Raw genomic sequence first — 144179 nt, 5'->3', positions numbered from 1 at the left:
TTCAACCTCATACAAAAAAGACAATTTCTGACAATCCGAGTGAAGGAGAAGAAGGACGAAGAAGAAAAAGGAAAAATTCATCTCTATCATCTATCTCTCTGTCTCTTGAACTCGCATGTGTGAATTTCTGAGCAACTTTTGGGCTGCATCTTCTAGGCAAGTCAAATTTCTAGGCATATTCTAGGAGGCCGAAACTCGGCCTAGGCATATCAAAGAGGGTCAAAAATTGAAGGGCAAAAGTTTGACTTGACTTGACTTGACTAGAGGGATACTTGACAAAGTTTGACCATTATCTTGTTGGTTTGTTTGAACTCATTATTAACTAGCAACATTAGATGTATCTCTTGTTGAACTGAATAATTTCTCTAAGGAAAAGGTTATTGGGATTTTCCCCCTAGTGGGTTTTCCTAGGGTAAATCTTGTATTCTATGTATTGTGATCTCTACTATCCTTATGCTTTATGGTTGAATTTTTGAAGTTTAATTTCTTAATGATAAATTGGAATTACTAAGAGAAGATCTACATTATTAAAAGTAATTATCAATATTTCAAAAATTTGTGCTTGTATCTATTGTACTTGAAAATTAAACATGGTACTAGAGCTTTGGTGACAAAAAAGGATATTAAGATCATTCTTGAAGAAGGTTTGGTAAGATATCACTCTTGAAGAAAACCTATATCTACAATCACACGCTTATCTATGATCATGGGTTCCTCTATGAAGTCTGAGAACAAATTGGAAGAATTACAAATTTCAGGGCTTGGAAGACAATGATTGATCTTATCCTTGCAAAGAATGATCTCTTAGGTATTGTGAAAGGCAAGGTCATTGAACCTTCAGATAATGAAGGAAAAAGGAAATATGACAAGGATGACATCACAACTATAAGAATCATTATAGACTCTATCAAATATCACTTGATTCCTTATGTTTCAAGTCTTTAATCTTCAAAGAAGATGTATAATGCCCTAACTAGATTATACATTATCAACAACATTGGTCATGTAATGAGTTTGAAGAATAAGCTTCGTGATGTTAAGATGACAAGAAATGACACTATAGCCTCATATTTCATGAGGATTTCTCAACTAAGAGGTCAGCTTCAAGAAAATGTTAAAGTCATTACTGAAAAAGAACCAGTGACTACAACACTTAATGGTCTACCAGATTCATGGGACTCATTTGCATCAGGTATATATGCTAGAAAGAAGTCCCAAAGTTTGAATAACTATGGATTGCATGTACTCAAGAAGAATCAAGGCTCATATGAAAAGGAAATATTCAAAGATATGATGAAGGTGACTCTCAAGCTTATGAGGCACGTTTCAAGAAGGATAGAGGAAGAAAGAAGTTTGGGTTCTAAAGAAGAAATGAAGGTAGAATAGTTTCTCCTCAAGGGAATAATAATTTGTCAAAGGTCTAATGCTATCATTGTCACAAATTTGGTCATTATAATTGTCCTAAAAGATCGAATGATAGAAAAATAAAGGGAGACAAACATGCTACCATGACAAACATGGATGAACTTCCAAAGAAACCTAATAATGAAGATCCATTTACCAAAGACATTTTTTATTTTTCTTCTCTTAAAAGTTCTATTGAAGATAGTGATTATTTTTGGCTAGTAGATAGTGGTGCCTCAAGGCACATGACGGGATATTGTGACAACCTCACAAGCCTAATGGAAAGGATTATCTCAAAAGGTAGAACATGGAGACAACAACAATTATGCAGTAAAAGGCATTGGGAAGACTTCTATTGAGATGGAATCAAGTGAAAATCTTCATCTTAGCAACATCCTTATGTACTATGTTTGAAAAATAATTTGGTTTCCATTTCATGTTTGGAAGATAAGGGAGATAGAGTAGCATTTGTTGATGACAAAGTTCTTGTATGACCCAAAGGCTCTAGTACATGTTCCACTAGAGTAACTAGACGTTATGAAGGAAGGTTGTATAGACTTTTGAAAAAAACTTTCTCAAGCATTAATACATAATGACATCAATCCATGTGAACTTTGGCATTAAATATATGCACACCTTCACTATATAGCTTTTCTTACTTTATTAAGATGGTTTTAGGTGTTCCAAATTTGCAAGTAGAACATGAAGAAGTTTGTAAAGGATGTGCACTTGGGAAGAATATCAAGAACCCCTTTCCAAGCAGTGAAAGTAGCTCCAAAGAAATTTTGGATCTAGTTCATTCTAATGTATGTGGTTCGATGTTAGTGATCAGGTAGGTGCTCAAGTTTATGCTCAAAAATAAAAGTTCATAGAATGAAATGGAAACTATATGGTTGGATAGATCTTGGCGATCTGAATCCAATGCAACTTGTTTCATCGAAAATGGAGTTTGAATGCTCCCATAAATGAGTTCTAATCAATTTGCTAAACAGGAAAAATAAGTGCACAATCAGCAAGTTCAAGTCTCTTCAGCCAATCGGAGGCGCCAAGTGTCACTCTATCGCTGGCCTTGCAAATCATCCCATTTCATCGCATTGGCAAAAGTTTTCTATTAAAAATCAGCCCCCGGTCCCGCCGAGATGCGATACGTGATATCGCATGGATCACATCTCAAAATCACATCGCAGCAAGAAGTCTTGTTAAGAATCAACCTGCCTGCGTCGATAGTGAAATGTCGATGGAACCGAATGTGAAAAGAGAATAGGTTGGAATGTATGGAATGTTCGGGTCTAACAATTCATTGCAGTTCGCACTTCGCAGCGGCAAACCACAAGTTGTTAAGGAATTCCCCAGTCCCGTGCCGATTGCGACAAGCTGATATATACCGAACGCAAAATTGTTATGAACCATGGTGGATAAATCCTTAAGTCCGCCATCACAAATCGCTCATCGTAGTTTCAAAAGTGTGGTGTATTATGTGCGCCCACTCTCCGCCGATAGTCGATTGCGATGTGTTCCGCCGTCGATTGGCGATCGCAGTTTTTAAAAGGAGTTGTTTCATTTGTCTCTTCGCCAACGCCAATTGCGATTGTGATTTCCAAACCCATCGGGAAGCATGGCTTGGGTGGCCGAAATGTGGCAAATTTGGTGGATTTCAAGCCGAATTTGATGTTTAGTGGCCGGAAAAGGGGAATTTGTTGAACAAATTGTAGGATAACTGGGAGAGGTCATAACTTCTTCAGTTCTTATCCAAATTAGGTGCAAAAAGAGTCAATTCTAGAATTTTTGGCTATTCTAAACTCATTGAGATAGGTTTCAGAGGCATTTGAGCATTGTAAACACACTTTTGTTGTAATTTTGAGCATAATAGAGAGGCCCAAGCATTGGAAGCTGGACCAAGGAGACGTAGCCCAGGAGGGGTGAACTCCTCATCAAATCTCTATGTTGTGTGTTGTATTTTGATGTTCTTTGTTATTATTTTGTTGTTGTTCAGCATATGTTTTATGTTAAATTGTTTATAACATTTACATAAGAAACTCTCATGGGAATCAGTTAATTAAGCAAAAATGGTGAATCCTTAAGCACTTGATAAGAAAATGATAAGCATCTTGGGTTTTATTCTGAATGGGGAATTAGCACAGCATTACTAATATGCTCCATTTCATATCAAGTTGGTATCAGAGCATTGGTTTTTTATTTACTAGATTTGCTTGTGCAAAGGAGTATTGTTTGCTAGTTTTGTGTCACGCTAACAAGTTTAAAACTCAAAAGAGGTGAAGGAAAGCTGGTTGGAAGCCCTGAAGTTGGGTCAAGGGGAAGAAGAGTAAGGTTTCTGAAATCTCCAACACAATTCAACCTCAAGTTGTAGTTGAGACTCCAGAGATCATGTCTCATGAAGGAGAACCTACAAACATGACAGAAGATAAGAATACCTTCAGAAATGCTTTCTTTGATATGATAGAGATGGTGAAGGTCCTCTATGAAGAGAGGAATAGCAGGTTGCAAGGAGAAAGTTCCAAACCTCCCGAAGGAGAAGGCTCTTCAGGAGGAGGTAATGGGAATGGAGAAAAACCTCCACCTCTCCACCATCTTCTTCATCTTATTCTTCACAAGCATATTCACACTCTTCCACTAATACAACCCTTACTCATACTCATCATCATTCTTCAAAAGGAGCTGGAAAATCACCTCTATTTAAACTAGATGTTAAATTCGAGTTTCCCATGTATAATGGTGAAGTGAATACAGAGAAGCTTGATAATTGGATTCGTCAGTTGGAGGTGTATTGTAGGATTTAGAACCTTCAAGAGGATGATATCAAAATTCAATTGGATTCATTGGGAATGGAGGGTTCAGCACTCATTTGGTGGGAATAAAGGACTCAAGACGAGATCAAAAAACATGGTAAGATCTTTATTACTTGGTCTGATTTCATTACTGCTATAAAAAGAGAACTCTACCCTTTAGCTCTTATGAAAAAAGCTATCACGAATTGGCAAAATTTTAGACAGCTAAAAGGTCAAAATGTGCAAGAGTATACTCAGGAGTTTAGGATAAGAGCTCTTATGTTAGGAGTAGACTTGCAGTCACAAGATACTTTGCTAAAATACATAGGAGGTTTGCATAGCTATCTTCAACACACCATTCTTATGTTTAATCCCACGAATCTTGATGAGGTATGTGTTCAAGCTATACATCTCGAAGCAAGAGGGAAAAATGTACAAGAAGAAGGTAAGAAGAAGCCATTCTAGAGTGGTGAAAAAGGAAAGCAGTCTAAAGGAAAACAGAAGAAAAATGCTTCTGTTAAGAAAGAAGGGGAAAAATTGGTGTGCAAGAATTGTTCCAAAGAGGGCCATGATGAAGAGCATTGTTGGAAGCTTCATCCTAAATTAAGACCGAAGAAATTTAACAATAAAGGGAAACATAAGACAAACTTTGTTGTACAATAAGACTTGGGTTCTGATTCGGGTGAGGAAACGAAGATTTCAGCCACAGTCACTAAAGGAAAATCCGTGTCAAAAACAAGCAAAGATGAAGTCATGGCAAGTACCAGCGCAGAAAATAACTCCAACAATGCTTTAAATGAAGAAAACATAATTGAGTTGTTCCATATCAAAATTTATTTCCAAACACGCCAAGATTAATACGCTATTTGACAGTGGATCCCATGCAAATTTAATTTCTATAGACTTGGTCAAGAAGTTGAATCTGGAAATCATGCCTCATCATAAAATGTATCCATTGGGTTGGATAACCAAGGATGCAAATATTCAGGTCACAAGGAAATGTGTTTTCAGGTTTTCTATTACTGCTAATTTCGTTGATGAAGTCGAATTAGATGTAGTGTCACCGAATATTTCTGGAATTGTGTTGGGAAGCCTGTATCTGTATGGCCAGAAAGTCGTTTTCCATAGATTTGAGAAAAAATATCATTTGTTCAAAGATGGAGTGGAGTATATTTTGAGAACCCATTATAGAAAGCTTAATCTGTCTTTAGCAAGTGGACGGAAAATGAAGCGACTGGTCAATTCTAGAAAGAAACTCGTGTTCCTTACGATCAAGCAGAAGAATGACACGGAGTGTGAATCCTTTGCAGGTTGTGACGTGAAGCTGAAAGTTGAATTGGTTAATGTGGTCAATCAATATGGAGATGTGCTTCAAGAACCAAAGGAATTGGCACCAAAAAGGGGAATTCAACACGAAATTCAGCTATAGCAAGATTGTCCACTCCCAAATATTGGTATGTATCGAATGTCAATTCTGGAAAGTTTAGAAATTAAGAAACAAGTCCATGAATTGTTAGATAAAGGTATAATTCATCCCTCTACTTTGCGATGTGGTTCACCAATTGTTTTGGTACCCAAGAAAGATGGAACCTAGTAAATGTGTGTAGATTATTGAGCTTTGAATAAAATTACCATAAAGAATCAATACCCACTACCCAGAATAGATGATTTGCTAGATCAGTTCAAGAATGAAAAATATTTCACTAAATTAGACTTGAGAAGTGGATATCATCAAGTTAGAAGAGTTGAGGAGGATATTTGGAAGACTGCTTTTGAAACCAAACAGGGATTGTTTGAGTGGCTGGTTTTTCCTTTCGGTCTTTGCAATGCTCCAGCTATATTCATGAGAGTTATGAATGATGTTTTAAGATCCTTTCTTGATGAGTTTGTAATTGTCTATTTAGATGATATTTTTATATTTAGCAAATCACGAGAAGAGCATGGAAAGCATGTGATGAAAGTGTTGGATTTCTTGAAAAAAGAACAGTTATTTCTGAAGATTCTAAATGTGAATTCGAGAAAACTTCCTTAGTGTATTTGGGCCACATAGTTGGAGGAGGTGAGATGAATATTAAACCCTCTAAAGTTTCGATCATTGTGAATTGGCCAACACCCAAATCAGTCACAAAAGTAAGGAGTTTTCTAGGAGCAGTGCAGTATCGGAGGAAGTTCATTACCAATTTCTCTTCCATAGCAGCTCCACTACATGCTTTGACCAACGTGAAGGTTGTCTTCGAGTGGGGATGAAAATAGCAAAAAACATTCAATGATTTAAAACAAAAGATCATTTCAGCCCTAGTTTTAGCATTGTCGGATTTGAAACAACTATTTGAAATACAAACAATGCAAGTGACTATGCCATGGGTGTAGTTCTCTGACAACATGGTAAGCCCATTTCATTTCATTCTGAGATTTTTAATGGTGTTGTTATTAACTATCCTACACATGATAAAGAGCTTTATGCATTGGTGCAAAGTTTGAAGAAATGGAAGCATTACTTAATAGGAAAAGAAACCATTATTCACACCGATCATCAACCTTTGCAATATTTGCAATCTCAAACAACATTGCAGCAATCAAGGCACTTTTGTTGGATGGGAGTATTACAGCAATTCCACTTGGTAATCAGGTACAAGAAAGGTATTTATAACAGAGTTGTTGATATGCTTTCTAGGCTAGTTTTTAATGTAGCTATTTTACTCAAGAATCATTATGATTTTCCTGAAAGTTATGTTGAAAAATACGCAAATGATGCAAAATTTCAAGAGGTATATTCAAAATTGAGTCAGGGCCACCAAGTTGAGGAATTAGACTACCATGTACATGATAATCTTTTGTATCATTTGGGAAAACTTTGTGTTCCACAGGGAGAGAGAGTAAATGTCACAAGGGAAGCACACACTTCTCTTATTGCTGGACATTTCGGTGTAAGTAAAATAGTGGCAAATCTTTAGAGGTATTTTTATTGTCCTCGTATGCTTGAAAGTGTGTCACGTTTTATCAAAGGTTGTTCATTGTGTGCAGTCAGTAAGCCTAATAATAGGAAACTAGGATTGTACACACCACTTCTAGTGCCTTCACGTCCATGGGAGAGTGTTTCTATGGATTTTGTAGGAGATCTTCCTTTATCAAGAAAAGGTCATGATTATTTATACATAGTTGTGGATAAGTTGAGAAATATGTGCATATTATAGCCTTGTAAAAAACAAATTACAGTTGAACAAAAAGCTCAACTTTTCTTTTAAAATGTATGGTTTCATTTTGGATTACCTACTTCTATTGTAAGTGATTGTGATTCCCGATTTGTTAGGAATTTTTGGTCAAATTTATGGAACTTGATGGACACCAAGTTGAAGAAAAGTATAGCCTTCCATCCGCAAACAGATGGTCAAACTGAAGTGGTTAATAGGACAGTTATTCATTTGCTAAGAGGATATTGCAGCAAACATCCTAAGTTGTGGGATGAACAGTTGCATTATATTCAGCATGCTTACAACCGAGCAAAACACTCTTCTACTCTAACTTTGCCTTTTGAGGCATGTCTTGGTTATTTTCCTAAATCGCCTTTGGATTTCATCTTTAAGAAAGATGTAGTTGTAGATGGACATAGCGACATAGATAGAGCAAATAAATTCATTGAGAAAATTCAGTTGATTCACCAAACAGTTCAAGAACAACTAGAAAAGAGTCAAGGCAAGTATAAGGCAAGGCATGATAAGCATCATGTGGATCATCAGTTTCAAGTAGGTGATGACGTTTGGATTTACATTAGCAAGGAAAGGCTTAAACGTGAAGGTAAAAATCTGAAACCAATCTGTTATGGTCCATTTAAAATTCTGAAAAAGATTGGTAATAATGCTTTCAAGCTTGATTTGCCTTCATATATGCAAATTTATTCTGTTGTTAATGTTGAAAATTTGAGATTGTATGAGCCTCCTTTGATTGAAGATCAAGGAGAAAGTGTATAGATTCAATCAATTGAAGATTTTTCTCCAAAATTTCTTGATGAACTTCAGCAAAACACCATACTTGACAGAAGAATGAAGTCATCAAAGAGGGGAAATGTTGATTATCTTTGAGTGGGTCTCAAAGGTACAAATCCATCAAAGGCCAAATGGATTGAAGAGGGGAAGGTGAGGGAACAATACCCTCATCTATTCAATAACTGAATATAATCTTTTGGGGTCCAAAAGCTTCCAGTGGGGAGGAGTGATCAGGTGCTCAAGTTTATGCTCAAAAATAAAAGTTCATATAATGGAATGGAAACTATATGGTTGGATATATCTCGGTGATATGAATCCAACGCAACTTGTTTCATCGAAAACGGAGTTCGGATGCTCCCAGAAATGAGTTCTGATCAGTTTGCTAAACAGGCAAAATAAGTGCATAGTCAGCAAGTTCAAGTCTCTTAAGCCAATCGGGAGGCGCCAAGTGTCACTTTGTCGCTGGTCTCGCAAATCGGCCCATCACATTGGCACAATTTTTCTGTTAAAAATCAGTCCCCAGTCCCGCCGAGATGCGATATGTGATATCGCATGGATTGCATCGCAAAATCACAGCGCAACAAGAAGTCTTGTTAAGAATCACTCTACCCGCGCCGATAGCGAAACGTCGATGGAACTGGATGCAAAAATAGAATAGGTTGTAATGTATGGAATGTTTGGGTCTGAAAATTCATCGCAGTTTTCACTTCGCAACAGCAAACAACAAGTTGTTAAGGAATTCCCCAGTCCCGCGCTGATTACGACAAGCCGATATATACCAGACGCAAAATCGTTATGAACCGTGGTGTCAAGTCCGCCATCGCAAATATCTCATCGCAGTTTCAAAAATGTGGCGTATTATGTGTGCCCATTTCTCTTCCAATAGCCAATTGCGATGTGTTATGCTGCCAATTGGCGATCACAGTTTTTAAAATGAGTTGTTTCATCCGTCTCCCTGCCAACGCCGATTGTGATTGTGATTTCTGAACTTGTTAGAAAGTATGGCTTCAATGGCCGAAATATGGCAAATTTGGCAGATTTCAAGTCGAATTTGATGGCTAGTGGCCAAAAAAGGGGAATTTGTTGAGCAAATTGTGGGAGAACTAGGAGAGGTCATAACTTCTTCAGTTCTTATCCAAATTAGGTGCAAAAAGAGTCAATTCTAGCAGTTTTGGCTATTATGAACTCATTGAGGTAGGTTTCAAAGGCATTTGAGCATTTTAAATACACTTTTGTTGTAATTTTGAGCATAATAGAGAGGCCCAAGCATTGGAAGCTGGACCAAGGAGACGTAGCCCAAGAGGGGTGAACTCCTCATCAAATCTCTGTGTTGTGTGTTGTATTTTGATGTTCTTTACTGTTATTTTGCTATTGTTAAACATATGTTTTATGTTAAATTATTTATAACATTTACATAAGGAAATCTCATGGGAATCAGTGAATTAAGCAAAAATGGTGAATCCTTAAGCACTTGATAAGCAAATGATAAGCATCTTGGGTTTTTATTCTGAATGGGGAATTAGCACAGAATTACTAATCTTCTCCATTTCATATCAATTAGTGAAATATATTACAGATTGTTTGTACTATGTAACCTTTATTGATGATTTCTCTCATAAGATGTGGATTTACTTCATGAAAACAAAGGATAAATTCTTTACAAGTTTCGAGAATTTAAGGTTGAAGTAGAAAACTCAAGATCTTGAAATCCGATAATGGAGGATAATATACCTCCAAGGAGCGGAATGTCTTTTGTAAAGAAGATGGAATTAAGAGAGAGTTGATAGTCCCTTAAAATCCACAATGAAATGGTGTTGTTGAAAGAAAGAACGGAACCATCGAAGAATATATTAAGGCAATGATGAACGATTAAGACTTGTATATGTTTCTATGGAGAGAAGAATCTATGAAAATTGTTTACATTCAAAATAGAAGTCCTCATCAAATTTTGGAACACAAAACTCCTAAAGATGCATTCACCAGACAAAAACCTCAAGAAGGTTATTTGAGAATATTTGGTTTTCCTGTGTATATCTATGTACCTAAAGAAAAGAGAAGGAAGCTAAATCCTTCAAGAAAGAAAGGAATATTTTTTGGATATAGTGAGTCATCAAAGGCCTATAGAATCTATGTTCCAAGGCAAAAACAAGTTGAAGTTAATAAGGATGTGACATTTGATGAGAATGTTTCTTTTTGGAAATATAAAGAAGTTCCCATGGACTCTGATGAGGACAAAGAACATGAATCCCCCAAGGAAGAAAAATCAATTCCTTCGGAACATCCCATAGATCAATAAGAAGAGTTAGAAGGGCCTAGTGATGCAATGGACCCAGTTGTTGTTACTGAAATCAGGGAAATGCCAAGATGGCTTATATCCACTTTACAAGAAGCAAAAGAACATGCATCACCACGTGACACCTTCACGGAAAGCAAGAGACCAAGAGGTATTCTAGTTATGTGGCATTAATGATTAATATTATTGATTCTAAACCTTCCATCTATGACAAAGAAGCTAGCCAGCAATTTTGGAAGGATGAGACGTGGAAGAATACCAATTGATTATGAAGAATGATGTATGGGGGATTGTGTTGAGACCTGAAGGAAAATCAGTGGTAACCTCCAAATGGGTATACAAGATCAAGAATGCAGTGGATGGCAATATTGAAAAATAAAAAGCAAGATTTGTGGCTAGAGGGTTCTCCCAAAAAGAGGGAGAGGACTATGATGATACCTTTGCTTCAGTTTCTAGGTACACTAACATTAGATCTATTATTTATATTACTTCCTCTATGGGTTTGAATTTACATTAGATGGATGTAGAGATTGTTTTTCTTAATGGTGTGATTGAGGAAGAAGTGTACATAGAAAAACCTAAAGGTTTTGAGGTCCATGGAAGAGAATCACACATTTGCAGATTAAAGAAAGCCTTTTATGGACTTAAGCAAGCATCTAGAGCCTGGTATTCTCAAATTGAAAGCTACTTGACAAGACTTGGATGCTCCAAAAGTGATGTTGATCCAAACTTGTATATCAATATCGAGAAGATTGAACTTGTGATTCTATTAATATATGTTGATGCCTTATTTCTAACAGGGGTGGAGCATCTCATTATTCGAGGTAAGAGGGTGTTGGTTTCTTAATTCAATATGAAGGATATTGGTTTGATGCACTACTATTTGGAGCTAGAAGTATGACAGAACCCTGGTGAAATCTTCCTTGGTCAAGGAAAGTTTGTTATCAATATCCTGGAGAAGTTTGGGATGATGGACTGTAAATCGATGGAAAGTCCCATGCTGACGAATCTAAGAAAGATGAGAGACTATAAGTCAGATACTGGTAGATCCTTCCATGTACTGGAAGTTATTGGCTCATTAATGTATTTGGTTAATGTCAAGCCAGACATTTGCTTTGCAGTGAGCATGTTGAGGTAGTTTTAGGTGGAATCAGGACATGATCATTGGACTGCATCAAAGAATATATTGAGATATTTGTGTGGTACGATTGACTATGGTTTGAGATATGTCTCAAACGATGATATATTGTTGCATGGTTATACATGTGCATATTGGGAAAGGAATGTTGAAGACAAAGAGTACATATGGATGTTGCTTCAGTTTGGGCTCCACTATGATTTTGTGGATGAGTGTGAAGCAAACATCTGTTGCACTCAGTATTGTCAAAGCTGAATATATTGTAGCAAGTATGGCAAGTTATGAAGTAGTGTGGCTTTGAAAGTTAATCGCGAGACTATTTTATCATGTGTTAGATCTAGACGTGATAATTTGTGATAATCAAAGTTGTGTGAAGCTGAAAAAAAAAATCTAGTTTTCCATGACAAAGTCAAAGCACATAGAGGTCAAGTACAAATTAATTTGTGACATGGTGCAGAAGGGAGCAATGAAGCTCTAGTATGTCTCCATTGATGAGCATATATTTGTTATTCTTACAAATCCTTTGTCCAAAGTGAAGTTTGCATACTTCAGGGACAAGATTGGACTTGTTGAGAATACCTCTCTCATTGAGAGGGAGTGCTAAAGAGATAACATCATTGAAAGACATTCTCCATGTGTCATATATGGCCAAAATTAGGGAGAAAGGCCCAATAGAGGACATCCATTCTTCTTGTGTCAAGTATATTGACCAGAATTAGGAAGAATAGTCATGGAATCCCATAATTACTCAGATAGAGTGTGGCCTGGAGATTCACCATGTGTCAAATATTGACCAAAATGATGGTGAACCAATACTAGTTTGTATACCATGTGTCAGATAGACTAGAATTATGGTGACTAGTTGATGCCAATGACGTACCATGTGTCAGGAGTATTAACTAGGATTATGGTGAGGAGACATCATAGATCAGAGGTACCGACGAGAATTATGGTAGTCTATTGATGTTGTTGATCTACCATGTTTTAAATTTATTTGGATAGAATTATGGTACTCGAATGATGTTGATACTATTGATGATTTGTTATAACCTTTTCTTAGATAAATTTGTTAACATGAAGAAATTCGGTCTAATCTTTATGAATACCTCCATAGCTAAGAGGGAGTGTTGAATTTTGTAGCTATGGTAGGCCTTAATAATTTATATTTTATACCTTGTAATGTATAATAAATTTGTAAGACATGTTCTTCATGTCATTTTCATTGATTAGCCCTTGAAATAATTATTATAAGACATGTTCTTCATGTCACATTTAAAAGAAAAAAGAATTGAATTTTTAGTTCCAAACTAGTCAAGTTGTCCCTCCCTCAAGTCAATTAGGCCCCAATGAAGAGACACACCCATTTTGGAATGCAAAACATTATATAAATAGCATTCAACCTCCTCCGTAAAGAACTATTTGACCTCACATAAGAAACATTGTTTAATGGCTTCCAAGAGAAGGAGAAGAACGACGAAGAAGAAGAAGGATGAATTCATGTCTAACATTTATCTCTCTCTTTTGAACTTGCACGTATGAATTTCTAGGTAATTTCTAGGAAACATATTTTGGGCAGGTTCAAATTATGGACAGATTGAGTTTCTAGGCATATTTTGGGAGGTCGAAACTTGGATTAGGAAGATTGGTGAGGGACAAATATTGAAGGGAAGAAGTTGACTTGTCTTGAATTGACTAGAGGGTTGATAGAATATGTTTTACCATTATCTTGTGGGTCTATTTGTCCTTATAGTTGACTAGTAGCATTAGATGTATCTCTTGTTGAACTGAAGAATTTCTCTATAGTTGCTAGGTTTTTCACCCAAGTGGTTTCCCCAAGGTAAATCTTATGTTCTCTTTGTGTATTGTGATCTCTATTGTCCTTATGCTTTATGGTTGAAATTTTGAAGTATAATTTCTTAATCATAAATTGGACTTGTTAAGAGAAGTTCTCCATCATTAGAAATAATTATCATTGTTTTGGAAATCTGTGCTTGTATCTATTTCACTTGAAATTTCAACACTTAGTACCTTTCGAATAATTGTTGTATTGTCTATTGGTTCTCCCTATCAAGCAAGTGGCTATAGCCAAGATTTCCACAAACCAAGCCTGTGGCTCTAGAACAAAACTTCCTTTCACACGTGTGAGCTTAGACCCTGCAAATTTGAACATGTACAAACCAACTTCAGACCTATGTGAACCAATCCAAATAAGAGAGAAGAATAAGATGCTTTATGATCATATCCAAATGAGTTTAAATTGACTTGTATTTATATGCTTCCTTGGAGACCCGATTTCTCTTTAAATCTGACCTGAACTTTATGCACATGTGGGTTTTTATATTAAAAATACATTTATACTTAACCAAAATAAATTCTTCCAAGGGCTAGGAGAGTTTTTTCTTGATGAGGAAGGTTTTCCAAAGGATGGAATTTGTCCCTGAGCTATCAAATTAACACTCCCTCTTAGCTAGGGATAAATTACCGACTGCGACATATGTCCCATCTCAAATATCTCATCATCATGAAATCAAATGTCGTCACTGCTCATCTTTGCTCGTCTTTGTTGAACACTCTTGAATCATAAAGAAAGGGAATTTGAAATCATAGGGGAGCTAAAGTTACCACCCTCTATCAACTCATCAAAGGGGAGTTCTAACTCAACCCACATCATAGGGGATCTAGCTCAACCCTCTATCAATAGGCAAGATCGACTTGAGGATCATACTTGGTCCTATTGTCTGTTGATCCTCCATCAAGACTCTTAAGAGTCAAGTGGTAAAACACCTACATCCAAGACTTGAGTGAGATCAACTTACCTCATGGGAAAGTATACACACCCTATTTCAAGTCACCTCAACCCATTGGCCAGATGGGGAGGTCCAATCCCAACAATCCCAGCTTGTGGGTAGGATGCCAACTAGGGTATACTCTATCAAATCGGAAAAGGTGAGATAAACTTACCATATGGGGTAAAGATACACACCCTATCCTATTTTCTAGAGGTCCCTCAACCCCAGGAGCTCTAAAGCTCAATTCCTAACCCCGGGAACTCAAACAAGGGAGAAAATCATAGCTCAGTGTCCTCGATTAGCCGAGACCCTTACCAGGGAGGGTCACATCCATTAGTCCAAGATTCTTTCTAAATACCAAGAACTTCCCTTTTAGTAAAGCCTTGGTGAGTATAACCACTATCTACTCATCATTTGAAATATGATGGAGTCTCACGGTTCCTCTCTGCACCATGTCTCAAATATAGTGATACATGATCTCGATATGCTTGAACTTGCCATGAAATACAAGATTCTCTACCAATTGGATCCCACCCTTGTTGTCATAGTATATAATTTCCATATCTATAACCTACTCAAATAGCTCTCCAAAGAGTTGCCTCAACCAGACAACCTTACAGCTAGTCATGCTAGCAACAATACACCTTGCCTCAGTCGTGCTTAAAGACATGGAATTTTATTTCCTACTAATCTAAGATATCATTGCAGACCCCAAGCTAAAGCATGACCCAGATATGATTTTCCTATCAATAACATTTCTAGCCCAGTCATCATCAGTGTAACCATGAAGTCATACATCTCTGGTAATATATCTCAAACCAAGGTTAATCGTCCCATACAAATATATCATTACGTGTTTGATAGAAACCCAATGTGCATGAAGGGGATCAGTCATGAATTGACTCAAAGTGTTCAATACAAAGCATATGTCTGGACGAGTGTTCACCAGGAACATCAATGCCCCAATCAACTGTCAGTAATCGTAGGGATCTACCAAGTCAGGTCCAGCAGTGTCTCCACATAACTTCTTGGAGTTTATCTCCATCGGGGTGGCCAAGGATTTTCATTTTTCCATTCTGAATCTTTCCAATAGCTTCATGACATATTTTCCTTGAGAAAGGAAAATCTCTCCAAGTCTATGCCAAACCTCTAATCCCAGGAAGTAATGCATCATACCAAGATCCTTCATTTTGAACTCGAAGGCCAACTCCCTCTTACACTCGAGCATTAAGGGCTCACTACATGTTAAGAATAAATCATCAACATATAGAACAAAAATCAAAGGCATACCTTGGACCACTTTGAATTAGAGGTTCAGATCGGCACTCCTTCTCATGAATCCAAGCTTCAATATTTAACTATCAATATGGGCATACTAGGCTCTAGGGGCTTGCCTCAAACCATATAATGCTTTCTTCAACTTGCAAACATGAATATTCTTGTCCTTTAATTAAAATCCTTGAGGCTTCTCAACATATACTTCTTTTTGTAGTATGTCATGAAGAAATGTAATCTTTACATCCATTTGGTGAAGAGTCCATCATTGACTAGTAGCAAGGGCAATAATTGATCTAATAGTAGTGTGGCGGGCAATGAGAACAAATATATAATAGTAGTCTTCTCCCTCTTTCTGGGAGAAAATTCAAGCCACCCTTGCTTTGTACTTCTCAATGCTTCCATCAAATTCATGTTTGATCTTGTATGGCCATTTTGAATTTATGACAAATTTTCCTTTAGGTCTCTGAACAACATCCCATACATCATTCTTCATTATCGATCCATATTCTTCACCCATGGCATCCTTCCAAACTTTTTCTTTCACAACTTCTTCAAAGGAAAAAGGCTTAGCCTGGATCATATTGCTCATAGCTACAACGTACCCCTGATATCAGTATGGCTTCTTACTTTCTCTAAAGGTCCTTTTGGTAGGAACATATCTCTAAGCATCCTGTAAAGTATCACGAATCCATAATGATATCTTCCTAGTAGGGCGATCACTTGGAGGAGGATACAAGGGATCCATAGGCTCAATGGGATCATCAATAATATCCTTTTTCAACTAGGGCATAGAGGGACCTTCTAGTCTTTCATCATCATTCTTCTCAATAGGTGGAGGTGGAGGAAGGTCCCTTGCCTTTCCAAAGGTAGCATCTTCATCGAAATTTAAATCCTTGCTAAACTCAATCCTCCTTTGACTAGATATGTTTATTCTAAATGCTTTAGAATTTTCACAGTAACCAACAAAAGTACCTTTCTTTCTGGTGACTTCTAGCTTGTTCATTTTGTCCTTTGGCACATGGAAATATATGGGGAAACCAAATATCTTGAGATGTCCAACGTCGGGCTTCACACATGTGAATACTTCTTTGGGAGTCTTGTTGTCCAATGTTTGATGAGGAACCCATTTTTGAATATATAATGTTGTATTTGTAGCTTCTCCCTAGAGGAATTTTGGAAACTTTTGATCATGGAAAATTCAATGAACTTATTTGAAATGTATTATAAACCATTGTCAAACCTGAAGATTTTGATTTTCCTTTCTATTTGATTTTCTATCAGTGCCTTGAAGTCTTTGAACATATCAAAAGCCTCATCCTTGTGCATCAAGTAGTATATCCATGTCTTCCTGGAGAATTCATCTACAAAGATTATGTAGTAGATATGCCCACCAATAGAGTGCATAGGCATGGGTCTGCATAGGTCAGAATGAATGAGTTGAAGAATATCATCGGTTTTGTTCCTGTTAGAGGAGGATGGTCCCCTTTTCTTCTTTCCATTGGCACATCCTAGACATATTGCATCATGGTTGGCTTGAACATTAAGCATCCCATAGACTAACTTCTTCAATTTTGGTAGATATTCATAACATAGATGTGCCAACCTTCGGTTCTGTAACACACTTTGACGATTAGTATCATGGAACATTGCTAGTAGATTTCTTCCATCGAATCTATAGAGTCCTTCCACTTTATATCCCAATGTGAATGCATCCCCCATACGAGATTCCATAGGCCATGTGAGGACTTTTACTTTAATGTAAGCTACTCTCATACCCTTGTCCTCCAAGGAAGATATGGATACCAAGTTCTTCTTTAGTCTGGGAACATACATTACTTCATGAAGAAGAATAGGTTCCCCAGAGTCCAAATCAAAATTGACATAACCAAAGCCCTTCACTAGATATGTAGAGTTGTCCCCGAGAATTATCTTCAAACTTGTCTCCCTCTCAACTAGATTTGAGAGGACTTCCTTGTACCGAGAGAAGTGTCTAGAAGCCCCACTATCTACCAACTATCTATCATACAAATTTGAAGGGGAAGAACTAGAAAGAGAATAAATAAAAATATATTCAAATTGAATAGCAGTTGCATTATTTTGATACTTGGAGTTCTTGACCTCTTTTGAGGACGATGTCCTTCCTCGTAGTCATCTGGAGTATCTCTTCTCATTCTATCATCCATTCTTCTTCTATCATCTCCTCTTCTTCGATCATCACCTCTTCTTCTATTGTTAGACATGTTATTGTTGAAGCCATTGTTTTTGCGGTAGTTGGATCTTGAATCATTTCTCTTTTCTGGGAAGTCTCGAGCATAGTAACCATGCTTATTACAGTTAAAGCATTCAATTCTAATTCCTCTTCTCTTGGATTCCTTTGAATAAAGGGGAGGCCTTCCTGAACTAGATGATCTTCCTCTTCCTTTCTTCTTTTTTTCTTGAGCGACAAATGCAAAGGGATCTCCTTCTTTGTGCTTTTTGAATTCTTCCTCCATAAATCATCCTAGCTTCTTCTTGAGTGCATTTACCAATTATCTAATCAATGTTGGAAGAACATTATTGTTTCTTAGAGTAGTAATGAAGGTTTTACAAATAGGAGGAAGACGTTGAAGAGTCAGCACCACCAATGCTTTTTCATATATTTTTTCATTTCCTTGAGTTGATTTTTCAAATATACGATATGATTCAAGTTGTTGACTTCATACATCCCAACCAGATTTTCATAAATATCCTTAGACTTCTTCAATTTACCAACATAAAGCACTAAATGATCTTGCAACCCGTCAATGATAATTTTCTTAGTTTTGAGGTCACCTTTATTGTACCTGGATTTGATAACAGAAGAAGCATTCACTAAAGGCTCAAGTACCTTTCCTTATACATATTCCAAAACATCGTTGTCATCCAATATAACTTCCAACCTAATCTTTCAAGCAGCAAAGTTAGATGAGTCACCTAGCTTCTCATTATCCTTGAAATAAGAGGTAGACATCTTGAACCAATCAAATAAGCTCCTTTAGCTTATTTCAAGAATGATTTATCTTAGCTCTTGTCTCCTTGGGCTTGTCTTCACCTCAGCTTTAATACCATGTTAATTTTTCACTTACAATTACTTTTAGCCCAATTCTTGACTTCAATTAGCAATTGATTCAATCTTCCAATTATCAATAGCAATTGTAGATAGAACAGTAAATGAAATATAAAATAGATGACAATCAAGAACAATAAGAGACGCAACAATTTGGTTAAAGACCATGGAGAAACCCCACAAGGTGGAAAACCCTTTTGAGTTCTTATTCTTATTATATTGTCCTAAAATGTTCAAAGAGAGAGAGAGATAGAGAGAGTACAATTTTCCAATTCACCAATCAATCAAAATCAATCCCAAAACCAACCGAGCAATATCCAAGATATGAGTTTTGTAGACAAATCTGACCAAAGCCAAAATCTCTGAATTCTGCATTCAACGGTCAACAAAATTTAGGTCAAGATCACAGTTCAATGGACCCAGTGTTAATGAGTGCAGTTGAAGCTCTCCAACCACAGGGAATGCCCTATTAATCAATCGGCTACAGGCAATATTTCCACGAACCAAGCCTGTGGCTCTAGAAAAAAAGTTATTTTCGCACGTGTGAGCTCGGACCCTGCAACTTTGAACCTGTACGAACTAATTTCAGACATTTGTGAACCAATCCAAAGAAGAAAGAAAAGAATATGTTGGATGATCATGTCCAAATGAGCCTAACTTGACTTGTATTTATATGCTTCCTTGGAGACCCAATTTATCTTTAAAGTCAAACTTGAACTTTTGTGCACATGTGGGTTTTTCTACTAAAAATATTGTTTTCCTTAAACAAATTAAATTTTTCCAAGGGCTAGGAGGAGTATTTCTTGATGAGGAAGGTTTTTCAAATGATGGAATTTGTCTCTGAGATGCCAAATTAACACAAATCAACAACACATCACATCACAACAACAGTGCACAAGAAATTTTTAGGTGGAAACCCTTCCGGGAGAAAAACCACTAAATGATTTCTAATATAATTGATGAGTACAATAATCTATCAGCTCCAACATCCTAGTACTCTATTAGAAAATCATTCTGATTTATCAAGAAGCTCCAACTCCTGAAAGGATGTTCCAACACACTAGTTTTACCAACTCCAACTGGAAGGATTCTCCAACACCCTAGATTTATTAGCTCCCACTGAAAGGATGCTCCAACACCTTGCAAGATTCAATTTTCCCTATCACCACCCTAACACCCTTAAAATTAAAATATTGAAGAAAAAATGTGGGTTCTCGTATAAGGTACAATGACCTACTTACAATGACATTCAAAAAAATACTTGCTTTTGTCTCTTCTGATATATATATATACCAGACCAAAATAATGTTTTGTCTACTCACAATCTTTGGGATTGTTGATGTAGATCACACTTCTATTTTAAACATACAAATATATGTGTATAGCTCAAGTGATAAATAGACACAAGAGCTTTCCTGTTACTTCAGTTAGTTGAAGATATCATACCACAGAGAAAGATGAACATCAAGTTGTCATTGACATCCCTTCTATTGTTGTTGATTAATTCTAAATTGCCAAGATATCTACCTTTAGATATGCCCCTTATCAGCCCTTCGTCACACTCCTCAAACACCATGGTTTTGTGGTATTACTGCACCCCTTCTCTCTAGAGTAAAATGGTCCTGGAAAAACTTCAAACTTGGTTGCAATATTTTCTCAGATCAAATATTGAACTCGACGTTAGCTTTCCCTTCTTTTGCGGCCTTCACAAGAGTATTATGGCTTAGATTTTTTATCTTGATAGAACCTCCTTACTTTCCAAAATGAGCTTCCTTTGCTTGATCTAGGCATGCCTTGATTTACTAACAAAATAACCCTTGCTTGGGTCACAAAATACATTTTAACGTGCCTAGAAATCACTCTTATACTAAGCTCTTCCCTAGCCACAGTGGGGCCGAGATAGACCTCAAAATACCAAAACATCAATGTGAAATTACCTCAGACAATATTAGAAAACATAACTTAGTTATGCCACAGAGATAGCCCTTAATAAATATGAAAGGATCCTGAAAGAAGAGTAAAGTTCTACCACATAAGAGGGGTCTTGAAATGCATCAAATTTTTGTCTCAAAGGTGTGTTGAATTAGACCTTAAGACAAGGCCAAAACAGACCTCATAGATGGCCCTTAGACCTACCTCAAACAAGTTGAAATGAGCCTCATTGGCAGCCAAAAATGAACCTTAGATAGGTCCGAAGATGCCTCATCAGGGGGCCTTAAATAGTCTGAAAATATGGCCTCGGGAAATTACCAAAATCTATAAACAAAAGTGCCTCAGAACATGGTCTTAGATCAACTCAAATATACCTTGCCTCAAGGGGTTGAATAGCCTCACAGAAGGATTATAGACCAGTGAAGAACCTCCCAAAATGAAACTTTAAGCCCAAAATTCCATTAGAAATCTGGCCTTCCACCTTTTTTTATGTGTGACTACATAGGCCTTACACAAATAAAATAAATTTTCCAAAAGGTGATGCGACAAATTAATGATTTGAAGAGGAACTGGGTGCTCTTATTTATACTAAATGAGGGGTCTTAGAAGAGGGGACAAGTAGACCAACAAGCCATGGAGCCTTATTCAATAATTACAAATTTTAAAAGGATAAATTCAATATTTTAATGAGTAGACTTGATCTCCAAGTTTAGGATTATTTCTACAAATAAAATTACTTTTAAGGGATTGTCTTGATCCTCCTTTAAGAGTTGATTTAGGTTATAAAATTCCTTATTTAATGGGTTAATACAACCCACACAATTTAATCAAAATTTCTTGAATATAAAGCCAATATTTAACCAAACATCAAACTTCCTTTAGCATCTCATTTTGGGTCTCCTTGACCATATAATGGGGTTCCAACTTTGACAAGACATATCTCCTCAACCGTGAGGAGTTATGTGGCATGTCACCTATTGTTGGAATCAACATGATGAGGACAATCACTTGATAACAGCCTTGAGAGAGAAAAAACATTGATCTTCCCAATCATTTTCTTCACCTAATGTGGGGCTTCATCTAGCTACTACTTAAGTTGCTATCAATGACAACCAAATTCCAACACTAATTGTGGTTGTCTGTGTTTTTCCATTATTTGATGTGCATGAATATCTTGAACAATTGTTGTGTAAATATTGTTGAAGGCATGTGGTCAATATTGTGTATAACTTTCTAATAATCCCCAGTAAATTATTATGGTGTGTGTAAATCCCTAAGGTGTATGCTCTAATGGAAAGGTTGTTTTTGTGCCTTAAAACTAATGAGATATGTTGTTTAAGTGCCACATATGGCATATTAAGGGACTATATGAACTTTTGTTGTGTATGATGGGTTGTCGTCTCTCTTTCTAGTTGTTGTCAAATATTAAGGGATATTTCATCCCATGTGTCGAGGATGGCTATGTAGGACCTTGAGCTCCTTGAGACTTCGAGTTTGGGTTCACAAAGAATAGGCCTATATTTGGGCCAAACGAGCCTTGCTAAACTATAAGGAAGAAATGTCAAGCTACGAAGACACAAAGTGAACAGAGTGTTGGATGGGAAAGTTCTTGTTACTTAATGAGGAATTTCACATCGCACCATGCCAGGGATGCCCTAAGGTTCCAATGGATTTTGGCGTGGTTAACAGAAGGTGTGGGATGGGAAAATGTTCATCACTTTCCACTGAATTTTCCATTCCGTTGTGGAGATGTGGCAGTAGGTTCATCCAAGTTAGGCACATCCATGTTGATAGAAGGTGTGACGAAAACCCTCTCCATCCATAAATGGGAAAGCATTGCTTTTCCCTGAGGTTTGGGCCCTGGTGGGACCCTTGACTTAAGTTGAGGTGGTGGATTCCATGTACAACACAAATGACGTAAACTCATGACGTGGCTAAGCTAATAATGTGGCGTGAAACATGCAGATATGGCATTTTGGATGAATAGAGGGGTTGGTTTTGGATGACATGTGTCGCCCTCAGGAAACGCCATGTGGCAAGATGAAATCACCCTGATGTCAACGTGTTGCAGTAGGAGCACGTGATGTAGAGGCTAGACTGATGTGGCACCTAAGTGTCACATGGTAGTGGTTTGTGATGCCACATGGCTTTGGGAGGCCCTATGGTACTAACGTGGTGATAAATGTGGTTGGGGGCCACATCATCGCAAAGCTAGAGACTGCGGAGGAAATCTATGGTGTCATTTCATGGCAAACCACATAGTTAACAAAACACGTGGGTAGAAAAAAGGCACGAGACAGATATTATCTCTGTTACTAAGCAGGAATATTTACGTCGCACGTAGAGATCAAGATGGAGTACATCGAGAGATAGGGGCACTGTCTGACGTGAGCAATAGATGAGGAATATCCCCATTGGTTGACAAGAATAAGTCCATCACGGTTCGGTGCTAGGAATATGGCATTCTTAAAAGGTTGGAGCAGCAGTGTAATGGTACAATTGCATTATGACATGGCAAGCGCCACATTGGACCTCGAGTAAGGTGGTCGTTCCACATGGGCACCATGTGGTTTATCCTTACTAATGTGGCAAGGTTAAAATGCCCAAACTTTATATAGGAATAACCTTGGATTTGAGCACCCAATTGAGGAAAAAATTATATCGTCGAAAAGCTCTCAACGAGTCGAATGCAATGGTACTATCCAAAGTTAATTCCGCTAAATTTGGATAAAGGAAAAAATTTATAACCCCATTTCCATGATGAGACAATGGAGGTTGGGTTAATTAAAATTAACATCTCTCATTCAGACAGGATTAATCCAAGGGAGTGGGAGGGAGCACTACATGAGGAAGTTTCTCTTGTCATAGACCCACTACTACCTGGTACATTAGATGCCAAACTAAACCTAGGTTTGAACAAATTACCAGAAAAAGGGGGAAAGTTCACAACCTTGTATCTTTTCTAAGTCTTAATTCACTTGTTTTAATGCCATATAACAATGGTTGAAGTGATATTTGATTGCTTTTGTGAGAAAATCAATAAAATCGATGTATTACAAAAATAAAAATTGAGCCTTTATTGTTTTAGTGTAAAATCATGGAGGGATAAGGAGGAATGTTAAAGGTATTATTTATTTTTGGTGGAAAATGCGTTATAATAACATACTCATTTACATTATGTTGGATTTGTAAGGGTTGATGTAAATATTGAAATTTTTCTTTGAACATAAATATTCGATATTGTAATTTAGGTATTGAATTATATTGTTCACTTGTAAGAGGGATATAGGTGTTTGTCACAAACAATATACCATGGTCCATGGCATGTATAATATTGAAAAAAAAGTCCTTTAAGTTGAGTCATTGATATTTTCAACAAAAATAATTACAAGAATTTTTGTTAATGGACCTGCATGAAATTGCATAAGGAGGTCAAGAGAGTTGTCAAATTAAATCCTGTAAAAATCAAACTTTAGGGTGCATGATCGGTAGTACCCAACACTCTAATGTGACATAAAGTCAAGTTAGTGAGCTCGAGCATGGCATATAAACATAAAATCAAGTGAGCATGACACATAAGCACAGAATCAAGCTAGTCTAAGATAAAAGAATCAAGTGCAAGTGAGCGTGTCAAGAAAAAAAGGGCAAAGGCAAAAAACGTCTACAAAATTCATCTCAATAAATCAAGGATTTCCCAACATACAAGCATGAATTGCAAGATCAAATTAAAGTACTTGAGTGGAACTTACACAAAAATCATATCATAATTGATCAAATGATTGACACACTACAGGGATGAATAATCTTCAAGGTGATCTAGATATGGACCAATTAATGCACTTTAGATAAATATAAGACCAAATTAGGATCAACTTGGTGATATATTTGATACAAAATCTACAACAAAGACAGAGGCAATTTGTGACACAAAAGATCTCATCCAAACAGTGAACGCAATTTCTAATATAGATGAACTCATCCAGCAGGTTGATGAAAGTTGTGACACAGTGAAGCTACTAGAAAAAATTGATGCAACATGTAACACTGAATACCTTATCCAAAAGTTTGATGCAACATGTGATATAGATGAAATAATGAAAAAAAAAATATGCAACTTGTGATATCCAAGACATAATACAGTTGATTGATGCAAAGTCAATATAGATGACTTGATGGAATCAATGCATGAAGCACTAAATAGTAGCAGCAGTAATAGAAAAAAAAATGAGAAGAGAAAATAACATCAAGAACTTTCCAAGATGGTTGTAAGACCCTAGGAATAAATATAATTCAACAAAAATCGACATAGATTGGGATACAGCCAAGAAAACATCTTTCATCTTCTAGATTACTCCACACCAATTCACTTTGTGAGTGCAAATTTTTTTGAAATTAAAGAGTATTCATAGAAAGTGCCACCATTGTCAAGGAGATGGTCACATGGAGAGTCGATGTTTTGATCTCCATCATTGTCTTCATTTTGGGAAGACAAATCACTTATCAGAAAAATGTTGAAAGAAGAACCAAGCTAAAAAGACAATCAATTATGGATAGATAAACTCTTGGAGATGGAATCTACAAGTGAAACAACTACATTAGTCCTATCGTCTAGTCAAGACAAAGGTACGATATAGATTAAAAAAAGTGGTAATCTCCACACCTAAAGTGGGGAAGCACAATGATACAATAAAATATCCCTTAAAGGGAGGAGTAAATGACGTGAAGATGGTTATTCAAAGTAGATTGGTTTGTGGTCACCCAAAAACTACCACATTACTCAAAGTAGATTGATTCATGGTCATCTAGAAACCACCACATTATTCAAAGCAGACTAGTTAGTGGTAAACCATAGATCAATAGTTTCCATGGAAGAAGGTTAGTGGACAACTAGCAAAACCACCACCTAAAGAATCCAAAGTCATGGCTTGAATCATTTCTAGAATGAACTATTGAAAAGATTCTCATCTTACACCTAACAAGGAGGAAATATCTAATATCAAGATTCGAGTTTCAAACCCTTATCAGTAAAATTTTAATTAATGTTCAATCAACAATTGGGAAATCCAGCATTGCAAATGATCTCCTCAACAAAAAAATCTACAATCATTTCAATTATTCAGCAGAAATGTTCAAACATAGTAGTTGTTCGCTTCCAAATATTTGAATAATGGTGGTTTTCCAAGGAAAACCTTCATCAAATCTTAGTTCGTGTTGAAGATGACAAAATTTATTGCTATATGTGTTGTACAATTATTTAGACTTGTGATTCTGGCGGGGAATGTTACATTGTGAGTCCCTAGACAATCATAAAGTCCAAGAATACATGTCAAGAGTTGTAATTCTTATATTGTTGACGTGTTGTTATCATCCACTAATGAGTTGTCAATGAGATCTAAACTTAAAAGGTCAGATTGATGTATTACAAATTCATAACCTGGAAATACAAAGAAATACCATTACACATTTTTTACCACTTTGCTTGTCTTCTCTCACTCATATTAATTCATAACCAACTAAAACAATATAAAATATTGTTGATTGTGTTGATTATTAATTCATAACTTTATAATATAATAGTAAGAGAACTTAGCTATAATGTCAAATATCCATAAATGAAGACTTACCATCATTCAAGCTCCCCCACCTTACTATGAGCATGGAGTAATGGAAATGATCATTGAGTAGAAAAAGGAGTGGGCATACCCAACTCAATAGAAATACCAATGTACAAATGTAGCCATAAGAATGCAAAGTGGGTTTGTGAGGACCCAACTTAATACAAGCATGGAACAATTTATAAATACTCAACAGCCATCAACATAGAACTACTCAACTCCTAAAGACATGCCACTATTGTGTTGTTCATAGTCTAAGGGTATGTGATCTCGACCTATCCATCTAATAAAGAAGTGTTGTAAAGTGGCATAAATACAAATGAGAGAAGGTATAAGAGTGGGTGGCCATACCCAACTCAATGAATAGCTAATTGTAACTAGAAGGAGGAAGTGGGTTTCTAATGACCCAACTCAATACAAAAATAGACCCAATAATCTATTGGAAGAACAATTCCATCAAACTACTCATCGTCTTGGAGATTATGATATTGAACTATGCAACTAAAATTGAAGTGTTGGAAGAAACATCATGTATAGGAATTAGCTCTGTGTTGCTCATCTTTTAAGGAGAGTATCACTAAACTACTCATTTGCTAAAAGAATGTCACCACTAATATGCTCATCTACTAGAAAACATTGTAACTAACCTAGTCATTGAATAGGGGAGGGTTGGAAGACATATCCCAAACACACTACACATCTACCAAAAGAATAGTGTAAATGCTTTGTCCATTCAAAAGAAGTGTTAGAAGAAACGGCATGTAACATAAAAGAGATGGAAGAATCCAAATTTAATAAGATTAGTAGTAGCTAAAATGATTGTAAAAAAACCCAACTCCATAAATCTAAAAGACCTCAAGGCTAAAAATAACAAGTGAGTGGGTTTGTAAATCTATAATACAAATGCCCTTGAGAGAGCACAATGGAGAAGAAAGCTCAAACATAATCTAATGGTTTGAATGCGATGAAAAAAGCTCAAATGAAAAAAGTGTGTGAATAGCCAAGATAAATGCACCCAAGAGACTATAGCTTAAAAGAAAGCTTAAATACAAGATGGAGGTATAAATATCCAATCCTCATGAGAGTAGTTATGTCTAAAAGAAAAATAATAATAAATAAATATAAATTGTTAAAATACATAAAGAATTGGTGTGTGGATAAACAACTCAAAAACATGGTCCATTGTCATCAAAAAGTGAAAGGATTATAGGATTATCAAATACACATTTTAACATCGGGACATATGCACAACAACCTATCAAAGTTGCATAGTAGGTCAGAAAGAAATATAACATCCAAAAACATTATAGTACCATTACCAACACAATATTGTAACCTAGTAAAGGGAGTTTGGGGTTGAAATATGAAAGAAATAGACATTGGAGTATTTTGGTCAACTGAAGGAGCACCAAGGACCACAATTTATTGATAAGACTAAAACTGCCACCGATAGTACATCCAAGAGAAGTCTAGATAAAAAGGGGGAAAAGACAAGATCAACGTGAAACACCAAATAATCATGCATTTAGTATGCTCAATATGGCCAAATGTCCTGCATGGCATGGAAGACAAAAATCCACACAAAAAATTTGATCCATTGAAAGAAGCTAAGAATGACATTTAGTGAAATCAATAAAATAGAATGCAATAAATTTTATAGGCCTGTGAGTGGAAATGGCATTACAAGAGCCCAGAGGGGTATCCCTTTGCAAACAAGCAGCTATATGCTTATTTGAGTCACAATGAATCGTCATTGAACACTAAATGGGAAGCCTCATATCACTAACCATAATGTCTAATAGAAAGGCACCAACACTTAGAATAACAAGGATGTCTTCAAATAAGGTGGAGTCAATACCAAGGATATCATCTTTCAAATCCAATAGAATTTGATTAGTGAAGTTTAAAACCACGTATGTGTTAAAGACATAGCCCATTTTGTCCAACAAAAGGAAGTCTTCATGAAGATCAGAAAATTACCCACTAAAAGGGCCAAGGCTTTGAAACTCCAAAAACACTAGTTTTGTTGCAATTAGGGAAAATGCCACTATTCAATGGGCTCATGAAATATTTGAATAATTCAAAGAAAATTGCAAAAAATCAATCCTCCAAATCAAATATGAGAAGTTGGTCCCCCCTATAGGCCCTAAAAGAGAAATTATGAACACAATTCCACAATGATAATTTCATTGGAAAAAGGCTCATTAAATACGAAAACCACACTCCACCAACATGTTTCAATAAAAGAACAATAGTGAATTTTATCAAAAAGAAAACAAAAAATTAAGATGTGTTTCCTTGAAAAGTAGCACTCTACAAAAAAAAGGAGTCCCTCCATTTCACTAGGAAAAAACAAAAAGAACAAAAAGTGGAGGAAATAACAATGGAGGGGGGTAAAAAAACCTTTAAAATGTTGCTGTCGTAAAATGGGGTTGAAAAAATCTCAATTGTAAACTTGAAATAAGCTTGAAAAAATGTAATATTTAGAAGAACAAGGGTGAAACGAAGAAGTTGCTTTCCTAAAAAGGGAACAAACTTGGAAAATATCCCTTTAAATCCACTAAAAATGATAAGTTTTTTTAGGGCACTACTAAAGGAGAGAGTAAAACACCTTATAAATATGTTGTCTAGAAAAGAGAGTGGAATACCCTTGACTTAACATAAAACAACATTTAAACAACACTAGATATGGAGGAAAAATCCACATTAGCTCTAATACAATATTGAGACAATAAAGAGATCATAAATCAGCAATGAACACTTTAAGTTAATCTGACATAGCCTTGAACAAAAATATCACATAAAGAAGAGTGACACCATAAGAAAGAGAGCAGAGGATATGGTGCCCTTATAGAGTGCACACTTATACTAAGAACGAGGTGTGAATTGATGTAAGAGAATCAATATAAAATATTTTTTACTTATTTAAGCATTCATGAATCATAAGAAAACAATCACATATGAGATCTATTAGTTGCAGAACATGGAACACAAGATTTACATGAAAACTCCTTCGTGAGTAAACCACAAAATATGATTTTATAATTCTAACTTAGTTACCGACCAAATGAGAAAATGACCTAGTACCCGTTTTTTTGAGGTAGCAAAAAATCACTCGATTTTGAAAAGTGGTGATTCAAAATAAACATTTTTTTTTAACATATTTTTGGAACTTTAAATTTTCTTATGTATCAAGTATGAACATTTTTTTTAAATATTAATGATTTTCATGTTGATTTTGAAAAGTGTTGATGCGGCATCAACACAAATTTTTTTAGAGGACTTATTTTTGACACTTTAATTTTTTTTTATGTATCTAGTATGAACATTTTTTTTTGTTAGTGATTTTCATACTAATTTTGAAAAGTGTTCATGTAGCATCAACACAAATTTTTTTAGAGGGCTTATTTTTGACACTTCAAATTTTTTTATGTCTCTAGTACGAACATTTTTTTTGTTAGTGATTTACATCGTGATTTTGAAAAGTGCTAATGCAATATCAACCATTTTTGTTTAGAGGACTTATCTTTTACACTTTAAATTTTCTAACGTGTTAAGTGTAGATATTTTTTTTAATGTTGGTGATTTTCATATTGATAAAAATAAATAAATAAATAAAAATAAATAAATGACAAAAAAACAAAACAAAATTAACTAGTAAAAAAGAACTAAAAATTAAAATTAAAATTATCAAAAAATTCAAATATTCCAAAAAAATAAAAATAATAAAAAAACATAAAATAATGCAAAAGAAAACAAATATTCAAAAAAAATAAAAACACAAAAAATAATACAAGTAATAAAATATAAAAAACACGACAAAAAAAAAAGACAAAACAAACTATAAAATGTAAAAAAAAAAAAAAATCAAAATTTAGTAGTAAAATTTAAAAATTTTAAAAATAAAACAAACAAAAAAATGGAAAATATTTTTAAAATACAACACAATTTAAGAAAAAAATTAAAAATTAAAAAAAAAAAAACAAATAAAAAACAAAAAATTTTGAAGTTAAAAAAATAAAATAAAAATAATTTTAAAAAATGAAAAAAAAAAAATAATAAAATTAAAATTAAAAAGGAAAAAAATATATATATATTAAAAAAATATTTAAAAAACAAAAATTAAATATTAAACAAAAACATTAGAATACAAATCATTTAAAAAAAAAAAAAAAATTGAACAAAAATAATAGAAAAAAAAGACCCTAGGGTGGCAGGGGGCGATTCCCGGAATCGACCCCTGCCACTTCTGGGCCGGTTGGGCCACGAGGGTGGGCAGGAGGGAGTTACACGCAACTCCTTCTCCGCCCACCCTGCAGCCCAGCCAACCCGGCGGTGGCAGGGGCAACACAGAAGATGTTTATAGGATAACTCTAGATGACTTCAATTGTACCCAAACTCATTGTGTCTGAACATTCAACTGACAAAATTCTTCTCCAATTTTTATTCTAGACATAAATACAATTCAACTCAATAGCTACATGATGGCGTGATTCATTTGACGCAAATACAATTCAACTCATTAGCTACATGATGTGATTCATAGGGTTGTGGTTAAGACACGTCTTTTTTGAAGATCTAATCTCAGTGTATAATCCCGGAAATCATAGAATAATCAACATATTTGTGATTCAGTTCAATGCACAGACTTCCATGGTGCAGAGAAGGGCCAAAACGTCAATCATGCACTCGTCCTGATGATGCTAAACCTCATCCATCAATTTATTTCTTCGTTGAGTTATCCAGGTGACCCAGTGGTTAGTGAAACACTTATTCCAATTGTAGAGTTCGTACATTAAAGGACCACTCACAGAATCAATTTTGTGTTCAATTCCATTCAATCAATATATCAGCGAATTATGCTTACAAGATAAGAGACTTTGGCGCGGGCATCGTGAACGAAGACCCATCAAAATTGTCATTGCATCGAAAAAATGGACGCACTTGAGGGTTGTAAAATTAGATTAAATTATACAAAGATTGGATTTCTTTTCTTTTGTTCAAAGATCTCATTCATTCAAACACAAAATGTGGGTGAACTCAACATCACCTCTTAATTTAACAATTTTCGTGAATAATTATTATCCGTAAAATCTGGTGTTGTATTGTTCTCAAAAGGTGGAAAAACCTATCAAACTCAGTTTGTCAAACCAACAGTGAGGACAGCCATCTCTGGCTGCTATCCGCAAATGTCAGTTGACACATCACTGTTATCAAGGAAAACCACGCCACCTGAAATAACCCGCTGGTGGTCCGTAAGGGAGCAGGCTTTCACTCCTGCCAGATGCCTCTGGGTCTTGGGCCGTTAACCTGTTTCCTTACGTCCGAGGAAGACGAGCTCTTAGCCAAGCAGAAGCAGTTTTAGGGCATACTCCAGGCCCCCTGGTGTTGTATTGTTTTGAGAATTATGTTATTTTTCGATCATAATTCTTAACTATTATATAAATACTAATTTTCATTTATTTTCTACAACAAAAGGAACAAGATTAATTCTTATCTTTGAAATTTTAGTTTAGTAATGACTTTAAAATTTTAATATAATTTTTATTAGCATAGATCTATTTTAAACACTGATTTAACATAAGCTAAGAGGAGAGTATCCAATTTTTTTACGTGCACGTTTTTTTTATGAGAAACTCCCTCCCGCCCCACTTGGGTAGCCTGGGGTGGCAAAGGCCAATTCCCACCACGGCCTTTTTTTTCAAATTTTTTTTTTAATGATTTGTATTATAATATTTTTTTTTTTGTTTCTATTTTATTTTTATTTTTTAACTTTAAAAAAAAAATGTTTTTTTTTATTTTTTTTGTTAATTTTTTTTTCCAATTTTTTTTTACTAGTAAATTTTGATTTTTTTTTACATTGTATAGGTTTGTTTTTCTTTTTTTTTATATATTTTTTATATTTGATATAATTTTGTTATGTTTTTTTATTTTTTATTACTATTATTTTTGTTTTTTATTGTTTTTTTTTGCAATATTTGAAATTTTGTTTTCTTGTATTATTTTTCTTTTTTTTTTAATATTTGAATTATTTGATTTTTTTTTTAGTTTTTATTTTATAAGTTAATTTTTTTTTTCTTTTCTTTTTTAAGGTTTTTTAGTCATATTTTTTTTCCATAATGTCATGTTTGAAATATTTTGAAAACTTAATTTTTTTTATAGTCATAATCTTTGGTTTTAATTCCAAAGACATGAAAGGGGTTTATATTATTCCTTGTTCATGTGGGACCCCCTATATTGGTGAGATTGGTCGCTCCATTAATCAAAGGATTAGTGAGCACGCCGCTGACCTAAAGCATATGAGAACTAAATCTTCCGCGTTAGCAAAACATGTAGAGAAAACCAATCATCATGTCTGCATCGAGGAGGCTAGTGTGATTGCTAGAATGTCTCAATTCCATCACTGGAAATTTAGGGAAGCCCTTGAGATTGAAAAAAGGCCAATCAATCTTAATAGAGAGGATGGCTGGAAGATTAGTAGTTGCTGGGTCCCAGCCCTCTCCCCCTAGTCGTTTTCCGTCTTTCCCTCCCTTAATATTTGTTTTATTAAGTTTGTGATTTTTATTTTATTTTATCAATTAATTTATTTATTTATTATTATTATTATTATTATTTATTATTATTTTTATTTTTATTATTATTATTATTATTATTATTTAACTTTATTATTTATTTATTTAATTTAAAACTTTATCTATTTATTTATTTTATTACTATTATTTATTTTTATTATTTTGTCTATTTATTATTATTATTATTATTTATTTTTAAATTGTGTGTTTTAAATTTGATTTAATTATAATATATTTACTAATATTAATTTTCAAATTAGTTATTTAATTTAAACTATTAATGGTTCTTCATATGGTTAGTTTTATTTGTAATTATGTATTTTATTTATTTTTTGGGTAATCTCTTTGCCTGTTAATTTTATTTTAATTTATAAAAATTAATTTTAAAATTAATCTAATTTTTAAATTTAAAACTAATATACTATTTTTGGTTCCTTAAATTAGTTGTTAATATTGTAATATTTTTCTTTTTCTTTCTTTCTTTCTTTCTTTTTGACGAATATTTATTAAAGTATATATTACTCTATTTTTTACGTTTATAACTAACTATTAATTTTGAAAGTAATTTATTTTATATAATTTTTTAATTTAATTCATTTTAATTTATATTTATCAACATATTTGAAATTATTTATTTTACTTATTATTTATTATTGTCCCCTTTCATTTTAATTTTAAATTAAAAATAATAATAATAATATTTTCCCTTTATCTTGGGCAAACTAGTCGTTATCAAGTCAATTCTAGCTGTTATTTTTTAGCTGTTGAGTAATGGATTCTCTACCCTGTCTATTTAATGTGCTAAATGAGATCTGCTCATTCAACTTGTCCTGACGATGAACCACACTGGATGGTTCGAAACACGTCAACAAATGTTTTTCTATGTGATTTTCGCCGAAAATTCTTCAAAAAATTCCATGGTTGACAAATTGTCAATATTTTAATATTTTTCTAAGTCATGGATATTTTATCTTTAATGCTATGGTTCAAAATAGTTATAAGTATTTTTTCTTAAGTTCATGCTTGAAAATTATTGGAAATTTAAAGATTTTCAGAGTCATGATATTTTATTTTTAACGTTTATTATTAAAAAATGTTGAAGTTTTAACCCTGACAAAAAAAAAAAAACAAAACAAAAAAACAAAAAACCAACAAAAAAAACGTTATTCCAGCGTCAACATTTTTTTCAGAGTGTTTTTTGCACACAAAAATTTGGTTAAAATTTGGTTTTTATTGCCATTTTTAAAAAAAAAAAATATATATATATATATATATATACCAAAAAAATAATATTCCAGCATCAACACTTTTCGTTTTCAGCCTATTTTTTCATGTTTTTTTTTTGGTTTTTGGGTTAGAATACCCGTTTTGAGGTAATAGTTCTCATTTGATTGGTAACTATGTTTTCTTTGTAGGCACCAACCTACTGGAGATACCAATCCTCATCGATAGAAACCCTAGTAGACAACAACTTACATAAATATTTATAAACATCAATCCACTGGAGACACCAATATCCAATTTTGAAAATATATGTAAGCAACAACCTACAAGAGACATGAATCCCCTTGATTAAGCAACAACCCTCAATTACAACTCTTCTTTAGTGCATATAACTTCTTTAAAAAATAGTAACATTCATATTACCCTCACAAAGTTTATTTGTTACTTATGTCTTCACCAACTCTTCCCACTTGTTCTTCATTCACCAGATTTGTTCACTACATATGTCTTCAATAGGTTTGTTCACTACTTTTGTCTTCACCAAGTTTGACCAAAATATGAATCTCCAAACAAAGATTATGGTAACTCTCCCAAAGCTTTTTTTTTTGGCTTTTTTGGCCTCTTCCCAAGAACAAACTTGTACAACATGTCATCTATCCAATTTTGTAAATCTACCTATGAAATTTTAGCTAGAGGAACTTGTTTTGTCTATTTAGGCCTCTGAAAATTTTAGTCTCAAATTCACAAAAAATAAGTTAAAGCAAAAGTTCCAAGCTAACCTCTTTGAAACTAATTTCATGACGATTCAAAAACCCTAACTTCCACAGAGATATCTATGAGAGTATAGCAAACTAAAGTCTGAAATTCTTACCTTTGGTATTGTTGTATGTCTCCTCATATCTTTAAAATTTCACAATCTAAAAGTCTTACAAACAAAGTTATAGCAAAGTTGTCATGCTAACCTAATTGGAAGTGATTTCACGTCCATTCGGAAACCTTAACTTCAATAGAGCACATCTCCAAAAGTATAAAGAAACAATGAAAGTTTACCTGAGGTATTGTTGTATGTCTCCATAGATCTCTAAAAAATTCACAATTTAAAACATCCCATAAAATAAATTATAGTGAAAGTGTCAAATTAACCCATTTGAAATTGATTTCAGGAGCATTCAAGAACCTTAACTTCCAAAGAGCATAACTCAAAAAGTATAACTAATCAATATTTGAAATTTTGACATATAACCAGTGATCTTGCCCTCATCTCCTCAAAATTCCATGATTTGAAATATCCTAGAAAAAAGCTATAGTGAAAATCCTGAGATGGCTCATTTGAAGCAAATTTTAGGACCAAGCACAAACCCTAACTTACACAACATATATCTCCAAAAGTATAGAGAAAAAGATCTGAAATTTTAACTAGATGTTCCATTCAATCTCTCTTCAATATGCTCAAAATTTGGCCATTTAAAGTAGCCTAAGAAAAGTCATGGCGAAAATGTCAAACTGACTTATTTGACAATAATTTTTAGAGGATTCAGGAACCATAACTTCTACACAACATATTTTAGAAAGTATAACGATCCAATGTCTGAAATTTTGACCACATGTACCCATAGAACTCACCTATGCCTCATCTTCACAGTTTGATACATACCAAAAAATAACTTATAGTGAAAATATGGAAATGACTTGTGTGAGGCGGATTTCAAACCCAATAACAAGCCCTAACTTCCACATCTTATATCTCCAAAAGTAAGTGAACCAAGATCTGAAATTTCAATCGCATTTTTCCCTCTATCTCTCCTCAGTATGTTCAAAATTTCACCATTAAAAGCAACCTAGAAAAAGACTATAATGGATGCCAAATTGACCCATTCACTCCATACAATAATAATCCTCGAGGGCATTTGGCCATTACGTCTAAGTAACCACAACTGAAAACTATCATCATTTAAACATTGTTTGGGAACTACATCATTTCAACATGGCATGAGAACTATATCCTAATAAACACTTAATGAAAAGGACATTGCATGGGAACAACTACATCATTTCTGTTGGAAATATGGTAGCATGGTCAGTATTTTCATCATGTGGAAAAATGTAAATTTTGAATTTAAATTTTTTCCTCCAAATAATTCAAGTGGACAACTTGTTATTTTAGGCCGGTTGGGCCCCCAAAAGGCACACATTCGACCCCCTTCAAAGTCTATATTAAGGATACCTCTCCTCATTTTGGTACATCGATTATGTCTTGATTATCTTTGATCCAACGAAGTTGGGAGCAGGAGGGGGCCGAAAATTTGAAGGAGGGCTTGGCACTTCCCTCGTGTTCATGGTTACTGGTTTGACTTGGGATCTCTCGTGTTCTTGGTTACTGGTTTGGCTATTATCTTGATATGGTTATTTCCGTTGTAATGATGAATTGAACTTTCCCACAAGGAAAGACTTTTATTGGTTTTCCCTTGTGGTTTTTCCTTGGCCTCAGGCCTAATTTCTGTCTTTTGTCTCTTCGTTTCATAGTTATTTTCTGCCACTCTTTCATGTTCATGTTTACCGGTTGATATTTTCTTCTGTATAACTGCTTAATGATATTGAATGAAAGTTTTGTGGAATTAATGCAAATTGAATCATTAGTAGTTATCATGCTGAAGAGAATTGTTATAGCTCATGCCCTCGAAAACTCAACAATTTCAACATTGCATGGGAACTATATCCTAGTAAAAACTTAGTAAAAAGGACTTCCGATCTAGTAGCATTTCTTTTCATTCCATAATTTTCCAGGCTCCTGTCTCGTCATATTTACTAACAACTTGCATGATCAAGCCTCGTGATATTTGCTAACAACATGCATGATCCTAGACTTTGTATGTGAGAAAAAAAAAAGGACTTTTGTTATGCAATGACACTTGGCATAAAACCTGAATGGTATTTCTCTTAATTTTCCAAGAAGAGAATCTGGAAATGGAATTTCTACCTTATTTCCATGATCGTAGATTTTGGCTTGTGCATAGGTTCTCTCTATTTCCACTTCCAAATTTAAACTTGAGAAAGGCAATCTAATTTGAAAATTTAAGGGTATAGAGAGAATGCAAGGATCAGAACCACATTTGTGATCAATTTCTTGGTAAATAAGATACTACCAAAACACTTCAGCCTTAAAAATTGCAACGAATCCTCAATACTTAGCTTGCCTCTCCCTCTAGTCAATATTTTTGCTTCCTTGCAAGTAGAGTCAACAAGCAACAAAATGCAAATCGTATACCATAATCACTAGGTCATATTCTTTTCTACCACAGCTAATCTCTTAGCTGAACTTTGTGGAAATATATCTGCCCAAAAGTGATATAACGTAGCAGTTTCTGTAAACAAATGTATCATAAATAAAAATCAAAGCATAATTTTCCCGGAACTGCAACTTTGATCTAGATTCTTCTAAATTGCCAAATTACCAAGGCACAAAACATGAGGGGTGCATGAATGTTTGTATGACCATTGATTGTATCTGGGGTATACAATCCTAACATGTGTTTGCTTGTAAAAGAAAGAAATCCATAGGATACAAACTATAAGCAATATATAGCAGGTAACAGCATTATGGACTAATGGCAAATGCTTGTCCCAGGGTATATTTTGAGAAGCAGGGAATAAATTCTACACTGATCTATCTAGCTGGTTATACAGAACATAAAGAAAAAGATACGTTACATTATAAAATTTGTGAATGAAGCAGATATTTACTCACCATTTTGGAACAGAATTGATCAACAAGAGTGCTCCTCAGAAAATTAGCATTTATTGACAAAAAGTCAGATAGCAGTTGGGCTTGACTTCTATGGTTTCAACTGAATAGCTTCCACCCTCTTCCTTTGTGTAGGCACTAAAAGGAAGAATTTTATTGACAAACAAGACCAAGCATGAAGCCGAAAACCAACACAACTAAATAAATCATCTGTACACTATTCAACATTGACAACACTCCTACTGAAACTTCAGAACACCACATCAAGCTATTCAAAACGTACAATTCCTCCCTTTAAACGTACACAACATAAATTTGAGGTCAAAAACTGAATCCAGGGAGAGTTTCGGGTGCCACCCTCTTTCACCAGATATTCTGATCATCAGAAGAAACGGGATCACCGAGAATTGCTTCAATTGGAGGCTTTGCAGGTTGTTCCCTTCCCAGAGGAAAATTCCAAAACGAATCCGAATGCTCAAAAAATATGTAGAACAAAATGACAGAAATTAAAACCATTGTGAGCAGTAACAGATATATCTCCCAATCTGTCAAAGAGAAACATAAAGTTAAAATGAATGTGCATGAATGATAAATAAGTAGAACCCTAATCAAAAGCTACAAAATAAATAGTCACCTATAAATATTTGAAAATTTCTGAAAAACAGAGGATTAACCAAACAGGACTCTAACAGAAAAGCTAACAAAAGCAACTATGCAAACCTTTCCAATCTCTTTCGCAAGGAATTGGATTAACTCTCGCGGCCCATTCAGGTGATACTGACAGTAAAGCTCTGCAAGATCCAAAAAAGAGAATTCAAGCACATCACAATCTCAACATTCAGAAGCATTAGGAGTGTTATAAATGCTCCAAAAAATCATGTCTTCACTGGAAATTTGACTAGTGATCGGCCAAATACTTGAAGCCCTAGACTCGTCTCATCCTCCCGTTAAAAGTTTCCTATTAAACTTCCTCAAAAACCTCATCATTTCTCAATATTTTCAATTGAAATTTTTACTTCCATCTTTTCTTAAATCAAAAATTTTTGTCATTTCTCATTCTCCCATTATCAAGAAATAAATTTCTACCATTGCAACATAATTGAACATTCCAGTAGCAACTTAGGGAAAACCTATGCATCCACAAGTATTGGACACATGAAAGGGCAAGCAGCAGGAACTGGGTTTCCTGAAACAGGTATGGAACGTATCCAAAAGAACCTGCAACAATGGGTAAATTTCTTACGTAATGGCAAGAACTGGGGAATGGTCAGGATAAAAGATTCCAAAAATGGGAACAAAATTTTCAAGTAAAAATGTCATTCTTATCTACCAAATTCATAACTCTGTTCAGATATAAAACAACAAAATTATAAAACACAATCCATAACTTTCCCAAAGTACACACAGATTTTATGTTGCCATATTAAAATTTGAATACAATATTGATTGTTCAATGTTCCTAATAAATATATTTAAGGATTCAGGAAATAATATCATCAATTTTCAAAACACCTAATGGTAACATCATGGCTCAATCATCAACTGTGTGGCCGCTCTCAAGTTGTGCATTGAGATCTAAATTATCATCATCATCTATTGGCAATGACTCGTGCACTTCATCTTCCATCAGCGAGTGGACAACGTCAGCAATTCATCTTTATTTTGCCCAACCTCATCCTCATCCTCATCCAGCGTTGTGCATCCTCCACATCAAAATCTCAATGAACTGGAAACTAGAACCACACAAATAAGTTGGTTTCATCTGCTCTAGTAGTCATGGGGTTGCCCATGTAAACCAACTTTTATTGCCTCTTTGCAACTAGCCTACTCTTCACTGAGTAAATAAGGAGTGTGTTCCCATTCCTCACAAGCAGAGGTGTTAGTAAATAGGGAAAACAAATATAAGCTAAATGTTGAATCTTTGGAGCTCAATGATAGACCTAGAAAAGATCCCATCATGCATGTTAATTTTAGATAACAATGGTATGTTCTATACTTGCAACAATTACTTGAATGTCCTTTTATCAGCGCAATGACAATTTCCTCTTAATTATTAATAGCAATCACATTAACCATTAATCACATTTACAGTGACTGTAGATAGAACATAAACAATAAATGCAGAAGACAAACCAAGACAATAGAACACCAGTATTTGGCAAATGCCACGGAAAAACCCCAAGATGGGGAAACCCCTTTGATCAATTCTTCTTATTATTATATCAAATGTTCAGCAGAGAGAGTACAATGATACAAAGTCAAAGTCAAAATTGACTTGCCAAATCACTGTCCAAAACAGCCCTGTCAAATCTGCAATTCTGCCATCAGTCAACAGCAGTCAAAGTCTGGTCAAACTTCCTCAAAACAGATCGGTCAAAGGAGGAGGAACTCGGCCTCTCTTGCTGGTCAAAGTCAGTCCAAAACAGTCAACAAATCTGCCGTCAAATTCGGTCAACCTGAACTCAACCCTGCAGTCAAGCAGGCCTGTGATCAACGCAGGTCAAAGTGCCCAGATCACCTCAGTTTTTGTGCCAATAAATGCGGCCTACTGAGACAGATTCTCCCAGAAAATCAAAGTCAAAATCTGCCCAGAAAGTCAAAGTCAACACTGGTCAGGACTCAGACCCTGGTCAAACTACAAAAAAGCTTCAGATTTTCAGCCTTGTAAGTTTTTTCCTCCTTTCTGCCACGTGAGAAAAATCAGCAGACCAATAGTTGTACGAACCAATCAGATGAAGAGAGAGGTGTGAGTTGATGAGGTGCCAAATGAGATTTGAGGTCATCTTTATTTATACAAGTCGTTGAGGGTCAAAAGACATGCCGCTTGGGCTTCATGAGCCTACATGATGATGTGGCCAACCTTGACAATTTACGCGTGTAGGCTTGACCTCAAAAACATATTTTTCCTTGTCCAAAATTAGTGATCTTTAGGTCGATTTTGTTCCTCTCGAAAAGAGGAATTCAATGCAATAATTATCTCCATCAAATGAGCTGTCCAAAGTGGAATTTAGCCCTAGTTTCCAATTTTAACACTCCCTCTTAACTAGGGAGAACTCTGTCTGCCAATATTTGACCATCAATCATCGTGCCATCCTGTCATCATGTACCATCTCTGCATCTCGTCTCAACTCTGTTGAACACTGATATAGATAATGAAGAAGATTCAATCGAGAGTGAGTCACAATACCTTGTCACTCTCCACGGACAAAAGTCAGTCCACATAACCAAGGGTAGAACCCCAATCGGACTTGATCCAAGATCAAGTTGTTGAACACCATGCATCCTAGACATAAGGAATACGGCAGTAACGATGCGTCCATTCGTAGTGTTATGGTCCCTATCCACTTTTCCCAACTCATTGGCCAGATTAGAGGTACTTCCCATGAGCTCGGACTACACGGGTAGAATGTATGTTGGGGCATCCATAGGAGAAGGTGAACCACTCATCCTGCTCATATGCCATTGGAGAAGGTGAACCACTCATCCTATGCATATATCATCAGCTATAAGGGAAGGTGAACCACTCATCCTATGCATATATCATCAGCTATAAGGGAAGGTGAACCACTCACCCTATGCTCTCATATATCATCATGGGGTATCACAGGGGAAGGTGAACCACTCACCCTGTACACAGCGTACCTATAGGGGAAGGTGAACCACTCACCCTATGGTCGCTCATAGCTCCAAGAAGTACCCCAGACCCCCAGGAGCTCCCATAGCTCAATGTCCAACTCAAGCGGGACCCCCATGGGAGGGTCCTTCTGCAATTCCAAGTCTCTCTCGTAAGGCTAAGAATTTGACCTTCCCTAAGGGCTTTGTGAGGATGTCAACAATCTTTTCATTAGTCCTAATGCATTGGAGCCTTTTTGCTCCCCGTTGTAACATATCCCGGATAAAGTAGTACCTGATATCAATATGCTTGGAGTGGTCGTGGAACACGGGATTCTCTGAAAGACGAATCCCACTCTGGTTATCACAATAGATAACAATGGTATCTAGCACGTGCTCAAATAGCTCATTGAAGAGCTTCCTTAACCAAACATCTTTACAACAGGCCATACTAGCTACAAAATATTCAACCTCGGTGATGCTTAGAGAAACTGATTTATGCTTCTTACTCATCTAAGAAATCAAATCAGATCCCAATGAGAAGCAACATCCTAACGTGCTATTTCTATCCACCACACTACTAGCCCAGTTAGCATCAGAATATCCATGTAGCCTCATATTCCCGGCAGTGTATTTTAGCCCATAATTGATTGTGCCACGGAGATATCTTAAGAGATTCTTAGCAGCAATCGAATGTATGTGATGAGTCTCAACCATAAATTGACTCAGTATTTACAGCGAAAAATATGTCTGGATGGGACATATGGGAGTTTACCAAGAACATTAGGGCCCCCACAGGTTATCTATACTCAGAAGGGTTTGCCAATTCGGCCCTAGTAGCACTTCCACATAGCTTCTTGAAGTTGAGTTCCATCGAAATAGACACAGACTTGCATTCCACCATCCTACATCTCTCTAGCAGTTTCACAATGTATTTTCCTTGAGAAAGGAAAATCTTGCCTGGCTTTTGCCAGACCTCCAAGCCTAGGAAGTAATGCATTAGTCCTAGGTCCTTCATCTCGAACTCGGAAATCAACTCCCTCTTGCATTGATAAATGAGAAGGTTTACCCCTATTAGAAATAGATCATCAACATAAAGGACCAAAATAAAAGGCATGTCCTTTTCAACCTTGAAGTATAAGTTTGGATCAGCATAGCTTCTAGTAAACCCCAACTTCATAAGATAACTGTCAATTCTTTTGTACCAAGCCCTAGGGGCTTGCTTCAACCCATAAAGAGCTTTCTTCAGCCAGCATACATGTGTCCTTATATCTTGTACTTCAAACCCCTGAGGTTGTTCCAAGTAGACTTCCTCCTTAAGTGAGCCATGCAAGAACGCATTTTTGACGTCCATTTGATGTAGGCTTCATCCATTATGGAAAGGCGGGCCATTATGAAGTCCACACCTGTGGTCCATGGTTTGCAAGCTCTTTTACTCGATTTCTCTAATGATTGGTAATTTGTTGTACTAGAAGGCTAGGGGACGCATTGGATCTTATGCAAGATTGCAGATGGTCTCCATCTTGGGTTTGGTCTCCCTATACGGGGTCCTAACCCTCCAAAGGGCTACATTGGCACATGTAGGGTATGTGTTGAGAGCCATGGGCCTCCACAGTAGTAGAGAGAACTCCATGGATCCCCAAGGATGTTCAGAGATTGCTCGAGATTCACCTTTTGGATGAGGAAGATGCACCTGGTTCACCTTTGCCCAACCAACCCCACAGATGTACCATGCACTTGATAGATGACCCAGGATTTGTAGGATGATGTGGCATCACCTACACCATCATCGGAGCCCTTACAAATGATCGACAAGCATCTTCGACTCATTTGGAGACCCATGAGGTTATCATGAAACTCTGCAACTACTTAGATGAATAACTGAAATCTAGCTAACTTTCACCAAGATACAAAGTCTCTTAACAACTTATAAGCAGCGGAATATAAACACAGAGATAAAAAAGCATCACACAAATATTGACGCTTTTCTCAAGAAACCCAATAGGGAAACCCACTTGCTTGATGTGGCCATTTTATTGATTGTCTTGGAGCAATTGAATATATTACAAAGCAAACTGTCGCACTTGAGAAAGCATTCCGCTTTACTCACAACCCTCAGCTTATGAAATTGATCTTGGTTGCCTTGATCACTACTTGATCTCAGTTCCTCCATACAATTCTTCCTTTGTTGCCTCCTTGACTTGCTCAGAAAACCCTCCTGAATTGCTTCAGTTTTGCACCTTCTTCCTTGTGCACTTGGCCTCCTTATTCCTTGCGGTAATCTCCTATTTCCTAGTGCATTCCAGGCCCTATTTCTTAGCGCATTTGAGCTCCTAACCACAGCTCCACACAAACTCCGCACAACCAATCCTCCTAAATTCTATCGCACATGCGCTCCTATTCTTTAGGACACAATTCCTGCGCTCCAAAATCAAGGCTCTCTCACACTAACTCGTGAGCTTTGTCTTGTCACAATCCTCTGTGCAGAAAACAATTGTAATTTACTTGTGCCTTTGTCCTCTCTTTTATAGATTCGATCCATGCTAAATTAGGCTAGTTCAAATTTAGAACTCGAGTTGTGATCATGGTTTTAAGAAACGGCCGTTTCGAAACCGAAACGGCCGGGTTGATCCGAGCCGGCACCTCAAACATTGAAACGGCCTTTGGAACAATCCGGTCGGCCGAGTCAGCCATGACTCGGCCGAGTCATTGAATGACTCGGCCGAGTCATTGAATGACTTGGCCGAGTCATGGCTGACTCGGCCAACTCGGCCGTTTCCATACTAACTCGGCCGAGTCACAAATAGTGGCCTGTAACACTAGTAAAACAACAATTTAACAATTTTTTAGTGATTTTTTAAGGTGTTTGCTGATTGGTTTGGACTCCAATGTGTTGTATGAATTAGTTAAATGTTATTTAGGGTCCATTTCCCCCTCCCAAACTTATTTAACACACTGAAATGCTCTGTACTATTGATATGCTATTCAAATTTCATGGTAATGTTAAATTCTTAAAGTAAAAGTGACATTCTCCTTAATCTTCATTTTCATCCTTTTACTTAAATTTTTAACATTACCATGAAATGACTCAGGATGTTTGAGAGTGGTTTCGGCCTCATTGGATTTCATACGGAGAAAGTAGAATTTTAGATTTCATTCAAAATCCAGCAGACTTATCAATTTTTCAGGATTTCAGGATTGAAGGATTGCAATGTTTCCATTGACTTTTGTCATGTATTAGGGTATGGAACGTGTATTTAATCAAGAGCACCAATCCCTCTATGTACTTTGATGTTAGTGACATTGGTTGTCGAACTCCTCTGGGATTCGCTCCCAAACCAGGAGCTTCTTAAAATGTCGCTCCCGCTCCCGTTTTCGCTCTCGCTCCCCACTTTCGCTCCTACTCCCAAGTAATACTGAGCTAGTTGATGTTGGCAACTCTAGCAGTAGCCAATAGTACTGGACACAGACTTTTGTTGTAGAGGCCATTTATAGCCTCCTTGGTTATGTGTTTTTGTTTTGATCTCTATATCATCATCGTGTATGTATTGGACAATGCACTGGGTGCCATTTTGATATAATGGATATATTCATGAGCCTACTTTGATCATATGTTGTCTTCTATCTATATTCTAATGCTGTGTGTTTGGAAACATGAATGAAAATCTTTAAAATTATATGTTTTTATAAAAAATAAATATTTAATGTATTTTTTACAATGACCGAGTCATTGAAATCGAGGCGGCCGAGTCGATACCGAGTCGGAGTCGGAGTCGGAGTCGACCCTCGGCCGAGTCGGAATCGGAGTCGGAGTTTTAAAACATTGGTTGTGATAGCAAGTTAGTTGAGAGTGTTACTCGCTCTCCCTCCAATCATCACTGGAGTTGATAACTCATACACTCTCCAATTGACAATGGAGATCTGACTCACTCTTCCTTCAATCAAGACAAAAGACTAACTCATTCTAACTGCACTGCTCACTGCCTCCTCGTTATGTAGTCAAATTGATGAAAACTTCAACTCTACGCATGCTAACTTGATGATTATTCCAATAAACTGGAAATAACTCATCCTAACTGAAGTCTAACTCGTGAGGACAATTCGAGGTCTTCATGGGCTAAGGCACAAGCTAGAAGACCTTGCTCACTACATTTTCAATAGAAACAAATGACACACCTTGTCAACAATAAGTTTTGAGGACAGCTTTTCTGAAGAGAAAGGCAATGTTATGAATATAATATATAAAAATAATATAAATAACATAAATAATAATGAGCCCCAAGAGTTAGCTCAATCAATCAAGTCGGGGCCTCGTTGTTTGGGAGGTCACCGGGTCAATTCCCGAAAGCTCTTGGGGTCAGGTCTTGTTATAGGCCGAGGGGCGTCAACCCTAGATATTCCCCATGGACATAGCGCCACCCGCTGACCGATGGTGTCTGTGAACCACGCCCAAAAAAAAAAGAATAATGATCACAAAATTTGATTAATTAAATAATGATTAGTATACTAAACAGGCATGTCTGTAAAGACATCACTATTCATGAAGGGGTACCTGCCTAGATATATAAGCGGGCCCTCATTTGTAATCAATATATATCAATATATCTCATATCTTATCTCTTGTACATTCAATATTCTTATATAAATATAGTACTGTCCTCTAATGGATATTCACAAATTTCAGATATTCTAAACATTTCCAGTGTATACAAACCTTTTTCGTTACACACTTTAACAATTGCCAAACTTTTAAATACCATTTACATCAATGTGGCTCCAGAGTTTCATAAAAATAAGGTTATTTCAATACGTTCATAGTTTCTTCTCCAAAATTACCTTCTCCCCTTAACCTTCTAGGTTTCACTTGGCCTATAACAATTGTCGTATACAATATATTAGTATTTCCTAAAAGAAAACTTATCTCAATCTAAATTTCCATTTTTCAGGCTCAACCAACTCATTAGTTCAAAATTCCTATTGATTGATATATTTGTGTCATTTTCTCAGGTTTTAAGATATATTCTGATCAGTTATAGTCTTGTGCAAAATGAGAAGCTAAACACAAAATATGAGCTCATAACTAGCAAGATGGTCTTACTTCTATGTAAACTAAGAGGGAAAGCTTTATATAGAAACTATTGAAATTGACTTTCCAAAAAAACCATATCCTTTTAAAAGTTTGAATTAAAAAGTCTAAAATAACTGCTTTTAGAGTTGTACCTACCTTCCATTGGAGGCAAATTCTATTGATGTGATAACCGCACCAGGGTGAGCTCTTTTAATAGAATGCTGCACTTGCATTTGTCGCACATCAATTATAGAGATATCTCCCTTGGTGCTTCCTCTGTGAATAACACAAGATTTTAAAAGCAAGTCAATAATATAAGTACTTCCATTTACTATTTGCTTCCTCTGTGAATAACACAAGATTTTAAAAGCAAGCCAATAATATAAGTACTTCCATTTACTATTTGCTTCCTCTGTGAATAACACAAGATTTTAAAAGCATGTCAATATAAGTGCTTCCATTTACTATGTACATATAGAACTGCTTTCAAGCACCATGAATAGTTTTCTCATAATAATATCAAAGGAAGCAAACTTTCGAATAAAATTTCACTATAGCACTTCAAATTTTTTCAACATGAAAGTAAAAATGTTTTATTTCATTCCTAGTACATCAAAGCATAAATCAAAGGTAGCATTTAAGTTTGGTGACATTAGAAAAAGAAAAATGCAGAAAATGACAACTATTTTCAGAAAATACAACTATCTCCGTTGGAGTGAAAAAAATAACATTTTTCAAAATGGGATGATAGTACAAGACAGGTATGGTTACCTTCCTCTTATGTTCTCATTCAAAAGATAAGTGTACTTAGTACAATTATATTCTGTTGCACAAGTTTTTGAAATGTAGGTACAGGTATCTGATACAATCAGAAGCTTCACCCAAATTTGCAGGACATGCCAAATTGGGATCACATATATTATAATTAAAAAATAAAAATAAGAAAATAGTCCAAAAAAGTGTCGAAGTGGTGAGAGGAGTGGTTGTGTTCAAAAATTGGAAATTATTCCCAAGGACCAAATAACTAGCTAACATTAGTTCAATGTCAATGTTAATGACAAGACATGTAACCATTAATGTTAGTGCCAGGTGTTCAAAAATTAAAAATTATTCCAAAGGACCAAACTAGCTTAACATTAATTCAATGTCAATGTTAATGACAAGACATGTAACCATTAAGGTTAGTGCCAGGCAGTTAAACCATCGTAACAAAAATGTGCCACATTATACAAATATCATGTGAGTGAGAATGTGTAGCATGCATGTTTCTGTGTGGGCACCCTACCTCAGGCTAGCCCTCTACTGTATTTCTGCAAAAGCATTGATAAAATATTCTCTCTCCTCTCACGTTCATATTTAATGTGCATCACTCTTATAAAACCTATATGGAACCAAAGCAATGTTGCAAAATATTTACAACTACACCCCTGCTCCCAAAGCATGCTTCGAGCAAGAACACCCTAACGCAACTTTGAGAGAGTGCTCTTAGAACGAACTTTCCACGGAATGATTTTTAGAAGCGTGATACGATATGGGATAGAGTGCTCCTGCAATGCCTCCACTATCAAAAAGTGGCTCCACAAGTGCTCCCACAACCAAGAAAATGCTCCCTCTTATTTTCCCTTTTTTTCTTTTTTTGCATGTGGGGCCCAAGGGGAGGATGGCTAGGGTTTATTTGTGGATTTATAACACTATTTTTCACTCCATTTGTGTTAGTCTTTAGGGCAACTCAAAAATTGTTTACAACATGTTTGAGGTGCTTCATGAGCTTTGGGGTACTTAGTGTATGTCTAAGCCCTAGATGGTCTGGGATGAATTAGCACATGGGAGATGGTCCATGATAGATTGGCACAATGGACAGCTTGCTCAATGATTTCATAACCTCAAGTGTTGGTTTGGTATTCTTCCCTTAGACATTGGAGTTCTCTTGACAGATTGGTGCATGCCTTTCATTGTAGCCATATGGAGAGTTTCCTTGTTTAGAGCACACACTACTTGGGAGAAATGTTGTACATCTTGGAGGAGGGCATCAAGCCCTATATAACTTGGGGTTGCTTGGATTCCTATTCAAAGACTTAGAGTTGGCTTGGTGATGCCTAGGCTATGGCATTATTCTTGATGAAGTAACTAACCTAGTGAAGCACATTGCCTAGGAGGATCAATGTAGTCTATGGAGACTTGTGATGGAGAAATGTTGACTTACGTTGTGTAGCTACATCATCTTGAAGCCCTTATTGTGTACAACATCACCTTGGAGCATGACATGTATACTTTTGAGTGAGTGCTTCACTTGTGTTGGCCACAAGAGCTCATTGTAGGTTACTTGTAATGGCTTAGACACACATTGTATTGTTACAATCCCTTACCTTTCATATAAATAGATGAAGTAGAGAGTCCTCGTACTCATCACATCAAATCATTGTTTCTCTTCTAATTGTACTTTGGGGGAAGTCACTAGGGTCAATTTAAGAACCCTAGGTGGAGTTGTGGTGTTGCAACATTTTGTGCTCGAGGGTTTTCTAGACAAGGTTGGAATTTCTGAAAACCCTCACAATCCAATTTCTATTGATTTCCTTGTATTTCCTCTGTGAGATTCAGGGGACAATCCCTGAAGAGATGGTTGTATTCAGGGCACCTGTGGCAATTAAATAGTACATGCAATTTCCAAATTTCATTATCATTATTTTTGCTCACCTATTCTTAGTATTCGGTTGTTTTTATTGTCATTTATTCATTTCCCTAGCCTTCCCACCCACAAATCCAACTTTTCAGTGTGTTTTTGCACTTGTGGGTGGTCCCAAAAGGGGGTTTCACTTGTTTTCTACGTTTTTATGCATTTTTCAAATCTGAAGGTGCAAAACAAGAAGTTACTTCATCATTTATAGTTACCAAGGTCTACAACAAGGTATTCATCTCCCAATTGGTAAGGGATTCTAACACTTGACATTGTACAATTCTAAAAGCTATTTCTTGTATTTTAAGCATTTTTTTTCTTGTTGGTATTCATTTTTCTACAGTCATACATCATTTCCAAATAAGCAATAAACAATAATTAACTCCTATCAACCCCATTTTAAAGCATTGGTCTTTTAATTTCTTTGGTGAACCATCCTTGTAGGGAATACTGCCATATCCTTTCGATAGGAGTTCGGCTTAAAGAGTGAAGGCTCATGCCGAGGTGACAGTGGGCAATAGAAGTTAGGCTTAAAGAGTGAGACCTTGTGCTAAGGTGACAATGCGCACTTGTCTTGACTAGTATCATCTTAACCTCTCACAAAGACCTTGACGAGACCTGCTAATTTGGGCGATAGAAATCCTAATCAGTAAATAGGGATGAGGCTAGGAGAAAACCACACATATCCAGAGGTTCAAAATGGGTATATCACTACATTAGACATGCTAGTTCATGTGATGCCAAGTGTGATCAAGTACAAACTAAATTGAGAATGTACATCAATGGTAAATGAATCTTTTGCAATATGCATGCAACTAAAGATCGACACACAATGAATCCTATAGAATGGTGGAACATTTATAGCGATTCTACTCTCATAGATTGTGAATAGTTCTTCTACAAAGGGTGTCAGAGCACCTATAACTTCATCCACAATGTGAAGAGAAACGCCCTAAATGAAGACCAAGTAGAAATCCTGGTTAATGTGCACTACAACTTGAGGTTATTACCCCATTATTGTAAGGTGGTGTAGTCAAATAAAACAGTTAAGACTTGGGACAACAATCCAAAGGAGAAAAATTAGAGGATGATGACAATTATAAACAAAGTTTCTAATATAAATATTTCATGTTGGAATTGTACAAAATTACGTTATACCCTATGTAATATCCCCAATTTTGTGACCATGGGAATTTTGCCTAATTTTGGTGATATTAAGTAAAGGGGGCAAATATTATTTTGGAGAAAGGTAACAAGTATTATTTTATTGGAGATTGGCGGCAAATTATTATTTTATTAAAATGGAGCAAAAGTCACTTAGTGGAAAATGGCAGCCACCAATAGAATAATAATTAAAAAAGGAGTTTAGAAGCATGGGGAGAAATTATAAAAGGAGGATGGACTCATTTGCTAATCATCTTTTGACTATTACATTTCACCTTTCATCTTCTCTTGGGGTTGTTTAGCACAAGAAGAAAAGTGTTGTTTAGCACCAAGAATTCCAAGCGGAATTCCACCTCTACCTTTGGTGAACCTCGAGTGTCACCCTAGGGGAGTAAGAAGTCCATCTTGGGGCTTCTCTAGGAGCTACATTGCATACTATTTTCCGCTGGAGCATGCTTCTCTTAGGGCGCAAAAGGAAATTCGAAGGGACTGAGAGAAGCTAGCAACCAGTGGAGTTTTGGCCATAGAATTTGCAGAGAATTATCCATAAGGAGGATGAGTTTTTCCTTGGGGATTTGTACGGCCGAGAGTGTTGCATTTTGGAGGACCGAATTTATCTATTCCAGGGCCTGCACGGGGGTTTACTGGCAACACATGTGCACTTGCAGAGATTCAAAATTTGGGGAGCATTCAAGTTGGGATCTGCTTGGTGATTGAGGGGAGAAATTTGCAAGAGTTAGGGAGGATTTCTTGGAGGGAGATTTGGGCCAAATTTAGCAAAATCTAAATTGTAGGGCGTTTGCTAGCCAAATTGAGCAATTTACACTTGTTGGGGGTCACCTGGGGTCGGTGGATTCAGCCCAAACCCATTCTAGGTTTTTGTGTGTTTGGTGAGAGAAAGCTAGGATAAATTATACAGAATTTTCTGAGGGCAGAATTCCTAGTTCCATTCCACAGTTAGCAGCATAAATTGTTGGATGAGGGCGCAATTTACCCTAGGACCATTTCCACCACTTGGATATGTGAGATATTATGGGTTTTGTTGGAGCTAATGTGGAGAGCCTACATTTAATTTTGCAGAATTTTTGGAGTAGATTTGAGGGCCAAAATCTCAGTTTTCCTACAACAGTAGTGGCAATAATTTTCTGGGCTAGCACGGAATCATGGTGGGGAGCTCATTTGACATTTGGGAAGCTTGATCATCGCCTGGGTTTGGATTTGCTTGTTTTAGCAAGCCCAGGTTCCTCTTTCATACTCAATTGTACTGTATTTGCTCGAAAATAAATAAAATACCTCAGAGTTTTGGTGCATTTCCTCTTGTGTTGTGATTTCCTGCGTATGTGTTGAATTTCCTAGTTGTTGTCATAGTGCATATTTCTGTTATTCACTTAATATTTCTGTTAGGAATATTACAGTGGTATCAGAGCCATAATATTGGCTCATCTTGTGGCAAATCCTTCATTCTATGACAAGACCAGAATAAAAAAAAAAAAAAAAACTAAGAAATCATGGGATTCAAAGAAAGGTTAAATCAAACAACATGGTAGTAACCTTGAATGAGGTGAATAGGATGCAACAAATGATGATTGATGTGGAGAAGCAGCTAGTTCATACCACAATTGGGAATCAGGACCATTCTCAATTATACAACAAATCCACTATGCCCAAAATTATGGAGAATGCATCAAGAAGGCAAGACATGATTGCAATTGATGTGGAGTTATTGGCAGCAAATTGGAGGGCATACCAATCATTGGGACATCGCATTCAAACATCCCTCTCTTTTTGGGAGTTCTGTGAACTAAGAGACATGCACAAATCAATGGGAATTCAGTGGAATTATGCAGGGATGATGAGGAGGATTAAGGCAGAAGATGAAGGAGTAGTTGAAGGGGCCATGGTTGGCAAGGAGACAATTGAGCATACACCCATTGATGAGATGCCATCCGTTGTTGAGGTATCCATTGATGAGGTATCCGGGGTTGTGACCGAGTACTCTGGTGATAGCAGTGCACCATAGGTTGATGAGGTGTTGGGAGACATCTCCACTATCGATGAGGAGCCAATAGGTACAGAGGCATCCAGATCTATGCCAGAGTTACCAGACGACAAACACCTACAGATGATTGGCGAGCATGTCTTGCATGTTGGGTTGTCTCTGGAGAAGTAGTTGGAGGTTCATGTTGAGTTCATGGTGGAGGAGGATGTGCAACCACCCTTTGGGCTAGCCATTGATGAGGGGCAACATAGAGACCACATGTTGGGATTTCAGCACAGTTTGTTTCAGAGGCACAGTGACGGGATCTATAGCGTTATTAGCCCACCCTTACACATTGGATTGAGAGAGGCAGAGTTGTCTAGAGATACCCGAGGGGATGGCCAGGTGAGCAAGATTAAGAGACATGAGTAGAGTATGACACTGCATCAGCTTGGAGGGCTTGTTCCTTCCACAAGGGATTGTACATTCTATCCCTCCTTTGGGATTGGATGGCGAAAAGTACTGAGTTGGTACCCGATGGAGCAGGCTAGGCAGTTGGATACATCCATGGCCACATTTCAGCAGAGGCCAAGGATTACTAGAGGAACTCGAGGGCCAAACTGTTGTTGGGATCCAGGTGGGATTTCCCATCACATCATAGCGCCGGTAGGTGATGGTAGTCGTTGCGTGATGGATCCGATGTTTGGGCACACACACATTTTCAAATCTCCATCAGAGCCTCAAGCAGCACTAGTGACGAGATGGTTTTATAGGGGAGCAGACATATTTCATGAGTTGTCTTGGCATATTGACTGTGCGTGGAATTACATGGTGATTAGCCTACTTTGGCAGGTGTTGGTAAGAGGAGGTGGCATCGGCAGGCCACCAGACAGGGCATTATATGGAGACGGTGCTCTCTCATTGGTATATTGGACACTGGAGCTATTGAGGAAAGGCACAGTAATGCCATTCCCATTGGCATGTGAGGAGTCGGGTCGCTCAAGTCTTTCAAGGTAGATGGGGAGATGTAGCCCACATCATGGAGGGCCTACTAGCAGAGTGGTGGATGCGTTGGCGCATGCGGGATGGCATATGATACAGTGTGGTACGACAGTAGGCAATGGTACCTAGGGGTGCACAGAGATATGCTGCAAAATCCAGTGTTATGCAGAGGGATGCGACCTGATTCATACAAACCCAATTTTAGACCCTAGCATCCAGTGTTGTATAAAGGTATGCAGTGAGATGAGTGGTTGTTAGATGTAGCATGTTGGTTTGCATTGAGCGACTCACATCGCATCGAGTACACGTGGGGAGTGCCAGGTACAGTGACACAGGCAGGATACAAGACGATACAAGATGTTACAGCAATAGCATAGGGTATCCAGTGGTGTACAGGGATAGGCTGCAGGGTACAATGCCAAGTCGAGTATAGAGATACTCGGTGGGATGCAGGGGCATCAGCGAAGTCTTGGAAGGTTGCCTCCAAGGAGACTTATGGATAGAGACATCAGGTATTCCTTTGGGTGTAGTTCACCCAAGATCGACGGGGACTCAGATGAGCGATACTCGATGGTATCCATGGGGACTCACACACCTATCCCTCTTATACATCACTTACAGGCACAGAGGATTTGGTTGTTGTTCTTTGACACTGGGCACGAGCAACGGGGTCCAAGGAGCGCACCTGAGATCTTGGGATGACACTGAACACAGTAGGGGAGAGACTTCTCAGTGGTGGCATTGGGTCAGTGCACAAGTTGACAGCCACAGGTTGGGGGATGAGGTGATCATCTGTAGGGATGGCATTTCGTTCATCAGTGAGCCTACATCTAGGGAGCTAGTCACGAGGGAGACATGTGTCAATCTTTCCACAGGGCATGTCAGGACCATGCATGAGCAAAGGATATCATGTACGACTGAGGCAGCTTTCCAGTATGTGTCCGGCCTCCAGACATTGTATTAGCGCATTATCAAGAGGGCAGATGGTAAATCAATGATAATGGTTGGCAGGAGCAGGAACGGTCCACATACACTGAGTCGATTGCGAGTATCAGATACCCATCTATTGGTTGCCTTCAAGGGGTAGTTATTTGGCACATGTGGCTTTCAATAGTCATTGGTACTACGTAGTGGCAGGCACAGGTCAGTTTAGCATGCATCACATTAGTTCATGATATATAGGGCCTATATGTTGGTTGCATGCAGAGACTAGGGACAAGGAACAGACGGATTCCAGCAGTTGTTAGAGCTATGTCGTAGCAGGTCTAGCTAGGGGATCCATGGATTCAGTTGGTTGACAAGCCACTCCATCTCATGAGGAGCAGGACCATAGCAGAGGGTGATCTAGCTCACTTTGGGGTTGACACATGGCGGATCACTAAGGCCTCCATTGTTTGGCGAGGCAGGCATCTTCAGTTGCAGCTTAGGAATGACACTAGGGATGGGTGGGTAGATATTGACATCATAAAGACATCTAGGCAGGATGAGCTTGGCCTTCATCGATATTTCGCCTATAGGTTTCAGGGGAGGAGGTTGCAATGTGCACACGATGGGCAAACTATTCTAGTCAGAGTGGCACAACGACAGCATGGTGGTGCTTTTTTGAGACGAGCATAGGACCTGAGCATCACAGTACTACATATCTCAACGACCTTTAGGGATGAGCTGGCTACTATAGGGGGAGATCAGTCAAATTCTCCATTGGGTTCAATGACTCATTGATGGCGTGGGGGACTACATCAACATGGCAGGTTGGTCAATACTAAATAGGAGGATATCAGGAGGAGCTCATGCGGGAGAGACTTCGTCCCCACAGGGATTGGGCTGTATCTTCAGGGATTTTACTCTTGGTGCGCATGAGGTGGACTACTTGGTAGGGCAGCTTCATGGAGAGTTGGACAAAGTCCTACATTATCATGATGCTCTACTTACAAAGTCCTACATTATCATGATGCTCTACTTATTGATAATATGCAGAGGACTTCTAGAGCTTATACCCAGTTTGATGGTGAGTAGAGCAAGGGGTGCTTCACATTGATCAGGATGCCTTGGGATCCTAGTATTGAGAGATTCATTCGTGATCAAACAGTGCAGAGATCAGGGTTGAATCAGTGGCGCATTTGGGACCCTAGTATTACTAGTGATAATAGTGGTGATTCGCAGGTAGAGGGGGCACTTGTTTCGGCATTACTTGAGGACAAGCAATTTTTGGCGGAGAGAACTATAATATTCCCAATTTTGTGAGCATGGGAATTTTGCCTAATTTGGGTGATATTAAGTAAAGGGGGGAAATATTATTTTGGAGAAAGGTAGAAAGTATTATTTTATTGGAGATTGGTGGCAGATTATTATTTTATTAAAATGGAGGCAAAAGTCACTTAGTGGTAAATGGACCCCACCAATAAAATAATATTTAAAAAAGGAGTCTAGAAGCATGGGGAGAAATTATAAGAGGATGGACTCATTTGCTAATCATCTTTTGACTATTACATTTCACCTTTCATCTTCTCTTGGGGTTGTTTAGCACAAGAAGAAAAGTGTTGTTTAGCACCAGGAATTCCAAGCGGAATTCCGCCTCTACCTTCAGTGAACTTTGAGTGTCACCCTAGGGGAGTAAGAAGAAGTCCATCTCAGGGCTTCTCTAGGAGCTACATTGCATACTATTTCCAGCTAGAGTGTGCTTCTCTTAGGGAGCCGAAGGAAATTCGAAGGGGCTGAGAGAAGCTAGCAGATAGTGGAGTTTTGGCCAGAGAATTTGCAAAGAAGATATTATTAACTCATTAATAAATAATTAATAAATAAATTGAAATAAATATAATTATAACAATTAAAATTAATAATTAATTAAAATAAATATAATTGAAATAATTAAAATAATTAATTAATTAAAATTAAAATAAATAATTAATTAAAATAAATATAATTAGAATAATTATATAATTAATAAATAAATTGAAATAACAATTAAAATAATAATGAATTAAAATAAATATAATCAAAATAATTAAAATTAAAATAATTAATTAAAATAAATATAATTAAAATACGAAATAATTAATACAAATATAATTAATATAACCATAGCCCTAATGAAAAAAAAAAAAATTCTATAATAATTTTAAAATCCCTAAATATCACAAAAATACAATTAAATTTACAAAACATAAAAGAATAATTAAATTAATTCTATCACAATTTTAAAACAAATAGAACAATTTAAAAATAATTTAATAAATCCTAATGTATGTCGGCTAAGCATCTCATACATCTTTATATATATTTGGAAAAATAAGGCCAGTCTTTCAATAACCTTTCACATCCTGAAGATGAACCATTGTTGTTGGTTCGAAATGTCGATAAAAAAGAAACCTAATGCAATGTATTCGGAAGATCATCTAAATAATTTGCAAAGAATTATCCACAGGGAGGACGAGTTTTTCCTTGGGGATTTGCAGAGGCGAGTGTGCTGCATTTTGGAGGACCGAATTTATCTATTCCAGGGCCTGCGCAGGGGTTTGCTGGCAGCTTCTGTTCACTTGCAGAGATTCAGAATTTGGGGAGCATTCGAGTTAGGGTATACTTGGTGATTGACTGGAGAAATTTGCAAGAGTTAGGGAGGATTTCTTGGAGGGAGATTTGGGCCAAATTCAGCAATATCTAAACTGTAGGGTGTTTGCTGGCCAAATTGAGCAATTTACACTCGTCGGGGGTCACCAGAGGTCAGTGGATTCAGCGCAAACCTTTTTGGGTTTTTGTGGGTTTGGTGAGAGGAGGCTAGGATTAATTTTACAGAATTTTCTAAGCAATTCCAAGGGCAGAATTCCTATTTCCATTCAGCAGTTAGTAGCATAAATTGTTGAAGGAGGGCGCAATTTACCCCAGGACCATTTCCACCACTTGGGTCTGTGAGATATTTTTGGGTTTTGTTGGAACTAGTGTGGAGAGCTCACATTTAATTTTGTAGAATTTTTGGAGTAGAATTGAGGGCCAAAATCTCAGTTCGCCTACAGTAGCAGTGGCAATTAATTTTTGGGCTAGCGCCAAATCATGGTGGGGAGCTCATCTGACATTTGGGCAGCTTGATCATCGCCTGGGTTTGGATTTTCTTGTTGTAGCAAGCCCAAGTTCCTCTTTCATACTCATTTGTACTCTATTTTCCCGGAAATAAATAAAATGGCTCAGAGTTTTGGTGCATTTCCTCTTGTGTTGCGATTTCTTATGTATGTGTTGAATTTCCTAGTTGTTGTCATAGTGCATGTTTCTGTTATTCACTTAATATTTCCGTTAGGAATATTACACCCTATGTCTATCTATATTAATATATGTACATAACATTTCCTCTTGCTTCAAGATGGCTTTTCCTCAAAGAAAGGGTAACGAAGGGTGTTGTAGGCACAAAGTTCCTATCTCCCACGGGGCATCCTCCTTAATAAGGTTATTCCATTTGATGTTGATTTTGTAGCCTCAGAAGGTCTTCTACATTGGCATGGTGTCTTAAACATGTAGAAGATATTTGGTTACCTCTTTAGGTGCTTGCTTGGTGCAGTAAGTGATTTTATATTTTCTTTCCTAAGGTTAGCTTAGAAAGAGTACAATAATTAATCTAATTGATTATTGTGGAGTCTGGACTATAAGGCCAAAGTTCTGAGGAAAAATAATAAAATTATTTAATTGACTTAAATATAATCTCACTTGTTGATCTCAAGTGATGCTTGGGATTTAATCATAGCCATTGATCACTTAGGAGATTAGCGTTAGGGATTTTGGCTTAATGAAATTATAAAATAAACCTAAGGGAGAGGTGAAGACACAATTGTGTAGGAAGTGATTTTATCTAGAGCGACTAGACAAAAGAGAAGTGGGCAGAAGTACAGTAGGGAATTTTGAGGGAAATTCATGGAGGTCGAGTTCAGGAAAGAGGAAGGTGTTAAATCTCCTATTACCAGTCCAGGTTTATTTTCTTGAAACAATTATTTATTCCTGGAAATTTATTTTATCATCCAAATAAATTCTGAATTGTTGAAAAATAAAATCACTAGTATTTTAACTTCTAGAAATTTATATATGCAACAGAAATAAAATCAGAGAGAGATCAATCACACATTACAATAGATAAACACCCACAACAATTCTCCTTCATTAATTAATCTCAGGAAAATCAAGATTTTGACTCAAAGAAATTACAAGGAAATATGTATTGATTGGAACATGTAACTCGATTCCACTGGAAGAATTTGGCCCTAGGAATTTCGGTCCACTGGAAATAAGCCTCTGAAGAAATTTTACCTAGAGATTTTCATCCCACCGCTCACCAGCAACTCAGCCCTGCATCTTCCCTTCAAACAACCTCGCTCCTTAGAAAATTTGTCCCTAGCAAATCAGCCTCTCCAGCAATTCAACCTCCTTCTCGCTTCAACAATTTGGCCCTACAATCTCCAACAATTTGGCCTCCTGAAAATGCTCTCGAATCCACCTGCACTCTTCCTCCTCTGTGTTATAGTATATCTGAGCCTCTTGCTCTAAAGAAAATCACTTTCTCCACTTGTGTGTCTTCACCTCTCCCTTGGGCTTATTTTATAATCTTCATCAAACCAAAATCCCTTGTTGAAAATGATAGCAAGAACCTTGATTTGTGCTTTAATCAAATGGACCTCAACGAGTTCTTCCTTAGCATGCTCGAGTTCCTATAAGTTAGGAATCAATTCCTATAAGTTATGACGATTCCTATGATTTAGGATGAGTCCCTACAAATTAGGATGAGTTATGAAACAGTTAACTAATGTGCAAAAGTGGAAGGCAGAGTTCATTTGTCTTCTAGTGCGAGTTAACTTAGAAAACAATGAGTGACAAGTCTCTAATTCTAGATCGAGACTTAGGACGAGTTGCATGAGCCACTTCAACTTAGTTAACAACTCAATCACCAGTTCGATTCCTCAAATATTGACTTGCCAGATTTAGCCATTCGAATTGCTTATAAGGAGGACCAAGACATGGAATTATTCATTGTTTTGTGAGCACGAGTTGGTGAGACAAAGCAATAGAGAGCACAAGTTTGTGTGTGTGAGCTTGTGAGAGAGAGATAAGCCAAGGCAATAGAGAGCACAGGTTTGTGTGTGTGAGCTTGTGAGAGAGAGATAAGCCAAGGAGAGGCTTGTGCGAGCTTGATAGAAGGATACTTTTCCTTGTGGAATGTGGTAGAATTTAGGAGCTAATTCTTAAGAAATAGGAGCAGCTCATGCGCTAGGAAATAGGGGCTTATTTCCTGGGTTTACGCAAAGAATTCGGAGCAGAGGAAAGGCAAGGAACGAAAGCAACAAAAATCAGCGGTCTTGCAAGGGTTTCAAGCTTAGAACAAGCCAGGAAGACAAGTGTGTTTTCTGATTGAATCAATTGTGTTGTACGAGATCTATTGCTCAATTTCTAATCAATAAAATTCTCAAGCAAGCAGAAGGTTTTCCCAATTGGGTTCCCTAGAAATTTTGTCTTGGGTTACAAGTTAGGTTTAGATTTGTTCATTCAAGCATAACAGAATTTTCAAGGAATTGTACATGGTATCAGAGCAGGGAACAGAATAAAGACCAGCATGAATTGATCCACATATCACAAGAAACAACGCAATCACAGGAGAAGAAATTTTGAAGCATTCGTAGCCTCTAGGAGCCTTATTAAAGGGAGAAGGAGTCCAGTAAGGATCATGTAGCTACATCAATGGAGGTAGATGCATTTTCTGCCAAGTTCGAGAAAGATTTCTAATTAATTGCTTGAATGGAAAGCTCACCAGATAGCAATATATTGTATATTGATTTAGGAGCATCCTTCCACATGACTGGTGTTGTCGCCCAAATTATACAGGTGAATGCGACAACGACTCAAGGCAGGCGTTGTCACTTTTATCCCCACCCTCTTCATTCTAGCTGTCTCCCTAAGGCGGGCTATGGGGGGTTGTCCCTATGAAACGTGAGGATGAAAAACCTGTCGGGAACCGACAAGTTTGGGAGACACAACTGAATAGCCTAGCAACTTGGTTAATGATGATTGGCAAGTTTAATTATTAGTATGATTTAATTAGATTATTGAGAGACCGGTGCCTTATGGAGTCAATTTACTTGCACAATATAGATTAATTTCCAAGTTACCAGATGAACAGTTGTTGCTAGGATGAAAACTATCCTATATGAGATGCAACACCTAGGACTAAGTGAAATGCAAATTCTTGGTAAATTTTAAATTAAATGCTTATTTGAGTGAGTCCTCTCTCTCAATTGTTTTGAAATTAGCCTGAAGTGTAGGTTGTGGAGAGAAATCAAGGGGAAGAAAGCTATGGATTTATTAACGATACCTCCCCTGAGATTCTAACCACTCAAATGCCTCCAACGTTGCAGGGACTGTGGCCCTGACGACTGCATGGTCACTGTGTAAACCACAAGTGAGGGTCTGAACTTCGCAAATTGGGTGAGAAAGGTGGTCCTATCTTCTTTCAACCAAGCTTATGGTTGGAAGTAAATTAATTAATGCACTACTAGCCCTAGAATGATATGCAAGATTATGAGAGATAACTTTAAGTGAGATTACTAATGACCCCTTAAGTACTTTGAGTTAAATTACTTGAAGTTAGATATTCAATACAAGGGCATGAATCAAGTACTTAAAATGAAATTATAAGAGCGAATCTCATTAAAGCAATAGTGCCAATGAAACAAGATTTGCTAATTAAAGTGCTTCAAAACCAATGAAACAATGTAACAATGAGACAAGCAACCTCCAATTGATTATTTAATCACAATGACTTAATAATACAAGTATTTTTAAAATAATGACAATGAAGAACAAGAAGCACCAATTCAATTAGAAACCAAGTAAGATAGCGAGGAATGTAACGGGACTTTATCAATTAGCAATCTTTATGTTGATGACAAGGAACAAGAACAATGTTATATCACTTTAGCAATTAGACACAATTTTCCTTAATAAACAAGAGCATTAACCATTATTCAAGCTCCTCAACAAGATATGCAACTAGATTCTCTCCACAATAAGGTTGATTTTTTTAGATCACACTTATATGCAAATCTTGAAATGCACAATTATGCCAGTGACGCAAACTGCAAAGGGTGGCCAACAAGACAATAATGATAGTTAGAGCAAAACTACTTATGTTACTTTGCCAAACCAAACTTATTATGACTTCTCGAGTGTATTAGTACTGTTTAGACTTTAGAGTCAAACTTTAGAGCCAAAACTCCTAAATTCCACTGCTGCAACATTTATATCAGACTCAGAAATACTTATATCAGCTACCCAAGATTAGCTAGAAAACCATAGAAATCATGAAATAAGCCCTTCTTATCAATTGAGATTAATTGTGAAGTGAATGTAGACTTATGTCAATGATTTTTAGGGCTTATTTAGGGTGTGTATTCAGAATTTTTACTGTTGTTATTAGGAAATATCAGATCTGATCATTAAACAGAAATGAGAAAATTGGGGCTAGAAAGCAAACCCCTGGCCCTAAGGCCTTGCTAGTTGGCTAGTCGCCTTCCAAAGTGCACTAGAGCTCTTCCAAATGCCTGCAACACAAATATCAGCCTTGAATCAAACGGATCAGCCCTCTTGTGACTCAAACTAGGGCTTCTAGGGCTAGTTGATGTCTTGTTTGGCAACTTTGGCCATTGAAACCCTTGCCCAAGAGGCTAGTAAATCTGTGAGAAAGATCACCTTGTTAAACCTACCGGAGGAACTCTATCCTGCAGTCTCCTGGCCATGGAATAGCACATATGCATTTTGAATTTGAAGCTGCTCTTTTATTGAAATCTAGTGTACCACAGTCTATTTACAGCTACCTAGTTTTTTATCTTATATATCTAAATTGAAATCTGGACCATATTTCAAAGTGTACAGTAATCTGACAAAGATTCCTGATTTATGAGCATCAACTTACCTAAAGCTCTATACCACACTAACATGTCCCAGTGATCTTCTCAGTAAGATATTCTCAGCCCAAATTAATCTCTCTTATAACAAAGCTCCGTTGTAAAGAAGATTATATCCTGGTAACATTGAACTTTATGTCTCCATCAGGGCATCACAAGTTTGATGCCCACCATCAAAGAGCAGCACTTAAACCCATGCAAATTCATGTTGATAAAATGTATTGTTTATGTTCATTGAAACACTGGTGGCTTTTTTCCTGCTTTGACTCTTTACAAAACAATAAAGCTTAGAGTTAGCATCTTACATAGAAAGGAATTTTCCATTCCGACTGATGCCAAATGCAGAGATCGGATTGTCCAGAAACTTCTTCCCTCCTAACTTTCTCCATGTAGTAATGTCCCAGACTGCAATTCTTGATTTCCCACCTGAATTGGACTGTAGTTAATTGGCTGTAAATAAATAGGAATTATGGAAATTCAGAATTTGGAATAGTAATCAGCCCATCATAAACCTGAGACAGAAATATTTACCTTTTGTTACAGTGCAGAAAAGGAATGGCTTGGTTCCATCTCGAGAAAATCTACAAAAGTCAATGCTCTCACCCTGTGAAGATTCAGCCACTCAAAAAATCAATAGTAGAATTAATACAAGTTACGGTCTTGATCCTATACATTGGAACTATTCTCAAAAAGGCCAACTCTGAATGACTGGAAACATTCAAGCCCTACCTGATCACGTGTTAAAGTAGCTAATGGTGCAGCCTTTATGATGTCCCATACTCTTGCAGGGCCATCATTTGATGTTGAGGCAAGAAAAGCCGAATCCAGGCTGAAATGGACTCAGTTCTAGTTATCCAATGACAAATCATAAAACATAGGAACATAGAGAGAATAAACACCTAAAGTTTAAAAGATCACCTGAAATCTAAGTCTTTAAATGAACTGTGGGCTTTTGGTTGATCCAGTAAAACTTGCAAGCTTGGCCATTCAAAGATGCGAAGGTGTCCATCCTACACACAGACATATGTTTCCTTGTAAAAAGGATCAAAACAAAATTTTATTTAATATGACAACAGATAATACAGAATTAGCTGCTGAATCACTGAGATTTTACCATGCCAATTACCAATATTTCATTACCTCTCCTCCAGTAGCAAGCTTAGATCCATCAGCACTAAATGCAAGGCACTTTTGAGGTCCTATGTCTTGCATAGCAGACAAAACTATATCCGATACCTTCAGTTTTGAATTTCCATCCAATTCGAAAAACCTGCATGTTCACACCAATATTTTTGGTTTACCTTCCCCAACAACACCTGTCAAGCTCATTGTACTAACCAAATCATAATACATAAATGAATCCCCATTCCAGTATTCCAGTATTCATTTGCTGATGCAAAAGACATAACTTCAAACAAGTTATCATTGGTCAATAAAATATAGGCAATCCTGAAACACAAGACATGTCTTGTACAGTGAAATGAAAATTTAATCAGTTTAATGCTTCTCTAAACTATCTGAGTAGCAGTCAGAATTGAAGCAGATGCTTAGTAAAATGTACAAGTAATCTCATCAAAAGTTGTAACAGCCTTAGTGAACTACATTCATTTTATTGAAACTTCATTGAGGAAGTTATCATCGAAACACAATTGTTTGGTTGGGACATGAGGCTTTGGAATCATTATTTCCATGATGAATATTGATGAGTATTTCATCGACAATTATGGGTGATCCCTCTCTCTCACACGCACACATATATATGATGATTCATTATGACACATGCTTTCATATACCCTATATGTCATTGAAGAAGCTAACTTTTCTGTGGGTTATGACATTAATTAAGCAACAAGAATTGTACCAAGGGATGGGGCTCTTGCTCAATGAGGGTGGCCAAATTAGTTCTAGTGCCTAACAAGGCAAGGAAGGCGTAAATTGAGTTGAAATTACTTCCTAAATTGATCTAGGATAAAAAGCCTAGGAGCATTGAGTCGTATTTCAATTTTTACCCATTTTGTGACACTTGTATTTCTGCTCCTAAGCCTAAATTCACCCTGTTATCTCACAAACCCTCATTGCTTGAGATAAAGTCCTAAAGCTCGAGGACTTTGGTGTAACTAAGAGAGAGGTCATTGTCACCTGACCAACCCTCTTCTGCTCTTTAGGACAGCTCTCCTCCAGCTCTAGGGAAGCTTCCCTAGGATAGGACTACTAGAACTTGTGCAATAAGGTTCAAGGTGAAATGAAAAGATGGTTCTAAAAAAACATTTTTTATGAATTAAGTCAATAGAGTGGAAGGAAGAACCAGAGGCTAGTGATTTTCCATTGGGCAATAGAGTCAAGTCGATGTTCAATGGAAGGTTGTCCTATCGAGAAAAGAAGGAATAATGTGGCTACAAAACTACAGATTTCCACAAGGACGTGTCCCACAAGGTGGGGGGCACAACCCCACATTTCCAACGCTCCAAGGACAAGGGGATGCAGAGTGAAATGTTTCCACATATTTCCCTTCCAGGGAAACTCAGGGGAACACATGGGAAAACATTTCCCTAGTGTGGAGGACGTGTTTCCGTAAAAGGGTAACACCAAGGTGCTCCCCCCCCTGATTTTTTTGTCTACTACAACCCATGAAGATAGAAAAAAAGTAAGGGATAGAGCTTTGGAGCTGAACTTTTGAACAGCTTGTGCCATGTGGTAGTGTGAAATTTTTAAAGTTGTTGCAGTTAACTGGTTATTAGTTATTATTCTCCTATCAATTGATTATTTTTCTTTTGCAGTTTATTTGTGGCAAATACCGAATAAAACACTACTGCAACTTCATAATAAATAAATAAACCGCAAGAACTGAGAAAATTAGTGCACACACACAAAATAATGGGCACCAATATTTTTGGATAAATGTCCCTGGAAAAAACCCGTGTGGGGAAAACCAATTCTGCAAACGAGTAATTTTATTAATTCTTCAGCAAAATCTGTGATGGAGAAATTACAATCGTTTGTCGTAAATAAGCAAACCTTCGGAAAATTAACCCTGACATTTCTACAAGTCGATCTAGCCTCCTAGAAGCAATTCAGCCCCCTCTGATCAATTTGGCCTCCCTCTGGCTCACTGAACTAGTCACACATGCAGCCCTAGCACTCAGCCCTGTTACCGCTCAATCTAGCAGGGGTCCTAAGAGGGGTTCCAAAGGGGAAACTACTAGATCAAGTGGCAAAAATGAGACAAAGACCCACTGTCACCTTAGTGAATATCCCCTGCTCTTTACAGACTTTCACAGATGGGAGGAGTCCCGGTATAAGGGAAATCACTATGAATGATATATCAATTATGGATAAAGAGTGATTTCAATAGCCATTTTATAGGGGAGACTTGGATGATAAGACTTACTTTCTCAAGAACCAAGGTGTAAGGCTCTCCAAGAAAGGGTTTAAAGGAAGCCTAGACCTAGGGATGAGGGATATTCCTTGATAAGGGATGCCCTAGACCTAAGATCCTCAAGGAAAAAGCATTTCAAAAGTGGTCTTGTGAAATACAAATGATGAAGGTGTGGGGCCACAAAGAAGCCCAAGTGGACCCAAGCAAGGCCTAGGGTTTCGGGTGAAACTTCAAACAAAAGATCTAGACCAAGCAAGGGAGGAGAAAAGGATCAATGAAATTGGATTTTGCTTGATTTGTGATGCAATGACCCTTGATGAAGCCACTAACCAAGGAAACCAAGGGATAAGAACAAAATTGGAGCTAGGGCTTGAGATATTTCAAAATCTAGCCACGGAAAATTCTTCAAAATTTGTGAGGGCCTAGAGAAAACCCCAACACAATTGTAGCCCAACTTGCTCTTGAAATGGATGGCTCTATGAGATTTCGCTTGATGCCCTAAGAGACCTCTAGGGTTAGGGCTTAGGAAAGGAGAAAAAGAGGTGAAGAAGATATTCTTTAAGGTGATCACCAAGGATAGGATCAATGCCTAGCCTATTGGGAGAATGGAGCCAATGTACTTTCAAGTTTTGGAGTGTTTTTACCCAGTCAAGGAGTCTTATGGCAACTTCGCATAGCCCAAGAAGCACCTACTAGGTTACCAAGGAATTTATACTTCTTATTGCAGCAATTTGATGACTTTTCAAAGGCAATTATGGATATAATTACGCCTAGGAACATTCATTCACTATACCCAAACATGTAACATATGTGATATCCTCACAAGATCAAAATTTGACAAATTCACATTAAATTAGGGAAGAATTTCAGATTTCATGAGCGAAAATTCCATACATTATACATGTGCACAAGAGAAAGAAAGATAGACCATGAAATAGCACTTACATGTATAGCAAGTATATCCAATCATCAAAAAGAGACAAAATCGAAGCTCCAAGACCAAGAAAGAGATCCAAACATCGAAATGCATCAATAATCATCCAATTTGTCCATCAATAGCTATAGCGAAATTCTCAAGAAGAGAGAGATACAAATCCAAGTGATGATGAGGAATAGAATGATCCTCTCATCAATATATATGATCCTCTAAGGGTTTTATTTGCCTAATTAGGCCTAATGATGCTCCTAATAATAAAATAATGTACAAATAACATTCCTTGGTGACAAGGCCACCAAGATAGCTCCATAACATGAAAAATAAGCCTCCCAAGAGGGCCAAAATGATAGATAAGTAGTTAGGAGGGCCATTGAAAGGCCAAGTGGAATAAAATGTGTCAAACATGAGTGGAGGCGTTCAAATATAGTGATAAAGGGTGTGGCCCCTTGATCTCCAAGCAAATGACCTGTGGTGCTCCCAAGTGGCTATGGGGGCACAAAAACATCCTCATAAGTATCCAAATGGATCGAACAAGCATGTATCCCATTTGTAAGGGTTGGAACAATGATGCAAGCCCTCCCTTTGTCTCCCTTGATGAGACACAACCCCATCTGGGCCCTGGATCAACTGCCAAGTTTGTGCTGCAAGTGTGTAGCCAGCTCGGCAACGTGGTCCATGTGCATCATCATCATCAAATAGCTGAAACACGCGAGCAATGGATAGTACTAAAGGATCCCATGGCATGGCTAACTGCTCTCTACTATAGTGGAGGCCCATGGCTCTCAACGCACACCCTACAAATGCCAATATGACCCTCTAGAGGGCTTGGACCCCATACACGGAGATCAAACCCCAAGATGAAGACCCACCTACAATCTTGTATAGGATCCAATGTGTCTCCTCACCTTCAAGTACAACAAATCATGAGTGTAATTGAGTAAATAAGCTTACAAACCATGGAACCAAGTGGACACTTCATAGTAGCATGCCCTTCCATAATGGGCTTTCGAGTGTACAAGTGTCTCCATGTTCAAGAAGGAGGTTATTCAAGGACCCTATTAGGTGGTCTCAACCTCAAAGGGAGTGACAAGTCCATGGTACATCCCTCAAGTGGCAAGTGTCATGTGATATAATGGCATAACAGAGTGGGGCATCAGGTGAAGGCTCCAAGCCACATGCCACAATACAAGGGTAGCTATGATAAGGGAAGCCCACAATTGGGTGTATAGATGTAGGAGGGAGCAATCGCAGTACATGAGTTACCTCTGCCTTTGTTTTTCCACTCTTCTTCATATGCATTTTGCCTTTTATTGATTTTTCTTTTTGTTACTGCTTGGGGCTCAAGGGGATGAGAGCATGATGTGAATGATATGGCAGTGTATACCCCCTTAAGGTTAGGCAGTTCATCACCCACCAGGGGTTGGTGCAATCATGGGTTCCTTAATGATGCAGGGGCCAATATAAGAGGCATTAGGAACCAAGGTGATGGCCATAATGATAGGGGTAAAGCTCATGTTTTGGCTTTTGCGCACATGCTAAATTTGTAGGTCCCGGCCATCTTTTGCATTTTATGGTACATTTCGTGTTGAGAGTGGCCAAATTATGCTTTTTACTTTATTTTTATCTACATCAACCTCTGGGGCATTGTTTCAGGCCCAACCCAAAGTGTGGACAAGAGGGGGGAAGCTAACTCCTTCTGGACCCAATGGAAAAATGTTGACCCGGATGGGAAATATATGAAAGGGGTTATAATGAGCAGAGGGGAGTGATGTATGTGGTGTCGGGAAGTGGGACCACGCAACTAAAATCGGGATTTCCCATGTAGTGGCACTCTTGAAGCTAGTAGCCAATAAAGGAGATCCCGCTGGACTAGGATACAAGGTTAACCACCAAGTTGGACAGAGGGGACAAAAGTACAAACCAAGCCCATTCTTTCCGCCGAATCCCCCCACTAATCTATGCCCAAAAGTGTCCATGATAAGTAAACAAAAGTACCCAACTACATAATGAAAGTCATACCTTCGGTCTTGGAAGGCCCACCTTCAAACATATGATAATGACAAATGGGCGAGGGTGCATAATGGTTGGCTCATAATGGTGACGGAGATGATGGCACATCAAACTATCTGGTGGCTGCAAGGGGTTGTTGGCTGCCAGTTGAGGACCATCTAGGAGAAAAATTTCTCTTGTGGATATCACCCATAAGTGGTGGGTAATAAGCCCCTCTCTAGCAAACTCATACTACTAGGAAAATTAACTCGGCCTCTCTAGAACTCAACTCCAACTGGCAGACTTGACTCCCTATGAAAATCGATCTCTTTGAGAAATTATCTCCTTGCTCTAGCAATTCGACCTTCGATATCCAATAATCTTTGCAAATCACAGTGATAAATCTCCTCTGACAATCATGTCTCCAAACACTACTAGTCTCAATCTACTAATGCCCCTGCACTACCTCTACACCCTTGCTATCACCGCAAATTTGTGTATTGATGTGTTCTCCAAATGCCCATCGATTTCCTCTTATAATCTATCGTTGACAAATCAACAGCCATGATCTAATTTCAATCAATGGATAAAATCATCTTAACCCCTTTTTATGACTTTTCTAGAAGTCACTAGAGGAAAATTAATCAAGCCATTTCCCCAAGTTAGGCCTCAGAAAATTAATAAATTGGTTAATTAATTCTAATTAAGGTACTTTTTCTTAGAAACTTTTTTTGGGTATTCAAGAAAAGATGTTCCTTAGCCTCACACACACCATCTGAGACTAGAACACATGTCCGAGCTACATAAACTAACAAGTAGCACTGTATCTTTTCTTGTCTTTTAGGATAATGGCTACCCATCTTCACTATGGATCCTAGATTTTGTGGTATAGTTAATTTGGTATATTATAATATTAAATATAATTGTATTCAATATTAATTGACATTATTAGAATACTACGATCATGACTCTTCATCGTAACTACTCCTCTTTATGGCCTATATAAGCCAAGCCATTCATTCATTGTAATCATCAATCTATCAATCATATTATAATTATTATTATTATTATTACATTTGTATATAATCTTGTGCTCTTTGTATACCATGAAACTTTGCGTTGTATGTGAATAGAGTTTTGAACCCTTTGGGCCCATAACAAGTTCATAGAGAGATTTATACATTCATTGGATAAAATAATATGAAAAACTAGAGAAGATAATAAGACAAGAGATTAAGAAAGATGGAACTTGAAAATATTTCTAGAAAGAAATACAAATTGTTGGGATGCAATCTTTACTTGGTCAAATGCATGAATGTTCCACCTTCACTTTCTTTGTCCCCAATTCAAGCTTAAGGGCAATGTTGGTATTATGGTGGTTAAGTTCAACTTTGTGGTCCCTTGGTGATCATTAATGTCATTTACTATACACCGGTAGTGGGTCATTAATTAGCACATAATAATTATTAGGGTTGGGATTAGGTAATGTATCCCTAGCACCTAAAAAATGATGTTTTCACCTCAATCGTAAATCACTCGAGTGTAAATAAGCTTAATTGTTATTTGGGTAACAGAGGTTAACCACCAAGCTCCTGAGTCAACCTTACGTCTTGCTGCGATGTTGTTATCATACCTATGTTTTGATGTTGGTCTTATGGGTAATGAGAGAAAAGATGAAGAGAGGTGGAATTTGTAAATCTAGATGGAAATAAATACAAACAAGGTATAAAAAAGGCATGAATACATCATAGAGTTAAAAGAGTAATAATTGCTCAATATGAAGTGAATGTCAAAATCACTGAGAACAAACATGGCAAAGAGGAAAAGTGTTTCACCCATTTTCACCTCAAGTATCTTGGCACAAACGTATTGGTGAAATGTTTTAGACAGAATGTCTAAGCAATATTTAAATCATTAAGAATGTCTGACAAAATATTGGATCATTATGAATCCCTAGAGCACCTCACTTAAAGGACTGCTTATGATTCATCTTCCCTAACCAATAAGCAGTCCCAAATTGTCAAGGCCTTTATGAGAGAAAGCGGACATGACATGTATTGCATATGCATGGAAGATTAGTGTTAAATCAACAGGGCCAAATGCAAATGTCTTTTAGAGCTAAGCATAACACAAGATCATAATGAAATTCCCAAGAGAATTATATATGAACGCATGTACAAGGGAACCAAAATAAATGATTTATAAATATGCCTGGTTTCCCTTCCCTAGTCAACTTCACCGTATTAGTGTGTACAATAACATGACAAGGCTTGAGACAAGTATATAATAATATTTGTCAATATGCTAAGCCCTGACCAAACTGACCAACAACCTATTCATCCTGAATTGACTTTAGCAACCATAAACACAATTAACTATAATCCTATACATGCAAAAACTGTGGTTGATTCCCTAAATAGGTGTCATGTCCCCTTCCATGGATTTTAGCCATAGAATGAGAACCCACTTCACTTTTGGGCCAGTAACAGCCCAGAAAAATTCTATTGAATATATGAGCGCAACTAATAAAATGCATCACAATTCAACAAGAAAGAATTAAGAGATTTCATGGAAATCAAATGCCTCTATTCAGAACAAAGCAAATTCACACAAAAAGCATGCAAAATACACATATTTTCATAAGAGAACTGCAATTCAATTATAAATATACATACAAAGATTGAACACTTATCTTTTAATAAAAGAGTCCAAGAAACTGACTGTGTATGAGCAATTTTCCACCCAACCATAGGCATCTAGTGCAGATGGTTCAATAATTCCTAAGGATATTATTCCCTTCCAATGCTCTTTGAGTCAGCATAAAGAGTCTAATCTAATGAATGCTTTTTAAGATAAATGTGGAAGAATAAAACTTGGCTTTCAAGAACCCAATGAGTGGCAAATACATAGTGGGTGAAGGCTTCCTAACTTGCTCAAACTTTATGCTGACCTACAGCAATCAAACTTTTCCCCGAGGTCTACAAATTTGTATTTCACAGTGTTGATTTGGTCAATATCCAAGTTTCGTTAATGAGTAGCAATGGAGAATGCAACATGAGGAGTAAAAGGGCATGAACATGAGAAATGATGACAAGCCAATCAAAAAAATTGCTCCCATGAGAAAAGACGAGAAAATCAAATTCTCATCAGGAAGGATGACTCACACATTTTCTCATGCAGATTTACCCAGCCCCACGCCTCCCTAAATATGTGAGGTACACTTTCCTTACCAACCACAACATGCATTCAGTGATTGGCTTATAAATCAAAGGTGGTGGATGAACTTTAATTGAGGTGCATGAAAAGAGATGAGTTCATAGGCTAACACTTAGAAATAGAGGATGACTCTCCCATAGGCCCACTTTTCCTCTTCCCCTTTAGTGGAATCATAGCCCCTATCATGCTCTTCCCAGCCATTTTGGACCATTACTTATTATATTATAATATTAATATTTACATTAATATTTACACAACTTTGAGTTCACTATAGCAAGCTTACCACACAGTCTATAGAAGTATATTTACAATGCCTATATGCCTGGCCAGCCATTCACTAGTTGGACCTTGGCCTTAAGCTCAAGCTCTATGTTAGTTTTTGGTAGCATTGGAAGTACTCTAACATTGAAAATTGGTGGAGAGGCTAAGGCACATGAGTTCTAAAGAACTCAGAAACCGTTTGGTGAAATTCCACTTGGATTGTATTTTATTAAAATAATTAATATTTTTAATGGAGTTCCTAAGTCTAAACTTAGGGAAATTAAAATATTAAAGGGTATTAATCAAAATATGGGTGAGAATGATCTACAAGGCAGATCAAGTCATGTTTAAATATTAGTCGTCGATTAGAGACTTAATCTCGGTCGTTGAAGACTCAACAGGAAAAGTATAAGATGGAGGCTTGGGGTTCACTTGGAGAGACACAGAGAATTGATTAGTTAGTTCGATTTTCCTAGGGCAGGGTTTGCTAAGAAATTCGAACCAGTGATCAAGTAGAGAGGATTAGAGGCAGCACTGGAAGGAAGTGATTTCTAGTTACAGTGAATACACAGACAAGGATAACAGAGCCAGCGCTGGTCCAAGAAGGGATAGTGCAGCAACTAAAGGAGATTGACGCAGAGGGTCAGCGCAAAATCTAGAGGAGGTTGACGCAAAAGTGTTGGGGATGAGCAGAGTTCAGTGCCAGGAATCATAGTAGTTGATTGGCAAGAGAAATATCTATTTCTCAGCAGCAGAAGCAACGACAGTCCAGGTTGACGCAGTCAGAGGGAGCCTCCACACAGAAATCACAGAGCCTGCGTAGGCTCACGCGGACTATGCAGTGGGTTGGGGACAGAGCAAAATCTCCAAAATCAATGTGAGAGAATTATCAGTTATCTTCTCTGAGTGCATTGTCGTTTTTCCCTAGGGCATGCAAATTGTATTTAGATATTGACTGCCAATAATAAGAATCCTCAGTTCTGCTGCACCTTTTTCCCACATTGGGTTTTTCCAGGGACAATTGTCCAAAAACAAGTGTGTCAATGTGATTGTTCATAAGCTGATGTTGCTCTTGCCTTCTAATTTTCAGTTCCTAATTTGTGAAGTCTACAACTGAATTTATTTTGGTATTTACTGAAGTATTGGTGAATAATTTATTATAAATAAGTAGGAGAAATAAATCAATTATTGCAACAAATTTTCATATGGTATCATAGCAAGGTCCAGGCAAGATGGAAGCAAAGAAAAAGGGCATGGAGATGTCATGTCCCTTCTCAAATACATTTGTAATAGGGTGTTGCTACACAATTTTGCACAACTTTGGCAAAGGAAGAGAACCCAGAATTTTCGACTTAGGGACTTGGGAGGAAATTCGACTTTATTTGGCTACTAGTGGAATGTGGGGGCCACCCACATGTGAATCCGGACTGGGCCATTCGAATGGCTTGGAGGGAAGTCGAATAGCTGGATGGAGGGGCCAAATGGGGCAAGTAAGGCCCAAGGAGTTAAAAGGAGGAAGAAACTCTCATTTGGGATTCATTCTTACACCTTGCAATCAAAATTACTCGATTGTTCGCTCTGTTGTTTAGCTGAGTCAACCGGTTGTTTAGCCACGAATCTCTCAAGCGGGAGATTCAACCTTTCCTTCGGGGGACCTTCCGTGCCCGCCCTAGGGAGGTAGTTCCATAATCATTTCAGGAGATCCGGGAGTGTGTTATAGCACTTCCATTCAGCCATAAACAGGGAGTGTGTATTTCTAGTTAGCTGGAGAATACGCAAGAGGAATTAGAGCTATCATTGATCAGCCATTTGCCGGGAGAGTTAAAGGATTGGGAGAGCAGCAGTAGGCCAACATTTCTTGTGATTTTTGGAGCCAACAGAGCCAACGTCCCAGCAATTTGAATTACTAGGCTTGGGGGCAACGCAGAGGGCCAGCCCAGCATTTTCGTGGAGCTTAGGAGCAAGTGCCATAGGTCGGAAGCCCATCTGGGAAGTCAGGGAATTGATAGTAGGGGTCAGCCCAACACTTTGGGACCATTTCCGGGAGGACTTATAGGCAGATTCCAGTAGACCGGGTTTTGCAGTTGCAGTTGAAGTTGAGCTCCAAGGGGGTCGAATTTCAGAAGTCTAAACCAGCCAAATTCCTTCGTGGGTTTTTCTGGGTTTAGGCCAAGGAGTCCGGGGTTAAAAGCTTATAATTTTCTGAGCACACGAAGTGGACTTTTCAACCATTCAAACCTAGCAGAAAGGCATTTTTCTAGGCCGCTCAATGCAAATTGGTGCAGCAGTTGGAGCAGTCATCGGATCAGCCATTTTCTCACCTGGGTTTGGTCATGCTTGTCCATTGAGACAAGCCCAGGTGCACCATTCTATTATCCATTGTATTTTGCCCTCAAAGAAGTAATAAAATGGCTCAGTAGTTCCATATTTGTAGCATTTCCATGGGTGTTTAATGTGTATTTCGTTTTTATATTTTGCTGCACAGATTATTTGCTTTATATCACTTGTATTCCTATTTAGGAACATTACAGTGGTATCAAAGCCTAGTTCTTGGCTCAGCTGTGGGGATTGTCTCCTATGAGAGAAGGGGACCAGCAGAACATCACATACCGAAGGCAGAGGTACCGGAGCAAAGAAAGAGAGCTGGAGATTACTCCAGACACGGAGGACAGAGGGAAAGCCATGGTAGAAGAGGAGGACATGGTGGAACCCAAGAGCATTGAAGAGGTGGCTTTCGACAGCCTTCTGACAGCCCTGAATGACTTAGCCAAGGGTCAGAAAGATATGCTGGAAGAGATAAAGTTGCAGAACAGAGAGAGGACCACTCCTAGAGGGTTTCTGTTTGGGGAAATTTCTAGAGCCTCTCAGCCATTCAATCATCCCTCACCAACAGTGCAGGACCCATCAGCTAGTGGGCCAACTCATGCCACACTGCCTTCTTTGTACCAGTGGCACAAATCGAACCTGCAAGGGGTGAAGACCCCATTCAGATGGGAGACTATTTCAAAGAGTGGCAGTCTATGGATGCAATCTTTAGGGAAGCACTCTCTTTCAAAGATTTCTGCAAGCTCAAGCAGAGTGAGAAGAACAAGGGTTATGGAGGACAGGGAACCCAGAACTATGAGCTGCAGAGGACCATAGGGAGGATGTACTTCCCTACTTTCAATGGCACTGCCAAGTGCGCGGCTAGGGCTTGGGTTGAGAAGATGGACACCTACTTCCAACTCAACCAGATGACAGAACAAGAAGCCATCAAGATGGCCATGCTACACATGGAGGGGGAAGCCCATGACTGGTGGTTTCATGGCTTGGCCACCCTAGGGCATGCCAATGTGGCTTCTTATGAGGACCTCACTAGGAGGGTTGTGGAGCGTTTTGACCAGAGAGATCCAGAGGCCCATTTCAGAGAGTTGGCCCAACTGCGCCAAATAGGTAACCCGGAGCAATACATCTCAGAGTTTCTGTGAATATCAATGATGGTCCGGATCTATCAGAGGCTAGGAGGGTGTACACCTTCATTGAGGGCTTACTTGAGCCCCTGCGTGGACTGGTGAAGTCACGCAAACTCTCCACGTTGCAAGAGGCAGTTTTGTGCACCAAAGATCTACAAGAGGCCATCCCCAAGACTAGAACGCCTTTTCCTGCACGGACCCCTTTTCCACAAAAGGGGCATGAGACTAGACATCCACCTCAGAGGACCACATAAGGGTGTTGGCAGCTAGATGATGAGAAACAAAAGGACCTCAAGAGGAAGAAGTTGTGCTTCACATGCAGGGAGCCCTGGGCACCAAGCCATCGGTGCACTGTCGGTGGAGCACACCATATTGAGGTTTTTTCTGACAGTGACCAGCAGGACGAGGTGGAGCAGGAGTGTGGTGTGGGAGATGGTGAGAGTCCGACAAATAGAGGGCCACCACCACCACCTCCACAGGGAGGGGCATCCCTTGCCCCATTTGGGGGAGTCCTTGCTTCCTTATGCAGGATTCCCAAATTTTTGACATTGAGGATCAAAGGCACCGTACAGGGGCAGAGGGTGTCAGTCCTAGTTGACAGTGGGGCTACCCACAATTTCATAGATGCCCAGTTGGTTCAGAGGAGGGGCCTCACCACGGTTGAGTTCGAGGGCTTTTTAGTCCTAGTACCAAGTGATTGTACCATACAATGCACTTGATATGTGCTTGCCTTGACAATAGTTATGGGGAACTACTCGATGACGGACCATTTCTTTGTGGTCGATGTGCCAAACACCAACGTGGTGATGGGTGTCCAGTGGTTGTACTCCCTTGAGTGAGTCACGACATATTGGAGGAAGCCAAAGATGGAGTTCATTGGGCCGAATGCCAAATTGGTAGTTCTAAGAGGCATGCAGTCTTATCCACCTCAAACAGTCTCGGCCGATAGGATGGAGGCAGATCTGCGACATGGGGACATTGCATGGGCAGAAGAGCTGATGATTTCAGAGGTTGGGGGACAAGCCCAGCCACCACCACCAGACATACAAGCTTTGATGGAGAGATACGCAGTTGTGTTTGGGGACATTCCACCAGGGCAGCCACCAAACAAGGGATTTGAGTACACTATTGAGTTGGAGACGGGTGTGCAGGCAATGATCACCACCCCTTATAGGCATCCCAAGGCCTATAAGGATGAGATAAAGAAGGCCATTCAAGAGTTTTTAGCATTGGGCCATATCAGGCCAAGTTCCAATCTCTTCGCTTCTTCAGTAGTACTGGTGAAGAAGAAGGATGGAACCCTTCGTATGTGCATTGACTACCAAGCCCTCAACTGGAAGACACTGAAGAACCACTATCCCATTCCCCTCATAAATGAGCTAATGGATGAGCTTAGAGGAGCCAAGTACTTCTCTAAGATCGATTTGCGTTCAAGGTACCACCAGATCAGGGTGAGGGATCAGGATATCCCTAAGACAGCTTTCCGGTGCCACTATGGGCACTTCGAGTTCCTAGTCATGCCATTTGGGTTGACCAATGCTCCGACCACTTTCCAGTCATGCATGAACCATGTCTTCTGGGGACAGTTGAGGAGGTTCATGTTGGTTTTCTTCGATGAAATTGTGATTTACAGCCAAACATGGGAGGAGCATCTCCAGCACTTGGAGGAGGCACAACACATCCTGGAGGAGCAGCAGTTTTATGCCAAGTTATCCAAATGTGAGTTTGGCTTGACAGAGATGCTCTACCTAGGGCATATCATCGGTGCTGATGGGGTGAAGGTCCATGAGGAGAAGATACGAGCCATCCGGGATTAGCCGATACCACGAGATGTGACTGCACTGAGGGGTTTCTTGGTCATTTGCACCTACTACAGGAATTTTGTCAAGGGGTTCTCATAGCTGACAACACCCTTGACCGATTTGACCAATAGAGAGGATTTTGCATGGACTGATGGAGCGCAAGTTGCCTTCGATAACCTCAAGGAGGTGATGAGCAGTTGCCCGGTCTTGGCACTTCCAAATTTTACCCAGCCCTTCACCATGGAGTTTGATGCATCCAGAGTGGGAGTTGGAGCAATTTTGTCACAGGATGGACATCTCATTGCTTTCGAGAGTCGGAAGCTCCTACCACATGAGCTGTCATATTCCATATATGAAAAAGAGATGTTGACCATCATGCATGCATTGGCCAAATTTCAACAGTACTCGGAGACCAGCTGGTTTATCCCTCATGAGCATTTGCCATGATTGGAAGGCTCAGTTATTGGTGGAGTACTCCAAGGACAGAAGGGCATGCGAGGTCTTGGAGGGTACCCATGTAGATGAGCGTTACCGAGTGATGGATGAGATCATCTATTACAAGGGGTGCATTTTCCTAGTACCCAACTCACAGTTGAGAGAGAGGGTGCTCCAGGAAGCACATGACTCACCATTATCCAGGCACCAGGGGTTCCGGAAAACATATATGGCAGTCATGGAGAGATTCACGTGAAAGGGCCTCAAGGGAGACGTGTTGAAGCACGTACTGGAGTGTGAGGCATGTCAGAGGAACAAGGGGGAGCTGATCCACCCTGCAGGATTGCTACAGCCACTTCTCATCCCCGAGGAGAAATGGGAAAGTATCTCTATGGATTTCATCACAGGGCTCCCCACAGTCCAGGGGAAGGACTGCATCTACGTAGTGGCCGACAGGTTGAGCAAATATGCCCACTTTTTCACCATCCCCACCAGATACACAGCTGCACAGGTTGCAGAATTGTTCTTTCGGGAGATTTTCAGGTTGCACGAGCTCCCCAAGAACATTGTGAGTGACAGGAACAGCAGGTTCATGGGAGGCTTTTGGCAGGAACTTTTCAAATTGGTCAGGACCGAGCTCACTCCTAGCACCAACTACCACCCTCAGACAAATGGCCGGGCCGAGAGGGTTAATCAGTGGCTAGAAGGGTCCCTGAGGAACTGCATGACCAGTCAGCAGAGGGCGTGGATTCGGTGGTTGCATCTAGGCGAGTACTGCTACAACACCACCCACCACATGTCCATTAGTATGACTCCTTTCGTGCTTTATATGGATATGATGCATTATCTTTTGCTGACATTGTTTTTGGAGGCAATGGGGGTCCCAAAGGCCAAATATTGGGTCCAAGAGAGCCAAGACATCCTCAAGGCTCTCAAGGATAATTTGGTGACAACCCAAAATCAGCGGAAGGTGTATGCAAATCGGCACAGGACAGAGAGGCATTTCGAGGAGGGGGACTTGGTGTACCTCCGGCTACAACCTTACAGGCAGTCCACGTTGAAGCATAAGGGGGCCGAGAAGCTACAACCACGCTTCTATGGGCCCTACTGGGTGATTAGACAAGTTGGAGAGGTGGCCTATGAGCTAGAGCTGCCTCCAGGGAGCAAGATCCACAATGTATTTCATTTCTCATGCCTTAAAAAGGTGTTAGGACAGCAGGTGACGGCAGCAGCAGATTTACCCCCACTGGATGATGAGGGCCACTTGGTTTTGGAACCTGAGGCCATCTTGGAGAGCAGGGAAAGGAAACTAAGGAGCAGGACCATCAGGGAGTTCTTGGTGCGTTGGAAGAACTTGCCAGATGAGGATGCCACCTAGGAGGGTGAGCATATTTTGGAGCACCCAACTTTGAGGTTGCTTGAGGGTAAGCAACATTTGGGAGGGGAAGACTATCATGTCCCTTCTCAAATACATTTGTAAGAGGGTGTTGCTACACAATTTTGCACAATTTTATCTAAGGAAGAGAACCCAGCATTTTCGACTTAGGGACTTAGGAGGGAATTCGACTTTATTTGGTTGCTAGTGGAATGTGGGGGGCACCCACATGTGAATTCAAACTGGGCCATTCGAATGGCTTGGAGGGAGGTCGAATAGCTGGATGGAAGGGTCCACATGGGGCAAGGAAGGCCCGAGGAGTTAAAGGAGGAAGAAGCTCTCATTTGGGATTCATTCTTCCAACTTGCAATCAAAATTACTTGACTGTTTGCTCTGCTATTTAGCTGAGTCAACTGGTTGTTTAGCCACAAATCTCTCAAGCAGGAGATTCAACCTTTCCTTCGGGGGACCTTTCGTGCCCACCCTAGGGAGGCAGTTGCATAATCATTTCAGGAGATTCGGGAATGTGTTACAGCACTTCCATTCAGCCACAAATAGGGAGTGCGTATTTCTGGTTAGTTGGAGAATACGCAGGAGGAGTTGGAGCTATCATTGATCAGCCATTTGTTGGGAGAGTTAAAGGATTGGGAGAGCGACAATAGGCCAGTGTTTCTTCTGAGTTTTGGAGCCAGCATCCCAGCAGTTCGAATTACTAGGCTTGGGGGCAGCACAGAGGGCCAGTCCAACATTTTCGTGGAGCTTAGGAGCAGGTGCCATAGGCCAAAAGCCCATTCGAGAAGTCAGGGGATTGATAGTAGGGGTCAACCCAGCACTTTGGGACCATTTCCGAGAGGATTTACAGGCAGATTCCAGCAGGCCGAGTTTTGTAGTTGCAGCTGAAGTTGGGCTCCAAGGGGGTCGAATTTCAGAAGTCTAAACTAGCCAAATTCCTTCGTGGGTTTTTCTGGGTTTAGGCCAAGGAGTCCGGGGTTAAAAGCTTATAATTTTCTGGGCATAGGAAGTGGACTTTTCAGCCATTCGAACCTAGCAGAAAGGCAGTTTTCTGGGCAGCACAGTGCAGATTGGTGCAGCAGTTGGAGCAGTCATCAGATCAGCCATTTTCTCACCTGGGTTTGGTCATGCTTGTCCATTGAGACAAGCCCAAGTGCACCATTCTATTATCCATTGTATTTTTCCCTCAAAGAAGTAATAAAATGGCTCAGCAGTTCCATATTTGCAGCATTTCCATGGGTGTTTAATGTGTATTTCGTTTTTATATTTTGCTGCACAGATTATTTGATTTATATCACTTGTATTCCTATTTAGGAACATTACAGGAGAACAGTAGGGATCAGAAAATTGTTGAATCAGCTTCCAGGCTGGAAGAGGAGTTTGCTTGCTTATCAAGTTTTGCATCAGCCGAGGATTGGTATATTGATAGCGAGGCTTCAGTTCATATGACTGGAGAACGAGAATATTTCTCGAGCTATCAGGAGAAACAGATGAACTTCCAAATCACAATGGGTAACAGGACGAAATGCACCCTAGTAGGAAAAGGAATCATTATATTCCAGACAACAGCAAGAGATAGTCTTCAGGCCACGAATGTAATGCATGTGCCAGGTATGGGAATGAATTTGATTTTTGTCTCTCAATTACAAGATAAGGGATATGATGTATACTTCATTGGTAATAGAGTATATGTCAAGCATCCAAAGTGGAAAAAGAGGGCCCAGATTGGAACTCGAAGCAACAGATTATACAAGTTGCAACTCGAGTCTCCTATGGCACTGATAAGCAGTAATGTCGATGGAGAAAAAGAATTAAATGAGTTGTGGCATAGGAGGATGGGACACTTACATCATGGGGTGTTACGGATGCTCAAGGAAACTGTTACGGGGGTTCCAGTGCTTACTACCAAGCATGATGATACATGCAGAGGCTGCGTGCTAGGCAAGTACGCCAAAGCAGCATATTCCAGAAGCAACAATAGAGCTAAGAGTGTATTGGGGTTAATACACTCAGACATTTGCGATCTGATGTCTACAAGGGCCATCAGTGGTGCTGAGTATTTTGTTACCTTCATAGATGACCATTCCAGGAAAACTTGGATCTATTTTTTGAGAACCAAGGATGAGGTCTTTGATTGGATTAAAGAGTTTAAGGCTCTAGTAGAAAACCTAACAGGAAGGAAGATCAAGGTATTGCGCTCAGACAATGACGGAGGATACATGGATAAGAACTTCACTGATTTCTATGCAAGAGAAGGGATCCAAAGAGAATGGACAGTACTCTATAATCCATAACAGAATGGAGTCGCAGAAATGAAGAACATAACTATTGTTGGAGCAGCAAAGGCGATGTTATATGATCAAAATCTACCCAAGTTTTTATGGGCAAAAGCATGTAGCACGGCTATACACATTTAGAACGGGACTCCTCACAGGGCTTTAGGAAAGAAGACACCAGAGGGAGTTTTCACGAGAAAAAAACCAGATGTAAGTCACCTCGGGATATTCAGAAGTGTAGCTTATTGCCATATTCCAGAAGAGAAGCGAAGCAAGTTAGAGCAGACTGTCGACGTTGGGTATCTAGTAGGTTACAGCGAGACTTCAAAGGCGTATCGGATCTACATTCCGAGCAGTAAGAAGATTGTAGTAAAGTGGGATGCAAAGTTCATGGAAGATAGAGCCTTCAGCAAATCTCGTGAAATGTCGTTTGAAAAACAGGATGAGGATGTTGCTCTAGTCCAGCAACAGGGATCAGATCTAGCAGGAAGACAAGTGTCTGGTTCAAGCACGATAACCAGTACGGGCATCTTCTCAAGAGAAGAGGAGCCAGGAGTGTCACAGCAGGGACAACAACACGAAGAGGAACAGATGGAACCTCCCACCACCAATGGAAGAACTAGGCGAGAAGTACGACAGACTGACGCAAAGGAATTCGTTGGAGCTCCTAGAGATAAGAAAAGGCAGCGTAGACAACCTGACAAGTACGAAGCATTGGTAACTCAGGTCGAAGAACCCTCTAGTTTTCAAGAAACCGTACAACACTAGGTATGGGTGGATGCCATGGGAGAAGAGTACAGTTCTATCATGACAAATGATGTCTGGGAAATTGTACCAAGACCAGAGAACGGATCAATTGTAGGTTCAAGATGGATCTACAAGATCAAGTGTGCTACAGATGGCAGTGTAGACAAGTACAACGCTAGGTTTGTCGCAAAAGGATATGCACAAAAGGAAGGAATAGACTATGAGGAAACCTTTGCCCCAGTAGCTCGGTATACCTCTATCAAATCCATTATATCCCTTGCAGCACAGATGGGATGGGAGATTCACCAAATGGATGTCAAGATAGCATTCTTGAATGGGGTGATAGAAGAAGAGGTATATATCGAACAGCCAAAAGGTTTCGAAACACATGAAAAGAGAACTCATGTGTGCAGGTTGAAGAAAGCCTTGTATGGGCTAAAACAAGCACCCAGAGCTTGGTATTCATCAAGAGCGATTCGATCCCAAAATTTATTATCTGCTGGTAGAAGATGAGACATTAATTCTGGTATAGTATGTGGATGATCTATTTTTGACAAGACATATAGGATTGTAAGAAGAACCTGGAAATTGAGTTTGATATCAAGGATTTGGGGCTAATCCACTATTTTCAGGGATTGGAAGTATGGCAGCAAGATGGTGAGATCTTCCTTGGCCAAGGAAGATATGCATCAGAAATTCTGAAAAGATTCAGAATGCAAGATTGTCGACCTATGGCTACGCCTATGATTACCAATTGGAAGAAAATAGATGCTTCGGGAGACAAGGAAGTGGACCCCACCTTATACAGACAACTCATTGGGTCACTTATGTATCTGGTCAACACCAAGCCAAACTTGTGTTATGCTGTCAACACCCTTAGTCAATTCATGGTGGAACCAAAAAGGGCGCACTGGGCAGCAGCAAAGCACATTCTCAGGTATGTGCGGGGAACAGTCAATTTTGGATTAAGGTACACCAAGGGCAATGATATTGAATTGAGTGGATTCACTGATGCAGATTGGGCAGGAAGTTCAGTAGACAAGAAAAGTACCACTGGGTATTGCTTCGGTATTGGATCTGGGATGACCTCCTGGTGCAGTAAGAAGCAGAAGTTTGTAGCTCTGAGCTCTGCTGAAGCTGAGTACATGGCAGCTAGCAAAGCAACATGTGAAGCTATATGGCTCAGGAAACTGCTTGTAAATCTATTCAAGAGAAGGATGGAAGCGACAAGGATCTTCTGTGATAATCAGAGTTGTATCAAGCTCTCTAAAAATCCAGTATTTCATGATCGCTCCAAACACATCGATATTCGGTGTCACTTTATCAGAGACTATGTTCAGCGTGGAGCAGTACAGTTGGAGTACACTCCCACAGGAAATCAGGTGGCAGACATACTCACCAAGGCTCTAGGAAGAGCAAAGTTTGTTCAATTTCGAGAACAAATGGGCATGTTGGAAAATCCCTTTCAATAGAATGATGCAGCATTTGAGAGGGAGTTGTAGTACAGATGCAGCAATGGCAATGGCAATGGCAGTGTCATGGGCAGCAGTACAGTAGCAGCAGCAACACAGTGTTGGTGGCAGCGACAATGCAAAAAGAAGGTGCTTCAGAAACAGAACAGCATGTAGGTGGACATTGTTGTTAAGAGCACTTTGGTTGCTAAGAGGGAGTGTTAGTTTTTGGTAGCATCGGAAGTCCTCTAGCCTTGAAAATTGGTGGAGAGGCTAAGGCACATGAGTTCTAAAGAACCCAGAAACCGTTTGGTGAAATTCCACCCAGATTGTATTTTATTAAAATAATTAATATTTTTAATGGAGCTCCTAAGTCTAAACTTAGGGAAATTAAGATATTAATGGGTATTAATCAAAATATGAGTGAAAATGATCTAGAAAGCGGATCAAGTCATGTTTTAATATTAGTCGTCGATTAGAGACTTAATCTCGGTCGTTGAAGACTCAACAGGAAAAGTATATGATGGAGGCTTGGGGTTCACTTGGAGAGACACAGAGAGTTGATCAATCAGTTCGATTTTCCTAGGGCAGGGTTTGCTAAGGAATTCGAACCAGTGATCAAGTAGAGAGGATCAGAGGCAGCACTGGAAGGAAGTGATTTCCAGTTCCAGTGAATACACAGAGAAGGATAACAGAGCCAGCATTGGTCCAAGAAGGGACAGCGCAGCAGCTGAAGGAGATTGACGCAAAGGGTCAGTGCAAAATCTAGAGGAGGTTGACGCAGAAGTGTTGGGGATGAGCAGAGTTCAGTGCCGAGAATCACAGTAGTTGATTGGCAGGAGAAATCTCGATTTCTCAGCAGCAGAAGCAGCAGCAGTCCAGGTTGATGCAGTCAGAGGGAGCCTCCACGCAGAAATCACGCAAAGCCTGCGTAGGCTCACGCAGGGACTGCGCAGTGAGCTGGGGACAAAGCAAAATCTCCAAAATCAGTGTGAGAGAATTCTCAATTATCTTCTCTGAGTGGATTGTCGTTTTTCTCTAAGGCATCCAAATTGTATTCAGATATTTACTGCGAATAATAAGAATCCTCAAATCTGTTGCACCGGTTTTCCCACATTGGGTTTTTCCGGGGACAATTGTCCAAAAACAAGTGTGTCAATGTGATTGTTCATATGCTGATGTTTCTCTTGCCTTTTAATTTTCAGTTCCTAATTTGTGAAGTCTGCAACTGAATTTATTTTGGTATTTACTGAAGTATTGGTGAATAACTTATTATAAATAAGTAGGAGAAATAAATCAATTATTGCAACGAATTTTCACACTCTACACTAGGAATCTTTACAAGCATATTTACAACCCTTGCTCATAGGGTCAGTTATTTAAGCTTGTGTGGCTCACTCTTATCATTATAACCATGCATTTACAATTTACACGTAATTTGATCCAATACATTGTAGGGGTCAAAACCAAGGCATGACATTGGGATTTAGTAATTACGAACTTCTCGACTCCTAATGTGCAATAATAGAGACTCATCCTCTATTTGGCTATCTAGGGTTTCGATTCATTTTCATGTCCACCACATGAAGGGGACTCTAGCTCCCCCTCCCATGTCCATGTTGAAGTTTCTAAGTCTAATAGTTAGAAACCATCCATGTACTTTTTGATTTATTCCTTCCTGCTTGTTCTGATTAATTAACAAGTTATTTACCATGTAAATACTGAAAATAAACACAAGTACATGCTCAACACATTATAGATCATCAACTGAAGGAAACAGAAACAAGCACACAAATGACACCGTTATTTTTGGACTAATGTCCGCGAAAAAACCCAATGCGGGAAAACCGGTGCAGCTATCTAAGGGTTTGATTTATTAAGCAGTTTCAGAATACAATCTGGGTGCCAAATTTGGCTCACCCAACAGAGAAAAATGTCGGCAATAGTACCTCTCCTTCAGAGACAGATGCTTCGGCTGAAGCCCCGGATAAACACTCTGGCAGCTCCTCAACTCCAATCTGCCTCACGAAAAACCCCAGCGTCAGCCTCTAGGGACTGTGTCAACCTCTTTTGCCCTTTGCATCAGCTTTCCCGATAGTTCCGATAGTTCTTGAGAGTTCCGGTTGTTCCCGGCAATTCTAGCTCCTGCCCTCTACGTCAGCTTTCTCGACAGTTCCGACTATTCCTGGCAATTCTGGCTTCTACCCTCTACGTCAGCTTTCCCGACAGTTCTCGGCAATTCCCACTGTTCCCAACAATTCCGCCAGTTCCAGCTTCTGCCCTCTACGTCAACTTTCCCGGCAGTTCCGGCTATTCCCAACAGTTCCAGCTTCTGCCCTCTGCGTCAGCTTTCCCAGCTGCAGCGCTGATCCTCCCGGCACTATCTCTGCCTCTCTGCTTCTGTATTCACTACCCCTCAACTGCAACTCCAAATCACTCTCTCAACTTTCTCCGCAAACCTAGCCCCAGAAAGTCGAAATCTTTATCTCTTGGTGTGTTCTCCAAGTGACCCTCAAGCATCCTCTTATACTTTTCTCGTTGACAGATCAACGGTCGAGATTAAGTCCCTAATCAACGACTAAGATTAGATCTGGCTTGATCCATGACTTTTGGACCATTCTAACACAGTTTTATATTAATTCACATTAATATTTTAATTTCCCTAAGTTTAAACTTAAGGACTCCATTAAAAATATTAATTATTTTAATATCTCCCAAACTGTTTAGAATCTGCCCAAACCCTTTTTGGGTATTGGAGATCTCATGTGCCTTAGCCTCTCCACCAAATTTCGTGGCTAGAGCACATCCGATGCTACCCCAAATCAACACTCCCTCTTAGCGAGGACTGTGCTCTAGCAATACTCCTCAATGAGTATTACTCTGATCAGCCAACATCGGTCCCTGATGTTAGGCCTGCTACCCATCATCTATATTGCTACACCCCGTACTGCCACCCATGGCTCTGCCACTGCCACTGCTGTGTCTGCACTGCATCCCCTCTCATCATGCAGCATCGTTCTACCCATATCATTGCCACTGCTAACTGTTGCACTGCAACTCAGTTACTAAGTAAGTAACTGATCTCCCAACTCTAACATCTCTGTCAGGCTAGAGACACTCTCGATGCTGAAGCTCCCTCTGTCGCTGACATGTGCTCCCTCTTTGACCTTTGCGTTGCTGCAACAACTCCCTACATCTCGCACCATTGCACACCTCTTTGTGCCATCTTGCACTAGTGCAACACTCTCGTGCCTCTCGCACTGTTGCAGCCTGCTAGCCTCGCGCTGCTTTGGAAATCCTGCATTGGAGCTCTCTCTGTCGCTCAATCCTCATTCATCTCTACCGAAATTCGCCAGTCTTGCTACTCCTCTTCGGGTCTCCCGTAGCCAGGTATAATCCAAGAGGTTGGGTACCTCGAGGATCCTGCCCCTCATCTTCTGTAGTCCTCCTGACTATAGCTCGATGTCTCCCCACTTTCGCTCAAGTGGTGTGTGCACTCATGGCACAGACATCGTCTGTCTCCACTTCTTTTCTCTGCCCTTGCTGGTGCTGCCTTGGTCTCGGAAGCCTCTCCCTTGCTCTTTTTCCTCAGACACTGGGTCGCATAATGACCCAACTCCCCACAGTGAAAGCATTTGACCTTGGAGAGGTCCTTCTTCTTCCGCCTTTCTTGTTTACCCTCCGATGTTAGGGCAGCATCCACCTCCTCCTCCTTCTTGATTATGATCCCCTTGTTGCTGCTTCCCGTCTTGGTCACCCTCCTGATCTCTTCTTGGTGAAGAGCCGCCCACATTTCCTCCCAATCTGGAAGGGTCGCCCTGCCCAGAATGCTCTAGACAAATACCTCCCAGTCTTCTGAGACTGCATTCAGGGCTGTTCTCACCATAAACTCTGGATCTGGTGTGGCCCCTATGGAAGTCAACTGATCTCGGATCTCCTTCAATCGACCTAGGAAGGTGTCGATCTGTTCTCCCTTCTGCATCTAGTATGACCGCAGCTGATTTTTTAGGAGCATCTTCCTCTGCACGGAAGTATGTTGATACAACTTGGTCAGGGCCTCCCACATCTCCCATGCCATATTCTTCTTGGCAATATGTGGTATTATATGATCCTTGACCCTGTCAAGAATGATACTCTTGGCCCTCGCCATTGCTTCCTCGTACCTGTCATTGTCAGTTGGGTCAATTGGGACCATTATCGTCTTCAAGGCGAAGTGCTTGACACGATTTCTGTCAAGTACGGATAAGATTCTGGCCTTCTAGACTACGAAGTTTGAGGCTCCGTACAGTCTGTCATGGTCTCTTACTCCGTGTAGTGCCATTCCACTGCTCTTTTACTTCCCTCCTGAATGTTCTCATTGTGACTCCCTCTGAGCCTCGATTTCCCTCCTGGAAATCCTTCTGCCGATGTCGAGATGCCCCCTACTCTGATCATTTGTGCAACCGCACCACTGATCCAAATTTCTCGGCTAGAAACCCTTAGTAGCAACTCCCTCCTCCTTGGCCTTGCCCTGTTAGGTACTATTCTGACAACAGTACCCCACAAGCTCCACTCTGCAACTTATTCACAGCCTCCTAAACCCCAACAACCTGAAGGTGAGAGCTCCTAGGCTCTTCGCAGTCCCAGCACCTACAAACTAGTTCCCTAAGCCAACTGCATCAACCCTCCTGGCCTCTGCGTGGCTCTGTGTGAGGCTGTGAGCCTGTTTTTGCCTCCCTCAGCCTTTGCGCAGCCTCTTCTTGGCCAGAACTTGATGACGTAGGCACTGCATCACCCCTTCCTTGCTGTTTTGCTGCTAGGAACAGCTTCTATCACTCGGGACAGCGGTTTTCTGATGTTGTTGCTCTGCTGTGCTGATGTCCTCAGTTCTCCTGTGATCTGCAACCACACTCTGATACCATGTTGAAGTTTCTAAGTCTAACAGTTAGAAACCCTCCATGTACTTTCTGATTTATTCCTTCCTACTTGTTATGATTAATTAACAAGTTATTTACCATGTAAATACTGAAAATAAATACAAGTACATGCTCAACACATTACAGATCATCAACTAAAGGAAACAGAAATAAGCACACAAATGACACCATTATTTTTGGACTAATGTCCCCGGAAAAACCCAATGCGGGAAAACTGGTGCAGCTATCTGAGGGTTTGATTTATTAAGCAGTTTCAGAATACAATCTAGGTGCCAAATCCAGCTCACCCAATAGAGAAAAATCTCGGCAGTAGTACCTCTCCTTCGGAGACAGATGCTCCAGCTGAAACCCCGGATAAACACTCCGACAGCTCCTCAGCTCCAATCTGCCCCACGAAAAACCCCAGCGTCAACCTCTAGGGACTGTGTCAACCTCTTCTGCCCTCTGCATCAGCTTTCCCGATAGTTCCAGCAGTTCCCGGCAGTTCCGACTGTTCCCAGCAATTCCGGTTGTTCCCGGCAGTTCCGGCTTCTGCTCTCTGCGTCAGCTTTCCTGACTGCTGCATTGATCCTCCCGGCACTATCTCTGCCTCTCCGCTTCTGTATTCGTTGCCCCTCAACTGCAACTCCAGATCACTCTCTCAACTTTCTAAGCAAACCCAGCCCCAGAAAGTCGAAATCTTGATCTCTTGGTGTGTTCTCAAGTGACCCTCAAGCCTCCTCTTATACTTTTCTCGTTGACAGATCAACGGTCGAGATTAAGTCCCTAATCAACGGCTAAAATTAGATCTGGCTTGATCCATGACTTTTGGACCATTCTAACACAGTTTTATATTAATTCACATTAATATTTTAATTTCCCTAAGTTTAGACTTAGGGACTCCATTAAAAATATTAATTATTTTAATATCTCCCAAACTGTTTAGAATCTGCCCAAACCCTTTCTGGGTATTGGAGATCTCATGTGCCTTAGCCTCTCCACCAAATTTCGTGGCTAGAGCACATCCGATGCTACCCCAAATCAACAGTCCACGCCCCTTTGCTTACACTAGTGAAGCCTCCAAAACCATTGCAGGTTTAAAAAAGAAGAAAGTAAAGCAAAACAGAAATGGATCTTCCTCTCGATTCACCAAGCGAATGGAGAGAGCCCCATCGTCAAGTAAAATCAAGAAAATGAATGCAAAGCTCTCTTGTTTGTGGATCAAACTCTAACCAGCGAATTCAATGGGACTTGGCCAACCGCCAAAATACTTAGAAGAAGATTGGGTGGAGAAACTGGACCCCTCAAATCCAAGGAACCGTGAGCCAGCATTACTGCAGTTAGGACTCGGACCAAAAAAAAGTGCAATAACAATGACAAATTTCTAGTCGATAATACAAAATAAAGCTACATATCAGTGCTCAACAGTAAATAACACTGCTAGAGTCTTTGCTTGCAAAATGCTGCATTTTATATTTTTGGAGTGTACTGTTTAATATTTACCATTCACTCCCTCCTCCTCTCTTTTGAGCAACTACCATGAAATCCCCATCCACCCCCAGACTCTGTGTTTCAACTGTCTTGAATGGATCCTTTTTAAGGAGGGTGATTCGGAGAGTATCCTAAATCATTATAACATCTATAAGCGAAACTGTAAACAAATAGAAGTGGCTGGATAGCCCAAGGGGTCAAGGTCAGCTCAACCGGTTATCGTCAATATTGCTGCACATTTGGCTGATTGCATGCCAGCAGGTGCTCAGTTCAAATCCACTGGATGAGTGGCACAAGTCTACACCAACACGTTTGCTAGGGATGCCATCCTTCCATGAATGTGGGGAAGCATCCCTTCCGGTTCCTGCAAGATTTGAAATAAAAAAGAAACATATGGATGGTATCATGGCTGCCTAATATGCATGAAGTTACGTTTGAGTTCTGAGTTTCAACAGCTTAAAATAAAAAACGAAAAAAGTTCCATGCAGCTTTTCTGAAACAATGGTGCAGAATTTGACTTCCATTTAAGCATCTTCTAGTCCACTAATTTGAGAAAGCTAAGAGATTGCATTCACTGGGACCTGGGACCTTGTTTTTTTTATCGTACCCCTGTTAAGATGAACAACAAACGACTACGCGCACTGTAAACCCAACACCGAGAATTCATATGATCTGATAAAAATCATCACATGCACATGTTTGGAATTTTCGGGTTGTCTACTAGTATAGGCCTTTGGCCTATTTTTTTCTGTAACCCTAAATTTCCCTGACTGCAGGGAAATTTGTTTTTCGAAAGCCAGTGTCATCCATGTTTACCATGATATAGCGCTTTTGCAACTCAGACACCAATATCTCAATAATCATCATGCGGAAAAATAAAACAAGAGTGATAGCATAGTGAGGGATGCTTACTTGCAGCCCTTGGAGAAAGATAATATGACCCCATCGACCCCTGGATGCACAACCATACTGACAGGAACATCTTCTTCCGGCAACACATTCAGCTGTGCAAAAGAAAGAGAAGAAAAGCAGGGCCAATAAAATTAATCAATTATAATCTCAGAGGCCATATATTAAGTATTCCACGTGAAAACTACAGAAATACCTCACGCAATCACCTTAGAGGAAATTTTAGCAATTTAAAAAATATATATATACGGATAAATTCTGTCGATGTGGACTTCCAGTCACTAGAACAAAAATTGCAAATTTGATTGAATTCCAAAATAACAAACGGTGAGAAATGGGCACAGAAAAAATTAACAGAACTTTGGACAAATTGAACCTCTGAGAGAGAATCTGGCTTGAAATTATAACAAAGAAGTTGGAGGATTGCCGTTCTCCTGCCGTCCTCTCCCTGGTCACTTGCCTTTCCCAAGAGAACATGAGCAACATCATCACTATCGTTACCATGGTTGGGCTTCGATCCTGCAATCCACGAAGCAAATGTCCCGGAAAATTCGTTGTGATCTGTGGAAGATGTATTCTGGTTCTTGTTCTGGTACCTTGCCCTGCGTGCCATCGCTAACACGTCTGAACCGCAGCCTGGACTGTCGTGGGCATAAAGACCTTCTCAATTCCGGCGCGTGTATCATATAATGCTGAAGAATCTGGGTGGCATATTCTTTGCCTTATAACATGGCGACTGGATTTAAAAGGTGTGCTTCTCCCATCTATGCATTCATTTACAGTGGATATTTGGCTTGTCCAGATATGAGAAAGTTCATTATTAAAAGAGTATTTTTTAAAAGTCAACTATATCGAGGATTTAAATTTGAATTATTCAAATATAATAAATTTTTATTATTAAAAACTAATTTTATTTTCTTTGACACGATGTTTCGTCCGAGAGAATCCAAATATAGTGATTATTGATTATCATTAAAAAAGAAAAATAATAGGAAAATAATTAAGCTATATAAAATAAATTTCCCTGAAATTTTTGCGAATTTTATTAATTTTTAATATGTAAATCGTAAAAATTTTGGTGATAGAAATTTTTAGATTTCCAATGATTTTATATTAGTTGATCTAATATTTTGGCGATTTTTTAAGTAAAATAATGATTTATTATAAAATTTGGGTGAACCATTTTAGAAAAAAATGGAAATTTGTGAATCTTTTTTTTGGAAAAAGCATGGAAAAATAGCCCACTTCCGAATATTAGCCCCTAAAATTTTCCCTAAATGCCTTTTGAAATAGAGATCCACTTAGTTGTGTTTAGAAATTCTTGGTCCAAGTTATAGGTTATTGGTATCTTTTACTTGTTTGTTGTGGATATACTATTGGGTTGTAGTGGCATTAAGTTGGTTTGATCTCGAACTTAGCTTAAGTCATTCCAACTAATTATTGATTTTTATGGCTAAAAAAAATCCAATGGTATAAGAGGTTAGAGTATCATGTAATGTTTGAGAATATGGGTGACATATCCATATGGCAACTAATATTATTTTAAAAGATTAAACATTGTATTTCACACAGAGTGTTTGAGAATATAATGAACTCCCCCTTCTTGTTAGAATCCATCAAACACTGTCTTTCACACGGAGTGTTTAAGAATATAATGAACTCCTCCTTCTTGTTAGAATCCATCAAACATTGTCTTTCACACGGAGTGTTTAAGAATATAATGAATTCCCCCTTGTTGTTAGAATCCAACTATACAAGAGGTCAAATTATAGCGTAACACTCATGAGTATGGGTGGCATATCCATGTGGTAAAGGATATCCTTTCAAAAGCTCAAACACTCTCTTTCACATGGAGTGTTTAATAATGTAGCAAACTTCCTCCTTGTTTTTAGAATCCAACTCTACAAGAGATCAAAGTATCATGTAATGTTAAGAATATGGGCGGCATGTATATGAAAAATGATATCCTTTCAAAAGATCAAACACTCCCTTCACATGAAGCATTTAACCATATAGCAAACTGCCCCCTTCTTACTATAATCTAACTATAGGTGAAGAATATGTGGCATAACTATATGGCAAAGGACATCCTTTCAAAAGGTCAAACATTCTCTCTCCTAGAGAGTGTTTAATCATATAGCAAACTTCCCTCGTAATTGTTAGAATCCAAATATACAAGAAGAAAGAGTATCATGTAATGTTAAATAATGTGGGTGGCACATCCATATGGTAAAGTGTATACTTAACCTTATAACATGGCCATGGTGTTTAAACAGTATTCCCCTCAAATATATGCATTAATTAAGAGGATAAGTTTGGCTTGTTGAAATATGTTAGTGTATTTTTAATAGTGGAGTAAGAATTGGGGGAAACGGGGGAGCGCAACTAACCCTAGTTGCTCTGCCCCTCTTTTGCCCCTCTCTCCTTCACCACCTCTTATTCCTCCTTTTGTAGGTATGTGTGTTGGATATGTTGTTGTTGCAGTGTCTTCAAGCTCGGTTTGGTGGAGTTTAAGAGGGGGTGGAGCTTCTCTGGATCTATTTCATGCCTTTAACTCCTTGCTTGGTTGCCTACACATGGAATGGGCTTCTTGTGGTGGATTTGTCTATTTCACAGCTTCTCCCACCACCATTCATCTGCTATGGGTGCCTTCTTTGCTTCTGCAAGGTTTTTGAGGATTTTTGTTGGCCTTTGCGACCCTTCCATGTTGATGCAAGGGTTCTTTGTTGGGCTCTCTAATTCGTGGGTCACGCATGTTGTCGTTGGGGTCATGTCTCGCTGGTTTGTTGTGTCGCCCTCCTGGGATGAGTTTGAGGGGATAGGGTTTTCAACCTCATTTTGTGCCTTATCTCAAGAGTTTCCTGCATTGCTTTTGCTTTAGCTTCACTTGGGTTCGTGACTTACTGCTTGAGGTTATCATGGCCTCTTAAATGTGGGTTTCAACCCTTCATTTTTGTTACTTTTGCAATCACGTTGCATTTTGAGCTAACTACATTTTTCTTTTCATTTCGTCACTTCTGTGACTTAGAAGGATTGCGTGCTTCTTCTTTTTTTTCGGAAAATTATGGCCTATGTGCCAGTTTTTTAGCGAGACAGGCATGTGTGCCTCAATTATTATATACTGGCAAGAGATGAAGATATGTATTAGATAAAGAGCAGACAATATGCATGCACACTATTTGTGTGTTAGTAGATGATATGCATACACACTTTCTGTTGTGTTTACAAAATGTAATTTTTGTTATTATTAATAAAAATTATGGGTTTTTTCTATGGGAAAAAAAGTTGTGGAGTAAGAATCAATTGTTGAAAGGTCAAACACTCTCATTCACATAGAGTGATTAGTTATATAGCAACCTTCCCTTATGGTGTTACAATCCAACTATACAAGACATCAGAGTTATTATCGATTCAAATTTGGGTCAATTTGAATTGGGCAAAACCTTTGGGGTATTGTTCCATCATGTATGAAACTTGGACCATAATGGAACTCTAATCATGCATAATATTTATGATGAATTTATGTTAAATTATCATTAGATAGAGGGTTCTTTGGGTACAAGATTAGCTTATTATCCTCCCTCTCCCCAACACCCCTACCCACCCCACCCAAATTCACACACACGCGTGTGTGTGCGTGCGCGCGCATGTTGATATATGTGTATATATGCATGTGCCTATGTGTGTGGTGGGGTTGGCATATGATGAGGAGAAACAAATAAGAGTTGTTTATGAGGTTAATTGGGCCAATGGAGTTGTAACACATCAACCTCCCAGGTCACTTTAAGGAGATGGGGTTATAAAATTATCTCCCTCTCACTTCACTCAAAACCAAGTTCTAAGATTAGCATATCCTTATGCTTGTAAAGAGCTTTCCATCAATATAAATTCCATTAAGATATGAGTTCAAGGCACAAAAATATGGCCTCCTCAAGGTTTTCTCTTTTTTAACAATGTGACCCTCCATACTAGGTCCACATGGCAAGTGACGTAGCATCTAGAATCCAAATAACACCTTAAGGTAATTGCCTAGTCAATGTCAGCCCCCCTAGACCATGCATGTTATCCACTAACTTCTATTAAATTTCTTACAATTAATTGCATTGAGAGGTACTTTACAACACAGTATGAGGAAGATGTTATAGTGAAGTGTTAGATCAAAATATACTAACAACAAAAACAAAATGTCAACTCATTTAAAAAAGTAATAAGAAATAAAAGTAAGGGGGAGATGATACATTAAAAAATAATGAAAATAAGAAAAAAATCAATGTCATCCACAAATAAAATACTTAAATTGCCACATAGATAAATAAAGTAATTGAAAGTAAAAAATTTGTAATTTTGTATGGAGTTGACACATGGCATATAAAAATAATATTGATATTATAGTCTAGTATGAAGGAAATGTGTAATTCATTATAAATTTAGTTGACATGTGGTATTTTAAAAAAATATGTATTAATTGTTGAAGAATGTGGCTATGATTAGTCTTCATAATCCTTGATGTATTTATAATACTATGTAAAAACACTAAAGAAAATTAAATTTTAAATTAGAAGAAAATTAAAAGAAAAGAAATCAACAAAACCACCTAAAATTAAGATCCTTGAAAATAGCTCCTACTAGTGTAAAAGATTACTACATAAGTTACTACATAAGATTATTTACCATAAGTTACTACCCACCATAATTTAAGCAAATATTTGCATAAAAGATGGGATAAGGAACAAGATGTAAATAAATATACTTACTAGGAGTTATTGTCCACCATTATTTATGTGTTCTTCAACACTTTAACAAATATGAGTAAAAATGTAAATGTGCAGACTTACTAGAATTTAATTTACAAAGAGACGTGATCTAATTTACAAAGAGACATGTCTCTTGGGTATCTTGAGTATAAAATACACTTGAAACTTTTCATTTTATACATTCACTTATCACTCATATATCTCTCTCTCTTACACACGTGATCTCACATATCCTAAGTTTTCAACATTGAGATCTTTACTTTTGTTTCATGGTTATTGCAGTTTGAACTTCTAAAGTGTGATTGCTTGATGAAGATAAAAGAACTATAATATATATTCACAAGTAATTACCATAGTTCAAAAATAGTGTTTGTATTCATTGCACTCTATTTTTCAACATGGTATCAAAGCTTTGGTGAAGCAAGGAAGTTGAAGATCACATCTAAGCCTATGCAAGGACAAGATTTGATCTTTGTTTGCCAGTAAAGCTAAAGATTGAGGTAACTTAGTTTAGGGCTCAGATACAACATAAACAAGTTATTTTTATTCCAAAAGTTATGGCCTCAAAATATATAATGGTGATAATAAGGGGCCAACTTATAATTACTTATGGTATGTGATATGTCAAGGGTACAATTTCACAAAAATGTTATTACAAGCAAGACATGCTAGGATTCGTTGATGTCATGTGATTTGTCTCTAATGAAAATTGAAGGACTTGTGTAGAGGGAGCAGTTGTGGCAAAAAGAATTCCCTCTAGGAGAAGTGAGAGAACCTCGTATTAACTTCAGAGAGAGTAGATCTTTGACATTGAAATTATGGATTATCCTTGACATTTTCAGGCTAGATAGCTAATATGTTGAAAGGTTGCAATGGCAGAGGGATCAACCAGAATTACCACAATAGGATATGTCTTAGTGCGAGAGGGAGCACCTAGTCAGGATGACAAGGAAGCAATTGTGGTGATAGACCCAATAAAAGGGTTGGTGTACCAACATGGTACAGTTGGTCATGGAAAAGTCAGTTATGTTTTGATATTTGTCTCAAATAGTGAAGTACAATTGCATATTCAAATTGGGAAGAGAGTATTGAAGGCAAAAATACTTCTTCGGGATATTGTTTCAATCTAGGCTCAGTTATGACTATGAACATGAAGTAAACACCTATCGCACTTTGTGTTGTAGTGGATGAGTATATTGAAGTTGGATTGGAAAGTTGAGAAGTAGTATAGATTCAAAAGCTACTTGCAAGAATGTCTTGATCAGGGGCAGGTGACGACCATGATGACAGATCAAAGCACCATGAGATTTAGTACCAAGATATGGTACAAGTAGAAGCATAGTGGCTTCAGTATTACTCTACAATGTAGCATATTGTTGACAAAGCCTCTATCCCTTATATCTATATATATATATATATATATATATATATATATATATCGAGAGAGAGACACACACACACTTCAGGGACAAGTTTGGACTTGTTAAGAATGCCCCTTTCATTGAGAAGGAGCATTGATGAGATAACATCGTGGATAGATAAGCTTGTGACAAAAGGATATGTCCCAGAATCGAGATTTGAAGGTATGAGCTTCAGAGGGAGCAAGCATATAAGCAAATTTGAAATATCTTTGTTTATGACTAGAGATGAGATAATAGAATATTCTGCGAGTAAGAAGGAGATCATAGTTTTTCTCCATTTGTCAGGACTTTGAAGAAGTCTCATAATTTAAGAAGGCCCTTAAGGACTCATGTGGAGCAACTATGATATGTTGTACCAACGAAGGGGCAGTTATAAAAACTATGTTAGCTTCTGAGGGAGATAGAAATGGTCAGAATAGAATATGTCTCAGATTAAAAGGGAGATGGTCGTTGAATGTGATCTTGAATTGATGAAACCTGGTGAAATCTTTTTTGCAAAATTTTGATGATGATAAGCAGTTTATTGGTTATTTAATGAACTTGGTATGAATATTTGCTTTGTAGTGAATACATTAAATCAGATGAAGCCAAAATATGATCAATGGATACTCTTGTGGTACTATTAATTATTGTTTGAAGTATATGGAAAATAATGAGCTTAGGTTGTTGGGATAATTTGACTCTAATTGGGCTAAAAGAGTAAATATGGTGGATGTTTTTATTTGGATCAACAATGGTTTCTTGGATGAGCAAGAAACATTTTTTTGTGGCAATTAGTATTGTTGAAGCTAAATATATGACAGGTTGTGCAGTTTGTGGTGAAGCAGTTTGGCTTAAGAAATTACTTGTCAGAATGTTTGAGCAGGTTTTGGAAGCGACCAAGATATTTTGTGACAGTCAAAGTTGCATCGTAGGTCGAAGAAAATTAGTATAAAGTACCACTACGTTTGTGATATGGTACAGAAGGGAGTGGTGAGGCTCTAGTATATCTCCACTAATGAGTAAATGACTGACATTCTCACAAATCTTTTTTCTCAGATGAAGTTTGTACACTTCAGAGACAAGATTGGACTAGTGGAGAACTCCTATATCAATGAGAGGGAGCATTGATGTGACATCAACAAGGGCATGGCTTAGACTGTTGGTAAGAATAAGAGCTTGGACCAGACTGTTGATGGGTGGACAATTGGAGTATGGCTCAGGTTGTTGGTGATAACAGGAGTATGACCCAAACTATTGGAGAACTCCTCTATTAGTGAGAGGGAGCATTGATGTGACATCAACAAGGGAGTGGCTTGGACTATTGGTAACAACATGAGCTTGGCCTGAACTGTTGACAGGTGGACAATAGGGGCATGGTTGGAACATCTAGTGACAATAGGAGCATGACTCGAACTGTGGGAGAACTCCTCAATTAATGAGAGGGAGCATTGACATGACATCAACAGGGGCATGTTTAGAATTTTTTGTAACAACAGTTGCTTGGCCCAGACTGTTGATGGGTGGAAAACAGAGGTATGGCTCGGACTATTGGTGACAATAAGAGCATGACCCAAACTATTGGTGAGATAGCATGAGGGACAAACATTCTTGAAAGGAATTATCTCTGAGGCTCGGACACTCATGGAGTGGGTGCCTCTTCAACATCATGGCCTAGAGAGAGGCCTTTGGATTTGGGACATGGGTTTCCCTAGGGTTTGACCATGGTGGATAGAAACCCTGAACTAGTTAGAGTACGATGAGGTGAGGTGCCCACCGGATCATGGTGACAAGTTGAGTAAGTACCATTATGTTGTAGTGGCTACAACCACCCTCTAAAATTTTTCCTTAGCCTCGTTTTGGAGCCTCCCTTCCAACCTTCGCAGCAACTTGCCTTGCTTCGTCAAGTTCACAATCTCTAGTGCCTTTCTTGCACAAAGGTAGTTTGTCAGTCACAATTGATCCATTCCCCTCATAGGCTGCTCACCCGGACTTGGTCCAACTGCAGGCTGATCAGCTTCCCCTTGAAAATTGTACATTTCTGGAGGGCAACTAGCCTTCCCTCCAGAAATTGTGTAATCCTCTCTGACAGCCTGCTGGGCTCTAGGATTGCGCAATCCTGCCAACCAACCCTCCCAACATAATTTGCGCAAATTTTCCCAACAACAGGTTGTTCAGCCCAGGATTTGCACAAATCTGGGCAGCAGTCAGCTGCTCTACTTGGAAATTGCGAAAATCTCCTGGGCAGCCAGCCCAGCTCCCAGCAAGAAATGCGCACTTTTCTCCAGCAGTCAAGTAGCCTCTTGCATGTGCAGCTAAGTTGATCGGCTCGCTCTGGGACTGAGTAAAATAGACTTGCATGCATGGGTTGTTTCTCCCAAGGCAGCATGCAAATGCATCCCTTGTTTCAGGGATCTATGTTTAATAGTTGGAGGTTACATGCAAGTAGTCATTCTAAAGCCTTCCACCAAGTGTCACTTCCCCTAGATTCGTGGCATGCGCGTCACAACCTCAATGTTATCAAAACTCATCAACCAGATGCTACAGAGCTCATTCCTCACATCAACCTTGTAGCTCTGACATCCCACATCACATCTAGGAGCAGTTGGCACACTCAACTCAATTATTTTGGGGTAAGCTCGCTTCCCATGCCTTATGTTGCATTTCTGTCACTTTTGTGTTTTTGCTTGTGGGAGTACAGTTTTCTTGATTTCTTTGAACGCTTGCTGTCATTTACATGTATACTAGCTTGTCCTAGCTCTGTTTTAGTTTTTGTTTCTATCTCACTACTGTCACATGCATGAAACTATTTTGCATGGACGTTCGCCCAACCGGCGAACCGCCTCATCCACATGCATGTTGATCTGTTTGTTGAATCTTTCGTTCATGTTTCACATGCACTGTCGATCACTTCTGCTATCACTTAGTTTCGCCACGCATTCACTGACTTACTTGCTTTCAGTTACCCGTCGGCGAGTCAGGTCAACCTTTGGCCCGAGCTCTACGTTCACCAAGGTTGCATTGTGCAATATGGGAAAGGAAGGCTCACCTTCCTCTCCAGATTTGTGCATTCCTGCCCAGCACTGGGCTCCAAGACTGTTTTGCGCATTTTTGGAGGACAGTGACTGCTTGGCCCAAGAAATCACACAAATTTGTCCCTGGGCCAGCAGTCAGCAGCCATGCTGGACTGTGCATTGTGCAGTTCCAGCAGTCAGTCAGTCTCCCACCAGCCCAGACTATGCCTTATGTAGTCTTGGCAGTTGGTCTCCCGACCTCCTGGCCGAAATTGAGCACCCTTCATGATCATTCACCCAGGTATGATACAAGTCAGTTCTCATGTTCATTTTAGTTTTCAACTGACAGATTGCTTTCCATGAGTGTTGCCATGTCTCCAGGTATCGCAGGTGTTCATCTGCCTCTAAGCAGTATAGGTACAATGGTTTCCAAGAGAGCAGAGATGAAGACACCGTTCAAAGCACACTCGGGGATGTAGTCGATCAAGTGTCCACGAACTTGCCTACCCACAAAGACATAAAGTTGTTCGTAGACAAGGACGTCAAGCAACAGCATCATAACGAGCAGCATTATGAACAACAGATGAAGGCAGTATACCAAATGCAGTGAACGCAGTGAATACAGCGAATGCAAGAGGAAGGTTGTTGACAACACAGAGATGGAACAAAGTTGCAAGATCAAGCAGATCCACTGATAATGAAAGAAACTTTGGAGACTCAAGATATGAAGTGACGATGCGACATGAAGATCGCGCGAAGGTAGAAGATGGAACAAAGAAGGAGTTGCATGTGCTGAAGCAACAACTCAGGAAGAACATGAAGTTGCACAGACAGATGAATGATTTGCAACAGGAATAGGAACATCAGTGGGCGCAACATGCACTCATGGAGGAAACTGCGCCCGTACAAGTTAAGGATCCATCCCAGTAGTTGACACGGAGCAGACATGGTGAGCAGTGTTGTTGATCGCATGCAAGGGATTCAACAACATGCATATCGTTAAGCGCACGCATGTAATCCAACCCATTGAACACACTCACCAAGGCAAAAACAAGAAGCAAGTCCAACTGGGGCTGAACATGCACTTCGGCAAGTTGACGCGCATGACCACCAACACACACTTGAAGATCAGCACGGATACTATGCATCAGTGTGTTGCCGATTCAAACACACCCAAGAAGACCATGCGCATGTTAGAAGACGAGTTGGATGAAGGGGTCGAACCAATGCACCAGTTGCAATGGAGGCAAGAGTTTGCTTTAGCAAGATGTCACCATAAGGTACCTGCACACCATAACGGATGACCAAGCTTGGCATCAGCTCACCAGCTTCACTATCACAAGCATGTCAAAGAGTTGGTCTCACCACAGCAGACCAAGTGTCAGTGATCTCTTGCAAGGCTTGCTCAAGCCATGTTCTCTCACATGAGTACATGTGCATTGTAATGTTGAGTCATGTCAAGTGTAAGTCGAGTGTCAACAATTGGATGTAACAGTCGCAGAGTATGTGAAGAGTCATGAGGGTAGTTGAACTGTCACAAAGGGGAATGGCAAGGGTCACCCCACCCTTTGCTATAAATATTCCCTCATAACTCATTGTATAGGCTTTTAGTCGGCCAAGCTTCTACTAAGACTATCTTGAAGAAGGCTTGGACAATATTGTAACACGCCTTGGCTTCTCCACTACACGGAGCTAGTACATCTCTTTGGAGGAGCAGGCGGATGTGGTTGTAACGTTCCACTGTTGGGGCTAGCAGGTTTACATGGATGCATTGTATGATTGTAACTTACACTTCTTTATCATGCATATGTTGTTATTGTAGTTAGACTGCTTCGGTTGCTTTAATGATATGTGTTGTTTAACTTACGTACTTGTGTATGAACTGATTCACATGAAATTATATGAATCTTGTTGTTAATGTGTTGCATATGTTGTTAATGTTGTCACCGTACATGTTGACTGCTCTGTTGGATATTAGATCGACCTTTCACTTGAACCTTGCTATAACAACCGTCACACTCATCTCGGACTGATCCGTGAGTGTTGTATGTGTTATCTTACCTTGTATGATGTGATTGTCGCATCCGAGTGGACTACTTCATCGGAAGCTGTGCATGTACTTTGTGTTGTGTGTTCCTAGCCGAGTTGGGACTGATCCCTTTCAACTTGGAACTCACCTTCACCTCCTTCCCCCTTCGAAGTGTTGGAACCTCTCATACACCTTCCTTGACTCACTGCATCAGTCACACCCTTGCTACTGACAGAGTTATTCTACTTGCCTCTGCGCAACACTGTGGTCAAGGCATTACCTTACGACCCACTAATGGGACTCCTACATCAAACGGTCTGAGGTCTAATTGGGACTTCTTACCAGGGAGATCCCCTTGACATGTTGGCGGGTCCAACACCGTCAACATTTCTAGCGCTAGAAGGAGGGCCTGATGACAAGTTGTGTCCTCTCATCCAGTTTTGAACCTTTGCATATCTTTCATGGAGTCTTGCACTCTTCTTCCCCCGAGGTGTTTTTTGAATCGTGAAGATGTCTCCATCTCGGGGAAGCTTTTCAATCTCTTGTCCACTCACACGTATGATGGTGAAGGCGAAGTGGCCTAGCCTGAACACTTACATAACTTTCTTTCCATGATTTATGAGGAAGATGAGTTTACTAACAAACAGGCCGGTTTGCTGCTTGCATACACACTTCGTGAATCTCCATTTCGTTGGGTGCTCAACCTACCGGTTGACACCGTGCACTCATGTGAGCACTTCTGTGATATTATTGAAGACATGTTCTATCATTTTGATCCAGACCATCTTGACCGGAAACTATTACAACAACGGAGGGCTCCACATGAATCCGTAATTGATTTTTGGCAGCTTTTGTGACTTGTAGTTTCAAGCTCTAAGGAGCCAAATGAAATTTGCTTATATTTGGGACCAGTTCGAGTATTATCTTAAGAAATATGCCCTTCCCAAGAGAAAGTTTGAGATCAATCCTCGCTCAACCTTCTTCATTGATGGAGCTGTGCAATCTCATGTGGGAGTGGAAACTGTCTCAACTGATTGTCCACCTCCCTCTCATTCAATAGCTCCACCATTTCCCAGTGATGTTGAGGATCATGTTTGTACACCAATTCAACCTTCACACTCTCCCAACATCACTCCACTCAATTTTCGTGCAGATTTGGTTGTGAGTCCTTCAAGTTCTCATAGGATTTATTTTCTACATCCTCCGTTTTCGCACCTGGGTGTTCCTCCAGATGATATTGTCTTGTGTTCGTCCATTCCAGACTCTTCACTTGTTGTGAATGAGGAACAACCCACTGAATAGTTGGTGTTGCACAACCAACATGGGATGTCATTCATGAAGAGTATGAGTGGGAGCTTGAGCATCAACACTCGGCGAAGGATGACTCCTTTCCATTCGAGCCCCCTCCGTTCTTTCCTAACATCGTTGGTGAACCTACCATCCATGATTTTGCATGTGTGTCTTCATCTACAGATGCACCCATTGTTGATCTTTCGTAGGACACACCGTATGTTATCCCATCATCCAACAACAGAGAGGACCAATCATTCATTGAAAATCCACTTGATCTTTCATCTTCTTTTTCTGGAAACGCAGAGGGTGAACATCCTTCCTCCCCATCTACCCCTCTATGTGATTCATCAAAACATGAGGATGCCGACCAACATCTTGAATTTTCTATCTCGATTGCCGTGATCTCTTCAACTCATCATTTGATCACGATGTTGATTCACTCGTTGTTAATCCGTCTAAGCCACTGGTCCACGAAGATCCATCTGTCAACAAAGTCGAAACCCCACAAACTATCGAGGCACTTCAGCCCGAGCTGATGGTTATGTCAAGCCCTCGCTGTCCTGAGGTTGGTTTCGCTTCCGATCAGGAAATTGTTCAAACACTCAAGGCTCCTCATTACTCATATGTATGCACTCAAGATCAATCTAACACTCAGATTTTACTTCTTCCACTCGAACTACACGATCCCATTGCTCATGAATTAGAGGAGTCTTACATTGCAAGCACTGGTGCACGACGCAAGTTATCTTTGTTTCTTTCGTTTGCTTGCATGTCACAGTCAAGAGTGTGCTTATGCTTCAAATTTGCACGTAGTGTCACACAACACCATAATAAGTCCGCAGACTGCCCGTCATGCACATGCACTCACTTATGTCTCGTGGACACTTTGAAACATGAAGTGTGGTTGTCTTCATTGTTATATCTTTCTTGGTTGCTAGTCCGCACAACTGGGTTGCTCGCGAACCAAGCCTTCACCAACATGGGTCTACCAATGCATCGGTGGCTGCATTGGAAGTATCACTTCACGTGATCAGGCCCATGCACCGTTAATGTAGGAGTAGGAGTAGTGTTTGCTTTTAGTAGTTTGCTTGCATGTTTGTTTGCTTACATGCTTTGTTTGTTTGTTTGCTTGTTTTCTTGTTTGTTTACTTGCTTCGCTTTCATTTTTGCTTCTACCCTTGCTTTACTTTGTTGATTGTTAGTTTGTTCGCTTGTTTCGTTCGTAGGTTAGTATGCATGAAACCATGTGTGACTCATGAAACAAGCTGGGTAAAGTGCAAGAGGGCTTGTACAACTATCACTACTTGGTTATCTGTTACCTTGCCTCTGTATGATGAGCTTGTTACTTTTGTTCCATGATACGTCGAAGGAAAATACACATTGTTCGAAGTGAACCTTGGTGAAAACACAACTCTTGTGCGCTAACTAGTTTCACCTTCTCTAGTAGATTTTTTTCTGGGTTAACCCTCGTCAGCTCAGTCAAGTAGAGTAAGGTGAGGGGGAAAACCTTAACGGGCACGTCAAAGATACAATAAACTACTTCTCTGTTGGAACAACCTCTTCTGCTCTCAATAAATCGAGATCCCTCTTCGCCTCTGAAATGAATAAGTCATATGCACAGTGGAAAATGAAAAAAAATAATGAAAAGTCAAAAAATTCAAAATGAAAAATGAATAAGGCAAAAGAAGAGAAAGGCTTCCTGCACAGGGAGGTGATGCAAGTAACTCCGTCAGGGTACTGACCAGGCTCATTGGTAGCGGAGCCATGCTTGTGTTCCTATATGACTCCACCTGGGTACTGTCTAGGACTGCTGGCAATGGAGCAACACCAGATATGAAACTAAGACTCTGACAACCATACTGCTTGTGAACTTATGTACCCCTCGACCCCAATTGAAGCAACTGTGTTGCCTTGGCTTGGAATGTGTGTCAATCAACCAAGGGTTTGGCAGATGCTACATCTGACAATCAAGTTAGTGTGAAACCAAGATGAGCTGAAAACTAAACAATACTTCCGAAAGTGTTAGACTTGCTCTTCACGAACAAGGTCCATTCAGAGAGTTGGAGTTCTAACATTGTGTTGCCAAGTGTTGTAGCGGATACAACCACCCTCCAAAATTTTGCCTTAGCCTTGTTTTGGAGCCTCCCTTCCAACCTTCATAGCAGCTTGCCTTGCTTCGTCAAGTTCACAAGCTTCAGTGCCTTTCTTGCACAAAGGCAACTTGTCGGTCACAGTTGATCCATTCCCCTCATAGGCTGCTCACCCAGACTTGGTCCAGCTACAGGCTGAGCAACTTCCCCTTGAAAATTGTGCATTTCTGGAGGGCAACCAACCTTCCCTCCAGGAATTGCATAATCCTCTCTAACAGCCTGTTGGGCTCCAGGATTGTGCAATCTTGCCAGCCAACCCTCCCAGCAGAATTTGAGCAAATTTTCCCAGCAGCAGGTTGTTCAGCCCAAGATTTGCGCAAATTTGGGCAGTAGTCAGTTGCTTTTCCCATAAATTATGCAAATCTCCTAGGCATCCAGCCCGACTCCTAGCAAAAAATGCACTTTTTTTCCAGTAGTCAAGTAGTCTCTTGCATGTGCAGCTGAGTTGACCGGCTCCCTCCGAGACTGAGCAAAATAGACTTGCATGCATGGGTTGTTTCTCCCAAGGTAGCATGCAAAGGCATCCCTTATTTCAAGGATCTATGTTTAGCAGTTGGGGGTTACATGCAAGGACCCATTCCAAAACCTTCCACCAAGTATCGCTTCCCCTAGATTCGTGGCATGTGCATCACAACCTCGGTGTTATCAAAATTGATCAACTAGATGCTAAAAAGCTCATTCCTCACATCAAACTTGTAGCTTTGACATCCCAAATCACATCTAGGAGAAATCGGCACACTCAGCTCAACTGTTTTGGGGTAAGCTCGCTTCCCATGCCTTATGCTGCATTTTTGTCACTTTTTGTGTTTTTGCTTGTGGGAGTATTGTTTTCTTGATTTCTTTGAACGCTTTTTGTCATTTACATGTATACTAGCTTGTCCTAGCTCTGTTTTAGTTTTCATTGCTATCTCACTGCTGTCACATCCATGAAACTGTTTTGCATGGACATTCGCCCAACCGACGAAATGCCTCACCCACATGCATGTTGATCTATTTGTTGAATCTTTCATTCATGTTTCACATGCATTGTCGATCACTTCTACTATCACTTAGTGTCACCATGCATTCACTGACTTACTTGCTTTCAGTTGCCCATTGGCGAATCGGGCTAACCTTGGCTCGGGCTCTGCCTTCACCAAGGCTGCATTGCGCAATCTGGGAAAGGAAGGCTCACCTTCCTCTCCAAATTTGCGCATTCCCACCCAACACTTGCCTCCAGGACTGTTTTGCGTGTTTCTGGAGGACAGTTGCTGCTTGGCCCAAGAATTGCGCAAATCTATCCCTAGGCCAACAATCCTTCCCAACAGTCAGCAGCCAAACTGGATTGTGCATTGCGCAATTCCAACAGTCAGTCAGTCTCCCAGCAGCCCGGACTGTGCCTTATGCAGTCTTGGCAGTCGGTCTCCTGACCTCCCGATCGAAATTGCGCAACCTTCATGATCATTCACCCAGGTATGATACAATTTAGTTTTCATGTTCATTTTGGTTTTCAACTGACAGATTGCTTTCTATCAGTGTTTCCATGTCTCCAAGTATCGTAGGTTTTCATCTCCCTCTAAGCAGTCCAGGTACAATGGTTTCGAGGAGAGCAAAGACGAAGACACTGTTCAAAGCACACTTGGGGATGCAGTCGAGCAAGTGTCCATCGACTTTCCTACCCATGAAGGCATCAAGTTGTTCGTAGACAAGGACATCAAGTAACAACATCATAGCAAGCAACATCATGAACGACAACTGAAGGAAGCATACCGAATGCAGCAAATGCAAGAGGAAGGTTGTTGACAACACAGAGGCGGAACAAAGTTGCAAGATCAAGCGAATCCACTGATAATGAAAGCAACTTTTGAGACTTAGGCTATGAAGGGACGACGCGACATGAAGATCATGCAAAGGCAGAAGATGGAACAAAGAAGGATTTGCATGTGCTCAAGCAACAAATCAGGAAGAACATGAAGCTGCACAAACAGATGAATGAGTTGCAACAGGAACAAGAACATCACTGGGCGCAACATGCACTCATACAAGTTAAGGATCCATCCCAGCAGCTGACACAGAGCAGACATGGTGATCAGTGTTGTTGATCGCATGCAAGGGATTCAACAACATGCATATTGTTGAGCGCATGAATGCAATCCAACCCATTCCACACACTCACCAAGGCGAAGACAAGAAGCAAGTCCAACTAGGGCTGAACATGCACTTCGGCAAGTTGACACGCATGATCACCAACACACACTTGAAGATCAACACAGACACTATGCATTAGTGTGTTTCTGGTTCAACCATACCAAAGAAGACCATGCACATGTTAGCAGATGAGTCGGATAAAGGGGCTGAGCCAATACACCGGTTGCAACAGAGGCAAGAATTCGCTTCATCAAGATGTCACCATGAGGTACTTGCACACCATCACGGACGACCAATATTGTTATTAGCTCACCAACTTCACCATCATAAGCATGTCAAAGAGTTGGTCTCACCACAACAGACCGAGTGTCAGTGATGTCTTGCAAGGCTTGCTTAAGCCATGTTGTCTCACATGAGTATATGTGCATTGTAATGTTGAGTCATGTCAAGTGTAAGTCGAGTGTGAACAGTTGGATGTAACAATCATAGATTAGGTGAAGAGTCACGAGGGTAGTTGAACTATCACAAAGGGGAATGCTAAGGGTCACCCCACCCTTTGCTATAAATAGTCCCTCATAACTCATTGTATAGGATTTTGGTCAGCCAAGCTTCTACTAAGACTATCTTGAAGAAGGCTTGGACAGTATTGTAACATGCCTTAGCTTCTCCACTGCACGGAGCTAGTACATCTCTTTGGAGGAGCAGGCAGATGTGGCTGTAACGTTCCACTATTGGGGCTAGCAGGTTTACATGGATGTATTGTATGATTGCGACTTACACTTCTTTATGTAATAAGAGCCAACACATTTTCATGCATATGTTGTTATTGTAGTTGGACTAATCCGGTTGCTTTAATGATATGTGTTGTTTAACTTACGTACTTGTGTATGAACTGATTCACATGAAATTATATGAATCGTGTTGTTAATGTGTTGCATATGTTGTTGATGCTATCACCATCCATGTCGACTACTTTGCGGACACCAGACATATCTTTCACTTGAACCTTGCCACAACAACCATCACACTTGTCTCGGACTGATCCATGAGTGTTGTACGTGTTATCATACCTTGTATGATGTGACTGCCACATTCGAGTGGTCTGCTCCGCGGAAGCTGTGCATGTCCTTTGTGTTGTGTGTTCCTAGCTGAGTTGGGTCTAATCCCTTTCAACCTGGAACTCACCTTCACCTCCTTCCACCTTCAAAGTATTGGAACCTCTCATACACCTTCCTTGACTCACTGCATCAGTGACACCCTTGATGCTAACGGAGTTATATTTGCCTCTGTGCGACACCGCGGTCAAGGCATTACCTTACAACCCACTGCTAGGACTCCTACACCAAACGGTGTGAGGTCTAATTGGGACTTCTTACCGGGGAGATCCCCTTGACATGTTGGCGGGTCCAGCACCGTCAACACATTGGTTAGGAGAACTAACCCGGTTTGTGGTACATATTGATGATGATGTTGATGTAGGTCAAGGGTATTAACCTAGATAAAGATACTATAAATGTGATTTACCTTTTTTTGAAAGATCATGTATACGTAAAACATATGGATAGTGATTGTGAATACCCCCCTAGCTAAGAGGGAGTGTTGAAGAATGTAGCTATGGTTGGCCTTCATAATCCTTGACGTATTTATAATACTTTGTAAAAACATAAAATAAAATAAAATTTTAAATTAGAAGAAAGGAAATCAACAAAACCACCTAAAATTAAGATCCTTGAAAATAGCTCACACTCACGTAGATAACATGTTTACCACGTAGATAACATGTTTACCATAAGTTACTACCCACCATAATTTAAGCAAGTACTTGCGTAAAAGATGGGATAAGGAAAAATATATAAATAAATATAGTTACCGGGAGTTACTGTCCAACATTATTTACTTGTTCCTCAACACTTTCACAAATATGAGTAAAAATGTAAATGTGCAGACAAAATAGCATCTAATTTACAAAAAAATGTGATCTAATTTACAAAGAGACATGTCTCTTGGGTATCTTGAGTATAAAATACACTTGAACTTTTCATTTTATACATTCACTTATCACTCACATATGTCTCTCTCTTACGCACGTGATCTCACATATCCTAAGTTTTCAACATTGTGATCTCTACTTTCGTTTCATAGTTATTGGTTGAATTTTTAAGTGTGAATGATTGGTGAAGATAAAATAACTATAATATATATTCACAAGTAATTACCATAGTTTAGAAATAGTGCTTGTATCCATTGCACTCTATTTTTTCAACAATAATAACAAAAAATTAGCATCAACGATAAATAAAATATTTCAATGTCCACATTAAGTAACATAATTTTATAACAACTTAAGGTATAATTAAAGGTTCTCACCTGCATAATAATATAACAATAGAAATGTAATAACTCAACATCTAGGGCTCTAAGGTTCTCCTTGCAATGTAGGGTTTTTAGTGCAATCAAAGCATGGCAGGCACCATAGAAGGGAGTGATACTCCCTCTTGTTGTAACATTGGCTTCACCTCCCCTCACTCTCAACATATAAATTACAAATTGAATACAAACACATCTCGACAATCGCATCAATCAGACAAAGCAAAGACAACAAGTAGGGATCAATCCCATGACAGGATCCAAGGATCAGATACTTGCTCTCAATGCAAAAACCCTAGGTATTGTTTTCTAAAAGAAACTATGAATCCCAAGTATGAATTCAAGTCCAGATGAATTGAGGAAAGACAAGATCCTGCCCTAGTTGAAAATTTCATGGGGATTTGGCCTATTAATATAACCCTTATATGGTGGATCTAGGAAAAATGGAAACGAAAGGGGAACACAAACCTACGATTTGGGGGAAATGGGTTATTCATAATCATATTTGTGGAAGATAGAACCAAGGTATTTGAAAATGGGCCATATTTCTTCAATTCAACGAACCTCTATTTGCACTGTTGGACCGAGAGATTTAGCTCGGAAAGATAAGATTTTGCAGTAGCTCTAGTTTGGATCATTCTCTTCTCTCTTCCAGAAGAATTTTGGGAGGAAGAAAGCATAGAAGGAATAGGTAATGCCCTATGCCACATTTTCAAAGTCTTAGAAGCCACTAAATAGGTTATATTCACCTCCTATGTGAGAACTTATGTGTATATGAACATTTCCAAACCTCTTCTAGCTTCCATTGATATTTCCCACCATGATAAAATTTGGAAGTAGCCTTGGGACTATGAACACATTTATTTTTGTTATAGAAAATGTCATGAATACAAACATATTTTCAGAGACTACTCCGTAAATGTCATGGTCCAAATTGCAACTTTCCAACAAGCCAAAGATCTAGAGGGCTTTGAGAAACCTCCCACACGCCACCATAACCAATGCTCTCATCGCCTCTAACTTCCAATAAGGGTTTCAAAAATCACAACAGCTAAACCCTAACCTCACTAGAATATCAAAATCTATCTAATAATTCATAGCACGTGAATGCTTCACACTTGACCAATCACAAGCCTATAATAACCCCAAGTCAAACCCCCAACCAAACCCCAACTTAGAAGCATATATGCTCCAAAAAGGGAAATCAATTGATCCCATAATCATAGAGGTAGACTTGGAAGAATAAATAGTCAACCTGAAATAGGAAGTTACGGAAGACATGGAAATCGATGCTTTGGACCTCCTAATAATGGCGATGGCTTGGACAAGAAAGGATTCTCACTCGATCCCAGAGCACCAAGTTCCAATATTGCAAAAATTCCTCCTCAAATCTAAATCTTAGCCACAAGTAGAACCATCAATTATAAACTCTATTAACCCTAATTTAGGTGTTCATATTCTTCCTTTCAATGATGCCCCAAAAACTCAAAAAGAAGATGAAAAGAGAGGTATAAGAAGCAATAAATAAATCCAAGAATCAAGGGAAATCCTAGTGAATTCTGGAATATTGCAGTCATAACAGAGACACTCTCCTCCAACCCATCAAAACCCCAATGAAGGTCATATTGTTGAACATAAGAGGCCTCAATTACAAGGTAAATCAAATTCCTCTTAAGAACATATGTAACAAATAATAATAGGTGACCATGATGATTTAGGAAACCAAGTGCTCTCGCAATAAAATCACCTCAATATCCTTTAAATGCTAGGCAAGTTGTCAATCAATAGTAATAGATGCAAGTATTCATGCAAGAGGACTATCTATATTCTAGAACCCCTGAGAGGTGGTCATTTTGGACATATTAGCCACCCATAGAAATCTAACAGTAAAATTCAAACCCATAGGCTCATCAAAAGTTATATTTTTATCCAATGTCTATGTCCCCTCAACTCCAAGACATAAACTATAGTTTCTCAAATCCCTCTACAATCTTAAGCCCTCCATTCAACACTTTCCTTATCATTAGAGGGGCTTTCAATATTATCAAGTCTTTATAGGAAAAAAAGGAAGGGTTCAAACACCTAGATTCAAATGCAAATCATTGCCTTAACATGATGAGACAACTAAATATTGTGTATCTATAGAGAATTAATGGAATTCTTACACGGAACAACATAGGGGAGGGGATCAACAAATCAAATCCTATTTGGATCATTTCCTAGTCTCAAAAAAATTGATGGAGAACATTTTTTATTATGAGTTTCATGGATAGTTTTCCGCAATATCCATGTTCCTCAAAGGTTGATGTTTTGAATCCTCAACTAGATTCATCTTCAAGACCAATTGCAAAGAAATACCATTCAGTCCCATAAGAATCTTAAATATATTAATAATTTCTTTTATTCGAGAAGATGAATCCAATTGAAGATTCAAAACATTGACCTTTGAGGAACATAGATACTATGGAAAATTCTTCGAGAAAACTATAATGAAACATACCATCCCACAAGAATCTTAAATATGTTAATAAGATTTTCATAGAAGCCTCCATTCTTCCTTGCAATGGCTCAAATCATTGGGCTATTTGCCTAGATCTAGATATCAAGACCAACACCTGAAATAAGCCATTTCATTTTGATTTTTTTTGGATTTCACATCTAGAATTCATGGACTCCATTCAAACTTGGTGGAAAAAGGCCAACCAAATTCAAAATCCATGTAATACATCGCCTCCAACAAAAAATGAAATATGTGAAAGCCAAAGTGAAACATTGGAACAGAGAGGATTTTGGTAACATCTTTCAAGCCAAACAAGAGCTAGAAAACAAAATGAGTCAAGTGCAACAAGCTATAATTATAGAGGGGATATTAGACAAGCCTGTAGTATAAGAGGTCCCTGCCCTTTCCCAACTAGAAGAAATAAGACAACAAGAAGAAATCCTCTAGAGACAATAATCTAGAGTTAGTTGACTTCAAAAGGGGGAAAATAACACCATTTTTTTCACGAATCTATGCTAGAAGAGAAAAAGCTAACGATGGCAGTAAGATGTTTTACCACTAAGATATTGATAAGTAGCTTATTCTCTTCTACAAAGACCTACATTCATATCTCAACCCTAGTATATAATTTGCCATCAAGAAAAAAACAACACACGTTCCCTTATTAGTATATTTGGAGTAGAATGAGGCCTTAATGCGGGAGATCAGCCTGGATGAGGTGGAGGTTGCAATCATGAACATTCCTAGAAGTAAGGTACCTAGACCTGCCGACATGAAAACAAATTTCATGCAAACTTGTTGTCTAATTATTGGAGACAAAATCCTTGAAGTAGTTAAGGAATCCAAAAAAAATACTTCGGTTCTTCACACTTTCAATGCTACTTTTCTCACATTCACACCCAAGCAAGCTAAGGCATAAGACATGAGTTGATTTATGCCTATTGAGCTATGTAATTTGACCTATAAACTAATTACCATGGTCATAACCAATTGCCTTATGCCAATCCTTCCTCACCTCATCTCTTTTGAGCAAATTGGTATGTGGAGGGAAGCCATATCCTAGATGGAATCCTAATCACCCATGAGATCATCCACTCCTTAAAGCAAACCAGAAAGTTGTATATACTTATTAAACTTGATTTTTTCCAAAAAAATTGATAGGCGTACTTGGTCCTTTTGTTGGATAGTATTGTCATGATGTCGAAGTAATTGTCAAGCATGGGACAAGCATGGTTGTTCAAGGAGTGATTATGTTGACCATACTCCAGTAATTGTGAAAAGGTTGGAATTCCAAGAATATCAGACATCTAGGGAATGAATAAGACGAGCTTAAGGCCCATAGTTTTCTATCCAAGGATGTTGTTGATTTGCAGGCCAGAGGTAGCCTAAGATCAGGAGATAAAGACATGGTTGGTAGGGTAGAAAGTGCATATCGAAGAGGAAGAAACCCTAAGATTCATAGCTCATGTCACGTAGTTTAAATATTTTTGTATGTAGAAATATAGTTTTTCGAGTGGTAATTTCGTTCACCATTTCTTACTTGGTTATTGGTGGTGCCTTGGTTATGCTCATGAGAGACATAATTCATCCCACATTGATGTCGACTATTTAGGGTTGTAACTACCAACTAGCACAACCATGAAGAACATGTTTGGTGTTTTTGTGGGTCTCTCTAGCACTAAAAACATTCCTATGGAAAATCATAGTATATTTTGTTAACAACTTCCCATGTTCACAAAGTTAAGCTAAGCCCACAGTGATGAGCATGAAACTGCGACAAGTGGTTCATAACTTCTATCACAATCATGTATGTACTTTTGATAAATGTCATTGGAAGTGTCACCATTCTGAAGTCCCTTCTGGTTCTATGTTCACACAAGGCATTGATTCACTTTAGTTTTATTATCATCAAATATATATAGAAGTGCCCCTAATGCAGAGCAATGATGGTTTCTTTTGTGTGCTAAGTGAGATATTCATCATACAATAATCTTCTTTTAGGCAAAACAACTCATAATCCAATGATGACAAATTGTGTACTCATAACATTGTATTATACGTCGACTTCAACATAAAAATATGAACCATGGGTCGGCTCCTAAAAAGGACATGTTTTTTCAAAAGTCAATCATGTTTGGGGCATCATGGCATATATAAATTAGAGGTCATTTGACCTGATTTTGCACTGGAGCTTGTGGAAGAAAAGAAATAAAAGTTTGGATCAATGAAAAGAGATATGAAGTAAGAAAAAGTAATTTGGATATGTGGTGAAGAAGGATAAGGGTTCTTTTGACGGTGCTGGACCCTCCAACATGTCAGGGGATCTCCTCGGTAAGAAGTCCCAACTAGACCTCAGACTGTTTGGTGTAGGAGTCCCAACAGTGGGTAGTACGGTATCGCCTTGACTGCAATTGAGCGCAAAGGTAAGTAAGATGTCCTTGTTGGTAGCAAGGGTGTGACCTTGCAACAAGTTAAGGAAGGTGCATGAAAGGCTCTAACACACGAAAGGGGAAGTGAGTGCACCCCTTAGAAACCTGTGATAGCACGCAACTTAAAAGGGAACACACGAGCAGTAAGACATCACGAGATGGAAAGCAAGATAGTTGACAATCCAAAGTGATGGATTATACCAACAACACACTTCAATAAGATTCATACAAACACATATGGAATAGTCCATACATACATGCATAAATAACAACTACATACATCATTAAAGTAACTAGGATAGCCAAACTACAATAACAACATATGCATGAAACGTGTTGGCTTTGTTATATTAAGAAAGTGAAATATCCAATCATACATACAACCAAGACTTCCACTAGCCCTGATAGCAAAACATTACAGTCATTATCGCCTTCTCCTCCAAAGAGATGTACTAGCTCTGCACTGTGGAGAAGCCAAGGCTCGTTACAATACACTCCAAGCTTTCTCTAAGTTACACCTATAGGAATCTTGGCTCCCAAAATCCTGTACAATGAGTTATGAGGTTCTATAAATAGCAAAGGGTGGGGTGACCCTTGACATTCCCCTTTGTGAATCTTCACCTACCCTTGTGACTCTTCAACTACTACATGACTGTTACATTCTACTACTGACACTTGGTCTTTCACTTTTACAACATGTTTATATTACAATCTACACATGTGCCCATGTGAGACAAAATAGGCTTGAGTAAGCCATGCAAGACATCACTAAGACTTAGACAACTGTGGGAAGACTAACTCTTCGACATCCTCACGATGATCGACGGTGGCAAACTAATGCCAAGCTTGGTAGTCTGTTATGGTGTACGCATGCTCTATGGTGACATCCTTCTGAAAGCAAACTCTTGCCTCTGTTGCATCTGGGTACACTGATTTGGCACCTCTATCCAATTCGTCTGATAACATGTACATCATAGTCTTGAGTGCAGTCGGACCAACAACATACTGATGCATAGTGTCTGCGCTAATCTCCAAGTCTGTGATGGTAGATACGCACATCAAGTGATCAAAGTACATGTCCATCTCTAGTTAGACTTGGTTCTTTAACTCTTCCTCGGTGAGTGTGCCAATGGATGGGATCACATGCGTGTGCACAATGACATCCATGCTCCTGAACACCCGTGCATGTGAAGCCTGCAAATTGGTGATGAGCTGCGGGAGTTCCTCATAGTTCCGGATCTGACTCTAGATGCGTGCCTTCAACTCTACCACCTTTGGCTTCATCATCTTTGGCAAGTGCAATGGGGCTCCTTTGTACCTCATTGTCCATGTTTGCATGTGATCGATAGCAGTGTGCAGATCTGACAAAATGCGTGCTCTCCTAGCACAACATTGTTGCCAACCGTTGAGATGGAAAATTGACTTATGCACGGTGATGAATCTGGAATACAACGTCCGCATGACTGTCTCGAGAGACGATACTTCATCTAGTATAGCTCTCCTTAACTTTTCTCTGGCGGATGCTGTAACTTTTTCTCCTCCCTTCTTGGCTGCTTGTAACTCCTTAGTCATGCACTTATTCTCAGCTATCAAGAATCTAACACTCGATCTAGTGGCTTTGGCATATGCTTTGGTAGCATCGGCCAATGCAATTGGATGCTTGCGCACATCATACACGATCACTCGTTCTTCAAACTACGCAGGAGATACATGGACATCCGGAGTAGGCACTCTGCGCGACTGCACAACTCTGTGTTGTGACTCATTGAAAGATATGTTGTGCATCTTTGCTTCCATATTATCTTCAAGTATTTATGTGTCTCCTTGATCACTTGGGACTTGTTCTGCTTCCAGATCTGGTGAAGCCGGTGGGGTGACCTCTTGGTTCTGAGGCATGAGGTCAATATCCTGATTTGACTCTAGCTGAACCATATCTGTGTCCATCTGCTCTAGCATCTATTCAATCTCTTGATCCAAGTCTTGCTCCTGCGACTGCTCACCCTGTCTACTTTGTGCCAGCTACTCGGATGAGTCTATAACCTGTATGGGCATAGTTTCATCAATCTATGCATGTTGTGCCTCCTGTTGTTCCTGTTACTGTCCCTGTTGTGCTTCCTTCTCTCTTCTGCGCAACTGATCCAGGTGGATGTTGGTGGCCACCCACCAACCCATTTGGACCCCCACAACTGTCTCTTTCAGTCTTTTCAGTTTCCTAAATTACACCACAGTTTACTATTTTTAGCAGTTTTTCCGGGTCCCGAACTTCCGGAGCCGTTTTGAGGCCCTAAACGACGTTTTTTTTGGGATTCTGGGGCAACATGGGTCGTAGACCCATGTTGCCTCCCAAAGTGGTAGTACTCGGATAGATCTTTCTAACGAGCTATCGTGCGCGTCAAACGGAGATCGTATGCCAAAGTTACGACCCCGGGAAATTGATGTACCAATTTACCCAAACGGGGCCCACAATTTGGCGTTTCATCTTCTAGGGTTAGGTTTCGGGATGTGAAGGGTTTTCCATTGTTTCTCAACAATAAATAGGCCTTCGAGCCTCATTGTAATACAGTTCGGAACAGTTCAGAGGCATGTAGCCGCACATCTCTTCTCAGAGATAGCTACCATCGCCCTAGCTGGTTTATTTCCATTTCTGGTTGTAAGCATATTTCAGTATTTTACAGTAATGAAATGAAGTATTATTTCCGCTGCATCTCTGTTTTTATGGTTATCGCATCTCTGTATTCATGGTTATCTCTGTAATCTATTGCGTTCCTGTCTAAATCCGGATCAGTGGTATCAGAGCGGTCTGCTTTTTCTCTGTTTTTCTTTGCATGTCCCCAACGAGGTCGGGATATAAGGAGTTAGGGCTTGAACTGGTCGAACCTTTGCAAGACCGGCCTCGCAAATCCCGACGGCCTCCCATGGCGGATGAGAAGAAAGACGAGGAGGCAGGAGATCCTATCAAAATCTTGCTCGAAGAAGCGCTCGAGCGGCAAAGGAACGCGATGATGGATAGCTTTGCGCAGATCCTTCAGCGGCTACCCAGAAGTGACGCATCGGCTTCCAGCAGCAACTCTGGAAACGCCACACCGTTCAAGGTACAAGTTAATTTTGAAATCCCCATCTTCGATGGTCAAATAGACGCAGATGCCGTAGATAAATGGTTAAATCTGCTAGATGGGTATTTTTCTGTTCATGAATTTTCAAGTCGGGAAAAGATTGTTTTCGCCCTTCTCAAAGCAGCCCCCCACGTCAAGGACTGGTGGGAAACCTACTGCGAGCAAAAGGATGAAAGCACAGGTTCACTATTTTCAGCCGCACCCACTTGGAATGACTTTCGGGATGCCATCAAGGAACAATACTACCCTGTCGGAAGCTATGAGGACAAATACATCAAATGGACCACACTGCGGCAGGGACGAGACCAAGATGTGCCGGAGTTCACAAATATTTTTCATACCCTTCGCACACAGTTGGGTATCAAAGATTCTGAGCTGCATCTGGTACTCAAATACCGTGGCTGCCTGCACAAGTACATCCAGGAAGAGATGGTGTTCTTGAACATCTCCTCACTTGGCACAGCATACCGATACGCTGTCAAAATCGAGCAAAAGTTCAAACAGAAGAAGCGAGACTTTGGATCTGCAAATCCGAAGCCCAAAGGACAAAGCCAAGGCGGGGTGACCCAAGACAACCCGTCAAGGCCGCAAGAAAAGAACAACACCACGAAGCCGAGGAAGGACACAGGAAAGTGGTGTGAGTTCCACAAGAGTCCCACTCATAACACAAGTGAGTGTCGGACCAAGCAGTCGCTGGTGGCCGAGTTGAAGGCTTCCGAATTAGATGCATGTTCCGACCCTGAGCCAGAACCTGACAAGGGGAATGGAAAAGGGAAGCAGATCATTGATGCAGATCCCAGTGCCACTGTTGCCACCGCCAAGATCAAGAAAAATGAGCCCGAAGATCCAGAGGAGGGGGAGCGCCTTTTCCACTCACAGATGTGGGTGAAGGGTTCACCGTTGCGATTCATTGTCGACAGTGGTAGCCAAAAGAACCGGGTTTCAGCAGAGGTCGTGAAGCGGTTGGGCCTACCGACTACACCACACCCACAGCCGTACAGTATCGGGTGGCTTCACGAAGGACGAGATCTGAAAGTTCGCCAGCAGTGCCGCCTTCCATACAGCATCAAACCCTTCACAGACGAGGTACTGTGTGATGTTACACCTCTGGATGTTTGTGATGTATTATTAGGCCAGCCATACTTGTGGAGGCGACATGCTGTGTATGAGTCAAGGCCTCGTGCTGTCATTATTTCTTTGAATAATTCATTATACAGGATACCAGAGGTAGCCCCACCTACTGCCACATCCTTGATCACTACCAAGAAAGGCAACAAGCTCATATCACAGACCAGGAAATTCATCTGTCTGGTTCACTCCCAAAGTAAGGGGAAGATCGTTGCTACATCCATGACCCCTGCAAAGGGTTCCTCCACGCAGCAGCAGCAGCAAAGGGATACGGTCATGACAGAACACATGAACAACTTCTCCTCATCCACAGGGGTACCACACAAGTTTCAGGTGGGCGACAAAGTTTGGTTACATCTGCAGAGAGAACGCCTTACCAGAACCCATCAGAAACGCAGGCAACTCCGACATGGTCCGTACACCAATACCAAGGCTACGGGCAACAATGCTTCGAAGCACAACATTCCTCCATTCCTTGGCTTGCACCGAGTGTTCAATGTGGACCATCGTCGACCATGCTTCCCACCATCACAGGACACATCAGAGATTGCAGGACAAGTTCAGCAGATGGAGGAACTCAACGCAATGGGGACCATTGCTTCCTAAGGGGGGAGGAATGATCCAGGTGGATGTTGGTGGCCACCCACCAACCCATTTGGACCCCCACAACTGTCTCTTTCAGTCTTTTCAGTTTCCTAAATTACACCACAGTTTACTATTTTTAGCAGTTTTTCCGGGTCCCGAACTTCCGGAGCCGTTTTGAGGCCCTAAACGACGTTTTTTTGGGATTCTGGGGCAACATCGGTCGTAGACCGATGTTGCCTCCCAAAGTGGTAGTACTCGGATAGATCTTTCTAACGAGCTATCGTGCGCGTCAAACGGAGATCGTATGCCAAAGTTACGACCCCGGGAAATTGATGTACCAATTTACCCAAACGGGGCCCACAATTTGGCGTTTCATCTTCTAGGGTTAGGTTTCGGGATGTGAAGGGTTTTCCATTGTTTCTCAACAATAAATAGGCCTTCGAGCCTCATTGTAATACAGTTCGGAACAGTTCAGAGGCATGTAGCCGCACATCTCTTCTCAGAGATAGCTACCATCGCCCTAGCTGGTTTATTTCCATTTCTGGTTGTAAGCATATTTCAGTATTTTACAGTAATGAAATGAAGTATTATTTCCGCTGCATCTCTGTTTTTATGGTTATCGCATCTCTGTATTCATGGTTATCTCTGTAATCTATTGCGTTCCTGTCTAAATCCGGATCAGCAACTCCTGTTCTTCCCTTATTTGCCGCTTCAACTCCTGCAACTCTTTTTTTGTTTCCTCCATCTTCTATTTCTCTCTTTGCCTTTGTGTGATCCTCCTATCGTGCTATCACCTCTTAGCCTCAATCTCCAAAGCTGCTTTCAACACAAGTGGCTCTGCTTTGAACTTGTAGCTTTGCTCTGCCTCTACGTTGTCAACAACCTTTCTCTTTCCTTTGTCGCGTGCGGATTTTCCACCCTCTGCTATTGCTGATGATGTCACTCTTTGATACATTGCTTCCTTCTACTTTGCTAACCACTCTACAACTATGCTGACCGGTTCATTGAGCCTTGAGAAGTGATAACAATATCTCCATGGGTCTTCCTCAGGCAAATGACACGCCCCATGGATCCAAGGATGTTGCACCCTCGCACAGTGGTCCTTCATTAAGAAATGCGAGTCATATGGATTGAAACTTCTGGTGCCTAAGGTGAATCTTTTGAATTCCTCTGTCTCAGCCTCAAAATGGTTGAGATTCCAGATCTCATACAACCCAATCTGCAAAGGAAGAGCAGGCCAAGGTGCCTTCTTCTTCCTGTGCAGTCTAGCTGAGAACCCTGTCGAGATGTGATATGAAACTTCTTGCATGACAAGCTTGTCCATGGAAAACTTCGGTAGACACATGCAGAGCCAAGGGGTAAGGCATACCAATATTCTATGTTGATCAATGCCTCCATCACTTCCTGCGACATGCAAGGTGGATCCTACTCAAATATCATCATGTACACCAGGGTAACGAAGTGGTCTGATAAATTTATGATAACTCCACGGAATATGAATTTGGAGAACAACTTGTAATAAGTGTGCACAGAGGTTTTTGAAGATGTCCATGCCCAACCCAAGCCTGGGAACTGTTGACGGGCACAAACTGCATCCAATTTGTAAGCGGACATGTATATCTTCGCTTGCTGACCCTCTGGTGGATGTCGGGCTTTTGTTACCTGTTCCTTCAACCTAAGAGCCAACATGTCAGATGGTTGCAAGGTCTTCCTTCACTCACCAGTTTATCCAACACAATCACCCAACTCTATGGGAAGGTCTCCGTGCTCTCTTGGCCGTATAAGAAACATGCAAAGATGACCAAGAGCTGATATGCCTTCTGTAGTATCTTCGTCTTGTAAACTTGGCTAGGTGTTGTCCTAAACTTGGATGGCTCTTTCACCCAGCTCTTCAAGATATCTCTTGAGTTTTCACTACTGTTGGGTCTGGTGAAGGGTGTATCCATCGTGATCACCGGTTATGGCAAGTGATACATCTCCTAAAAATCCTTTTCCTTGAAGGTAGAAAGTTTTGTTCCACTGATACTTCTCAACACCATTGTCTCTGGATCAGTATGCAAGACAATTAAGTGGATCAGGTCTGCGTATGGAAACACAAGATACCTGCATGCAATCTGGTACAAGCCAGACTTGTGAATGTTGACATAGATCCTGTGGTCTTCTAGATTTTCCTCAAATGTGCCTAAAAAGGTGTTGTTGATGTCCTGCCATTTCATCTTGATATCCTTATATATGAATAACTTAGTGTCTTCATAGATATGCAAGATCATAGACACTTGCTTAACTGCATCTCCAGTTGCACTCTCGACAGTGTCCTTTGATCTTGCTCTCTTGGAGGCCATTGTACCTGTACTATTGAGAGATGGACAAACACCCGTGATACTTGGAGACAAAGAAACACTCATGGAAAGCAATATTTCAGTTGAAAACTAAAATAAACTTGAGGACTGACATGCAACACACTTGGGTGACTGATTGGGAAGATTGCGCAATTTTCACTGGGAGGCTGGGAGACTGACTGCCAAAACTGTGCAAAGCACAGTCCAGAATATTAGCGGGATGACTGACTATTGAAACTGTGCAAAGCACAGTCCAGACTATTAGCGGGATGACTGACTGTTGAAACTCCACAATGCACAGTCCATCTTGGCCTGCTAAGGACTGAAACCACTGCAACCAACAAATTGCATTTACGCAATTTCTAGGGCCAGCAAGGCACTACCTCTTAGAATTGCACAGAGAAAGCCTGGAAGCCAACATTGTGTCAGCTTTGCGCAATTTCTGGGACCAACAAGGCACTACCTCTCAGAATTGTGTAGAGTAAGCCTGGAGGCCAGCATTGTGCCAGCTTTGCACAATTTATGGGAGGAAGGCATAGCCTTCACTCTCAGAAATGCGCATTTCTAGCTAGGCAAGGCAAGGTCCGGGCCAAGGCAGCCCAAACTCGCTGACGGGTAACTGAAAACATGAAAAGTATGAATGCATGGCGAAGCTGAGTGCAAACAAGAGTGAATGATCATGCATGCAAACATTGAGTGCAAGATTTAGAAAACAAAAAAACAAGCACATGTGTGAAGCGAGCCACTGCAACAACGACCGTTATGGTAGAAACAATGTCAAGCATGCGACAACAGTGAGATGCAATGAAAAAATTGAAACAATGCTTCTACAAGCTAACATGCATTAAAACGACAACAAGCATTCAAAAAAACCAAGCAAACATCACTCGCACAAATTGAAATACAAAAAGCGACAGAAAATCAACAAAAGACATGAAAAGTAGAATTACCTGTAAAAAGCTAAGTTGAGTGTGCCAAATGCTCCTAATGCGATATGGGATGTTAGAGCTCCAAGATCGATGTGAGGAATGAACTCTGAAGCGTTAAATACATAAGTTTGATAAGGTCGAGGCTTATGATGCGCATGCCACAAATCTAGGAAAAAGCAACACTTGGCGAGAGGTTTCTAAAATGACTTTTGCATGTAACCTCTAGCTGCTAAAAGTGGATCCCTAAAATCAAGGGATGTTTTTTTTTTTTGTTTTGTTTTTCGTTTTTGTTTTTGTTTTTTTTTTTTGTTCTTTTGTTTTTGTTTTTGTTTTTTGTTTTTTGTTTTTGTTTTTGTTTTTTGTTTTTGTTTTTGTTTTTGTTTTTGTTTTTTTGTTTTTTTTGTTTTTTTTTTTGTTTTTTTTTTGTTTGTTTTTGTTTGTTTTTGTTTGTTTTTGTTTTTTTCTTTTTTGTTTTTCTTTTTGTTTTTTTTTTTGTTTTTTTGTTTTTGTTTTTGTTTTTGTTTTTTGTTTTTTTTGTTTTTTGTTTTTTTTTTGTTTTTGTTTTTTTTGTTTTTTGTTTTTTGTTTTTTGTTTTTGTTTTTTGTTTTTGTTTTTGTTTTTTTGTTTTTTCAGGAAAAGGCAGCCCATGCATGCAAATCAAGATTGCTCAGTCCTGGAGGGAACTAGTCAACCTGGGAGCACATGCAACAGTCTGCAAGCCTGGAAATGACTTTTATGTAGTTTTTGGGTGGAGCAAGTCTGGCTGTCCCTCAGGCATTGTGCAATTTTTGGACTAAAGCCCTGGCTTTCAGTCAGAATTGCGCAATTTTTGAGAGGAAGCCCAGTCTTGGGTTGCATTGTGCAGTTTCTAGAGGGAAGGTTGTTTGGTTGTTCTGCATTTCTGGAGAGCAATAGGCAACCGAAATGGATTGTGCAATTTCCAGAGGGAAGGATGGTTCCCCTCCAAAATTACACAATTTTCCAAGTGAACATCACAACTAGAAACTTACCAAATTCCGGAATGTCAGCATGTGGGAGAGAGGCAAACAAGTTGACAAGCACAAGCTAGTAAGCTATTGAAACTCATATGAAGCAATTGTACTTGGAAAGTGAAAGACATGCTGCTAATGATGGTTGGTAGGGAGGCTCCAAAACGAAGCTAAGGCAAAATTTTGGAGGGTGGTTGTAGCCACTACAACAAGTTCATATCACATGAACCTGAGAGTTGATTGTAGGAACAAAAACATTGATTCTATCTCTCGTTTTGATCAAGGGTTCGTGGGATTCTTTTGTTGAAATTCATTCTCCTTGTGGCATATTCTGGGCAGAATAGGTATTATTTTAGAATATTACTTCGACCTTATTTTCTATCCTATCATAACCCATATCTCTACCACTTTAGCATAAGACTTAAGCTATTAGAGACCTAAATTTGGACTGTGGCTGACTTAGAATAGGGTCTTGTGGGACCCTGAGTTCGAATTGTGGCCTACTTAGAATACAAATTGTGGAGACCTGAATTCAAACTAAGGAAAAACTCAGATCGCATATCTCAAATTCGAACTTGTGAAGAATGTTGGGCTTGTGACATAATTATAGCAAACTAGAACATTTGAAGAATTGCAACCTTATAGAGTGCAAACATGTCTTATGTCTTGGAGTAGCATATTTTGTAGCAAATTTGAAACTATCCTATTCAGACTTAGGGAGTTATTGAAGCAAATGTTTTGGAGAAAATTGAATATCCTTTTGAGCAGTCTTGTAGTCACCCTTTGGAGTAGACTTAGACGTGGTTTGGAAAAATAATTTGGGCAATCTTTTGGAGGAATCCTAAATTTTTCTTAGGATCGGTTTATGAAGTGATTATAAAAAACTTGAACACACCTGTCAAGGTAGACTTGGAGCATCATTTGAGTAGACCTTAGAGAGGATTCTTTGAAGACTTCTTGGAGCATCATATGAATCATCTTTGGAGCATCTTGTGGAGACATTTGTTGTAGAAGTGTTGCAGTCAATTAGATGATGTTTTCAAGCAAGATTTTAAGTCTTTAAAGTAATTGAAGAATCGAGTCTTGTTGAAGTTTAAGGTTAGAGCCTTGATAGAGACCAGGTTGGAACCTAGATTTATAATTGTGGATTGGAGTCCTCATACAAGGTTGGAGCCTTCTGAGAGACCGAGTTGGATACTAGATTGAGATTTGAGGATTAGAGTCCTCGTTCAAGTTTGAATCCTTGAAGAAGTTCGAGATTTTGTTGTAGAAGTTGAAGTGGATTGGAGTCGTCACTTTATTTATTAATAAAATTATTTTTATTTCTATGTTATGCTATATTATGTTTCTAATCAAATAAAAATATTAACTAGCTAATTAACAATTGAAAGAAATATCAATTCACCCTTCCCCTTCTCAATATTTCCAATAATTGGTTTCAGATATAGCTCCTTCAAGCATAGCCTAACAATTGGAAGGTAGATCCTAGAAACACAAATGGAAAAGACAAGAAGGAAAGGATCCAAACCTTATGAAGATATCTCCTCCTCAGTAATGAAATCAGAAACAAACCAACTTGGTAAAGCTCTAATGTTCAATGGAATAAATTATGTGTCATGGAGAAACATAATGGGGTACTATTTGATGACTCTAGGATATGAGATATGGGAATCAATTATTATTGGAAACACAACTACAGAAGAGTCAGAAGAATACAATACAAAATCAATGGAAGCAATATTGAGTAGTTTATGAGATTCTGTAAAAAGCAAGGTGGGTCAATGTTCTTCAACTAAAAGACTTTGGGAAAAACTACAAAAACTTTATGGAGAACCTAGCTTTGTGATATTTGAACTAGAACTAGAATCTGTGAAACAAGAGCACAAGGATGATCATGAATGAAAGGAAATAGATGAAGGAGCCAAAAACATGAAAGAAAATCAAGATGAAAAAGACATTGAAGTAAAGGTTGAAGTAAACCTTGAAGCAAAACTAATGGTTTCTCTAAAAGAAATAAGTAGATTAACAAAAGAAAATAAAGAGCTTGAAGAGAAGAATCAAGACCTTGACTGTACAAAAGAAGAAGTTGTTCTCCTATGGATCCAAGTAGAAGAAAGACCTAAGGACATTAGCAAGCTTGAAGCAAAATTGCATCAACAAGAAAGGAGACATGAAGAAGAAGTCATCTCCATAAAAGTTCAGCTAGAAGAAGCAAAGAGAGCAGAAGAAGTAATGAAGATCCAAATGATGAACGAAAAGGAAGAGTGTCAGAAAATTGAAGAAGATAATATCTATTTGAGAAATGAAGTTGACAAGCTATACAAAAATTTGAAAAGCGCACAAGTATTAGATAACATCCTTAGTTTCCAAAGATCACCATTTGACAAATTAGGTCTTGGCTATACAGGCGAGAATTCATGCGAAGATGATGAGATCCCTAAGTCACTTAAAAGCGAAATCAAGGTAAAACCTAAAATTTATATCCTTTACAACTCCATTCCTAGTGAAATCAAGAAAAGAAGTCAAAATTAACTTGAAAGAACTACTTCATCAAAAAGCTATGCAAATGCTCTCAAGGCAAGCAACAGTAAGAATCAACAAAAGTCTAAGCCTCCTCCAAGGCATAACAACTTCAAGAGATCACAAAGAGAATGCTACTCATCCAGATATATAAGAATATTTTATGGCTATTGTTATTCATGCACTAATTTCAGTCACAAAGCTAGAGATTATAGAGCATACTTAAAGAATGATTATAAAAATTATCATCAAAACCCTAGAAGTAAGCTTGCAGGAAAACACAACAGAATCAATAATGCCCATGGCAATTAAAATTATAGTTCAATTGCTTCATTATTCAAGTTCAATATAGAATGCTATTAATGTCACAACTTTGGACATATAGCACGAGACTATAGAAGTAGAATGAAGTGGGCTCCTAAGCAAATCCAAGAACAAGAGCTATCTAAAAATACCATCAAAGTTTGGAGATGAAAACAAGAAGAAACAAAGGCAGAAGAGCATGATTTGGTCTTGTATGATCAATGCACAAAATTTTAAATCATATTCAAGGTTGAATGTTCCATGGATAACTATGGAATTAGAAATTCAGGGATCCATATTCAGGTCAAAATATTGAAAGGAAGTACACGTTGCTTAATCTATTGGAATTCAACAACACATCAAACATGTATGTCATTATGAAGGATGAGGATGGGCATATATTTCTACTATGTAAAGGTGCATATAGTGTTGGGCTTTGATAAACTTAGGACGAATGTATAGATTATGAAGAGTCGACACATATACTTCTGGAAAAATATGGAGATGCAAGATTGCACACACGAGCATTTTCCTATAGGACCATCACAGAAACAAAATATTCAAAATGGAATGCAACATTTTTAAAGACCAAGACTATTGTTGGGGCAGACAAAGAAACCTTGCTGGAAATTGTGTCTGATTTGATTAAAAAGGATGCGATTCTTGTGGATGCTACAACTATAGAATACAAACTTCAGAAAGGGGTTCCCAGGTGTATAGACAAACTTGCAGAAGCAAGTATAAAGATTTGGGTGTTGACTTGTGATAAGATAGAGAATACAATCAATATAGGATTTTCATGCAACCTTCTTTGGAAAGGCATGAAACAAATGTGTCCAACTCTAAAAGGCATTGAATTTAGTAACCAAGATACCTCCACCAAGGATGCAAAAGAAAGCATTTTATTACAAATTACGAACACTTACCAGACAATAGGTCTAGAGATGAATCCTAATGTTGCTTTTCCTTTGATCATTAAGGGAAAATATTTGGGAGATGCCCTAGATGTTGACCTAAAAGATCAGTTTTTGCAACTGATAATAATCTATTATGGAAATTATGGACAATCCTCTCCCTTAAATAAAGACCATGCCATCTGAGTAATCTTAACTAAAGATGAATATTGAAAAGGCCTGAAGGATACAAAGTTGAATGAAGTGATGAGATTTTCAGTTTTGATTATGGTTGACAACAATAAGGTTCTAACACTTGTTTTCCTATTGGCACATTAGCCAATCTTAACTTGAGTTACCTTGATCACATGAATGAGGTTATGAAGTTGTATTATTTTCTTAGTGGCATAAAAGACAGAGGGAGTATATGACAGGGGGAGCACTTGTAAATATGCAGTTAATGAGAAAGATATTATTAGGTGAAGCACTCCATTTTCCATTGATGTCGAAGGGGGAAAGGAATAGAAGAAACATGAAGATAGGGGGAGTTATGATAAGGGTATTGCCATCAATGACAAAGGGGGAGATTTTTGGACAATATTGTCATTGACACTAAAGTAATTGTCAATCACGGGACAAACATGGTTGACCAAAGAGTAATTGTGTTAACCATCCTTCAGTAACTGTGAAAATTTTGGAATTCTAATAATATCATACATCTAAGGAATAAAGAGTATGAGATTTTGGCCCATAGTTCTCAATCTAAGGATGCTACTGATTTGCAAGCCAGAGGTAGCCAAAGAGCAGGTGATAAAGACATGGTTAGCAGGGAAAGAAGTGCATCTCGAAGAGAAAGAAGCCCTAAGATTCATAGCTCACATCATGCAATTTAATTATTGTTGTATGGACAAATATAATTTTTGGAGTTTGAATTCCATTCATTGTTTCTTACTTTGTTGTTGGTGGTGCCTTGATTATACTCATGAGAAACACAATGCATCCCACATTGATGAAAATTCTTTAGGGTTGTAACTACCAGCTAGCACAACCACAAAGAACGTATTTGGTGTTCTTGTAGGTTTCTCTAGCACTAAAACATTCCTATGGAAAATCACACTATATTTGCTAACGACTTCCCATGTTCACAAGTTAAGCTAAGCCCACAATTATGAGCATGAAACTGCGATAAGTGATTCATAACTTTTGTCATAGTCCTATATGTACTTTTCATAGATGTCATTGGAAGTGTCACCATTTTGAAGTCACTTCTGGTTCTATGTTCACACAACACATTGATTCACTTTGCACTGTTATTATCATCAAATGTATATAGAAGTGCCCCTAGCGCAGAGCAATGATGGTTTCTTTGGTGTGTTGAGCGAGATATTCATACAATAATTTACGCTTGGGAAAACAACTCATAATTCAACGATGAAAAACTGTGTACTCATAACATTGTATTACAAGTCGGCTTCAACATATATGAACCATAGGTTGGCTCCTAAAAAGGACATGTTGGTTCAAAAGTTGGCCCTATTTCAGGGATCTTGACATATATAAATAAGAGGTCATTCAACCTCATTTTGGTTGGCTCCTAAAAGGGAAATGTTGGTTCAAAAGTTGGCCCTATTTCAGGGATCATGACATATATAAATAAGAGGTCATTCAACCTCATTTTGCATTGGAGCTCATGGAAGAAAAGAAACAAAAGTTCGGATTCGTGAAAAGATATATGAAGTAAGAAGAAGTAATTTGGATTTGTGGTGAAGAAGGATATAGGTTCATATCTCATGAACCTAAGAGTTCATTGCATGAACAAAAACATGAATTCTATCTCTAGTTTTGATCAAGGATTCGTGGGATTCTTTTTTTGAAAGTCGTTCTCCTTGTGGCATCTTTTGGGAAGGATATGTACTATTTTAGAATATTACTTTGGCCTTCTTTTCTATCCTATCATAACTTAGATCTTTGCCACTTTAGCGCAAGACTTAAGTTATTGGAGACTTGAATTTGGGCTGTGACTAAATTAGAATAGGGACTGCGAAAATTTGAATTCAGACAATGGTAGTCTTAACATACGAATTGTGGAGAATTGAATTCGAACTGCGGCAAAACTCAGATACCAGATCTTAGATTCGAACTTGTGAGGAATCTTAGGCTTGTGATATAATTATAGCATACTTGGACCTCTAAAGAATTGCAACCTTGCAGAGTGTCGACATGTCCTCAGTCTTGGAGTAACATCTTTATAGCAGATTTGAAATTATCCTGTGCAGACTTGGAGAGTTCTTGAAGTAGATGTTTTGGATCAACTTGAAGATCCTTTTGAGCAGTCTTGTAGTCACTCTTTGGAGTGGACTTTGAGTTGGTATGGAAGCAATTTTTGGGGAATTTTTTGGAGGAATTCTAAAGTTTTCATAGGATCATTTTATGAAGTGATTACAGTAGACTTGAAGACACTTATCAAGGCAAACTTAGAGCATCATTTGGTTAGATCTTAGAGAGGCTTCTTTGAATACTTCTTAGAGTATCATGTGAAGCATACTTGGAGAACTTTGTGGAGACATGTCTTCTAATAGTGTTGTAGTCATTTATATGATGTTTTGAAGTAGTGTTTGAAGTATTTGAAGCAGTTGAATAATGAAGTCTTATTGAAGTTTAAGGTTGGATCCTGGATTATAATTGAGGATTGGAGTCCCCATACAAGGTTGAAGCATTATGAGACACCAGGTTGGAGTCTGTATTTGGATTTGAGGATTGGAGTCCTCATTCAAGGTTGGAGCCTTGAAGAAGTTGGAGATTTTGTTGTATAGGTTGAAGAGGATTGGAGTCCTCACTTTCTTTATTAATAAAATTATTTTTTATTTATGTGTTCTGGTATATTGTGTTTCTAATTAAATAAAAATCTTAACTGGCTAATTAACAATTGAAATAAATATTGATTCACCCCTCCTCTAAGTATTTCCAATGGCTTCATTAATCAAATCATAAATCTTTTATTTTTCCAATTCATGGGTTAATTAGATCAAAGAACTAATATCTAAAATATTTTTCTTTATCCTTCTCAATGGTTCTCCCATAGCCACATTCTCTCCATCATCTGGAATAAGATAAGGGGATCCCCTTTCCTCCTTTTTCTTTATTCTGGTAGCAAAAGGTTTGGGCCAAGATCTCAAAGTATCTATCTTAGCAAGAAAAATAAAACTCATCAGGATCTTTAGGGAAGGTCTCCCTATTTCCTACCAGTAATTTTTGGATGACACCATGTTTATGCGAACACCTACAATAAAAAAAAGAAATAGCCTTCAACAAATCGCTAGATGAATTCATCAAAGCATTGGGAACTGATATTAATCAATTTAAATCTCAATTGTTCTTCTTCAACACCTCCACTGCAGTCAAAGCCACATTACTCGTCTTCTAGGTTATAGACATAGTTTGTTATGCTCGAAATGCTTGGGAGCTCCTCTGGTGACTAACTCTATTAGATTTATCCCCTAGTTTGATTTGCTAGTTATATGTTATGTTCTCTTAACATCACATGTTGTGTATTTAGCTAGTTAGTGTCAAATTTTCTGCAATAATGCATAGCAGAAACTCATCTTTTGATTTGATAATTACTTTCCAATGATCTCCAATCAAGTTATCTTTATTTCACATATATCATTAAGCAATTGTACACAGAAAATCTCAATAGTAATGCAATGAAAACACCATGAGCATAAAGAGACAACCATCCACAATAGAGACAACAAAATTACCTTGGGAAAACCCAAGCTTGGAAAAATCCAACAACTTTTTTTCTAAGGAAAAATTGTTCTTCAACAATATTTATAATTCCAAGATAATTCTAGAAATATGTGCCACAAATCCAAGTCCAAGATACCAGTCAAACTTGGTTAAATACTAATTAGTCAATGTTGGTCAAACCACCAAAATTTAGATAAACTAATGTTCGTCAATGTTCTTTAACAGTCTAAAATTTCGGCCCGAGGTTAGGTTCGGTCTTGCTATCAAAGGGGTCTGTGGTCAACTATGGTCAATTATGGTTGACTGCGGTCAAAATATGTGGTTAAAGCCTTCCTCTTATGTGGTCAAACTTGCTCCTTTCTTTGTAGTCAAATTCAATCAAAATCGCTTTAAAACAAAGCAAATTCTCAGTGAAATAGAGCAGGTCAAACTTGATCAAATGATAGCTTCTTTATCTCAGCCAAAATTCAAATCTCCTCCTCTTGACTTTGCACGTGTGGATTAGAAAATGGGTCAAATGAGGAAGTCAACTTATGTACTTATATTTTTCAAATGGGTGCCCTTTTGACCAAGGGTCACAACATTTCATGGTGTGACTGACTTGATAGTTTGGGGCCTCTATGAAGCCCAAAAAATACAAATTTTAACTTTTCATTTCCATAAATTTCTTTGGCTGACTTGGGAGGACTTTTGGCATGTGGGAATACCTCTTGATGCTACACAAAATTCAATAGTTAGACCTACACTTCTCTTAACATCATAGGTTGTTTACTTCTTCTCAAATTTATCATCCCTACTTATCTCTTTTTTGCCTTGAAAGCCCCTGAAATCATCTTCTACTCAATCCGTAGCCTCCAGAGAGCCTTTCTTTGGGGAGGATCAACAAAAGAAAATAAATAGTCACTTGTGAGCTGGGATAAAAATTGCCTCCCTAAGCTCAATTACATTCTCGGTCTAAGAGATCCAAAGACAATAAGAACTGTTCTTAGAGAGAAAACTTGGTGGCATTGGATTGAAGGTGGTTAGGATTTATGGTGAAAAATTTGGAACGTAAAATATGGAAATAGGACACCCTGCAATAGCTTATTAGAATGCAATCCATGCAACTGAGATCCTTAATTTTGAACCTTGTAAAAAAGGGTGTGAGTCTTATACAACAACATTGCTTTTGTGAAGTAGGGGATGGAAGAGAGGCTCTCTTGTGGGATGATTCAAGGCATTAGCTTCTGCAGTTCAACATTGAGCCAACATTCTAGGAACCAAAATTTTGTATGCTATCCAATAATAGGAACAAATTACTATACAACTGGTAAATAGATCACCTAAATAACCATGTATGGAGTTGGTTATCGGAAGAAGAATGACATCCATTGGTGATCATTAAGGATTGGAAATACTTCTAGAAAGCTCTTCAATAATATCACATTTAGCTCTCTACTGATTTGGATATACTAATATGGGGTTATCGATCCAAGGGCATGTTTGTGATAAAATAATCTTATTATTTGGTAGTTGGGCATGCTAACAATCCAAAGGAGGAAATAAGGTGTACTATTTGGAAGTGAAACCTTTAGCCTAAAGTCTCCAACTTCCTTTAGCTCCTAGCGAGGAGTATGACCTTAACTTGGGACAAGCTTCTCAAAAGAGGATTTCAAGGGCCTTCTTTTTCCATTTGTTCCAATCATATATGGGGATGTGGAACACCTTTGCAATGTTTGTCCCTTTTGCGAACAACCTCTAGTCTTAATCTACCTTAACCATGCACTAGATAGATAGGAATAAGAATAATGTTTTATTTAATTTGAAAAACTGGAGAATTATGGCTTTCATCAATTCCATACTCAACATAATATGGAGCCTCCTCATGGGATTCATACTCTGGAATTTATGGAAAGAGTAAAATCATTGAATCTTCCACAATTATAGTCAACTTGTTGTAATGTTTTGGGAGAAATTTCAGCAAGACATTAGGGAAATTATTCCCATTCATCCTTGGTTAGACCAAGACTAGAAACCAAATGATGGTAAATCTGGCATACTTAAGCTACGAGCCATCAAACTTAGCTAATACCCCCTCCCTAAGCCATATCCCCAACCCTCCCTTAGAATTCTCAATGGTTATTCCCCTCTTTCCCATGGATTCATTAAGCTCAACTTCGACTAAGCCTCTAAATGCAACCTTGATGCAACTAACTATTGAGGAGTCTTCAAAGATCATTTAGGAGTCATCACTCATCTCTTTATAGGATCTATGGGATACAATACTAACAATGCAACCAAACTATTTTCTATTGAATTCAGACTACAATCGGCTTCATCACATGGATTTTCAAAACTAATAGTTGCAGGAGACTCTTATATAGTCATCTCAATGCTAAAGAAACTCCTACATGGTTTAGCTCCAAGCAAAGTCTCTTCTAGCTAGCATTTGGAAGTTAGTCTAGTTTGGATCATGACCATACTCCCTAGAATCCTAGTGGTCATCACATCCCATGCTAAGAAAATTAAGAACAAGGTTATAGATATATTAGAAAATAAAGGCTACTCTCACTCTTCAACACCTCTCAATGACACAAGGGAAGATATCCTTGCACCAGCTCTAAAGGAAGGTTGTGCCATGCTAATTCAAATGGACAAGAATTCATTGTAGGGAATAGTTTGGGACAAGACATATGGGGGAGGGGATGGCAACCATCCCACCTAAAAATAATAGGAAGGGACATTCTAAGTTACCACTCTCACAAATAACAAATGCTAAAATCCACTCGACAACCACCTACACATATACTGATAATTATGTCGAGGCACCTTTGTATTTCCACTATCATCATTTTGCGATGGAGGATAATGAGAGTCTATTCCTACATTGTGAAATGATGTTACAAAATTTATTTTGCATAATAGTCTTAATGGAGATTAGTCTATGATCCTAGAATTTGTTAGATTAGAAGGAATCCTCCACACACCCTCCTGAGAATTGCCATTGTTTCACTATTGGTTGGTGTTATTTCTTCCCCTGCTTCTTGTTAGTTTGACATGCTAGCTCTAAGTTGCCATGTTTAGTGCCCATCCTATGGAAAGGAAGGTAATTGCACTGGTGATAACTATGTTCTTCTTATTGGATATCTCAAGCTTCTCATTAGATAGTCTATTGGGTTTTCAATATTTTCCCTACCCAAAAAATTCTAGTAGGACGATTTTTCAGAGGGGAGATAATAGGGGGATTATACTTTTGTCTCAGTTGCTTCGTCTTCTTTGGCTGCTACATGTCCCACTAGTTAGTTGGATTGGTTTTAAGTCCTTACGTTAGTCATTGCACATAACCATGTCATGTAAATGAGCTCAATGTTGTAGAGGAGACTCTTATTATGAGGCTAGGGGAGGAGCTCGAGATCATATTAGTGTTAATAGAGAGGGTGTATCTTAGACACTAACATAGTTTCCATGGTGAGTGTGTGGATCTTGAACATGGGTATCACTCATGGGAGGAAAAGCCAATAATTTCACACCATTGAGTTGTATTGTAAAATGAATTCTTTATTAGGGAAGATGTTATTGGTGTAGAAATTTCCCACTATAGATCAACAAATTATGCAATATACTAAAGCCAAATACAAGATCTACTTCTACAACAAACTTGCGAAAGATTAATCGAATTTGAGTAAGATCAAATTGAACACATATAACTGAGAATGAGATATCAATCACACATGAACACAGAAGAATACTCTGGGGAAAGCCTCAGTTAAAAACCCCGATCTCTGTATTATCATACAAGTGGAAATATGTTTAGATTACACAAAGAATCAACTCACAAGCTATCCTGCTCTCTGGACAATCGAACAATACAACTCACAGACTGAATAGACACAAGATATGCCTTCCCTCAGCCCTCCAATCCTCCTATTTCCTTGCGCAGTTTTCCTTGGGGTCCAATGCTGCCACCTGTGTGAATTGGCCTCATCACACACTCACCAAACCCAAAAGTAACTGCGCAATCTCCAAGGAATAAATTCCTTTTGCATGCAAGAGATATCCTCCAAGGAATATTCCTGCAACTAATAGTACACTGTCCCATCATCTGATCTCAACTGGGTCTCTACCTGAACCGACACACATGAGTTATTTATGAGAGAATATTCAGTTATCTGAAGTGCAACAGTTACATGCATGCATGTATTAACTAACCGAACTTACAATTAGTTCAACAAACTATTCGAACTAATCTAACTAGACTTAACTCAGTTAACTGAGCTAACTAATTACAACTCAAATTACAACTCATCCTGATGTATTTAACTAAGGGATAAATTCCTCAATCAATGGGATAACTATTGCATGTCCTCACATAGACTTCATGTTTGATTTTCTCCAACCAATTAACTCAAGATGAATTAATTAATTATTAATCAAACAACTGCTAAGAACAAATTTGAATTTTACTTCTCTATTTTAGTTTAGGGACTAACTAAAATAGGAAGGTATCCCGAAATGCTATTTATAGTAGTGCTATTTTTAGCACTTCCATATTTAGAATTTCTTGTTGATATTTTCAACACTCCCTCTCAACAAGAAAGGGATTATCAGTAACCCCAACCTTGTCTCTTTGGAACTCGAACTTGCAATTTGGAAATGCCTTAGTAAAAATATCTGCATCTTGTTCCTCGGTCGAAACATACAACAACAACATGATCCTCTTGACCACACAGTCTCAAAGATGGTGATACCAGATATCAATGTGCTTTGACCTGTCAAGAAAAATTGGATTCTTAGAGAGTTTGATACAACTCTGATTATCGCAGTAGATCATAGTTAGATCCATCCTCTGACCAAACAATACCACTAGAATATTCCGCATCCAAATGGCCTCACATGCAGCCTGACTAGCAGCAATGTATTCAGCCTCTGCTGAGCTAAGTGCAACTGATCTCTATTTCTTGCTGTACCAGGAAACTGCAGCTGAACCAAGGTTGAAGATTCCTCCAAAAGTGCTCTTCTGGTTTGATGGACTCCCTGTCTAATCTGCATCTGTGAAGCTCTGAAGCTTCACTCCCTCTGTCCGTCTGTACCACAATCCATACTGAGATGTGCCTCTGAGGTATCTCAGCACATGCTTCGTTGCCTTCCAAAACAGCTTGGTAGGTTGAACCATAGCTTGACTCAGTTGGTTCACCGCAAATCATATGTCTGGTCGTGTGTTCAACAGATACATAAGTGAACCCGCAAGCTGCCGATAAATAGTAGCAGCTACTACCTCACCTGAAGTAGCATCCTCTTTCCTCTAGTTCCCTGCTAGAGGAGTCTACATGGGCTTGCACTTCTCCATGTGGAACTGCTTGAGTATCTCATTGGCATACTTGCCTTGAGACACAAAAACTTCCCCATCTTTCTTCCACACCTCCATGCCTAGAAAGTAGTGCATAATACCCATGTCTTTCATTTCGAACTCTCTTGCAAGGTCCTCCTTGCAAGACTAGATCAACTGATCATCCCCTGTCAAAATCGGATCATCAACATAAAGAACAACGATCATTGGCTTACCTTCTACCATGATGTGGTAAAGGTTCACATCTGCTTCACTCTTGGTGAAGCCCAACCTGGTGAAATAACTGTCGATCCTGGTGTACCAAGCACGGGGTGCTTGCTTCAGCCCATACAAAGCCCTCTTGAGTCGGCACACATGCGAATCACGATCGAAGATCTCGAAACCTTCTGGCTGCTCAATGTACACCTCCTTCTCAATCTTCCCATTGAGGAATGTTGTCTTCACGTCCATCTGATGGATCTTCCAACCCATCTGAGCTGATAGTGCCAACATCGATCTGATAGATGAGTACCTTGCCACAGGAGAAAAGGTCTCATCGTAGTCGATCCCCTTGACCTATGAGAAACCACGGGCAACAAACATTGCCTTATGTTTCTCAACACTGCCATTAGCTGCCGGCTTTACCTTGTAAAGCCATCTGGAACTCACCACTGACTTGTCTTGAGGTCTTGGGACAACATCCCAAACATAGTTCTGAATGATGGAATTGTACTCCTCCACCATTGCATCAACCCAGACTGGTTGCTGCATTTCCTCCTTGAATGAAGAAGGCTCGGAATCTACACACTCCCCAACCAGGGCCATGTAACCAGTGTACCACTTGGGCGACCTCCTCTGTCTGCACTGAGAAGATGGTTGTCCCACATTCTCTCATGCATCCAGCATCAACCTGTTAGCTTCCCTTGAGCATTTTCGCCATCTCTGGAAGCTCAGCATGAGTGGATGTGTCCACTCTCGGATCCTCTGCATGCAGTTGCTCCGCATCAATTTGAGGCTCCTCCTCCTTAGGAACTGAAAGTTCCTCCTCTGCATGCAACTTGAGCTCCCTCTCAAGTAATACTCACATGGCTTTTTGCTCATCGAATTTTAGATCTTTGCATATCACTGTCCTCTGACTGGTAGGTAGGAACACCCAATAGTTGTGGGGTGTATTCGTGTACCCCACAAGTATTCCCAACTCAGCTGTTTAATCTAGCTTCTTCCGGGCATCTTTGGTCACATGGAAATAAACCGATGATCCAAAGATTCAGAAGTGACTCACATCTGGTCGCTTCCTAGATAAGGCCTCCATAGGTGTCTTCATTCCCAGTATACGGTGCGGGCTTCTGTTTTGCAAGTATATTGTTGTATTGCATGCCTAATCCCACAAATGCAGTGGTAGGCTTTGGTCATGCAACATCGCTCGAGCTGCTCCCACAATCGATCTGTTCTTCCTTTCAGCCACCCCATTCTGCTGTGGGTTATGGGGTGCCGTCAACTCCCATTTAATTCCTTCTGCAGCGCAAAAGTCCTTAAACTGTTGGGAGACATACTCTCCACCATTTTTGCTACACAAGGCTTTTATTTTCTTTCTAGATTCTTTCTTTGCTAAGGCTTTAAACTCCAAAAACCTTAAGAAGGTCTGATACTTCTTTTGCATAAAGTAGATCCAACATCTACGAGAAAAATCATCAATAAAAATAACATAGTACCTTTGTTTAACGGTCGAGGTTGTAGAGAATGGTCCACAAACATCTGTGTGAACTCGCTCCAGGATTGCTCCAGCTCTACTATTTTGATCCGGAAAGGAAGATTTCACATACTTACACATGGTACAGCCTTTGCATGTATTCATCTACTCCAGTTTTCCCTTAGGAAGTTCGGTAGAAATCTGCTGCATGATCTTCAGGGCTCCATGGTGCAAGTGGCCCAATATTCTATGCCATAGCTTGCCAACATCTTGGCTCTGCACCATCTCAGCTTTGGAACTCAATGCAGCACAGTCATCTACCTCCAACTTGTAGAGATTCTTTACTCGAATCCTGATTCACTTGGTCTGTCCAGTGCCGATATGCCTCAGGAATACCTTTCCTTTACTAAATACTACATCATAACCTTTATCTTCTAGCATAGCAATGGACACAAGATTCTTCTTCAGACCTGGTACATACTTTACATCAGTTAGGGTGAGAGGAGCTCCATGCTCCCTCTGAAACACAACCGTACCTTCACCTGAAACACGATACTTTCCATCATCGCCCATCTCGATCCGCATTTGGAGTTCCTTCTCCTCCAGGGTACTGAAAAGATTCTTGTTGTCGGACATGTGTAAAGAGGCTCCACTGTCCAGGTACCAAACACATCCCACCATGGATGAAACCATGCATGCGATAAGAGAGAAATCCAATGCAAACTGTGAGGCCAGTGCCTCACCATCAGATCCCTTTGAGAATCCCTTCTTGGGTTTCTTCTGTGGACAATTCGTAGCATAATAGCCCACTTCATGACAATGAATGCATCACACTTTCGATTTGTCAAACTTCTTCCCACCATGGGAAGAACTGGATTTGGAATGGGACGCCTTCCCTTTCCCTTTCCTTGCCTTACTTGCTAAGGCTAGATTTTCCTCATCATCTTGCTTTGATGAGGATCCATCTCTGGTGCTTCTTCTTATCTCCTCTTGCATTAGATCCGACCAAAGTCATTCCCAATCTGGTAGTTTTTGTCTTCCATTTACTGAGTCTTGGTAGCTATGCCAGCTCTTAGGAAGACCGAGGAGTGCAAGACTCACCATGTCATCATCGGCTATCGTGATCCCTACACTTCCAAGCTCATCCCTATAGGTCGTGAGCTTGTTCAGATATGTAGAGATCGTGTCACCCTTTTCACACTTGATTTTCTGAAGCTTGTCTTTCAGCGCCAACTTCCTCTGATTTCTATTGTTCTGATATAGATATTTCAATGTTTTCCACATCGAAAATGGTGTTTCCTTCCCATGGAGACTCAAGACTATGTGGTCTCGAACTCCCTCCAGAAGGATTCTCCTTGCTCTAGCCACACATTTTTTCCATTCTGCCAATTCTGTAGCATTAGCTGCTGCTGGCTTAGGGACTTCTTGACCAATGAATTCCTTTAGACGGTTATCCTCTAATACTGCCTCCATGCGATCCTTCCAGGCTATATAATTTGAGCTACCATCAAGGGCATACTCGAGTCTTAAACCGTTGAATGCCATTGGTGAAATTGAGATGTGATAAGAACTAGATTTCTATATTCAGGAACCTCAAACTTCGAACTTCTCCCTTCTTGTATATTGTTCTCTCCTTTCATCACCTTTGCTCTGATACCATGTAGAAATTTCCCACTGTAGATCAACAGATTATGCAATATACTAAAGCAAAATACAAGATCTACTTCTACAACAAACTTGCGGAAGCTTAATCGAATTTGAGCAAGATCAAATAGAACACATATAACTGAGAATGAGAAATCAATCACACATGAACACAGAAGAATACTCTGGGGAAAGCCTTAGCTAAAAACCCCGATCTCTGTATTATCATACAAGTGGAAATATGTTCAGATTACACAAAGAATCAACTCACAAGCTATCCTTCTCTCTGCACAATAGAACAATACAACTCACAGACTGAATAGACACAAGATATGCCTTCCCTCAGCCCTCCAAGCCTCCTATTTCCTTGCGCAGTTTTCCTTGGGGTCCAATGCTGCCACCTGTGTGAATTGGCCTCATCACACACTCACCAAACCCAAAAGTAACTGCGCAATCTCCAAGGAATGAATTCCTTTTGCATGCAAGAGATATCCTCCAAGGAATATTCCTGCAACTGATAATACACTGTCCCATCATTTGATCTCAACTGGGTCTCTATCTGAACTGACATGCATGAGGTATTTATGAGAGAATATTCAGTTATCTGAAGTGCAACAGTTACATGCATGCATGCATTAACTAACTGAACTCACAATTAGTTCAACAGACTTTTTGAACTAATCTAACTAGACTTAACTCAGTTAACTGAGCTAACTAATTACAACTCAAATTACAACTCATCCTTATCTCTTTAACTAAGGGATAAATTCCTCAATCAATGGGATAACTGTTGCATGTCCTCACATATACTTCATGTTTGATTTTCTCCAACTAATTAACTCAAGATGAATTAATTAATTATTAATCAAACATATGCTAAGAACAAATTCGATTTTTACTTCTCTATTTTAGTTCAGGGACTAATTAAAATAGGAAGGTATCCCGAAATGCTATTTATACCAAAGATGAGATCTTGCTCATGTTAGATGAGCTTCAACTTCACATCAAGGACTTGGGTCACAAAATGGAAAGGGTTGAAGCCCACTTGGGTAGCCCTTCTGAGCCATGTAGCTCTAGACAACATGGCAAGGAACCCATTGAGGTGGATCCTTTTGATTCCACTCACTCTCCATGATTTTCTCCTTATTTAATAGTTTTTTTTCCCTTATTTATAACATGTTAGTTTGAATACGTCAGTAAATCGTATATCATAAGTTTTTGGACAACATCTTTTGTATCTTTTGGTTTAAATTTTGGACCTCAAACTTTGTTGGTTAAAATTTTAATGCATTGTCATTGGTCCAGTTTCCTTAGTGGTAGACTAGGGCATGCTCTGGATAGCTAGACTTGTAATTTTTTGAATTGTCAATAGAAAATTTAACCTTACAAAAAAAAATCAACTTTATATGAAGAAAAATAAAATAATTAAAATTAAAACTTTCTTAATATCGAGTTGATATGTGACATTTAAAAAATATTAGTTAAAAAAAAATTCAATGTATTAAGTAAAATATTTCAAAAATAAATAAATAAAGATATATATATATATATATATACATATATATATATATATATATACATATATATATACATATATATATATATACATATATATATATATATATATATACATATATATATATATATATATATATACATATATATATACATATATATATATATACATATATATATATATACATATATATATATATACATATATATATATATATACATATATATACACACACACACACACACACACACACATATATATATATATAGGGGGCGGGGGAGGGGGGTGTGGGAGAGAGAGATTTTACTCCATTGATATGTGCTTTCTAATTCAAGGTATGAGGGGAAGTTATAATATGTCAATATTGTTGCTTCATTGTGAAATAAATAAATAAAGATATATATATATATATATATATATATATATATATATATATATATAGGGGGTAGGTGGGGGGTGTGGGAGAGAGAGATTTTACTCCATTGATATGTGCTTTCTAATTCAAGGTATGAGGGGAAGTTATAATATGTCAATATTGTTGCTTCATTGTGATGTTATCCCCTCCACCCGATTTCAGAACTCGTGAGGGGACACCTTTGGCCTATTGTGATAAGGCTCAAGGATTAGGCTCCCACTTATCCATGGAGTCTCGACTCTTGCTAAGTCATATATTTATGGTATTTGGCTTGTAGGTTGTTGGATATACTCTTGGTGTTATAGTGACAACCACTAGGTTTCTAAGTCATAAGTTTCTAGTATATCTGGCCTGCAGGTTTTCTATATATCTAGGTGTTATAGTGGCAACCGCTAAGTTTGATCCTGGACCTCACTGAGATTACTCCAATGAGTTACTGATTCACCATGGTTAAAAGAAAAATGGATCTAGGTTGGTTATATATATGTGTGTGTGTGTGTTCATGTCATGTGTCAACTCCTTTTTAAGTGTAAAAATAATTCCACCTCTCCTTTATTTTGAATAACACACCAATAGGATGCTTTAATCATAAGAAATTTTTAATTACTTTATATAATATATACATAGTTGACAATGAAATATTTTACTCAACATGGACACTGAAATATTTTATTCATGACCTACATTGTGTATATTAAAATGTTTTTTTTCTTCATATTAGGATATTTTTAAATAGGCATCTCCCTTTATCAGAAAGTAAAAATCATCTATGGAATAGGGTCTCTCTTTATATATATTCATTGATTTTTTTTGCTATTAATACTTTTTTTAAATGTTCTATGTGTGTGTGTGTGTGTGAAACTGTGTTAGTTGATATAGAATTATGTTACTTAATATGGAATTGAAATACTTTACTTACACTTGAATCAAATATTTTTTTTTCAATACCATATGTCCACTCTATGTTGAGCATGGAAGGAGTCTTACATCTCCTTGATAGTAGGTTGTAATATCAATATTATTTTAGATGTCACATGTACTCTATATTAAGTAGTGAATAAATTACTCATAGGAAAAAGTAAAAAGCAATTTTTATTTTTATTTTTTATTTTTTTAATTATTTATTATTTTTATTTTTATTTTTAAAATTGATATAAAATTATGCTATATACATTGGACATTGAAGTATTTTATTTATGGTCGAATTGAAGGTTTTTATTGTTGTGCCAATAGATGTCGTCCCATGACAATACATTAAAAGAAATAAAAGAAATAATTACATTAAAAAAAATGTTAATAACAAAAAAAAATCAATAAGAAACATGAATATTAACAACAATTTTTTCCAATGCGGGCTATAAATAAAATACTTGAATGTCCACCTAAAATAACATAATTTTTAGGTATATAAAAAGAGAAATAACATAATTTTTAAGTATCTAAAGAGAGATAAAGTAATTGATAGTTAAAAAATTATAATTTGCGTTATAGATGTGTCTATTTTGGAATAAGACTTCTAGAATTTTGATTAATTATCAATAATTATTATGTGGAAGGTAGAGATTTAAACTCCATGGAATATTCTATAATATTCATAGCAATATACCGGGTAGGCAAGAGCGGGAGGGCTTATTTTTCGCCGTGATGAAGAAACATTGACACAATATGGTTGGGGATTGGGGAGTGCAACTAATAATTAGGCAAAATACTTAGCTCTATGGCAAAGTCTCAAATCGACGATATTAAATAAAATTTGACATTTAATGGTGTTTGGAGATTCAGTACTAGTTATTCAACAGGTGTGTAGGATTAAAGAGAATCCAATGCAATCTCCATCCTCCATTTTGCATAGAATAAGTTGGCAAATGCAAAAGTTCAAGGTCGTTGAATTCTTTCACGTGAAGAGAGATCAAAATTCATTAGCAGACACATTAGTTAATAAATGTGTCTCTCTAGAACAAATAATGATGGCTCAAGATGATACAAGTCTAGTTTTCAAAACCTTACCATGAAGTTATCAAAATGAAATTAGATTCTCAGGGTAATGAAAGTCTTAATTTGCATTAAAGGAAGAATTAAAAGGTTGGATGCCCGATGTCCTGTT

At 38.9% G+C, this 144179-nt stretch overlaps 1 protein-coding gene across 1 annotated transcript; it reads right to left on the bottom strand.

Moving 5' to 3' along the window:
• Positions 1-37859: 37859 nt before the first annotated feature.
• Positions 37860-91674, bottom strand: LOC149192302 (SEC12-like protein 1). Its single transcript, XM_089404536.1, has 10 exons — positions 91270-91674; positions 90897-90988; positions 63410-63539; positions 63188-63279; positions 62999-63098; positions 62801-62873; positions 62575-62695; positions 46678-46797; positions 38562-38632; positions 37860-38386 (listed from the first exon to the last, which is right to left on the bottom strand). Exons 1-10 carry the CDS (start codon positions 91504-91506, stop codon positions 38205-38207), a joined length of 1218 nt encoding a protein of 405 aa, XP_089260662.1. The 5' UTR covers positions 91507-91674; the 3' UTR covers positions 37860-38204.
• Between the last annotated feature and the right edge of the window lie 52505 nt (positions 91675-144179).

The sequence above is a fragment of the Pinus tabuliformis genome, chromosome 2_2, assembly GCF_031772625.1.
Source record: "Pinus tabuliformis cultivar Carrire ecotype Pingquan chromosome 2_2, CPIR1, whole genome shotgun sequence".
Classification (NCBI taxonomy): Eukaryota; Viridiplantae; Streptophyta; class Pinopsida; order Pinales; family Pinaceae; genus Pinus; species Pinus tabuliformis.
This window is presented reverse-complemented; position numbering and strand designations above follow the sequence as displayed.

Excerpts from the sequence above, each read along its gene's own strand:
- LOC149192302 (XM_089404536.1), bottom strand. The coding sequence starts at position 91,506 with ATGGCACGCAGGGCAAGGTACCAGAACAAGAACCAGAATACATCTTCC. Across the intron at positions 90,989-91,269 it reads AGCCAGATTCTCTCTCAGAG|CTGAATGTGTTGCCGGAAGA; the intron begins GTTCAATTTGTC and ends TCTTTTGCACAG. Across the intron at positions 38,387-38,561 it reads TTGCGAAAGAGATTGGAAAG|ATTGGGAGATATATCTGTTA; the intron begins GTTTGCATAGTT and ends TCTCTTTGACAG.